Source organism: Rhinoderma darwinii, chromosome 3, assembly GCF_050947455.1.
Source record: "Rhinoderma darwinii isolate aRhiDar2 chromosome 3, aRhiDar2.hap1, whole genome shotgun sequence".
Lineage (NCBI taxonomy): Eukaryota > Metazoa > Chordata > Amphibia > Anura > Rhinodermatidae > Rhinoderma > Rhinoderma darwinii.
Genome location: NC_134689.1, coordinates 342,072,512 through 342,216,690, shown reverse-complemented (window position 1 = coordinate 342,216,690; position 144,179 = coordinate 342,072,512). Strand labels below are relative to the sequence as shown.

Sequence of the window (144,179 nt, the reverse complement as noted above, 5' to 3'; positions counted from 1 at the left end):
CCATTTTGTGCCCCTCAAGAAACTACCCAATGCCAAGAGGTTAGCTACCTTGTTTGTCAAACACATACTGCGTCTCCATGGGGTTCCTGTCAATATTGTTTCTGACAGAGGGGTACAATTTGTTTCATTGTTTTGGAGAGCCTTCTGTAAAAAGTTGAAGATTGATCTCTCCTTCTCCTCAGCCTTCCATTCTGAAACTAATGGCCAAACGGAGAGGACTAATCAGTCCCTAGAACAATATTTAAGGTGTTTTATCTCTGACTGTCAATATGATTGGGTCTCCTTTATTTCCCTTGCCAAATTTAGTAACTCGTCAGGTGTCTCCCCCTTTTTCTGTAATTTTGGGTTTAATCCACGGTTCTCCGTTTCACCTGGTGGTTCCAACAATCCTGAGGTAGATGTCGTTCATCGGGAACTGTGCACAGTCTGGGCCCAGGTTCAGAAGAACCTAGAGGCTTCCCAGAGCATACAAAAGACTCAGGCAGATAGAAGACGTTCTGCTAACCCCTTGTTTGTGGTCTGGTGTGGCTGTCTTCAAAAAATTTGCGCCTTAAAGTCCCGTCCAAAAAGTTTGCTCCCCGGTATATAAGGCCGTACAAGGTCATTGAAGTCCTTAACCCTGTCTCCTTCCGACTGGAGTTACCTCCGTCTTTTCGAATACAGGACGTTTCATGCCTTCCTCCTGAAACGCTGCTCCCCGTCCTTGGCTCCCTCGAGGAAACCTCCGGTCCCTGTTCTCACCCCTGAAGGGGTAGAATTCGAGGTGGCCAAGATTGTGGACAGCAGGATGGTCCAAGGCTCTCTCCAGTACCTGGTCCATTGGAGAGGATACGGGCCTGAGGAGAGGACTTGGGTACCCGCCCGGGATGTTCACGCTGCAGTATTGCTCAGGAGGTTCCATCTTCGGTTCCCCAATAAGCCAGGTCCACCTGGAAAGGGTCCAGTGGCCCCTCATAAAAGGGGGGGTACTGTAAAGGATCTGCCAGACGCAGCTTCTGTGTCGACGCCCGTGGTTAGTCAGTCTGCACCTGCTCCTAAGTCTGATCGAGTGACCCCCTCCTTCTACCAATCTGGCTGGGAGGCTGAGGAGTGGGAGAGCCTATCACAGCCTGGCCAGATGGAGCTAGCTCCCGCCATCTGTCTATTTATACCTTCTCTTCCTGCTCCTCCTTTGCCTTTGATTCTCCTGTTTCCTGGCTCTGCTGCTGCTTGAACTATTTGTCCCTGCTTCATATTGACCCTGGCTTACTGACTACTCTCCTGCTCTGCGTTTGGTACCTCGTACACTCCTGGTTTGACTCGGCTCGTTCACTACTCTCCTGCTCTGCGTTTGGTACCTCGTACACTCCTGGTTTGACTCGGCTCGTTCACTTCTCTTGTTGCTCACGGTGTTGCCATGGGCAACTGCCCCATTTCCCTTAGCTTCTGTGTACCCATGTCTGTTTGTCTGTCATGCACTTATTGAGCGTAGGGACCGTCGCCCAGCTGTACGCCGTCGCCTAGGACGGGCCGTTGCAAGTAGGCAGGGACTGAGTGGCGGGTAGATTAGGGCTCACCTTCCCCGGCATTACAACACCTTTGTATGATTGGAATTGCAAGCCATAGCTTTTCTCATCCAACATTAGAGCCTGACCTCACAAATGCTCTTCGCAGTAGAGTATAAGGCTGTTATAGCCGCAAAAGGGGGTCCAGCTCCATAATAACACCCATGGTTTTGAAACAGGATGACCAACAAGCTCATATAGTGTATTTGTTTGCTGTCAGTGAATGAGAAAACTCTTGTTTACATACCTGAAAACCTGTACATACCTAGTCCTGTTTTAAGCTGGGGTGTAACTAGAAAAGACATAGCAAACTTTTGACTGGGCCCCCCTCCCCTCGTTGCCACACACAGCCCCCCTTGTAGATAGTGCCCTCTATAGATTGTGCAATACAGCCCCCTTATAGACAGTGCTATACAGCCCCCCCAGTAGACACTGTCACACCCCGCTTGTAGATGGCACCCTCCATCTCCCCCTTGTAGTTAGTGCCATACATCCCCCCTGTAGATAGCGCCATACAGCTCCCCCTGTAGATAGCGCCATACAGCCCCCCCTGTAGATAGCGCAATACAGCCCCACCTGTAGATAGCACCATACAGCCCTCCTGTAGATAGCGCCATATAGCAACCCACCATCCTGTAGACAGTGCCATATAGCGATCACCAAACAAATAAAACCAAAATACCTCATACTCACCTAGGCACCGTTTCCACGACAAACGGAGCAAATCAACACGACAGGATCCTTGTGTAGGCTGGCGTGATCCAGTGACGTCATCATGCTGGCCTGCATTGGAATCCCATCCCTGCGCCTGATAGGCCACCGAACCACGACCGGTTTTAGACAAAGTGGGGCCCTGGGCAAAGTTAAAAGTGGGGCCCCAAATTCTGAATTACAGCCTGTTCACATCTGTGTTATGGTTCTGTTGATGGCTTCCGTCAGACCTTTCCGTCAGGGGAACCCATGAACGGAAACCATAGGTTTCTGGTGGCATTATCAATGATTTCAATAGTAATGTTTCCGTTGCAAATGGTTTCCGTTTGCCTCCGTTCCGTAAGGTTTCAGTTTTATTGGCGGAAACAATAGCGCAGTTGACGGGAACCAAAAGCTGATGTGAACACACCCCTACTGTATCAATAATATAGTCAATTCAAAAGGTGATGTGCAGAGAACTGCATCGCTGATTTCTAGCGCGTCCAGGAGTGTTGTAAGCCCCAAAGCATATGTCCCCGCTCTCACACAAAAAATTATCTGTATACATATAATAATACCACTATGCCAGATGAAATATTACCTGCATACTGTTACTGAACGCAACTCACTATTATAAGACCTTACAATAATCATACAATATAAGGTCCACATAATACCGCAACACCATAACCCCATAGTGACTGAATAATACCACCACACTGTTACTAAATAATACCCCCATACTGTTACTGAATAATACCCCCATACTGTTACTGAATAATACAACCACACCATAACCACATAGTGACTGAATACACCCATACTATTACTGAATAATACGTCCATACTATAAAATACCACTTTACAAAGACCAATATTACCAGCATATAGTGACCATATAGTGGTAGATGGCAGTTATACACAGGAGTTCTGCCGACTAAATAAGTGATTACAGCACCTTTATATGTAGTGACTCACAGGTGATGTTTTCTCTAATTAGAATCGTTCACTTTACATTTTTTCTCCATCCAGCCCAGACCACTGTGATGACTTATTCCAGCCACGACTTGTCTCTGCAAAATTTGACACACAGACGTGTTGGTTTTTTGCTTTTCCAGCACCCTTCCCACCTATACCTCATCCTCTAAACAAACTCGTAATCCACAGTGCCCCAGATTATAATAATGATCAATAAAATTGCCCCATCAGTAACTGTGCTCCCTTTGTGACCCCTGTAATAATGTCCCCTGTAGATAGTGCCACAAACAGCCCCACTGTAGATAGCGCCAACAACATAGCCCCCCTGTAGAGCTACACACAACCCCATTGTAGAGACACACTCAGCCCCCCTGTAAATAGTGCCACACACATCCCCCATGCAGATAGCGCCACAGTCCCCCCCCCTTTGTATATAGTGCCACACAGCCCCCTCTTGTATATAGTGCCACAGAGCCCCCCTTGTATATAGTGCCACACAGCCCCCCTAATATATAGTGCCACACAGCACCCTCTTAGTAGATAGTGCCACTCAGCCCCCATTTTGTATATAGTGCCACATAGCCCCCTTTGTATATAGTGCTATACAGCTCATCCTTTTATATAGTGCCACAGAGCCCCCCCCTTGTATATAGTGCCACACAACACCCCCTCCCTTATATATAGTGCCACACAGCCCCCTTTTATTTAGTGCTACACAGTAAACCCTCCTTGTATATTGTGCTACACAGCAATCCCCCCTGTATATAGTGATACACAGTAATCCCCCCTTGTATATAGTGCTGCACAGCCCCCCTTGTATATAGTGATACACAGCAACACAGCAATCCCCCGTGTATATTGGCACATAGCCACCCCCCCCCCCCCCCCGAAAAAACAAACAAATATTGTACTTACCTTGCCCCGTTCCCACGACGGACGGAGCGTTGCACAGCTTCCGGGAGGGACTCGGGACTCTTGCGCCCGATTTCGGTCATGTGAAAGAGGTGTAAGAGGATGGGGCCTCTGAGCAATTGCCCAGTTTGCCCCCCTAACGCCGGCCCCGCCTGTAGCCTAGTAAATGGCAGAGTAGGGCAATACCTCCCTGCTCTGCCATAGCGTTCAATAGTATCTACATCCTAAGGACGCCGATACTATTGAATTTGGCATCGGTACGCTTGTAGCAGCCATAGCGGCTGGGCTGCTAGCGTCGCCACCGGGCAAGGGGGCAGGCCATGACGGCAGGTGGCACGGGCCCCCTCATGTCGCAGGCCCCGTAGCAGCCACTATAGCTGCTACAACGTAGTTATACCACTGTTTGTGAGATAAATACATCAGCAGCAGGAGCACAAATGGACAGTTTGCAAAAGTGTATTAGTCTGGAGTTAAGACTGTTTAGCTCACAGAGGGTTGTCTAGACTGAATACAGTTGTATTCACGTCTTAGCTGAGAGCAAGACCAGATATGTAAGATTTTCTGCCTCTACATGTAAACTAAAAACTTTCATCCACTGACATCTAACAGCGATCTTGAAAATGGTGAAGAATTGATATACAAATTACAAAGTTGTATAGCATTTGTTATTATACAGAGATTAATCTTCATTTGCACACAAACGGAAACCTGTAGAGCGGCTCTTCTCACATTAACTGGGGACAACCAGTCATGGGCAGCATGTACTGTATATGTACTCACCATGCAGTAATTCCTGCTTTCCCTTTTCTTTCTCCATATAAGTGTATTTTACACGCTACTCCCATAGTCATACCCGGGGCTGGCTCCAGGTTTATGTGGGCCCTTGGGCAACACAGACTTAGTGAGCCCCTTTGGAGGGGAACTCATGGCGGCAGTAAAACGGCAGTTTATTCCCCCATATACAAGTTAGGCCCTGTTTATGCCCCCATATAGCAGTTAGGCCCCAAGTTGGTGCCCCCATATATACAGTGCCCTCTGTACATAATGCCACAGTGCCCTCTGTAGATAATGCCACAGTGCCCACTGTAGATAGTGCCACACAGCCCCCCGTAGATAGTGCCAAACAGCCCCTGTAGATAGTGCCACACACACACCCCTGTAGATAGTGCCACACACACACCCTTATAGAGAGTGCCCCACACAAACCCATGTAGAGAGTGCCACGCATACCCCCTGTAGATAGCCCTACACCCCCCTTCCCTGTAGACATTGTCATTGGGTTTCCCTCCAGGTGTTGAATCCCCAGCCAGAGCGTTGCCGATGCTCTGGCCGGGGATTCCTCTACTGGAGGAGCCCCTGACATCACTGTCCATATATGGATAGTGACGTCAGGGGCTTCTCCAGGAGCGGAATCCACGGCCAGAGCGTCAGCAATGCTCTTGCCGTGGATTCCTGTCCAGGAGGAGTCCTGACTTCACGGACCAGTGACGTCAAGGGCTCCGTCTAGATGCGGAATCGCCGTCCAAAGCGTCGGCAAGGCTACATAGTTATATGGTTAGTACGATTGAAAAAAGACATATATCCATCAAGTTCAACCAAGGGAATTGGAAAAGGGAAGGGATGAAACAAAAATTCCACACATTCACATAGGAGGTGATATTTTTTTGTTCTAGCAAATTATCTAAGCATTTTTCAAAGCCATCTACTGTCCCTGCTGTGACCAGCTCCTGCGGTAGGCTATTCCATAGATTTACAGTTCTCACAGTAAAGAAGGCTTGTCGCCTCTGCAGACTGAAAGTTTTTTCTCCACACGGAGGGAGCGCCCCCTTGTCTGATGAGGGGGTTTTAGATGGAACAGGTTTTCACTATATTTCTTTTATGGGCCATTCATATATTTATATAAGTTAATGATGTCCCCAATTAGTCGTCTCTTTTCAAGGCTAAATTGGTTTAATTCTTTTAATCTTTCTTCGTAACTTAGATTCTCCATGCCCCTTATTAGTTTAGTTGCTCTTCTTTGTATTTTTCCAACTCCAGGGCATCCTTTCTAAGAATTGGAGCCCAGAACGGAACGGCCACACTAATGCTTTGTAAAGTGATCATATTATATCCCTGTCTGACGAGTCCATGCCTCTTTTAATACACGACAATATCTTGCAGGCCTCAGAAGCAGCTGGTTGACATTGCATGTTGTTATTTATTTTATGACACCCAGATCCTTCTCAACAAGTGACTCTCCCAGTGTAGCTCCCTCCAAGGAATATGATGCATGCAGATTGCTGGTACCCAGATGCATAACTTTACATTTATCTACATTAAATCTCATTTGCCAAGTGGATGCCCAAACACTCAGTGTGTCTATATCAGCTTGCAATTTACGAACATCTTCCAGACTGAACAATACTACATAGCTTGGTTTCATCTTCAAAAATAGAAATAGCGCTCTATCCAGGGATTCTGCTCCAGGAGCTCCCTCTAGATACAGAATCGCCAGCCAAAAGCGTCGGCAAGGCTCTATCCGGGGATTCCGCTCCAGGAAGAGCCCCTGACATCACTGTCCATATATAGATAGTGATGTCAGGAGCTTCTCCAAGAATAGAATCCCTGGCCAGAGAATCGGTAAAGATCTGGCCGGGGATTCCGGTCCCAGAGGAGCCCCTGACATCCCTTTCCATATATGGACAGGGATCTCAGGGTCTCCCTCTAGGAGCGGAATCTCCGGCCAGAGCGTTGGCAACGCTTTGGTGGGGATTCCGCTCATAGACGAGAGCTAAAGCACCCGGCGGCTGGGTGGAGCCCCCAAGGGTAGTGGGCCACGGCACTTGCCCGGTTTCGCCAGGTGCCGACACCGGCCCTGGGACTCATACCTCTGTACCTTCTGCACCTATTTGACGTAAAAGAGGAAGGCACACGAAAGCCACGCATGTCGGGGAGCTTTTTATGCAAACTCTTTTTCTTATGGTTTTTATTCATTGCAATCATGGGCACAGCCTGGAAAAAAAAAGCTATACAAATATGGTTTGTATGGTTTTAAATTATGCCAGGGTACAATATTTTCCACTTTATGAACAATTTTTCACCAGGAAAATTGTTTGTATGGTGGTAAATATCTTTGTATATATGCCTTACAACTCCCAAAGAGCATCCTGCAAGGATAAATGATCAGAATGCTCATTGGATCGGGCAAAATCTCTGCCTAGCTTTAGAAATGACTTTCACTGACAACAGCCACTATAACTACTGGGATAAACAATTGTTTTCTGCAGAAATGTTTGACGGTCCAGTTGCGAAAGAATCATAACCTCCAGCCCGCTAGCTGCAGATGCTCTACATCCATTTATTTAATGGTTCATATATTGCTCTAGTGCTAACTCTATTACACTAATAGCAAATTCAGCTAAAACTCTTTAATTATTTAATCATCATGATAAAAAATAAAATACTGCAACATTGCAGAATGTAGAATAAATATTGGCATAAAAATAAACTGTAATTATTAAATACGGCTTTGCTATTTTCAAGAACACTTTACAAAGCGTCATGTGATAGTAAGTGAACATTAGGCAGCACAATATGTTACCTGTCTTTAAAGCTACTGCTCTGTTAAAAATGTATTTGGGTACTAAATCAATCATCTATTAATCACAAATCAGATCATTCTGATTAATATAAGATATTTTGTTCAATATGTCTTATTTCCAGGGCATTCTATCGTTAATTGATCTTTGAGTTCTATATGAGGTGTGTGTCTACAGACATTGATAGATGAATCGAGCATTAAATATGATTTTTTTGTTTCCCTCTCCACAATTATTCCATGATATTTGAGATAATTACCCACTTGCTTGTTTACTAACAGAATAACAACCAAATATGCAACTCAGCTCTCTACTCACTGAAATATCTCAACAGGACTTTACATCTACAACTGTCTGAGCGGTAAAAAAACTATAATTTTGTTACTAACAGGCCCCATGCACACGACCGTGCCCGTAATCATGGCCCATAATTACGTGACCTTCTCCCATTATAAAGTATGGAAGCATGGTCTGTAAAATAAAAAAATAGAACATGTCCTATTTTTTACGGAAGGTTTCTACGGCAAGGACACCTTCCCGTAAATATACGGGAAGGTGTCCGTCGGCTATAGAAATGAATGGGTCCGTAATTACGGACGATTTTACGGTCGTGTGCATGGGGCCTAACTCTGTAGCAGGGAGTCATGCAGGGAGTCCTGCACAGGTCCTCACTACACTGTAGCAAAGGGGATGGGACCAGACAAGACTGGGCACTATTGGCTATCGCATGGTTTGCCTCTATGGTACATATACCCCTGTTCAGCACCTAGCTATAGGTTACTAACCTGCAATTGAATACTAACACCAAATATCAACACATGCTTTGGCTACGTTAACACCTTTTGCGCATTACGTTAAGCGAGACTGTTTGAAACTTTCTGCTGAATGAATGCCCCAGTTGTATACAGATGTATGCCTATGCAGAACATACGTCTGTCATGGACACTTATTTATTTTAAAAAACAAACGCATACTACTATTATTTTTTTTGCATGCAGTTGTAAAGCATAGTCGATTATCATTTTCAATTCAGTTGAGGCAAAAGTTAACCAATATATACCTGCAAAGCATATGCCAAAAGGACACTCTTTTGGTATATGTTTGGATAATAATAGCTCATGGGGACTTGAGACACACACGCCAGAAGATTTTACTGGTGTATATGCCTAACCATGCATGGATCAATAGGTAATGCAGATCATTTAACAGTCTGGGGAAACTAAAAAAATTACAACCTAGATTTATATACACATATGGATCGATTATTGTTCAGATTGCTCATTACCCGTACAACTATGACAACCTAATCATGCATTTGAAAGTCTCAATGTCCTGTTTCACAGAAACCAATTTCATCAATGCCCCCAATGTTAGCATTGATGAATGAGAGCGGAGACCAGGAAATGTGTGGTCTGATAATGGTTGGAACCACAGGACCCTACATATTTATTAATGGCATTTTGGAATTTAAAAAGAAATCACAATCAGAGAAAGCAACAATGACTTTTATTGGGAGAAATAAAATATTAAAGGACTCACTTGTGTCCAGGGCCAGCCTTTGGGGTGTGCGAACTGTGCCATCGGACAGGGCGCATCACTCCACAGGTTGGAAGTGGGCGCTGCGCTGGCTCTCTTCCCCTGCTTGTGTTTCTGAAGCGCCCGGACCAGGCGATTCTGCAGCTGCTCCTTCTCTGCTCTCAGCGTAACTACCACTGTAGCAGCCATAGTGTTTGCTACGGGGCTTGTGACATGAGGGGTCCTGTGCCGCCCACCTGGAACGGGCCCCCCCATGTCCGGTGGCGCCGCAAGCAGCTCCTATGGCTGCTACAGCGGTCGCCGCGCTACATTCAATCGTATCTGCATCCTTAGGACGCAGATACTATTGAACACTATGGCAGACCAGGGAGGTATCTCCCTGCTCTGCCATTTACTAGACTACCAGCCGTTCAGCCTGCAGCCTTTTAGGCGCAGGGACAGGGTCCCTGCGCAGACCGGCATAATGACGTCACTGGATCACGCCGGCCTACGCAAGGATCCCGTCGGCGCTGTAAAGCAGCTCCGCTCGCCGTGAGAACGGGGATTAGGTGTGTATAAATGTTTTGTTTTATTTGCAAGGGGGCACTCTTTACAAGGGGGAGGTGGAGGGCACGGTCTACAAAAGGGTGGTGGGGGGCTGTATGGGACTGTCTACAAGTGGGAAGTGGGGGGCTGTATGGCACTGTCAACAAGGGGGCGGTGTGGGTGCTGTATTGCACTGTCTACAAGGGGGGGCACTATCTGCAAGAGGAGGTGGGGGCTGTATGACACTGTCTACAAGAAGGGGGTGGAGGGCACTGTCTACAAGGGGGATGTGGGGGACTGTATGGCACTTTCTACATGGGGAGGTGGGGGCTGTATGGCACTATCTACAGGGCTATTCAGGAAAACAGCAGCACAGCCACAAAAAAAATTTCAGTGTGAAAGGACAACTCCCCAAACATGGGTGGTGCACGCAGTAAAGAATCCCAGGTCCAAGGGAGACAATCAACACGCAATCGAAGAAAGGAACTGCAGCACTCAAGATAATCCAAAGAAGTGTATTTGATTTATTCACCAAGCATAAAAACACTTGCAACGTTTCAACCCATGAATACTTGATAAAGACCCATTCATGGGTTGAAACGTTGCAAGTGTTTTTATGCTTGGTGAATAAATCAAATACACTTCTTTGGATTATCTTGAGTGCTGCAGGGGGCTGTATGGCAGAATCTTCAGGGGGCTGTATGGCACAATTTAAAGGGAGGCACTATCTACAAGGGGGGCTGTGTGTGGCACCCAGGGGAGGGGGGACATTATACTGTGTGGGGGCCACTAAGAGGATATTATACTGTGTGTGGGGCACTAAAGGGGAATTATACTGTGTGTGGGGCAATATACTTTGTGGGGGTACTTAGGGGACATTATACTGTGTGGGGGCACTAAAGTGGGCATTATACTACGTGGGAGCACTATAAAGGGCATTATACTGTGTGGGGGCACTAAAAAGGGCATTATACCGTGGGGGGACATTCTACTTTTTTATGGGCCATTTTTGTATGATGGGGTGGGGCACCAAATTACAATTTTGCATGGGGCGCCATCTATCCTAAGGCCGGCCCTGCTTGTGTCTTGCTGTGAAGATCTGTAAGAGATATTGCAGAGAATATAATCTGACTTCTCAACCCTTATGTGCCACCTACCATATAAAAGATTGCAGTATGCAAAATATATCAGAAACTAATGAAATCCAATGTAAAACATCCCCTGCTTTCTTTTTCTGTTGCCAAGATAGTGTGATGTACAATATCCACTATAATTAGTTGAAATTGAGTCCGAAAATCCGTCACTTAAAACGCAATCAAGATCCTGAATTAAGGTCAATAAACCTGATAGAATATTACCAATTTAACAGAGGCGAAACAAATATGACAACTGAAATGGCTAATAATCCGCAGTAAAATGTAAACGATCTAATGAAAATTAATCAAGCATGAAAATCAATGGGGTACAGAAATGAGAAAGAGCAGTATTGATGTGTCAGGGTGTATAATGACAGGCTCGTGTCAAAGGATACAAGACAAGATTTACTGAAAGATAGGATTTAATTGATCGGTGAATTGTGGGAAAATAATTAAGGCATTTGCTGAGAGTAAATTGTCTTAAATGTCTTGTCCTGAGTAAAAATCCATTTGCACCTGATAAAATATTGGATGTATGAATGATGTGTTTATTCAAAAAGCGCCACATGGCACATGCCAGCTTCACCGAGCAGACAGGATAAACACACATTAGTTAAACAAATACAAAAAAGTTACCGTAAGTGCTGAGCAATCAAAAACTAACCAAAAGATCCTAAAGTAATAGTGGCTAATGGACCCTTTATTAGAATGCTCTTATGTCTGAACACATTATAGCATCACTAACAATAAAGGCTTACAATCTAATACATACACCAAAACATAAAGGGTTGCTTTTCACAATCCCTATTTGTTAGAGGATCCCTCGTTTATAAGCAAATCACCACAGGGTGTCCTTCTGTGGGAATCCCCAGCGATTAGCTGTAATTGGTGGGAGTACCTGGTAGCAAGGGTTCAATTCCCTTGCAGCACCACCACAGGGGAAATTAGGCATTACATGGAGCTCATTGACGGAGGCAGAGACGCTTTTTATTCCCTTCCCACATTGTCACGTAATATTATGTTGCGGTGAGCGGGTCAATCCTACGAACAACCAGAATAGTACGTCGCAGTGCTGGTACAGGCACAGAAGCTATGATTGTGCCATCTCTTGCGAGTGCCGACTGTATTATACAGCCTACACCCTGCTTCAACAACCAGGTTTGGAGATAACTCTAATCCCTGCCATTTAACCCCGTAGATGCAGCTGCCAATAGTGATCACGGCACCTAAGTGGTTTTACAGAAGGAAAGGCTTATTTTGTGAGGCCATCGGCAACCCACAATGGGATCACGGGTTGCCATGAAAGTCCTAACAATGGTCCGCATTTCTGCCATATACAAGAGCCTATTAGGCCCTGCTCCCTGAATCGCGAGATCATGTGAGTAAGGACTTAAACTGGTATTGGTACTTTTTTATATACATATTAGACCATTATATAGATATTAGACCATTGAGTGCCTAGCTAACAAAACAGTAAGACCATCAGTGTTGGACCAAGCTTTAGGTCACTGTGAGGGTGATCTGGTCAGGCACAACAAGCAGTAAGGCTCCATATCATGTAATTATTGTGCTTTATAAAAAATAATAGACAATTGGTATTCAAATTCCAGCAAAGCAACACCACAAGAGCAGAGCTATTATGGTGACCGGGTTGTTGGCTCTGTGCTTCTTTGGACAGTTTTCAGCCTCCAAAGCCACCTACTGTTGTAAAACCGAAGGATTTGTTTCAATCGAGCCAGCAAAAAGTGGCCAGAAGAGAAAAAGAAAACATATTTGCATGTCCAAAAGGAAATATTTATTTCTGCAAAAACACATTCAGTTTTAAAAAGCCTCAGTTGCGATGGGTCACCCCCCCATAACCTTATTTTGTTTGATTTCCTGCCCTTAGACTGTGCCTGACTGCGCCTCTGATATCCCAGCTCTCCTTTTTAAGAGTGCTGAGCAATGTAAATCATTACACACAGCTAAGCAAAACAGCTTGTGTTATTTAGTGCAGCCGTGATGTATAGAGCTACTGTATGAAAGGTCACTTCGGTATTAATTCTCCACCGCTTCTATACCCAGGTCTAATTTAGGATTCACAGCTAGTGCTGACAGCAGGACTTTTTGGTGCTGTTAAGGCTGTTAGGAAACACAGATCTGTCGGCTCTTTGTGATAGCCTAAGATTTAAAACTAGGCCCTTGCAGTTTCACTAAGAGCCGTTCTTTGCTAGGGATGTGGTTAAGTCGAAAAGAGACGCCGTCAAGCCATCGTCCTACTTGTTAATGTCTCGCCATTAGCCACAGTCAGTGTGACAACCGGTTGCCTTTCATTGTCTGCGCTGGTTGTTTCAAAAGCTATTATATTTTTCTGTCATCCATTTCCCACACACCGGGGTATTTCACTCAGTGGATGTGTTAAATGGAACTCAGTGGAAATGCTATTTTTCCAAATCAAGCCTTTCCACACAGGAAACAGCCATTGTTTCCCTACATGACAAAATAAATCAAGAAAGCAGATCTAGGACAGAATGTGAGGAGGAAATCATTCAGATTAACTTGATGAGATAATATGACACATTAGATACCCAAAAGTGGAATGTTGTAAAGTATCGTAAAGGGGGTGTGCATGGAACACTATTAATAAGATTAGAGGGAGGTTTGACTCCGAGCATTAATATATGGACATTGTTTTATGCATAAAAATTAATTTTCCATCAATCAAATTAACATAGAGTAAAGTCACCTCAACAGAATTCAGAAAGGTGATACCATTACATGTGATTTTTAATAGTATACATGAAGATCTGAAAGATATCTGCTACTGCAGAAAAAACAATAAATTGGAAACCATAAGAAATCTAAAAAAAGGTCTATTTTTTGCATCCTTTAGCTATAATTATTTGTTTCTTCAGCTTTTTTTTTTATAAATGTATTATACAGCATTTTGTTTAGAATAGATGAGTTTCTATCTTTAGAAAGCTTAAAGCATGTGGTCTGATATTTATTCAGAAGAGTGTATACATACGACCCTGTTTCCCACAATATACATTTACATAGACCCCTGTGTTCTGGGGGGGGTTAGGAAAGGAAGCAAAAAAGAAGGCCAGCCTATCATGGGCCGCTACAGGGATATATTCACCATAGTGCCATCACTTTAGTGGGCTGTGACTGGCCGGCCCTCTCACGTGAAGTGTCATTCCTATGGAAAACACATCATGATGTAGGAGTGTAAATAAAGACGCAGTGAGGGAACGGTGAACAGTTCTCAAGGTAATTTTGGCTGGTATAAATTAAGATATTTGAGAAAAGATTCGGTCCTATAGCCAAAATAGGCAGTGGCGTACATGGAGGATGAGGGAACCACCGCACTCTTATCTGCCTGCAACACTAGAGCCTGGTGCCTGCATCCCTTTTTCCTAACTTCAGTACGTTTTCCTCTTCCTTGCTTGCTAACATTGCTACATGTATGGAGACCACATCCCTGAGCAGGTTCTATCCATTAAAATGGAGACTAGACCAACCTGAGATGGGCTCCCTCTCTCCAGTTAAGGTACATTTACCCTTGAAAATAGGGTTTTAATATCCAACATATCCATTAAAGACTTGTGCACACTAGCACAGAGCCTGCATGAAGGTGCACGGAGCCTCTACAGATCCTTTAGTATGGAGCCATAGAGCCTCCGAGCACTGCCATACAGGCTCTGTCGGACTCCATGTTTATGAAGATATTCTCTCCTAGAAGCAATGATTCCTCCATAGATGCAGAATCCAATGGAGCTTGCCACATTTTTTCTGTAGATTCATACAGAATCAGAGGCATACGGAGGTACAGTATGCATACATGATACATGCACCTCTATGAAGCCCTATTATGGCTCTGTACATAGCGGAGCCATAATACAGCGGTGTACGTGAGCCCTACATGTACTCAGTGGGTCCCCATAATAGGTGAAATACCTTATAACATTACCCAGAGAGCGGTCCTCATCTGTAAGAAGAGTGGAGACAGAAACACCTTCATGTTCTACATTTTGTTCTTGAATGGATATTGAGACAGTGTTATGGATCTTCATAGAAACTACTAGCTATATGTACATGAAACAAAATATTGCATGGGCTTTAGGCTAAATTAAATATGTTTGATTGTCCACCTCTTCCTTATTAGAAGTCCTGGGAAGGTGCAAGAGCTGTTATAGCTAAATGAATAGAACAGCTGTCCTTCTGTTTTATCACCTTGTCTGGTAAGAACTGTAGTTCAAAGCCCCACTTGTCATGCAGTCATTTAGACTGAGGAGGTGAATATCTCAGGCGGACACTTCCCGAGCCAATTCCAGCCTGTCACAAGATGATTAATGAGTTGAGGGGACATTGAAAAGCTTTTACAACCAGGTGCGAGGGAGCCAAATTAATATTTAACCCATTGCGTGTATGCAAGGCCAAAAGTGTAGCGCAATAAGTAATTATGCTTCGAGAGCACATATCACATCTGTCAGTCATTGGTATTAAGTCCTGATTCACATTACACCAGGATGAGCCTAATAATTAATCATCCTAATCCAGCACAGTATAATGTGAAATTTGCTCATTGTAAGTTCAGTGGGGTAAATGGGAAGAGTATTTAAACAGCTTTCACACAGTACATCTATATAAAACTGTCTTATCAAATTGTTGAAAGCGTCCTTGTTACATGCACATATAAGGGGCAGCCATTCCGATACTGAACCGATGATCTTGGCAATGTGACTACTAAAGAGAATAGAAGAAGGAAAACAACCACCAAAATCATAATAAATGTTTTTCAGTTTATTCTTGGTCTAGGCCCCATGCACACGAACGTGCTTTTGCCCTTGAAACTCCATGGGAGAATTGCGGCCCCAATTCACTTCTATGGGGCCATGCACACGACCGTGGTTTCCACGTTCCGTGCATGGCCCAGGAGCCTGGATCGCAAAAAGAACGGACATGTCTTATTACGCCTGTGTTCTGCGGCCCAGGCTCATAGAAAATAATGGACGCGGCCATGTGCACGGCCCGCGATTTTCGGGCGACTCGCGGGTGACACTCCGCGGCTGGCCGACCCAAAAATCACAGCCGTGCACATGGCTACGGTCGTGTGCATGGAGCTTTACTTTTTTTTGCCCAAAAGGGTGAATATATATTTGCTATAGAAAGGACCATTCTAAAAAATATAGCACACATATATACATACAAACACTCTGCTTTCTAAAAGGCATCATGGTGGTGCATCCATCCTTAGTACAGGACCCGTTGTCACGGAAGCCATCAGTCCCGCTGACCAGAAGGATTCCGTTTTTAGCGCAAGATACGGCTTCTATGTATCCAGGATACATAGAAGCTGTATCTCAAAAAGTAAAAACATTTTTTTAATAGAAAACAATTACAAAGTTACAGTAAACACAATAATACATTGTTTTAGTGAAAAAAAAAGAAAAAAGTCAGCAAAGGTTTACATAGCCTTTAAAATATCTTGTGACGATGTTTTTGCATCAGATGGCCTGTATTGTATTTAAGAAATCATTTAAAGGGTTTCCAGGATTAAAAAAAACATAACTGCTATTTCCACAAACAGCACACCTGGTTGGATGTGGTATTGCAGCTAAGCCCCATACACTTCGATAGAGTTGAGCTGAAATACCAGAGACAAGCCATGGAGAGGTGTTAGCGCTGTTTTTGGAAGAAAGCATCCATGTTTTTCTGGACATCACTTTTATTAAAAATAGGATTTGAAACAATTTTTTTTGCGGCAACGTAGCATAAAGTAATAAGTTATGTTTCACGTAACTTGAGGCTTATGCTAATGAACAGGAGTGGATGGAACAACTCTATGAGGCTTGTAGTACAGTATCTCTCATGCAGTCTTTATATTTATGTGAAAGAGCAAACAAGAATCTTCTACTTATTCTCCAACAAAAGAACATAAAAAGCGAAATAATTTTTGGCTCCAGGTTCTCTCATTCCTTCAATTATTTTTTTCTCTGATGGGAATATGTGAAATGATCAAAGAAATAATAAAGGCCATGTGTTAGGAATCTCCGATGCTCTCTGTAACATCCCAAATTACAAGCATATCTGGAGCTCTTGCTATCATCTGATCACACTTATTAAATTTAGAATATTTGATAAAGAACATACTCAGAGCAAAAAAAATGACTACATGGCTTTCGGGCAGATCGTCTGTTGTAATCCCAATGTTAGAGACAGCTGCATCCCGCAAAAAGACGGAACTCCCTTTGGTACACTGCTGCAGCCTAAACAACCCTTCAAAGGAATCGCCAAACTAAACGTCTCTTTTTTGTTTCAAAACACGTTCTAATTTGCGTTCTATAAATGTTCCTGCGTCTAAACTAATTCTATAAATATAACATTTCTGGAAGTAATTGCTTCTCCACACTTGGCAAAAAAGCTTATACCAGCCATAATAGTAACTTCACAGGTCCCTGACATTACTTGATAAAAAGGAAAAAAAAGGGAAGTCACCATATACTCTATGTGCGGTAGCATTACTTAATATGAGACACTCAGCTGATTGGTTGAGTGGCCAAAAGTAATCCTTTCCACTGACAACTTGATGATAATCTGTTTTATGGTAAGCCACTGGCCCTCTGGAGATATCACAAATTTCCCCCAATGGGTTGGATTTTGTCCAGTACTTTGCATTGATTCCCTTGTATATTAGCGCCCCTGAAGTGTTTTGCCAGCTCATTTCACTCTTGAAAATGGGGGATGCTTTTCTGAGTGTATGGCCAGCTTAAGGGGGTAATGACTCAAATTGAACACAATCTATAGTTCTCGGTTTTATTCTGGAGAGAGGGTGACTGTTGTGTTCTTCCAAGGAATTACGGACAGGAAGACCAGAAATATTTCTTCTCCAATGATCATTTGTGGGACTGTTATGAACAGATCTGTTATAAATTGCTTTTTTTTTTCTAAGATATTTTGTAATTTAGGTTTAGTGGTTCCTATGATGTAACTTATCTACTGTTGGAATGGGATGAACTACTGTACTTTGAGTAAGACTACAAAAAAAAAAAAGAAACATTACACCCAAAAAACAAGTCAAAAGATAAAATCTAGCGTTTGCCGATAGTGAGGTTAATTCTTGTACAGGTTCCCAGGCGGGACATAACGACTGCTGCTCAGGAACAGCCTGCAATAAGTACCTCGTAGATCTCTGGATCGGCAGAAAACAGGTAATGTGTGGTGAGCATCTCTACTCTTGGCAAAGGCTGGATTTTCAGTTTTTTTCAGGAGTGTCTCTTTAATAAAATACATAATAATCAAACAATGAAAGCAAGTTAGGATATATATATTTTTTAAACAACGTTTTTGCATATCATGAAACAATTTTTGATGAAGAACAAATATGACATGCATTTCTAAGTTACTAAAACGCAACTTATCAAGATCCTACAGACATTGAACAAATCTCTTATGTCACAAATAGAAATAAATATACAGTAAATGAAATATATCACAGAGTGTAATCATTACATAAAATTATTGAGGTGCTTTTACTTATGCCTATAATGCCAACTTTCACCAGCCCACCAACTGGTTGACCTGCTATGAAACAGGAAGGAGGTTCTTTACTAACAAAATAAAAGCCTGATGACTACGGCCGCTATTAGAGCTACCATAGGGGTTGTCATCTAGTTTTTCCAGGATTTTGAAAGGGATATTTGCCTGGTTCTTGATATATAAACGGACAAAATTACCTTCAGGACTCCAGTGAAATCTCAAAATCCAGCTTTTACCTAAAGTAGAGAGTATTTAGTGTAGAGGTCTCCAGGTAGGTTATGACAACAAACCCCCCTGAGCACACTAGCTGACTGCAAGAATGACCTACAAAAAAAATCTCTTGTATCTCCACATCGGCAGAAATAAAGTAAGTGAAACCTTGTGGTCACCTTCACTCTTGTCAAAAACTTGGTGACTACTACTATAGTCACTTTAGAGCTACCATAGGGGTTGTCACCTAGTTTTCGAGGCTTCTGAAAAGGATATTTGCCTAGTTATTGCTATATAAATGGCAGAATTCCCGTTAGAACTTAAGCCAAGGTGACAAAGCTCATGGGAGCTGTGATTTTTAAGTTTCTGGAGGAATGCTTTTAAAGGTATTTATCTACCTATCGGCACAAACTGAACCATATATAAATGCAGTATGGATGAAAACTCTCTTTTTCTAAAACAGAACCCTTTAACACAGCAGCAATAAACAGTGATGCTATCTTTCCACAATGAACTATATCCAACCTCCAAGGTTCATATCTAAAAATTTCACTGCCGAGGTTTAGTATCCCTTTAAATACTATTGATTTGAAAAGGTTTAAATATAAAAGGGTGATTGTCTGAGCTGTAGGTTAATTTGATATTCAATTCTTGGCTGGTAGTCAGGTCCGAAATGCCTCTGTGTATACCCATTTTAGAATTATACATACTCAGGCCATAAACTCCAGTATATATCAGTCTTGACAAGCCAAGATATCCCCAGCATGTAATAAGAAATCTCAGCCGCAATGAAATTTATATTTCATTTTATATTTTGCCTTCTAGAAGAAACCATGTAAAGGATGATTGCTTTATAATACTAAGAAACATATGGCTGGAATCCGTATGGGACAGATCTACAAACGGTTCCTACGAAAAAGCAAAATGATCTTGATTAATTAGCTGCTCGAAAACACTGACCAGTTTTCATTCTTGGTTTCAGATGGAAATGCCGGTGGACAAGTAGATGGATTTCTATGGAGTGCAGGTTCAAAGCGTGCACCTAGAATCCCTTTTAAGAAAGAATCATTAAGTGGCAGAGTCAGGTGCAGTAATTGTATTGAACTTGGGTCAGAATTTATTTCCAGCCCCGAGGTCTCGGCTTTGTAAAGAATTCTCTCTTTTGGCTATTAGCATTTGTAACCACCATTCTTCTGGCTAAGTCCTTTTGTGTATCATGTGTCTAAAGGAATTAGTCACTCAGCTGGACCTTTACTTCATGCGGAAAAATAAAAGCAGAAATTGAAAACACTGGGACGTAGAAATAAAAGTTATCAATCCGCCACATCAGAACTAAAATTTCTTAAAGTTGCTCTAGAATTTGCGATACTCTAGGGGCAAAGGTCAAAACGACGTTAAAAAATGAAGGAAATGGTGTCGCCTTTATTATTTCTGTAACATTAAGATCCTATTTTTGAGGAGAACATAAGTGAGACGTTTAGGAGAGATATACATGTGGCCTAAGGTCATTCCTCTACAAGTCTAAGCACTTCAATCCAATTTCTCATTTTCCAGCCCATATCACCTGTCCATTGAGTGAAAACGTGATTTGTTTTTTTATGGAAGGGCCAAAGGTTCCAAGAATTAAACTCATCTATTAAATAAGTTTTTTAGGCTATAAGAAAGACGCATAAAAACAAATGCACGATAAAAGTGGAGCAACCAATAAGGTTGCTGCTTTTATTTTCCGGCGTACATTAGAAAAATAAAAGCTGGAATATGATTTTCAATTGCCCTATTAGGGAATTTTTAGTTAATAGAAGGAAGTGCCCTATTCAAGACTGTTATCTATTTGCCAGGGCAGAGAAGCTACAAAGAAAGTCTCTCGATCTGGAGGACTCGGAAAATCTGTTAATTACATGGACAGCCAATTGATTTCAATATGCACTGTGTAATGCATTATTTCACCTATGGTGGCACTGCAGTGCACACTTGCGGCTTGCTGCTCCCTTATATTATAGCTGATTGCTTGGGATCCCAGTCTGGGTTGCCAACGGTCTGTGAATTCTTGGACAGTCTGTAAAATAGAGGACTTTTCGCCATTGTCCATAAAAAATTTGATGTGTCCGTTTTTTGTTTTTAAGCTGGAGGAGTTTGTGTAGGTTACTGTGATTGTAATTATCATTGTTTTACAGTTCACAGTAAATGCTGCTAATGTGTTCATTTCACTAATCTGACCGATAGACAGATAATCTTTATAATGCTTTTTGATTTTCTAATTTGTGTAATTTTTGGATAAGTTGTCCAAAAGAAGAAAAAAATCAGATTGGCAATCCTGATCCCAAAAGCGGAACATCCTTTGATCAACATATGGTTAGGGGACCTTTCTCAAAAAAGGGATTTTCAAAGCAAGCAACCCCTTGAAAGTGCTCATGGAGAAGGCCTTCAATACCAGGCACAGCCCCAATACAGGATTGGCAATGTTTCTGGGGGTGGGGGGTTGCCAAGTTTTCTTATCTTGGACAACCCCTTTAACTTCCAGTTTTCCTTTACCTCTTTTCTAAATTTTCATTTCAGCTAACTCTACCCAAATATATATAAAAAGTTGTCCAATTTGGACAGTCTCTTTTTATTAGAAGGGTCCCCCAATAATAAGCTTCTAAGGTGTACCCAGGAAGAATCTGACAGGACTTCTGCCTTGTTGTTTACAAGTTGACATGATGTCTGTTAATATTGCACTGCGTATTATGTGCTTTTCTTTTTAAGAGCAGGAAGGACACATTGGGGATGTTGTGAATGTATATTTTATTGAGGTTGTTGGGAATTACTGTATTGTTACTTTGTATTTCATGCAGGCGGTTAGTAACATGCCAGCGGGAAAATATTTAATCCTCATCGACATCTTATTTTGGTAGACATAAAGGTGGGGGCTAGACTAGAAAACCCTGTGGACCACCAGTAGGTAGCGTCACATTAGGTGGAGGAGCTCCTGAGTTAATAAAACAGGTGGGTTTTTCCACCAAGTTGGTTGTTGAGCTGAGAGTGTGGCAGGGTCTCCTGAAAAACAGAGGTAGAGGCAAAAGCTGTACAGGTCAGGAGTTCAGCTGGGCTGTGATCGCAGGAAGGGCGCCACATGTTTTCCCGAAAGCCGAGACCAACGTAGGGGTCTGAGGCTACAGAGCGAGGCAGTGACCCAAGGCACAGAAAGAGGTAATCACCTAACAGCAGAAACAGTAAAGAGAGTGGGAAAGTCTAGCCAGGTAGGAGACATACCACAACTGCCAGGCCATATCAACCGTGTAACTAAGTACTGTGCTTGTTGGACTTTAATTACATTGAAACCAATAAGATTTGCCCCTATGAAGAAGTAAACGTGGAGTTTGGCAAAGAACACAGCGTCTGTCATTACTGCGCAGTTGCTCTTGTTCACCATCAGACCCCCTAGCCAGGCAAGGGTTTCTGTGCTCGGTCCACTGTTTACAAGTTGATCACAGAGTGTCCCTATGCTGGTACCCATGGCAATTAACTATTATCCATGGAGGAACCCAGAAGCAAGTATTCAATTTTCCTTCAGCACCACCAAAGGGGAAATGACGCATTACACAGTTCCTGTTAAAATCAATGGTCTGTTCATGTATTGCATATACGTGCTGGGTCCTCCAGACACACTTTCTAGTGTTAAAATGGGTTTCCTAAACCAGTCGATCCCTTTAAAATATATATTAATAAAAACTACAAAAAATTGCTGTCTGCAAAGAAAAGGTCTGAGTTTGAAGTAATCAAGAATGATTGCCAGAACGTGTTAAAAAATTCTTAAATTTGGCAATTTAAAGGAAATCCTGAACTTATAAAAAGGTAACTTTCAAAGGGAAAATCTTCAACGAGTCTCCTTTTGTTCCATTAAACAATAGAAATTAGACCGGAATTCACAGCACTTCCAATTATAAAATAGCCAGAGCTGTAAAGAACAAAACAAAGAGAAAAATTATTTATAATGTTTATGTGTGGTCAATACAAAGAACTAGCACATAATCTGTTCTTTCCAAGGACTTTACAAAGTACCAGGAGACATTCATTCCATGTGGAAGAAATATGTTTCAGACATCAATATAGGAAATGGTTCTTTACAGTTAAAGAAGTGAAACTATGCAATGCCCTACCCAAAGAGATAGTAATGGCAGATACTATGTCAGCATTTAAAAAAAAAGGGCTAGACGTTTATTTACTGACAAATAGCATTGAGGGTTATACCTAATCTAGCAATTAATTACGTAAATTGATTGAGAAGTTTTGAACTTGACGGACCTGTGTCTTTTTTCAACCTCTGTAACTATATAACTATGTAATTGTAGCTCTACATTTAGTGCCACTATAAACTATATATTTTGGAAATGCATAGATAGCAATTACCCAAATATTGAAATTACTGTGAAAGTTCCATCAAACACCAGGTAGTCTGATTACAGGGCCCAGGAGATAAAATCATAGAAGAAAAATAAAGGTGTAAATCCAAGGGCGAATCGAGGGTCAACAATCAGGTTCAAACTCAGAGCAAGTCAGACCAAAGAAAGGCAATCATCCAGAGCTGGAATCCTTCTTAAATTTGCCAGAGAACTGTAGATCGCTGCTGGACCGAGGAGAGGAACTCTTTTGATCTAAGTAAAAAAAACAGACAACAATGCTGCCATAGGTATATTAACGTTAAGAATTCCCCAAAAATGTAGCATTAAATGGGTATTACATTCTTGTATATTCAGAACAACTGTTAGTGTACCTGAAATGAAGACTAGAGGGGTCCGGCTACCGTACATTATGCCATCCCACACAACAATCCTGGGAGTAGGACAGGTGTGACGCTCTCTTGTGAGGGCCTCTTCATGGCGTTGCCCACGTGGTCTCCAACCAATCTCTGGCTATCATTGCATCCTCAACAAAAGCGGTACTTATCGCTGAAGAGGATAAACCTCCATTCCATCCTCCATTGGCATCTTGCTGTACATGATAGCTTTTGAGAGCGGTGGTGTGTGGTCAATGGAACACCTGTAGCTGGACATCTGGCTCGTAGCCCAATGTCGTGAAAATGCCTTCTGGTGATCTATGTCGACACTGGTTGCCACCTTTGGCTTGGGATGTGACGTCTAATTTCACTTGCAGTACAGAATGGATCACTACGCGCCATTCTTCCAATCAGACAATTTGTCCATGTCTGTCCTTTGAGCTAGGGTAAAGGGCATAACCAGGGCCAGCCTTAGGGGTGTGAAATCTGTGCACCACTGATGGCCTGGAACCTGATGCTCGTGTCTTACACAAATCTTAATATTTATTGTATAGCAGTATTATTTATACATTGTATAGCACAGTTATTATATTACTTTATGTATGGAGCTGTTACTTGTCACTGTATGCTGCTTTTATTTAAGACCTGTATGGTGATATTTTCTCAGGCAATGCTTGGCACTGCTACTTAGGCACTGTGCTGTATTTTTTTTAGTGGCCAATGTATAGCACTGTTATTTAGGCATCATCATATATAATTCTGATAATTTAGCACTGTATAGTAATTTGTTCCCTGTACGACAGTACAACATATGACGTGCCACGCCAATAGAAGGTACTGCACAGGGCACCATGCAACCTAAGGCCAGCCCTGGGCATAACTGCAATGACTAGGGCCGATAGCAAAGTTTAACTAAAAATCACTTTAACAAAAACCAAGGGATGGATAATATTGCCATATGGTAGATCTTACTCACAAAGTAGTACTTACATGATAGTGCCAAATGCCATCTCCAAGAACATTACAACCATATTATTGATGCTGTTACAGTAGTAGCTCTACCTGTTGGTTGCACAGTAGCATGTGTACTGCAACATGAAGGGACGCAGCTAGGGGGGGCTATTGGGGCATGTGCTCTGTGTGCTGGGTGTCAGAAAGGGTGCCAACAAGCTACGATGGTCAGGATATTTATATCAGGGTCGTAGCTAGGGGGGCAGGCGGGGGATGTTCCCCGGGCACAACTAGGTGGTAGGGAAGGGGGGTGCCGTGGCAGATCAGCGTTAGGAAGAGCCAGGAGTTCATGTGGCAGCATTCTGAATGGGGTCTGTGATGGCCCGGGAGTGGACCAGTCCAGTCACCTGACCTGTCATCTGACCTCACTGGTCCACTCCCGGGCTGTCACCGACCCTAGTCAGAAGGAACTTCGTCGCTGCCAGCGGCGCATGACCTCCTCGGCTCCTTAGGTAAGTCACGTCAGGGAGAGTGGAGAGTGGTAGGTAGACTACCGCTCTCCGCTCTGTTTAAAGTGTGCCACTATTTACAAGGGGGTGGCAGTCTGTGTGTGGCACTATCTACAAGGGGGGAGTGTGACGCTATTTACAAGGGGGTAAGTGTGCCGCTATCTACAAGGGGGGCAATGGTCTGTGTATCTACACTATCTACAAAGAGGGCTGTGTTGGTGCGGTTTACAAGGGGGACTTTGTATGGCGCTATCTACAAGTGGCTGTGTTTGGCACTATTTACAAGGGGGGCTGTGTAGCGCAGTTTACAAGGGGGGTCAGTGTGGCGCTATTTTACAAGGGGGTCAGTGTGGCGCTATTTACAAGGGGGTCAGTATGGCGCTATTTACAAGGAGGGGCTGTGTGGCGCTATATATAAGTGGGGCTGTGTGGAATTATTTACAAGGGGGGCTGTATGGCATTATCTACAAGCGGGGGGCTGTGTGTGGCACTATCTACAAGGGGGGGCTGTGTGGCGTTATCTACAACAGGGGGCTGTGTGGCACTATCTACAACAGGGGGGCTGTGTGGAACTATCTACCACTGGGGGGCTGTGTGGCACTATCTACAACTGGGGGGCTGTGTGGCACTATCTACAACTGGGGGGCTGTGTGGCACTATCTACAACTGGGGGGCTGTGTGGCACTATCTACAACAGGGGGGCTGTGTGGCACTATCTACAACTGGGGGGCTGTGTGGCACTATCTACAACAGGGGGCTGTGTGGCACTATCTACAACAGGGGGCTGTGTGGCACTATCTACAACAGGGGGGCTGTGTGGCACTATCTACAACAGGGGGGCTGTGTGGCTCTATCTACAACAGGGGGGCTGTGTGGAACTATCTACAACTGGGGGGCTGTGTGGAACTATCTACAACTGGGGGGCTGTGTGGAACTATCTACAACTGGGGGGGCTGTGTGGAACTATCTACAACTGGGGGGCTGTGTGGCACTATCTACAACGGGGGGGGGGCTGTGTGGCACTATCTACAACGGGGGGACTGTGTGGCACTATCTACAACAGGGGGCTGTGTGGCACTATCTACAACAGGGGGGCTGTGTGGCACTATCTACAACTGGGTGGCTGTGTGGCATTATATACAAGAGGGGGGCTGTGTGTGGCACTATCTACAGGAAGCTGTGCATGGCGCTATCTAGAGGGGGCTGTGTGGCATTATATACAAGAGGGGGCTGTGTGTGGCGCTATCTACCTGGGGCTGTGTGTGGCGCTATCTACAAGGGGTATGTGTATGGCACTATCTACAGGCATCTGTGTGTGGCATTATCTACAAGGGGCTGTGTGGCCTCTTTAATTTCTTTTCTTCCGATTTATTGTTATGGTACCTCCCTTATATAACTATATCGCTTGTAAATTGTACAAATATTGTTATGCTCAAGATACATTAAAAAAAATTGTAAAAAAAAAAATTACACCTCATTGATTGATAGAGCAAGCAAACACGGCGAGGGGGAAGGAAATGTCGGGAAAGAAGTTGGGGGGGGGCGCCAATCTGAATCTTTGCCCCGGGTGCAGGAGAACCTAGCTACGCCTCTGTTTATATACAGGGATGGGGTCAGCAAACTAAACCTTTGCCCGGGTAAAGAAAAGTCTAAGTATGGCTCGGGCAGCATGGTCCACATCTAGTCCAGCTGTAAAGGCCCAAAAACAATGGTTGGATTGTCTGACCACTGCATCATATGCCATCATAGGCTTAAGGGAAGTACACATTGAATTATATCATTTTAAAAGCACAAATAACTATTCTTTTATCAGATCAGCAGTTTCTCCCAGTACAGACAATCAACACTGAAGATAATCATTAACATTTTACGTTTTTGGAACTAAACGCACATAGATTTCTATCCGACAGAATCTACATGATCTGTTCCAAGGTTTATTGCTACATTGCCTGATTTAAGATATACTTGCTGAGACTGATAACCCGGTCAAAGGATGCTTGTATAGCAGGGTTCAGCATGCTTTAACTATCGGTTTGGAATCTGTATTAGGCTTTTGGTACACGCACACAAGACACAGGAAAAGGGCGAGAATGAATAGTTACGTATTGTAACTATACACATGGACCTAACTTTAGTACATCATGGAAACTAATCCTATTATAACCTTGGGTTAGTAATTAAGAAGTAGAAAAAGCAAATACAGTTTTGTTGAATTCAGCTATTTTTCATTTTCAAGATCTCTGTTCATTGCCAGTGAATGGGAACATTTTTGCTTACATACACAGGTTAAAAACCTGTCCTGATTATGTCCAACGAAGGCCCCATGCACAGGACCGTAAAAAACCTCAGTTTTTGCGGACCGCAATTTCGGTCCGCAAAAACAGACCCATTCCCTTCCATTGAACGCGGACACCTTTCCGTATCGCTACGGATGAGTGTCCGTTCCGCAGAACTGTGCCGGGAATTATGGAGCATGTTCGTTCTTGGTCCGCAACTGCGGCACGGACTCCTCCATAGAAGTCTATGGGGGAAGCCAAAATTGCGGATGGCTACGGAGGTACGTTCGCAAATACGGATAGCCAACTGAAAATACAGAAGTGTTGCTAAGCGACACAAAGGGGATTTCCCATCAACCAAGCCTCTTTATTTTGCAGATCCGCATAAATGGATGCAATACGGCTGCATTACGGACCGTATTTGCGGATACCATTCAGCATAAATGGGTACGTGTCTGATGATTTGCTGATGTTTATAAAGCAATATGGAACCGTATTTACGGTTAGTATTTGCGGGTACGGTCGTGTGCATGAGGCCTAATTCTTTCTTAACGCAAAGTTTTTGTGTTCCGTCAGAGAAATACTTTTGGGAGTTTTTTTATGTTTATGTCCTGTATAGACATACAGTGGCATACATCACTAATAGGGTCCAATTTTTTTTTTTTTTTAAAAAGCATACATATTTTAATTTTTTTATTGCATACCATCGTCTCTTGTTTATTGGAAAATTTAAAATAAAAGAATTTATACAAAAAAAAAAAAAAAAAAGAATACACACAGTCCTGTGTCGATACCTCACTGACCTACGTAACGCCACAGGGCTGTTCTTTACTAATTATTCCTCCCCTCCTGTGTCTATTGGCCACCCAGTAGTTCTCCCATCCCCTTTAGTTTATCCCGCCCACTTGCTATATCTGAGGTGCGGTCGCAGAATCCTGTGACCACACCTCAGATATCCAATGTGTTCCCCATCATAGTATATGTACCCTATATATATATATATATATATATATATATATATATATATATATATATATATATATACACAGTTCAAAAGCAAATGAACACAGCACTCCAACATACCTATATATTAGGCCATGTGCTCATTACTAGAGGATGAATCAGTTGATCATTGATTCATCCCCTGGTGACGAGCACATGGCCTGATTTTCCAGATTCGTGGAGTGCTGTGTTTTTTTGCACTTGTTGTGTGTATATATATCTGTATTAGGCTTTTGGTACACGCACACAAGACACAGGAAAAGGGCGAGAATGAATAGTTACGTATATATACACACACAACAAGAGCAAAAAAACACAGCACTCCACGATTCTGGAAAATCAGGCCATGTGCTCGTCACCAGGGGATGAATCAATTCCTCCTCTTTTCAGACAGAAACCAGCATAGAATATAGTAACGGCACCAGGACTTCAAGGCAGATGAAAAACAGGGTGGATTTATTCACCTCAAACACAGCAACGTTTCGGTTCAACAGGAACCTTTCTCAAGCCATCACAAACTAACAATGGTGTCAAGTATAAATAGAGGGAACATACATCAATTAACAATCAAATCATTAAATGTGTAATACCCATTAAAAAATGTGTACAGTACAAAAATATTATAAGTTTTGGTATAAAAGTGAATATCTTTGAATTTTAAAAAAAGGCAATGATACAGAGTGGTACATATATATATAAACAATCATGTGTAAATATCATAAACAGTGTTAATGAGAGTAATTAGGGTAATGTGGAAGGAGGCAGGGGCCAATTCAATCCAGGTGAAAGTTAAATAAACTTACAGTTTAACAATCTGTATGCAATGTCCACATAGCCGGCGTGTAGATTCCGCGTGCATCCAGTGCGCATGCTCCAAGATGGCGTCCAAACCGGATATAGAATCCGGTGGAACGCATCGGACAGAGCAGCTGCTACTGCGCGAACACGGAACTTGCGTTCCAGTGTCAATGCGCAGGCGTCAGTATCAGCCCTGGGGGTTGTTTTAAACGGTCAGCGTCCCTTCTGGTGTAGTTGGTGTTTTTTATATACACTATGGAAATTCCGCAAGTTCCGTGTTCGCGCATGCGCAGTAGCAGCTGCTCTGTCCGATGCGTTCCACCGGATTCTATATCCGGTTTGGACGCCATCTTGGAGCATGCGCACTGGATGCGCGCGGAATCTACACGCCGGCTATGTGGACATTGCATACAGATTGTTAAACTGTAAGTTTATTTAACTTTCACCTGGATTGAATTGGCCCCTGCCTCCTTCCACATTACCCTAATTACTCTCATTAACACTGTTTATGATATTTACACATGATTGTTTATATATATATGTACCACTCTGTATCATTGCCTTTTTTTAAAATTCAAAGATATTCACTTTTATACCAAAACTTATAATATTTTTGTACTGTACACATTTTTTAATGGGTATTACACATTTAATGATTTGATTGTTAATTGATGTATGTTCCCTCTATTTATACTTGACACCATTGTTAGTTTGTGATGGCTTGAGAAAGGCTCCTGTTGAACCGAAACGTTGCTGTGTTTGAGGTGAATAAATCCACCCTGTTTTTCATCTGCCTTGAAGCCCTGGTGCCGTTACTATATTCTATGCTGGTTTCTATATATATATATATATATATATATATATGTATATGTATATATATATATATATATATATGTAAAATCGTTCTGCTATTGAAGTACAAGCAAAGAATGAGTGGAGCAGACATTAAAGAGGCCGTGGACCAATAGGATGCCTCAAAGCTCGGTACTTCTGATGTACACCCGGGTTTCAGGCATCCTATTGGTCCACGGCCTCCTCAATCTCCGCTCCGTTCATTCTTTGCTTGTACTTCAATAGCAGCACCATTTTCTTTGCGTGCTTGCTATTCCCCAATTTTCACTGAGGAATAGCATGCATGCAAAGGAAATCGTGCTGCTATTCAAGTACAAGCAAAGAATGAACGGAGCGGAGATTGAGGAGGTCGTGGACCAATAGGATGCCTCATAACACGGGACTTCTGACATACAACTGGGTTTGAGGCATCCTATTGGTCCACAGTCTCCTCAATGCCCGTCTCTTTGATTACGCCTCAATGCCAGCTCCATCTGCCTCTTATTAGTAAAACTCCTCAGTGCTCGTGTGCTGCACGGCCTTAGAAAAAAAAAAAATTCCCTGGAAAACCCCTTTAAAGGGCCTTTTACACCTGCCAATATTCGGCCGGTGCAGCGAGCGCCGATCAACGAGACATCGTTGATTGGCGCTCGTTTGCTCCTGTCACACGGAGATATGTATGTGGACGAGCGGCCGTTACTCCGATTGCTCGTCCCCATACATTATCATCATGTCGGCAGTGCATCTTTGTTTACACAGCGAGATGTGCTGCCGACAACGATAATATTACACTTTTTTAAAACTCTATGATCAGCAGATGATCAAGCATTTGCATAGAATATTGTACTGATAAAGACCAATATAAACATAGCCTTATTTTTATAGTTTTTCTTTACTTGTTTAGGTAAAAATGCTGCATAAACTACAATATTCACATGGACAACCCTTCTGGTTGCATGTAAAGCCCTGGGTGAGCTTGTAAGTACACATATGCTAAACATTCTTTCCTCCCCTGCATTTTATTCCTGAACCTTTGTGATCTTGGTAGTACATCAATCTAAATAAACCCTTTTGTTGCTATATAATCCCGTGCCAATTCATATTATTCATATCTCATTATCAAAGCCAATAAGAGAACATAAATTCTTCTGTTTTAGACATCAAGCTAACCATTGTCAGGCCAAATGATCACCCTGGTATAATGACTGCCAGATGTAGGTCTGGCAATCTGCTTTCAAACTGTGGCAGTTCCTTGCGTTCATATCATGACTGTGCTGTGCGGGCGTTACACTGTGATGAGCTGCCTGCACACTCAATGGCACATAGATACACAATGATAAGAATAAACCTGACTTCCTTTCCCATGGTAGATAAGGCAGTTTCCATGGGGTCTCTTTCCCAACCACTTCCTCTGCCTGACAGAAGACAAGAATGATTGCCATCCATTAACTGAACAAATGGGATGTATGTACATACCCCAAATATAGCCCATTTGGTGGCTCATACACCTGGCACTTAAGTGTCTTCTTGTCCCTTTCACATATTTGATAGATGTTCCTTGCTATAAAATTAACTTGGAGAAAACAGTCACATAAAAGATTACAATAGATACCGACAAGGACTGTTGGGGTTGTCAGTTAACAATAGGGAATTCTCCATTGTATTAGACAAGCCTTTATCAAAGTTTCCTAAACAGTGTAAACAAACAGCCAAACTTATATAACAGATGAGCCTACTGCCACGGGGTCATTCCACCCCACTGTCATAATAAAGAAGATCTTTTATTAGTAGTTATACACTTCTCAACATTGAAATTGCAACACCAAGAAGGAAAAGTTTGCAATTGTGGAAATCACAAGATCGATAGAGATGTTAATGATATGCAAATTATAAAAAAAATGGAAAGAAAACATATAAACATCTTGATTTAGTCTGTATCGAGTATGAGCGCCACGCGCAGAAATACCCGCACTTACACGCCTTGGCATGCTATCAATGAGGTTATTAATGGTTGTCTGAGGAAGTTATGCCACACTGAATGCATTTATCATCAAGATTGGTTGCTGGCAACACCCTTTAAAATTGCTGACCAATGACGTCCTAGATGTGCTTGATGGGAGACAAGTCCGAAGATGCTGCAGGCCATGGTAGCACATTTAGGCCACGCAGGCTGCTCACAGTAGCACGAGTAACATGCAGACTGGTGTGGTCCTATTGAAAAACAGCTTCTAGGACACTTTGGAGAAATGGCCGCACCACTGGTTCCACGACCAAATCAATATAACTCCAAGCTGTTAGTGTACCTGAAATGAAGACTAGAGAGATCCGGCTACTGTACATTATGCCCCCAACATAATCCTGGGAGTAAGACGGTGTGACGTTCCCTTGTGATGGACTCTTCATGGCGTTACCCACGTGGTCTTCAACCAATCTCTGGATATCATTGCGTCTTAGACAAAAGCGGCACTCATCGCTGAAGAGGATAGACCTCCATTCCAGCCTCCATTAGCGTCTTGCTGTGCACCATGATAGCCTTTAAGAGCGGTGGCGTGTTGTCAATAGAACACCTGTAGCTGGATATTAGGCTTGTAGCCCAATGTCATGCAAATACCTTCTGAAGGTTTGTGTCGACACTGGTTGCCACCCTAGGCTTGGGATGTGACATCCAATTTCACTTGCAGTACAGAATGGATCACTACGCGCCATTTTTCCATTCAGACTATTTCTCCATGCAGAGGTTCGCCTCCATGCACCTCTTGCTGCTATTCCCGATGGTTGTTGTTCTCCCAACCTCCGGGAAAGGCAACGTTGAACAGTGCGGACATCTCGGCCTAGCAGCGTATCGATCTGCCGGAGTGATAAACCAAGGTCTCTCAGATTCAAAGATTGTGTCCCTCTCAGTTTGCGACAAGTGGCAATAACTGGCATGTGGACGAACAGGAGGCATCGCACAATCATCCCACACCACTTGATCCAATTTTTGAGGTTTCATGTGGCTAAAAAACTTTGCTTTCAATCTGGCTTTTATGCCCTTCCCACATACCACAGATTGGAGCTAGGTGCTTGAAAATGTGATCATGTGCAAATCTTAGCGACACCTACTACTTCCTCAATTTGCATAACTTTACGGCATGCCCTTCTTGGTGTTGCAATTTTAAATGTTGAGGAGCGTATAAAGGCCTTTTTACACGGGCCAATGATCGCGCAAACAAGCGTTCATATGGTAATTGTCCTGTGTAAACAGGGTAACGATCAGCCAATGAACGAGCACACGCTCGTTCAGCTGATTATATCGTTTTAAATGTCATCAATATTATCATTGTCGGCAGCACATCTCCCTGTCAAAATTGGCCAGTGTAAAAGGACCCTAACAGTTGTGTGAGAAACCAATATTTAAAAGGGAAATTCAATCAACATGATCTTTTAATACGTCATAGATATATGTGAGCAGATGATATTGGTGAAATACATGATCTTGCACCACTTGTCATGTCCAGAATGAAAGAGATCTAGAGAGGGCAAAAACTCCTTTAGCACTGCTATGAGATCTCGGTTACTGAAAATCTGTGTCAGATCTTCTCACATTTATCTATGACCTATCAGAACATTCATTTGGATTCCCCCTTTAATTTCTACCCTTGTAACCATTTTTTACATGTTTACAGCTACTATGCAGACCTATGAGTCTCCATAGTAACAGACTGTAAGGATAGATGTATATGGGCAGTTTTTCTACCCAGGAATAAGTGCTGATTTATATGAAGCAATGATCGTGAGTGTGGGATAAACAATCGTTAATATGATCGTTTGTCCTCATACATTTGCATCTGGTCAGCAGTACATAGCCTGTTTACACCGTGAAATGTGCTGCCGACAATCGACCATTTTTTAAGTCGTATAAATAATGCGACTAGCTGACAAACGAGCGTATAATTGGGAGCGAGTGCTCGTTCAGCAAATCATCTGCCCGTGTAAAAGAGTGTGGGAGAAAATTCCTAATATAGGGGACTTTGATGCACCTTTTGAATATTTGTATATATCCCAGAATATTGGAGTGGTCTGTCCAGCCAGTGTTATGTTGTGCTGCTGTTTATTGCACTGTAACGTTACTTTTGTTTATGGCAGGATGATGGTTGGTTCGCTAATTAACTAAATTTCTTAGGACTGGGCTAAACGGCCTGGACACCATCTTAGTGGTGTTTTGTTACACCATGTCAGTGCCAGGACGTCACAGCGTGGGTACGCTGCGCCTCTTGTATAAAACGGCTTCTCTTCCTGCCAAAAGTGTTCAGGGTGAGGGAGTGTCACGAAGCGGGTTAGTGGACCCACTAGGCCGTACCGCCGTAGCGGGGAGGCAGCTGGCCAAACAACAGGACACCCCAGAAATACAATGTCCCGCCCAAGAGTACCTGTATAGTCTAAACGGTGGCCGCAGCTCTGGCACTGATGTAGATGGTTGCAGCAGATAGCGCCAAACGTGGCGGATGACACAGGAGCCGCAAGTTGTGCCAGACGTGGCGGATTCCTCCGGACGTGGCAGATGACACAGGACGTGGTGGATTCCTCCGGATGTGGCAGATGACACGGGACATGGCGGATTCCTCAGGACGTGGCAGAAGACACCAGACGTGGCGGATTCCTCCGGACGTGGCAGATGACACAGGACGTGGCACGACTTGATACTAAGGCACAGCACGGGAAACAGGAACGGGGAACAAGGCACGGGTAACAACAGGAACGGGAAACACTAAGGGACCATTTGCAAGACAGACTGGGAAAACTAACAACGCTCAGGCAAGGATTAGAAGGCCAGGGGCCTTCTTATAGACCAGGAAATCGTGGCAGTTGATGATGATGACTTCCTCCTATTTGCGCGCGCTGGCCCTTTAAGGCCGGGCACCAGCGTGCGCGCGCACCGTACAGGGAAAACAGCCGAACGGAGCGGAAGTGAGCGCTGGCGTCTCCTAGGAAGGAGATGGGGACCAGCGCTCACAGATCCATGGCTGCGGTCGTCGGGAGGTGAGTAAACCCGACGGCCCGCGGCCATGGACGCTACAGGGAGGAGGAACTTGGCCTTCATTTCATCTCTTCCACGACAAACCTGCAAGGGCCATACACCACTCTAGGCTCCTAACTTACAAGACTACAAATAGATCATGTTTTGTCTGATTCTGCAATCACACTTCTTGCTAATATACATTCGGTAGGTTAGCAAGACGTAGGGGACAGATGAAAGAAAGTGTGACTGCAGAATTATACAGTTGGATAATATTGCTCGTCTCAATACATTTAGTATCCTCCATGCAGGAGCAATGGAGGAATGCTGTAAAATAGAAGACATAAATCACATGAACTGTCAAGACAGCGCTCCTAACCTGATGAAAGCCATTAACAGTCTATTAGATACAACTGTCAGTTAAACCAATGAGATGAATCTAGTAACACTCGTGTCTCTCCAGTTCTATATCTTATGATAACGGGAGTCAACCCAAAAGAAATAGACTCAAGTTAACATAAACTACAAGAGAACAGGAAGAAAAGAAACCGCATGACTAGATCAACATGGGTCTGGATGCCACCCTTCCATTGAACCGTCATGTCCTTGTGTAATGCTTCATTTCTCTTGAGGCGACGCTGCAGGGGAATTGACCACTTACTGCTGGTTCCCCCCACAGATTACAACTGATTGTTGGGGTCCCAACAGCAAGTCATCCTGTGATCATCTTATTCTCAGGCAAACAAAGCAGGCAACCCCTTTTGGGTTCCCTTTGTATAATACTGCATTATATTTAAAAATCAAAAACAAATCGTGCATGAAAAATGCAATAAAGAAAGACAATTTTTAAATATAACAGCCCTGTAGGTAACCGAACTGGGGATCCTTGATTTCTTCATTAATAAATGTATGTATTTTTTGTAAGCTTCATTTAATTTCAAGATTGTCACTCTATTTAAAAAGTGGGCACTTATCTTGGTAGATTGTGATCATAGTGTAACTCACCTCACCCAGCTTCAGCAATGGTATATTGACTCTGTACTATTCTCCAGATCTGGACCTTGTTTCTGGAATATTCTCCTCTATCGTCCCTTATAGGTAGGCTCCTTGATAAACAGTGGTCCATAGTTTGCCAATATGGTCCAGGAATAACCATGGGGAATTTACCTTCATCTGTAAATCTAAACTAATAGAGTATATTAGGTAACTGTAGATAGTACAATTCCCTAATATTAGCCCAGGTACCTCAAAACCGGATGTATTATTCAAGCTCCTTTCCGCTTCTGCATCTGTCCCAAAATCTACAATCGTGGTGGGCTGTGAAAGACATCTGATCTCCAGAGAGGGGGCATGAGGGCATGAACCAGCACCAGGAGACAATCACCATTTTGAATTAACTATACCGCCACCCTCATTTGTGTATATACCTATTCACTGTGCCAAATGAAGCCTATAAGTGGCTATATACTTACCATATAAAATGTAAATGTTTTAAAACACTTCCTTGACAATGATGCTGTAACAACATATGGCATGTACCCTCCAAGCAATGGGTACACCAAAGTGCCAATAAAGGGCATTTTTTTATGATATTAAATTGAGAAGGCGAGAGCTGTGACTTCTTGACTGCACGAGTTAAAGGTTGGAGAGGGAAATCACACGCTCTTTAAGTGCTGTGTGAGAAAGGAAGGGCTGTCGGAGCTCATTAGTTGTCAGAACTAACAATACAGAGCTGACAATGAAGGTAATTTGGAGCCTTTTGGCCATTAATCATTTTCATGACAGGCCTGACTGGAGCATGGAGCCTCTGCTCAGTTTAGGGTTACATGTGTGTCTGTTTATACATGTGCATGACTGATGCCGCTTCTCATGTCAGGGAGGAAAAAAACCCTCATTAGTCAGGAATTCTGCACTGTTAAGTGGAATCGGTGACAAGGTCCAACAGTTGCCAAGGATGTCACAGCCATATACAGACAGAAGGACCAACTTAAAAGGCGAACAATACATATGAAAACACCATTAAATAATAGGATGAGTGACACATTCTACCAGGCCAATCACTTATACGTTGCAGTCTTATACAAGCTGGAACGCAAAAGTCTGGCGGTGCTGTGTGTCAGTAAATAATGATAAATTGCTGAGTAATATGCTTATATTAAGGCCGTATTACTCTGCGCACCACATCGACATGTGTAGGATCTGTCCTGCAAACTGGTCTTGACACCGGCAATATATAACACCTGGCTTTAAATACAATGCGCTGCAAGGTTTATTAGCGCAGCTATTTGCCAAAAGCGGATTGTTTTCCTCACGGATTTAAACACAAACCTCAGCCTGTCAATGAATTTGCACATCATACGGTATGCAAAACAAACCAAAAATAGCCGCGTTTCTGCATGCAGATTAGCCACATTCAATGGGGATTATCTGCGTGTGGCTACCCAGTGCTGTTTTCCCACCGGAATACATAGCGGTTTGCAATTCTACCTGCTAAAAATTCTGCCCCGTCAAAAAAACGGGGCAGTATCCCGTTAAAATCAATGGGAGGCTTTTTACAAGAGGAAATCAAGTGGAAAAGACGTCGAAATCACTGACGGAACTAATGACTTCTAAGCTGTAAAGTGAAGTAAGTTACTAAAATTGGCAATACAAATTCAAGCATTGCCCTTGCTTAGACCTCATGGGTAATTTTTTCTTATCCTTATAAATATTAATAAACTAATTGTAGTGATCTAACTTCATAACTTTGTCTCTATTAAGATTCTGCCTACAAGGGCTAATCTGGAGAACCAAGGCTCTAGGGACACTTTTTTTTTGGTTTATACATGTCTCATCCCCATCAAAAATCAGGCCAACTGCAAAGGTTTGGCAGAAAAAGTGGCTGTCTTGGGTGACATTAAGGTATGGGACGCAATTTATAGATTTAAAAAAAAAGGTTAGAAAACGAAATGTAGAGGAACTGCATATACAGTATGTAGTAAGGTGGCCCTTCATTCACAATGGCACATGCATGGAAGGGATAGTAGGGTTACCACCAGGCCGGTGAATCACCGGCTGCATCATTGTTTAGGCCTCATGCACGCGGCCGTGCCCGTAATCCCGACCCGCGATTGCAGGCAAGGCCATAGAAAAAAACAAAAGCACTCTATAGATATTTGAAATATTAATTTTCAAATTTGCTTTATTTATATTTTCAAATGAAAATGATATTTTAGAAACAAGCGATTATTCTGTGGACGTTTCGGCCTATCCAAGGCCTTTATCACAATCGCTACAAGAAATAGAGAAATAAACACACATGATATATATGTTTTTCAGATACATTAGCATATATACATTTAAAGTTTAAACAGATATTGACAATGTCAAAAAAATCCACATTCAATACATGAATTGACAAGGCTTAGTATCAAACAAAGTACATTTTCAGTGTAATAAAAAGAGAATTTAAAATATAGGACAACATTTCCTTCATAATTTTTAACGCATATCATCACAATGTAGCATGTAGTATATTCTCTGGGACCATGGTAGGAATATTGCTCTGCGATAAGAAAAGTGAAATACTAGAAATAGGTACACATGCAGTCAATAGACCAATAGTTATGTAAATATATATATATATATATATATATATATATATATATATATATATATATATATATATATATATATATAAACATACAAAGAGCCATTTAGGGAAAAAAGAAGAAGGGGTATTGGTAAAATACCCCTCGAGACGATACCATAAGATACCGGTAATAAGGTGCACAGAACATGAGTAAACAAAGAGGAGCAGCGATGGTAAATGGAGTATGGAGTCAGGAGCGTAAGGGAGACATACCTTCCTATGATGTTAGAACTGGATCGATGTAATGGCATCTGCCAGACGCTCCACAAGCATTGGTGTAACTACTGCCTTGGGCACAAGCCCCAGATATAGGGCGCTAGTAATTTACACCAGATATCCGGTGTTGTGTGAAACGCAATCCGCGCATGCGCGCTGTTGCGAACAGTGTAATGAATGGCATCCCTGGAACGCAAGCTCTGATGTATCTCTAGGCTATGTATAATGTCAAGGATAACCTGATGTATATGGTTAAATCAAAGAATATGTGACCATATCAGGATATAGTGATGTACAAAAGATTAATGCATACTGGAAAAGATTAATAAACTGGAATGATAAAAAGATGAAAGAAAAAAGGAAATGTATAAAGAATAATAGATGCAAAGTTAAGAGGAAAGAAAGGAGGGGAAAAAAAGGAGGAAGAGGATTCAGTGAACCGGTTTTATGGTGCCTGTATCTGGTCACACAACGGATCTCATACTTTTTCTATCGTGCCTAAAAGAAACAGAACATAATATTATTAACAGTGATAGTAATATCAGTTTAGGATAATAGATCATACTCTCTATTTAGACCCTTAGGAGCTAAGGTTTCTAATGTATGTATCCAAAAGCATTCTCTCTTTTTCAATAAATTAACATGGTTGCCATCTCTCCTAGGTCTGGGTACCTGTTCGATTATTTGAAATCTCAGTTGGGAGAGATTGTGGTTAAGCTTAATAAAATGATCAGGTAGAGGTAACCATGTTTTCTTGCATCTTATGGTCGATTTATGACTAGATAAACGGTCCCTAATATGTTGAGTGGTCTCACCTACATAGGTGAGGCCGCATGGACATTTAATTAAGTAAATCCCGAAATTGGAATCACATGCAAAATAACCCCTGATGGGGAAAGTCCTATTGGTATGTGGATGCTGAATTGTATCACCCTTTATAATATTAGAACAACATGAACAGTGTAAACATGGATACGTGCCATTACGCCTTGTTTGCAGGAAACTTTGTATGGATACTTTAGTGAAACTGCCTACATCAGCTCTGACAAGGCGATCACGAATATTAGGGGATCTCTTTGAACACATCAACACAGGATGAGAAAACTCCTCAATTTGAGGGTAAGCGGTGTGTAATGTTGGCCAATGTTTCCGGACAATCTGTTGTAATTTAGGTACTATGGGATGGAAGTAAGAACTAATGGTAGTCTGACTTGCGTAGATTTTTTTGTTGTTGTTCTGTTTGTTTCGCGTAATTTTTCTAATTTTTGTGACAAAAGTGTTGGTGGATAGCCTCTCTGTGTAAATTTCTTAGACATTTCTTGTAACCTAGTTATTTTGGTATCGCTGTTCGATACAATCCTGGAAATTCTCGTAAACTGTGATTTTGGTAATGCATTTTTTGTATTTCTAGAGTGGCTACTCTTGTAGTGCAGCAGTCCATTCCTGTCTGTTGGTTTGGAGTAGAGATCAGAGGTAAGATAGCCCTCATGATCCTTAATTATAGTAGTATCAAGAAAACAAATACTGTCCCCATCTGAATTTAGAGTGAATTTAAGTTCTGCTCTAATTTGATTGATGTAGTCTAGGAAGTTCCCTAAAGACTCTTGGGGGCCATCCCATATACAGAAGATGTCATCAATGTATCTGTACCAGCATATAGCATGTTGTAAAAATAAAGGATTCTGGTATATGTGTTCTTCCTCAAAAATTGGCATATATGCATTAGCATATGGTGGTGCTACGTTTGAACCCATGGCCGTCCCGCAGATTTGTACATAGAAGTCGTCCCCAAATAGGAAAAAATTCTCATGTAGAATTAATTTTAATAATTCAAGACAAAAAGATATGGAATCTGCTGTCATGGATGTAGATCCTAGAAGATGTGTGGTGGCCTGTATACCCTTTTGATGCGTAATGGAAGTGTAAAGACTACTGACATCTAGCGTTACTAGGATACAAGATGGGTTAATCTTTGAAAGTTCCTTGATTTTTTGTAGAAAGTGGCCTGTATCCAAAATGAATGAGTGTGTTGTTTTGATGAGAGGCGTAAGTATTTTTTCTAAGAAGATGGAAAGTGGCGAGAGAATAGAGTCGGTCGAGGCTACTATGGGTCTACCAGGAGGATTCTGCAGGGATTTATGGATTTTAGGCAAGATATAGAAAACTGGAGTTATCGGATGGGGATTTTGAAGGAATTTGGATGTCTTATCATCTATTATATTTCGACTAGCGTAATCTTCCAGGATAGTGGAAATTTTCATACGGATTTTGGGTGTCGGGTCGTTAATGATTTTTTTGTATGTGCATGAATCAGATAATTGTCTCTCTATTTCTGATATATAATCCTTTTTGTCCCAAACCACTCTAGCACCCCCCTTATCAGCCGGTTTAATAATAATTTCCTTGTTGGCACTTAGGGATTTAAGGGCTTCAGACTCGATTCTAGATAAATTATTCTTATAAGGATATGACCCTAATTTGCACCTGCGTAAAAAGGATGGATATCCCTTTCAATCAATTCTATAACTGTCTCAGTATCATGGTATATTCTTGGGGGAGAGAAGTTACTATGGTTATGCAGGCCTAGTTGTTTAATTGACAATGGTGTTTGGACTGTGGTGGAAATAACTGGATTAACAATATTTCCAGAGAGCCCAAAATGAGTTTTCAATCTAAGGGATCTGTAGAATCTATTGAGTTCCTGTTTTAAGGTAAAAGTATTTCCGGTCGAAAGTGGGGCAGAAGAATAATCCTTTCTGTAGGACTAACAGTTCTCCAGAGTTCAAGGTATGAGAGTAGATGTTGACTACCAGGTTGTCCTTACCTGGGACCTCGTTTGTATCGCCGTCTCTCGAATTCTTCCTTCTCCTCCCCGCCCTTCGGGTGGGACGCCTCTGCCCCTCCGATTCCCTAAAAAAAAGTTGCTGCCGATATGGTTGTCTCTCCACCGATGTATCGCTCCCTGAAGTGGATCTGTTGCCGGGCACATACCATCTGCGTGAACGCCAGAAATTGGAGGATTCTTGCCATCTGTATACTAGGTTGTTATGGTAATCGTTAGCGTCCCTTTGGAACTTCTCCCTTTTCCTCAACCCGATTTCTTTCTTGTATTCATTAATGGTGTTATCCGTACGTGTCTTCAAGGTGTCCCAGTCGTTGCTGGATAGGGAGGAAGATAGTTGTTGCTCGAGGTTCTTAATTTTTTCTGCAGATTCCTTTATGGATTTCTGTAAGAATTCAACTGTTAGTACAATACATTAGACTGCATGTATACCATAACCCTTAGATAACATAGCTAGGGATAGCCTAATAGTAAATTGACACAGGACAACATGAACGTTCCTTTAACGTGGGTTGACTCGGGGTCGGCCACAGCTTTTATTATAAATATAACAAATATAATTTAACATTTTTTAAGGTAAACACCCGTAAGCCGGCCTACCGACATAGGTGGGCATGTAGGTTCACCTTACCAAACCGCCAGCTGTGACAAAACAACATTTCACCCATGAACAGAACATAAATGAATAAATACAAGAAAAGTGCAAAATACCACCCAATACAATTGTAGAAAAACCCCCGCTCTGAAGGCAGTGCCATCTGCCACTTTGAAGTATTGCTAACCGCAAGGCAAACCAGCTATCCTGCACCTACGAATGCCTGTGCTGGTACAAATATTATTATTATTTTTTTATTTATTTAATTTATTAATTTATTTATTATTATTTTCTTTATTTTCTATTTTTATTTTTTTTATATAACACCGAACATTCATTTTCAAAAGGGACGGGAGGGAGGGAGATTGCAATGTAAGGGCCAAAAGAGGCAGAGACCCGGAGGACAGCTCCTTAAATCCACTAGGAAAGAGGGAGAAAGGAGAAGGACCATAACCCCTCCCCCCGGATGGAGGGGGCAAAGAGCAGCAGCCAGAGGTAAGAAACTTATTAACCCCTACCCTTGCTGGGCATACAACAAATAGCTGAATCCCTAGCTGGGGCCCTATTAGTTTTTCACCCACATTACCTGCAGTCAAAGACCCAGCGGTTAGACACCTATGGGTCTACTAGTACATTAATCTGGTATTCCGGTAATAGTGAAATATTTTTAATCGGCAATAGTTTGTGCTGGTATTTTTTCATAATAAGACAATTAATTCCTATTTGGATTTGATATTCCTTCTTTGCCAGGCAGCTCCAGCCCTAGGAATGTCAGCAGCATCAGGACTAGGTCAAGTTTGAAACTGGCGCCGGCGTGAGATTGCAGCAAGCAAGGCAACATAGACCCAGAGACAATCACATTCAGCAGCCAGACATGCGCACACTTCCACTATCAGAAAATTCTAGAATGTTTCATTACACAATATTTAGGCTTTATTTACAATAATGTGGACAGCCTCTTTACATATGATTCTAAGTCCCTTTATGTATAAGAAACTGCACATACAGCATTAGACAAGGAACTTACATTACTATTAAAGTATTCCTTCCGCTTTTCCTTCCAACAGGTATAAATGCATGCAAAGTAGTCTGTGTCATGAAATCTGAGCCCAATATCATTAATATTTTATATGGTGGCATCCTGTAGAAATAGTTAGAATCTAAATTATAGAGGGTAATTACAACAATTACAAGCTGAGAATATGCATGAAACACAAGTAAATCCAGGAAGTAATATAACAATTAAAACTTTATCAAATATACAATATTATTCTTTTTATCTGACATTAAAGAGGTTTAGTTGAAGGGGTTTCCCAGAAATAATATCTATGTCATACCATTAGATTGATGAGCGTCCAACTGATGGGTCCACCACTGATTCCAATAACAAGGGTGCCTGGTCTCTCTTTTCCAGCAGATGAGTAGTCACACATTCTTTCAGAAAGTTTTGACATGTCATAGTGACATGTCAGAAGTTTTGATCAGTGGGAGTCCAAGAACTGAGACATTCACCGATCACTATAATGAAGCAGAAGCGCTCAGGTGAGCGTTGTGCTGCTTCGTTTCAGATCACCGGTTTGGCTTTCCCCGGATAGCCGAGCGAGCAGTGTACAAACTCATATGACTTTCAATTGAGCCCATACACCACTTACTCGGGTTTCTGAGGTTAGCTGAGCAGAGCCGATCAGAAACAAAGCGGCACAGCACTCACCTTCTGAGTCCTTGTGCTGCTTAGTTTTAGTGATCGGAGGGGGTCTTAGTGCTCGGACTCCCACCGATAAAACTTCTGTCATGTCACTATGACATATCAAAAGTTTTATGAATGTATGCATAATGTATGTGTATGGGAGTGCATTTCCCATAGACTATTAAAGAGACGGTCACCACATTATAAGTGCCCTGTCTCCTATATAAGGAGATCGGCGCTATAATGTAGGGGACAGTAATGCTTTTTATTTAGAAAAACTATCTATTTTAAACCACTTTGAGCGATTTTTAGCTTTATGCTAATGAGTTTCTTAATGCCCAAGTGGGCGTGTTTTTACGTTAGACCAAGTGGGCGTTGTACAGAGGAGTGTATGACGCTGACCAATCAGTGACCAATCAGCGTCATACACTTCTCTCCATTCATTTACACTGCACTAGCGATATAGTTATATCGCTATGTGCAGCTACATACACAAACACTAACATTACTGCAGTGTCCTGATAATGAATATACATCACTACCAGCCTGGACGTGATGTTTATTCAGAATCCTGAATATTTTCTGTGAGATTCCAGCAAGGCAAGCGTAATCTCGCGAAATTACGATGTAACCTGTCATTTCAAACGAGTGCCGATCTTCTTATAATGTGGTGACAGAGCCTCTTTAAACCCCTTCCCGCCGCAGCCCTTTTTCAGATTTTCATTTTCGTTTTTTCCTCCCCACCTTCCAAAAGCCATAACCTTTTCATTTTTCCATCTATATAGTCCTATGAGGGCTTGATTTTTGCGGGACGAGTTGTAGTTTTTAGTAGCACCATTTAATGCCATATAATGTACTAGGAAACGGGAAAAAAATTATTTGTGGTGTAGAAAATGAAAAAAACAGCGATTCCTCCATGGTTTTTTGCGCGCCGTTTTTACGGAAATCACTGTGCAATTAAAACAACATTTTAACTTTACTCTCTGGGTCAATATGATTATGGCAATACCAAATATATATAGTTTTTTCTATATTTTACTACTTTTACAAGTAAAAACCTAAGTGTAAAAAAGAAAATTTATTTTGTGTCGCCAAATTCCGAGAGCCACAACTTTTTTATTTTTCCGTCGACTAAGTGGTATGAGGGCTTCTTTTTTTGCGAGATAAGCTGTAGTTTTTAATAATACCAATTTGGTGTACATGTGACGGTTTGATCACTTTTTATTTGATTTTTTGTGGAAGATTAGGTGACCAAGAAAAAAAAAAAAATCGAGATTCTGGCATTTACAATTTATTTTTTTACGGCGTTCACCGTGCGGGTTAAATAATGATATATTGTAATAGTTCAGACTTTTACGGACGCGGCGATACCAATTATGTTTATTTATTAATTTTTTTACTTTGCTCTAGGGCGAAATGGGAAAAGGGGGGTATTTTGAACTTTTAATTTTTTATTTTTTTTACACAAAAAGAACAACTTTATTTAACTCATTTTTACTTTTTTTATTAGTCCCCCTAGGGGACTTCAACCAGCGATCGTTAGATCGCTTGCACGATATACTGCAATACTAATGTATTGCAGTATATCGTGATTCTGACAGGCAACTATTAAGCTATGGCACTCCGTGAGCCCGCTCCATACTTCCCCTACACGACTTTGGCATATGGATACGTCAAATGTCGGGAAGGGGTTTAATTAAGAGTGACCTTGCATGCATGGCTATATCTCTGCTGGGAATGGGAATCCTCACTCTTGGGATCTCTGAGATTAGTCATTGGACTTACATATATATGGCAATTAATATGTCATCAATATGTTTTGTGGGAAAACCTATTTAACTGGAACTGATACTTTCTGGATAAACAGATATTCAGAATTAGAACCGATAAAAACACAGGGACATATACAAAAACACCGACAAAGGCCATACTTGCAAATGGACACAGCCAGGCCAGAAATGCTGATGAAAGGGCGAGCAGGTGCTTTAAATAATAATAGCCACTCCCACTAGTCTTGAGGGGAGTGGTGTGTGGTGCATGGGATGTGTAGTAAGAAATAATAAATGAATAGTGTGTGTGCAAGTGTAATACTATAAGTGAAATATAGGGGGCAGTAATAAATGAAGTGCCTCAATAGAAATAAATGGATAATGGGGTGCAAGTGAGTGAAACATGGAGGGATAGTGTGTACGTCATGAGGCACAACGTGTATAGCCAGGTAGAAGCCTATTTGTGACGCCTTGATAATTCATAGAGCGGGCTACCCTGCTTGCTATGCCAAACAACAACACACCATGCTCTCCCAGCATCAAAGACCCGGCTGTGTCCAAGAGAAGCGAATATATATAATAATGAAAAATACCTGGGGTATTGGTAATCATTTTGGCCAAAAGGACGCAAGCTCGCAATCCACGACAAGGATCCCCAGACTTGCGAGTCCCTAACTCCTAAACTGGAACAGAACGTTCCTGATGCACAAACAGAACCGATAAAAACACAGGGACATATACAAAAACACCGACAAAGGCCATACTTGCAAATGGACACAGCCAGGCCAGAAATGCTGATGAAAGGGCGAGCAGGTGCTTTAAATAATAATAGCCACTCCCACTAGTCTTGAGGGGAGTGGTGTGTGGTGCATGGGATGTGTAGTAAGAAATAATAAATGAATAGTGTGTGTGCAAGTGTAATACTATAAGTGAAATATAGGGGGCAGTAATAAATGAAGTGCCTCAATAGAAATAAATGGATAATGGGGTGCAAGTGAGTGAAACATGGAGGGATAGTGTGTACGTCATGAGGCACAACGTGTATAGCCAGGTAGAAGCCTATTTGTGACGCCTTGATAATTCATAGAGCGGGCTACCCTGCTTGCTATGCCAAACAACAACACACCATGCTCTCCCAGCATCAAAGACCCGGCTGTGTCCAAGAGAAGCGAATATATATAATAATGAAAAATACCTGGGGTATTGGTAATCATTTTGGCCAAAAGGACGCAAGCTCGCAATCCACGACAAGGATCCCCAGACTTGCGAGTCCCTAACTCCTAAACTGGAACAGAACGTTCCTGATGCACAAACAGAACCGATAAAAACACAGGGACATATACAAAAACACCGACAAAGGCCATACTTGCAAATGGACACAGCCAGGCCAGAAATGCTGATGAAAGGGCGAGCAGGTGCTTTAAATAATAATAGCCACTCCCACTAGTCTTGAGGGGAGTGGTGTGTGGTGCATGGGATGTGTAGTAAGAAATAATAAATGAATAGTGTGTGTGCAAGTGTAATACTATAAGTGAAATATAGGGGGCAGTAATAAATGAAGTGCCTCAATAGAAATAAATGGATAATGGGGTGCAAGTGAGTGAAACATGGAGGGATAGTGTGTACGTCATGAGGCACAACGTGTATAGCCAGGTAGAAGCCTATTTGTGACGCCTTGATAATTCATAGAGCGGGCTACCCTGCTTGCTATGCCAAACAACAACACACCATGCTCTCCCAGCATCAAAGACCCGGCTGTGTCCAAGAGAAGCGAATATATATAATAATGAAAAATACCTGGGGTATTGGTAATCATTTTGGCCAAAAGGACGCAAGCTCGCAATCCACGACAAGGATCCCCAGACTTGCGAGTCCCTAACTCCTAAACTGGAACAGAACGTTCCTGATGCACAAACAGAACCGATAAAAACACAGGGACATATACAAAAACACCGACAAAGGCCATACTTGCAAATGGACACAGCCAGGCCAGAAATGCTGATGAAAGGGCGAGCAGGTGCTTTAAATAATAATAGCCACTCCCACTAGTCTTGAGGGGAGTGGTGTGTGGTGCATGGGATGTGTAGTAAGAAATAATAAATGAATAGTGTGTGTGCAAGTGTAATACTATAAGTGAAATATAGGGGGCAGTAATAAATGAAGTGCCTCAATAGAAATAAATGGATAATGGGGTGCAAGTGAGTGAAACATGGAGGGATAGTGTGTACGTCATGAGGCACAACGTGTATAGCCAGGTAGAAGCCTATTTGTGACGCCTTGATAATTCATAGAGCGGGCTACCCTGCTTGCTATGCCAAACAACAACACACCATGCTCTCCCAGCATCAAAGACCCGGCTGTGTCCAAGAGAAGCGAATATATATAATAATGAAAAATACCTGGGGTATTGGTAATCATTTTGGCCAAAAGGACGCAAGCTCGCAATCCACGACAAGGATCCCCAGACTTGCGAGTCCCTAACTCCTAAACTGGAACAGAACGTTCCTGATGCACAAACAGAACCGATAAAAACACAGGGACATATACAAAAACACCGACAAAGGCCATACTTGCAAATGGACACAGCCAGGCCAGAAATGCTGATGAAAGGGCGAGCAGGTGCTTTAAATAATAATAGCCACTCCCACTAGTCTTGAGGGGAGTGGTGTGTGGTGCATGGGATGTGTAGTAAGAAATAATAAATGAATAGTGTGTGTGCAAGTGTAATACTATAAGTGAAATATAGGGGGCAGTAATAAATGAAGTGCCTCAATAGAAATAAATGGATAATGGGGTGCAAGTGAGTGAAACATGGAGGGATAGTGTGTACGTCATGAGGCACAACGTGTATAGCCAGGTAGAAGCCTATTTGTGACGCCTTGATAATTCATAGAGCGGGCTACCCTGCTTGCTATGCCAAACAACAACACACCATGCTCTCCCAGCATCAAAGACCCGGCTGTGTCCAAGAGAAGCGAATATATATAATAATGAAAAATACCTGGGGTATTGGTAATCATTTTGGCCAAAAGGACGCAAGCTCGCAATCCACGACAAGGATCCCCAGACTTGCGAGTCCCTAACTCCTAAACTGGAACACAACGTTCCTGATGCACAAACAGAACCGATAAAAACACAGGGACATATACAAAAACACCGACAAAGGCCATACTTGCAAATGGACACAGCCAGGCCAGAAATGCTGATGAAAGGGCGAGCAGGTGCTTTAAATAATAATAGCCACTCCCACTAGTCTTGAGGGGAGTGGTGTGTGGTGCATGGGATGTGTAGTAAGAAATAATAAATGAATAGTGTGTGTGCAAGTGTAATACTATAAGTGAAATATAGGGGGCAGTAATAAATGAAGTGCCTCAATAGAAATAAATGGATAATGGGGTGCAAGTGAGTGAAACATGGAGGGATAGTGTGTACGTCATGAGGCACAACGTGTATAGCCAGGTAGAAGCCTATTTGTGACGCCTTGATAATTCATAGAGCGGGCTACCCTGCTTGCTATGCCAAACAACAACACACCATGCTCTCCCAGCATCAAAGACCCGGCTGTGTCCAAGAGAAGCGAATATATATAATAATGAAAAATACCTGGGGTATTGGTAATCATTTTGGCCAAAAGGACGCAAGCTCGCAATCCACGACAAGGATCCCCAGACTTGCGAGTCCCTAACTCCTAAACTGGAACAGAACGTTCCTGATGCACAAACAGAACCGATAAAAACACAGGGACATATACAAAAACACCGACAAAGGCCATACTTGCAAATGGACACAGCCAGGCCAGAAATGCTGATGAAAGGGCGAGCAGGTGCTTTAAATAATAATAGCCACTCCCACTAGTCTTGAGGGGAGTGGTGTGTGGTGCATGGGATGTGTAGTAAGAAATAATAAATGAATAGTGTGTGTGCAAGTGTAATACTATAAGTGAAATATAGGGGGCAGTAATAAATGAAGTGCCTCAATAGAAATAAATGGATAATGGGGTGCAAGTGAGTGAAACATGGAGGGATAGTGTGTACGTCATGAGGCACAACGTGTATAGCCAGGTAGAAGCCTATTTGTGACGCCTTGATAATTCATAGAGCGGGCTACCCTGCTTGCTATGCCAAACAACAACACACCATGCTCTCCCAGCATCAAAGACCCGGCTGTGTCCAAGAGAAGCGAATATATATAATAATGAAAAATACCTGGGGTATTGGTAATCATTTTGGCCAAAAGGACGCAAGCTCGCAATCCACGACAAGGATCCCCAGACTTGCGAGTCCCTAACTCCTAAACTGGAACAGAACGTTCCTGATGCACAAACAGAACCGATAAAAACACAGGGACATATACAAAAACACCGACAAAGGCCATACTTGCAAATGGACACAGCCAGGCCAGAAATGCTGATGAAAGGGCGAGCAGGTGCTTTAAATAATAATAGCCACTCCCACTAGTCTTGAGGGGAGTGGTGTGTGGTGCATGGGATGTGTAGTAAGAAATAATAAATGAATAGTGTGTGTGCAAGTGTAATACTATAAGTGAAATATAGGGGGCAGTAATAAATGAAGTGCCTCAATAGAAATAAATGGATAATGGGGTGCAAGTGAGTGAAACATGGAGGGATAGTGTGTACGTCATGAGGCACAACGTGTATAGCCAGGTAGAAGCCTATTTGTGACGCCTTGATAATTCATAGAGCGGGCTACCCTGCTTGCTATGCCAAACAACAACACACCATGCTCTCCCAGCATCAAAGACCCGGCTGTGTCCAAGAGAAGCGAATATATATAATAATGAAAAATACCTGGGGTATTGGTAATCATTTTGGCCAAAAGGACGCAAGCTCGCAATCCACGACAAGGATCCCCAGACTTGCGAGTCCCTAACTCCTAAACTGGAACAGAACGTTCCTGATGCACAAACAGAACCGATAAAAACACAGGGACATATACAAAAACACCGACAAAGGCCATACTTGCAAATGGACACAGCCAGGCCAGAAATGCTGATGAAAGGGCGAGCAGGTGCTTTAAATAATAATAGCCACTCCCACTAGTCTTGAGGGGAGTGGTGTGTGGTGCATGGGATGTGTAGTAAGAAATAATAAATGAATAGTGTGTGTGCAAGTGTAATACTATAAGTGAAATATAGGGGGCAGTAATAAATGAAGTGCCTCAATAGAAATAAATGGATAATGGGGTGCAAGTGAGTGAAACATGGAGGGATAGTGTGTACGTCATGAGGCACAACGTGTATAGCCAGGTAGAAGCCTATTTGTGACGCCTTGATAATTCATAGAGCGGGCTACCCTGCTTGCTATGCCAAACAACAACACACCATGCTCTCCCAGCATCAAAGACCCGGCTGTGTCCAAGAGAAGCGAATATATATAATAATGAAAAATACCTGGGGTATTGGTAATCATTTTGGCCAAAAGGACGCAAGCTCGCAATCCACGACAAGGATCCCCAGACTTGCGAGTCCCTAACTCCTAAACTGGAACAGAACGTTCCTGATGCACAAACAGAACCGATAAAAACACAGGGACATATACAAAAACACCGACAAAGGCCATACTTGCAAATGGACACAGCCAGGCCAGAAATGCTGATGAAAGGGCGAGCAGGTGCTTTAAATAATAATAGCCACTCCCACTAGTCTTGAGGGGAGTGGTGTGTGGTGCATGGGATGTGTAGTAAGAAATAATAAATGAATAGTGTGTGTGCAAGTGTAATACTATAAGTGAAATATAGGGGGCAGTAATAAATGAAGTGCCTCAATAGAAATAAATGGATAATGGGGTGCAAGTGAGTGAAACATGGAGGGATAGTGTGTACGTCATGAGGCACAACGTGTATAGCCAGGTAGAAGCCTATTTGTGACGCCTTGATAATTCATAGAGCGGGCTACCCTGCTTGCTATGCCAAACAACAACACACCATGCTCTCCCAGCATCAAAGACCCGGCTGTGTCCAAGAGAAGCGAATATATATAATAATGAAAAATACCTGGGGTATTGGTAATCATTTTGGCCAAAAGGACGCAAGCTCGCAATCCACGACAAGGATCCCCAGACTTGCGAGTCCCTAACTCCTAAACTGGAACAGAACGTTCCTGATGCACAAACAGAACCGATAAAAACACAGGGACATATACAAAAACACCGACAAAGGCCATACTTGCAAATGGACACAGCCAGGCCAGAAATGCTGATGAAAGGGCGAGCAGGTGTTGTCTATGTGTAAAAACACGCAGGTGAGTGGCTGAATTTGTTTACAACTGTAAGGGTATATGTCCCTGTGTTTTTATCGGTTCTGTTTGTGCATCAGGAACGTTCTGTTCCAGTTTAGGATTTAGGGACTCGCAAGTCTGGGGATCCTTGTCGTGGATTGCGAGCTTGCGTCCTTTTGGCCAAAATGATTACCAATACCCCAGGTATTTTTCATTATTATATATATTCGCTTCTCTTGGACACAGCCGGGTCTTTGATGCTGGGAGAGCATGGTGTGTTGTTGTTTGGCATAGCAAGCAGGGTAGCCCGCTCTATGAATTATCAAGGCGTCACAAATAGGCTTCTACCTGGCTATACACGTTGTGCCTCATGACGTACACACTATCCCTCCATGTTTCACTCACTTGCACCCCATTATCCATTTATTTCTATTGAGGCACTTCATTTATTACTGCCCCCTATATTTCACTTATAGTATTACACTTGCAGATATTCAGAATTGTTAAATGGTCATTAAACATTATATATACTTGCAAAAAGACAAAAAAGGAGAGAAAACTGCGCTCTTCTAAGGTGATAACGTACAGATGGCAAGATTCAGTTATAACAGATGGAATAGAGCTCACCTTTTTGAGGTGTGCAGTGTCGTTAGCACAACGTAACTTTGTAGCTTCTAAGGTACTTTTACCCCTTCGGACTTGATCACACTGTGCTGGCCTCTGGAGCTATAACCGCGTCGAGTGGATCCATCTTGGGAAACCTCTTCCTCGTGGTTTTCAATTAAACAAACTTTGGAAAAAAGATACTCCGTGGAATATTTCCAAGGAGCATCTTTTTTCCAAAGTTTGTTTCTTTAAACATTATATAGAAGTTACTTAGAGTAAGAAACCTCCAAGAGGACATCCCAAAATGAAATGTTAAGATAAAATTTGATACTACCCACTTTAGTGTGACCAGAGGAGTCTCATAATCGGCTATCTCGGCTCAGTCTTCTGATGTTCTGAAGTTCCAGGTTATTTTGCACTGTCTGGACTATCAGATGTCAGATTAAAGAAATCTGATACTTTTCCTTGTTCGAGTTCTTCATTATTTTAATACTATAGACAAATGATCCCAAAAGTTATCAGAGGAGACAACCCATGTCAGAGATAGTTCCACAGCAGAATTAATATGAACTTTGGTTGCAGACTAATTTTTTGCATTGATAACCTCTCAATGTCAAACATTATCGAATATTTATCATTTGACAGGTCTTTGCGTTGCAGACATCTCCTAATGAAAAGCACAGATGAAAATGCTGGAGATACAAGATGTTATGCAAAATGCTTTGTGTTCTTGATATGATTATTTGCCTTGATCTGTTTCTAGTGTGACTATTGGCAACCTTTTCTTTTTTGTACTGTTTATTATTCTTCATATACTTATTCTTGGAAAATGTAAAGACTTTAATAAAAAGTACAGTTAAAAAAAATATCCCGGAGATAGAGCAACATTTCTTGGTCTTCTACTTGGGCAGCAGATGCTGGGTGACAACCAGTAGAGACTGCCATAGGCACAGCCTAGATAAGGGAAATCTAAATTGTGGAACAGATGATGGAAATGTGGGAGAATCATTAAAAATGGTGAGAGAAAATGTTGTAAAGTGAAACATATGATTTTATGTTCATCTATGGTATCTGTCTATCGAGGCCTTCTGGAATATTTATTTAATATCATCTTAAAGGGGTTCTCCACTTTAATTTATTTTGACAAAAAACATGTTTTACAATACAGCTTAACCCCTTAATGACCGGGCATGTTTGTACCTTAATGACCAAGCCAGATTTGTCAAATCTGGTATGTCTGACTTTATCAGAGAATAACTCTGTGAAAGTTTTGAATATCCAAGTAATTCTGACATTGTTTTTTCGTCACATGTTGTACTTTATTTTAGTGGTAAAAGTAGACTGATACGATTTGCGGAAATTAATTAAAAAATAGAAAAATTTAAGAAATTTTGTAAAAATTACCATTTTCCCTATTTTTAACTGCAATATGTCACATATGTACACACATACTGTACAATTTTTTTAATTAAATATATATTTCTATCTCTTTACTCCATTTTGGCAGCACTTTTGAAAAAATAAAATAAATTTTCAGCAATTTAGAGGACTTACAAATTGAATAATTAATTTTATAAATTTTGAAGTACATTTTGTTTTCCGGCACCAAGCCAGGTTTTCAGAGGCTCATAGGTCTCAGAGTGATGGAAACCCCCACAAATGACCCCATTTAGAAAACTAGACCCCTTAAGGTATTTACCTAAGGGTATAGTAAGTATTTTGACCCCACAGTTTTTTGCTAAATTTAATACATAGCAGGTGAAAAAAAAAAAAAATCACTTTTTTCATAAAAGTATCAGTTTGAAGACCAATTTCTTTGTAAAGCGACCATGAGAATGAAGAAACACACCACAAAATCTATCACCCTGTTTCTCCTGTTTTCAAAAATACCAACATTGTGGCCCTAATGCGCTGCCTGGACACACGGCAGGACCCAAAATGAAGGGAGCACCCGGAGGCTTTCAGGACTCATATTTTGCTTGAAAATGTTTTAGGCCCCACTGTACATTTGGAGAGGCTTTGAGCTGCCAGAACGATAGAAACTCCCCATAAACGACCCCATTTAGAAAACTAGACCCCATAAGGTATTTATTTAGGGGTATAGTAATTATTTTGACCCCACAGTTCTTTGCTAAATTTAATGCATAGCAGGTGAAAAAAATAATAATTTCACTTTTTTCATAAAAGTATCAGTTTGAAGACCGATTTCTTTGTAAAGCGACCATGAAAATGAAGAAACACACCCCAAAATCTATCACCCTCTTTCTCCTGTTTTCAAAAATACCCACATTGTGGCCCTAATGCGTTGTTTGGACACACGGCAGGGCCCCAAAGGAAGGGAACACCCGGAGGCTTTCAGGACTCATATTTTGCTTGAAAATGTTTTAGGCCCCAATGTACATTTGGAGAGGCTTTGAGCTGCCAGAATGATAGAAACTCCCCATAAACGACCCCATTTCGAAAACTAGACCCCTTAAGGTATTTATCTAGGGGTATAGTTAGCATTTTGACCACACAGGTTTTTCGCTAAATATATTGAAATTAGTCTGTAAGAATTAAAATGTACTTTTTTTCTGAAACAACATAGAAATTTTTATTATTTACAAGGAATAACGAAGAAAATGCACCCCAACATTTGTAAAGCAATGTCTCCCGATTACGACAATACCCCATATGTGGTAATAAACTGCTGTTTGGACCCACAGCAGGGCTCAGAATGGAAGGAGCACTATTTGGATTTATGATTTTGCTGGAATGGTTTTCGGTGCCATGTCGCATTTGCAATGCACTGGAGGGACCAAAACAGTGGAAACCCACCAAAAGTGACCCCATTTTGGAAAAACCTTCAAGGAATTTTTCTAGGGGTAAAGTGAGCATTTAGACCCCACGGGTCTTTTGCAGAGTTTATTAGAATTAGGGCGCGAAAATTAATATCAAAATTTTTTCCACTAAAATGTTGCATTTTCTCATTTTCACAAGGGATAAAGGAGGAAAAAAACAACCATTTTTTTATAAAGCAATTTCTCCCAAGTACGGAAATACCCCACATGTGGTCATACGTTTTTTCATTAGAAATGAATTAACCCTTTCAGGACTGATCCATTTTTTGCTTTCATATTTTAGATTTTCACTCCCCGCTTTCCAAGAGCCATAACTTTTTTATTTTCCCATCAATAGAGCGGTGTGAGGGCTTATTTGTTGCGGGACAATCTGTAGTTTTCATTGGTACCATTTTGGGGTACATGTGATTTTTTTTGATCACTTTTTATTCAATTTTTTTGCAATCCTGAGCAAAAAACAGGAATTCTGACACCGTTTTTTTAGGTTTTTTTTTTGCGGCGCTCACCGTACGCAATAAATGACATTTTTAATTTATTCTGCGGGTTGGTACGATTACGGCGATACCATATGTATATAGGTTTGGTCCTTTTTTTTAGCGTTTGCGCAATAAAATGACTTATTTATAAAAAAATACATTTCTGTGTCACCATATTCTGAGAGCCATAATTTTTTAGTCAAAAAAGCTGTGTAAGGGCTTGTTTTTTGCGGGACGGATAGAAGTTTTTATTGGTACTATTTTCGGGTACATGCGACTTTTTGATCACTTTTTATTCTTTATTTAGGGAGCGGTGGTGACCCAAAAAATTGCGATTCTGTCGTAGTTTTTTATTGATTTTTTTTGGGGTGTTCATCGTGCGGGAAAAATAACATCATAGTTTTATAGTTGGGTTCGTTACGAACGCGGCGATACCAGATATGTGTACTTTTTTAACGTGTTCATTTTTTTTCTATAATAAAAGTCTTATTATAGGAAAAAAAGCATTTAGTGTTTATAGAACTTATAACTTTTATTTTTACACTTTTTTTAAAACATTTTTATTACTTTTTTTTACTTTTTTAACTTGTCCCACTAGGGGACACTTAGTCTTGCAGCTTTGATCGCTGCTAGAGTACATTACACTACACACGTAGTGTAATGTACTCTAACTGTCATTGTGACGTGACTGTCACACTGACAGGAAGCAGAGGAGGAACGGCCGGAGGCTGTTCCTCCGAGGCTTCCGTGCATGGCAACCCGGAGGTCATTATCTGACCTCCGATTGCCGTGACAAGCATCGGTAGCCCCCACGATCATTTCGTGGGGGCTGCTGATGTGCTTCAAACCACTTAAATGCGGCGACGGCAATCCGTCGCCGCACTTAAGGGGTTAAATGCCGAAATCAGCGGCGATGGTCCGCTGTCCGGCAAGACTGATGTCTCAGCTGTCGGGGACAGCTGTCAGCGCGGGTCTGTCACTCTGTGTTTACACAGAGTGACAGTTTGAAATGCGGACGAAAATGTACGTCATGGTGCGGGAACTAGCAGCGTACCATGACGTACATTTTCGTCCTTGGTCGTTAAGGGGTTAAAGAGGCTTTGTTACCAGTTTATAAATGCCCTATACCCTACCTAATCTGATAGACTCTGTAATATAGATAACAAGTGGTTTTTATTTTGAAAAACTATCATTTTTTTAGCAAGTTATGAACAATTTTAGATTTATGCTAATTAGTTTCTTAATGCGTTTTTTTACTTTTGACCAAGTGGGCGTTGTAAAGAAGAGTGTATGACGCTGACAATCGGCGTCATACACTTCTCTCCATTCATTTCCATTTGTACTCACATCACAGCGTGATCTCACGAGATCACGCTGTGCTGTCACATACACCCACATTAACTTTACTGAAGTGTCTTGAGTGTGAATAGACATTGCCTCTAGCCAGGATGCAATGTCTATTCACACTCCCGACACTTCGGTAAAGTTTCTGTGGGACTTACTCACAGCACAGCGTGATCTCGCGAGATCACGCTGTGCTGTGAGTACAAATGGACATGAATGGAGAGAAGAGAATGACGCTAATTGGTCAACACCATGCACTTCTCTTTACAACGCCCACTTGGTCAAAAGTTAAAAAAAACGCCCAGTTGGGCATGAAGAAACTAATTAGCATAAATCTAAAATTGTTCAGAACTTGCTCAAAAATGATCATTTAAAAAAAAATAAAGACCACTGTTGTTATCTACATTACAGCACTGATCAGATTATGTAGGAGATAGGACACTTATAATCTGCTGACAGAGCCTCTTTAATCCCCTTGTCACTTCTCTGCCTTGGGTACAATAGCAATTTATCCTTGAGCTGAAGACCTAAGTGATATGAAATAAACTGGTTACTATGGGCATGCTATCTAACAAGGCTGTTACGCTCCATAGCAACCAATCTAAGAACTCAGTGCTTCATTGTCCAGGATTAGAGAAAAGGGTCTGCTTTTTTCTTTTCCATGAAATGAACCACGTCTGTTAATGGGTGCTGTCTGGTACTGCAGTTTAGTCCCATTCACTTAAACGGAGTTGAGCTGCAATACCAGACACAGCCTATGGACAGATGTGCCGTTGTTTGTAGAAATAAAGCAGACCCTTTCTTTTAATCCTGAACAATCCCTTTAAACTGAATAGGCAAGGTGCTGAAAGCAGAGAGGGGTAAAGCTCCATTTACACAAGCACATTTTCTCAAGTATTTATATACAACCTTATTGTCTCAATAATCGTTGAAAACTCATAGTCTTGTCCCTATTTTAAAAAAATAGAAGGAACACCACTTTAAAGGGGCTGCCAGTCTTTAAAAATTGTGTGCATTTGGTTTAATTGCATTAAGATTAGTAATTTACTAATGTACTGTCTGTAGCTGAAATGCCTCTTTAAGACGATCTCACGTGCAGTTAAATGACTATGTTCATGGTGTTTATCTCCTGCTTGTGTGACATTCTGTGTACACTGAACATGTGGTTATCTCCACTCAACCCCCTCCCTGTAATACGGGACCTCACACATCACATTCTTTTCATTTCCACTGCACCTTGCTCTCTCTCCCCTCCCTCCCTGTCTCTGGAGGGATCGTGTTTCACATGCTGGGCAGCAGAATCTAGAAGCAGGACAGCAGAGCTGTGTCTCATTAGCAGACAGTGTTACAAGGTGTAGGGTAGTGCTGAAATTATTCAGAGGGGCATACAGGCAGCTGTAAATAGTGGCAATGTCTGTGGGGGGGGTGAGGAATAATGGGAACTGTAGTCCTTCCCATTGATAATCCCACCCACAGCAAGCCCTAGCAAAATGAAAACAACAGTGTTGCACAGTGCTGGGCAACATAATGAAAAGGAAAAATTACGTCTTCTGAGCTATGGTGGCATCATCTGGTGACCATTTAGAAACATTTGTATTTTTATAAGCTCAGAAAACCATTTTAAAGTCATACTTTATATGATTTTGTGACAAAGGATTGTTAGTTTGTTCTCCATAAAGAGTGTGAGTAACTATGGGTATCAAAATGGAAAGTTTATTTGTTTTGGTTTCCAAAGACGATATCTTCCATTCCATAAGAACATGTAGGAACAGACATACTTTCTGGATGTGTTATACTGCAGTAGTCGCTGGTACTTAATTGCTTTGCTTACACTATATTCCACAGGGGATGTAAGTGATAGCGGTTTGTCTATATTCATATACTCTTATCTATGCCGTATCCAACAACAGAGCAAACCCAACATGCCTTTGCCTGTGTTAATGATCTCTATCACTCCCAATGTGTCACATTAGTTCAGCGCCTTCAGTCACCTCACATTACTAATTGCTGCTGCTGGTTTGGGTGGCCGCGCTGAGAGACAGTTTGTGAGTGCAGAATGACATTTTTATTTTAAATTAGACCAGTCTTTCGACATGTCTTCTAATCTATTTTCTGAGAAGACTATTAGTCTCTGTCTGTAAGTTATGAATTCCCAACTACATTTAGGAATACAGCTATGATAAATGGACCAAACGTCAGAAACTAATACAAAGCTACAAAGTAACCCATGCATCTAATATATACTGTATGTACAGTCGCGGACAAAATTGTTGGAAAACCCACAATGGTCACTGAAACAACTTGAAACTGACAAAAGTAATGACATATTTTAATTTATTGAAAATCAACTAATGTAAATCAGACATTGCTTTTGAATTTTGGTTCAACAGAAAATTAAAAAAACAAAACAAAACAAAAAAATGAATGAAACTGGCCTGGACAAAAATGATTATACCCTTCACTTAATATTTTGTTGCGCAACCTTTTGAGGCAATCACTGCACACAAACGATTTGTGTAAGTGTATAACACGCAATGTTTTCAGTTGTATTTCCGGGCGTTTACGCCTCGAAAAACGCCTGAAAAAACAGAAGCTGAACACTAACAAACATCTGCCCATTGAAATCAATGGGAAAAACAGCATTTAGTTTATACTTGGCTTTTTATGCCGCTGTTTTAAAAAACGGAGCGTAAGGCCCTGTTCACGCAGAGTTTTTTGACACGTTGTTTGACGCGGAAACCGCGTCGGAAAATGCACCAAAAAACTGTAAAAAAACGCTTGCGGTAAAAATAAGCAACATGCCCTATCTTCGGGCGTTTACGCCTCTGACCTCCCATTGACATCAATGGGAGGCAGAGAAAGCGTATTTCGCTGCGTTTTTGCCCGTGGCACTCAATGGGCGTGAGCGAAAAACGCGGCAAACGGCATGCAGGCAGATGAAAATCTGCATCAAAATTCCATTGAACTCAGCCTCAAAAGACGCTCCGTAAAAAGAAGTAGCATGTTACTTCTTGAGGCGTTTTTTGGAGCGGATTTTCCATTGAACACTATCAAAAACGCCTCAAAAACAGCTCCAAATTTAAAGAAGCTTAATTTTCAGCTTCAAAAACGCCTGAAAATCAAATTTTCAGACGGTTTTTGTTAAGTGTGTGAACATACCCTAAGGGTATGTTCACATGATTAACAAAATACGTCTGAAAATACGGAGCTGTTTTCAAGGGAAAACAGCTCCTGATTTTCAGACGTTTTTTGAGCAACTCGCATTTTTCGCTGCGTTTTCTACGGCCGTTTTTGGAGCCGTTTTCTATGAGAAAACGGCTTCAAAAACGTCCCAAGAAGCGTCCTGCACTTCTTTTGACAAGCCGTCATTTTACGCGCCGTATTTTGACAGCGACGCGTAAAATGACAACTCGTCTGCACAGAACATCGTAAGACCCATTGCACGCAATGGGCAGATGTTTGCCGACGTATTGGAGCCGTCTTATCAGGCGTAATTCGAGGCGTAAAACGCCTCCATTATGTCTGAAAAGAGGTCTGTGAACATACCCTAACTCTCAATGAGATTCTGCACCTGTCCACAGGTATTTTGGCCACTTCTCGTGAGCCCCTGCTCCAGCGGTCTCAGGTTTGGAGGGTGCCTTCCCCAGACTGCAGGTTTCAGCTCCTTCCACAGATGTTCAATAGGATTTAGATGAGGGTTCATAGAAGGCCACTTCAGAATAGTCCAATGCTTTGCTCTTAGCAATTCTTGGATGTTTTTAGCGGTGTGTTTTGGGTCATTATCCTGTTGGAGGACCCATGACCTGCGGCTGAGTCCTTGATAGTCTTGGGATTTCATTTTACCCTGCACAGCTTCAAGACACCCTGTGCCAGAAGCAGCAAAGCAGCCCCAAAACATTACTGAGCCTCCTCCATGTTTCACAGTAGCTACAATGTTCTTTACAGTGACTTTACCCTACAAAATAAGACATAGATTGAAAAACCAAACTGATCCTAAAACATAACACTTTCTAAATACTATTAATATATTATTATTGTATTCCGTTTTTTTCGTTTTCTTTCATCTTCTTCATTTTCTTGTGACTTTTTCTCCAACTTTAGCAGGCATTTATTATACCACTAGGTGGCAGCGAACATGAGTTTGTGATGCCAGCCTTCTTCCAGCTAGAAAAGCATGGCGGTGCAGGTGTAGTACTTTATATATTTTTTTCTGTTTAACTTCTGTTACTGGTTTTAGCTAAAGAAAAACCAAAAAAACGCAAAGTCTGCATTAAATCTGCACTGTGTGAACAAGGCCTAAGAGGACCAGACGGTGTGGTCAAATTGCAGTAAAATACTACAATTACGGCAAAAGTGTTGCGTTTTCCACAGTTTTGCGGTTATTAACCGCACCGTCCTAATATACCTCAAAGCTGTTCCAAAAAATAATAATTTTTAACTGCTATAACAAACAGCAAATACAGTTCTGAGGCTACTCGGTGACAAAGTCTGAGGTGAGTGGCTTGAAAGTCGCAGTCTCAATGCTACTTCTAATATTCCTTATGGGGAAAAGTCCCATGCAAGATTGCGGACATTGCAAAGTTGCCAACCATGACAGAATTTTTGCAATAGCCTTAATATACAAGAAAAGAAAATATTATTATTCTTATTGTAATTGTTGTCACACCAGTGTAACCATTGATACATTCTAAGATTATTATAATCTTACATGAATGATGCCTCCCATGATATTCATCAGCCTGAGGTCACACATTCATATTTCAGACATTTTTAGTCACCTGTGACCTCGTTTTGCAGCGGCATACACATGACTATATCTCTCTGCAGCAGCTCACCGGCTGGAGCAGTTTTCAAACATGTACTACACTCTAATATTCAGCCTACAGCGCCACCTGCTGGAGACTGGCGGGTACTGCAGTCACCACCGTGAAGCGCACGCCCATAACAAAGATGGCGGCTCCCTCGTTGAGACGCTGGCTGATGACGTTTCGGCGAGCGACTCCAGGAAGAAGCTGAAGCAGGTGGAAGAGAAAGAAGCTTAGGATCACACTGATCACTAGTGACCTGGAGGTGCCGTAAGTAAGGTCAGGCCTGAGAGTGTGTGTGTGTGTGTGTGTGTGTGTGTGTGTGTGTGTGTGTGTGTGTGTGTGTGTGTGTGTGTGTGTGTGTGTGTGTGTGTGTGTGTGTGTGTGTGTGTGTGTGTGTGTGTGTGTGTGTGTGTGTGTGTGTGTGTGTGTGTGTGTGTGTGTGTGTGTGTGTGTGTGTGTCGTGATTCTATGCGTTATAGTGTTAGGGGGTTGGTTTCAGGGTTCCCCTCTGTTCCTTAGGACATTTATAAGGCCATATGGATGATCTATTGTGAAATATGGATTCAGGCTGTGTTCATGTGGCAGATGGACTGTACTGTGGGTTTCCATCCATGACTGGGGAGATACCGCTACTTGTATCCCAAAACTCCTGTAGCACAATGGGACATTCGTGTAATTTCACTTACATATCTGGCTTTATATTTTATCATCGAGATCTGTTAAGATGTCACATGACTGTTGTAGTTGCGCGCCGCAAGATGGTGACTGCCCACATGAAGATAAGCGATATCCAGAGTGGTGACAGGAATTTTGGGTCAATGTGGGCATGCCGGGGCAAACGCTATATTTGGCTGCAACTTATGCGCGACATTATAGCTATGAGTGGCCATGTGACCACTACGGCTGCGGTTTCCTTTACTTCGAAAAAAAAAAAAAGTTATCCTAATCTGTAAAAAGTTAGAATGTATGAATGAAATAACACCGCGTGTATCACATACCGCATGTGGAACGGTGTCACATGGTCTCAGACACTCTATAAGCCGCAATGTCACGCAAAGCTGCCGCCATGTCCTGCAGAAGTTGTCGTCTGGTTCACACCCGAGCATAGTGCTGTGTTCTAGTAGTTAGTAATACAGCACCCATGGACCTATAGTGCACCTCTGCGGGTCCCCAAAGTTACACACGTACAGAGTAATCACTTGTGGCGCGTTCCATTACACGCTCTTATTACGGACTCTTATTGCTGCTTCGGGAAACTACAGTGGCTCCATACGGTGGCACGCATAGTGATTACGGGATTGTAATTTAGTACCGTGGCTGTCATGGTTTTGTTCGCGTTGTTGTTGGTTTTTTTTTTGCTGGGAACGTAACCAAAGGCCCCCATTCCCCCGACCGAGGTGAAGGCCTCATGCACACGTCAGTATTCTGGTCAGTATTTCGCTTCAGTATTTGGAAGCCAAAACACGGAAGAGGAATCTTTCCATTATAGGTTTTCGCTTCTTTGTTCCATTACTGGGTTTGACTTCCAAATACTGAAGTAAAAGTAAAATACTGACCAGAATACGGACGTGTGCATGAGGCCTAAAACGTGTACTTTTGGCCTCTATTGGGTGATATACACTTTATTTTTTTATCTTTTTTTTTTATGTAGAAGCCTCATGTGATCAGTCTGTTTTGCAATGATAACCGGCGCCTATGTGAGCACATCATTTCCAGATTACAGGATTTTTATGATCGATAGATTTTTTTATAAACGCTACATGTGTGTTTTATCAGGTCGCTATTATTAAATGAACCTTTCTAATGCCAGGCGGATGGCTGCTGTGTGTGGACAAGTGGCGATGACGGCATCTGTCACCTTATTCATTGCCTACATAATCAATACGCACTGACGCCTCCGCTATTGATTTTTAGGATTTTCTCAGCATGTGGTTGCAATAAATAAAAGAATGAAATGTAACGTAAACCCGACTGAGCACATTCACGCACACTATGTGAACGCAGCTGCATCATCCTCAAATTAACCCTTTTCATTCATTCTCCTCCATGAACTACACTCGCCACGACACTTATTCATTGGGTGCCGCTGGTAATTCCATCATTCATTGACTTTTGACCTGAGATCTGAGCTTGGTACAGAACACCGAGTGAAAAGAAGAACTTTCCCTAAAATAAAAGCTGCTGACTGCTGTCATTTGATCCATTCTGGGAAAGCTGAGTGACTTCTACTATCACTGATGTAATGGCAGACATATTGGTGGTCACCCAGCTTTACCGGGTTCCTAAGTGACAAATCTGCTTAATTGTGTGCCCATATTGCTGCGTACTAAGGTAGATTTACTGTCCAGGACTGGGAAAGCTGGGTGATACGGAAAATGTTAAGGTGGCCATATTGGTTCTGATCTAGCATTCCCAGAATCGGGTACTAAAAATGGATCTCTGGTCACAAGCGATATTCCTAGTGTGGTGCATTAACTGCGCAGTGGGTATAAGACATGGCAGAGATAAGAGCACTGGCTAATATTTGATATAGACATATGGTAAATAATCATGGGGCGGGGGTTGGGCACTCAGTGTATGTGCGGGAATAATTTCATGGTAGTTATTTATATGTCTTTTACAGGACCCAGGAGGATGTCCCACATCGGAGCTCTAGCCGCCATTGCGGTGGCGTTTACTGCTGCTTCTCTGCTGTCATCCATACACAAGATAGAGGAAGGACACATTGGAGTCTATTATAGGTAAGAGCACGTCCGGATAGCTGATAGAGCCCATTTACATGTTCTTTATGCACGTGATTTCTAACTACTTTAACCCTTACATGACCAAGGGTCATTGATGCCCCTGTGTCCAGGTCAAGTTTTCCATATGCACTTATTTAAACGATAATATCTTTGGAACCGCTTTGAATATCACAACTATTTTTACTTTGTTTTTGTTTTTTACAAAACTTATGAGGCTTTCATTTTCTAGATTAGTTTAATTCAGTGTTTTAAATTTTTATCATGAGCAGACAAGTCACTAAAAATTAAAAGATAAAAAAACACTTATGTAAAAAAAAAAAAATATATATATATATACATGCTCTGTAACAATTAGTCTTCTCTCCGTCACCCTGGATCGCTGTGAGGGGAGAGTGAAGAGGGCTATGTACACACACACGACCATGAGAAGACTGGCAGTCAACAACTAATCGACTGTCAGTTTTCATGGCTGTTTTGCATCAATGAATCTCAAAATTTGAATCCATTTCCCGGCCGTCTGACCGTTTTTAACCACCGTTTACCATCCGTTTTTCATGGACGTTAAAAAAAATGGATGAATTTTATTTGTTAGGGTTTTTTGTCCCAACCCCCTGAAAACACCACAGTGCCCTTGTAGATAGTGACGCAATACCACTGTAGATGGTGCCACATTGCCCACATAGTGCCCACTGTAAATAGTGCCACTCCCTGTAGATAATGCCCACATAGTGCCACACACAGTACCCATGTAAATAGCGCCACAGTGTCCCCTATAGATAGTGCCAATATAATGCCGCACCCCCCCCCTGTAGATGGCAACATCCCCCCCTGTATTTAGCAATACCCCCCACTGTAGATAGCGCTACCCCCCCTTCCTGTAAATAGCACCACTGTAGCTCTCTGTAAGAGTGGAATCCCTCTAGCCGAAGATTCCGCTCCTACAGGAAGCCCCTGATGTCTCTGTCCATATATGGACAGTGACGTCAGGCGTTCACTCTAAAAGCGGAATCCCCTGCCGTCACTGTTCAATATATGGGTAGTGACACCAGGGGCTTCTCCAGTAGCGGAATCCCTGACACAGAGTGATCTGACACCGGGGATTCCGCTCCTAGAGAGAGCCGCTGACGTCATTGTCCATATATGGATAGTGACACCAGGGGCTTCTCCAGTGGCGGAATCCCAGGGGTGGCACTATCTACAGCGGGCATGGAGAGACGGCTGGGGCTCCCTCTAGGAGGGGAGTCCTCGGCCAGAGCGCTGGCCGGGGATTCCGATGCTTGAGGGAGCTTAGGTGGCGCTATCTACAGAGGGTTTTGTGTTGCCTACAGGGGGTTGTGGGTGGCACGATCTACAGTGGGGGGTGTATTCCGGTGCTCTCAAAGCCCCGGCCAACATGAGTGCAGCGCTGCTCACACTGAAGCAGCACTGCACTCCTTAACCCGTTACAGGCTGTCAACGTTTATACGTGCTAACTGCATGGGGTATCGGCAGTTAGAACGTATATAGCCGTATGGCAGTCGTGAAGGGGTTAATGTTCCCACGTGTGTGTGTGTGTGTGTGTGTACGAGTTGTACTTTTTAGTAGTGCCATTTATTGTGCCGTATAATGTACTAGGAAATAGGGGAAAAAATTATTTGTGGGGTAGAAAATGAAAAAAAACAGCGAATCCTCCATTGTTTTTTGCGCTTCCTTTTTACGGAATTCACTGTGAAATTAAAACATGTTAACTTTATTCTGCGGGTCAATATGATTTCGGCGATACCAAATATATATATATATATATATAGTTTTTTCTATGTTTTACTACTTTTACAAGGAAAAAACTAAATGTAATAAAATTTCATTTGTATCGCCAAATTCAGAGAGCCATAACTTTTTTTTTTTCCCGTCGATTAAACGCTATGAGGGCTTATTTTTGGCAGGATAAGCTGTAGTTTTTAATGCCACCATTTTGGGATACATGTGAAGTTTTGATCACTTTTTTTATTCCATTTTTTTGTGGGAGATGAGGTGACCAAAAAATAGCGACTCTGGCGTTTGCATTTTTATTTTTACGGCGTACACCGTGCAGGTTAAATAATGATATATTGTAATAGTTCAGACTTTTACGGATGCATCGATACCAATTATGTTTATTTATTTTTTTACAATGCTCCAGGGGGAAAATTGGGGTTTTGATCGTAACATTTTTTTACATAAAAAAAAAACTACCTTATTTTACAAATTTTTACATTAATTTTTATTAGCAATCGCTTGCACTACATACTGCAATACTACAAAGGAATTGCACTATATAGTCTTCTGACAGGCTTAATAGGAGCACAAAGGTGGTAGACCTGGGGGCCCTCTTTAGGCACCCAGGCTGCCATAGCAACCATCGCCATCCCACGATTTCATTGCGGGGGGGGGGCGCGATGAGCTGCTAGAGGGGGTCACCCCCTCTTTCTAACAATTTAAATGCTGCGGTTGCTATTGGCCGCGGCATTTAACGGGTTAAACAAGCAGGATCGAGCGCGATCCGGCTCGTTACTCTGAAGTGTCAGGTGTAACATACAGTGTATGTAACATGCCGACACCCGCATTGTATAGAGCGGGCTCACTCCATGAGCCCGTTCCACACACCCCCCCCCCCTATCCAGCTATGACGTAGCCATACGTCAAATGTCGGGAAGGGGTTAACATTAAAGTGTGATATTACCTTGTACACAATGGTTGATGGTGCCTGCAGGGTAATGGAAATAAATGTATCAGATCCTTAAGAAAGGAAACTCACCAAGTAATATCAGAATCTTAGGGAGTTGTTAGTTATGCCATTCCCTAGTTTTATCTTTAAAGGGCTGTACAGGATCAGAAAAACATGGCTGCTTTCTTCCTAAAACAGTGCCACACCTGTCCACAGGTTGTGTGTGGTATTGCAGTTCAGCCTCATTTACTTTCATGGAGCTGAGCTGCAATACCAGACGCAGCCCATGGACTGGTGTGGTGCTGTTTCTGTAAGAAATCAGATTTTTTTCCTTAATCCTGTACTACCCCTTTAAAGGGATTTTTCCGGCCACTAAAAAATTTGCAACGCCATACCTAGCTTTAAGGTAAGTAAGTAAAGCGTTGACTTCTATGTAAATACAGCGCTACTCCAAGATCCTGTGTCATTCACGATGGGCCCAGAAGTTGTGTAGCTCCTAGTGTTGCGTGTCGTCTCAGCCCCACTGCACACTAAGGCCTTATTCACATGGACGTGCCCATTTTGTGCGCGCAAAAAACGCTGCGTTTTGCGCGCGCAAAAGGTCCGTGTGGCATCAGCATATGGTGCGTGGCTGCGTGATTTTCACGCAGCCGGCATCATGATGACACTCTATTTTTATGTTGACAAACAGAAAAGCACGAGGTGCTTTTCTGTTTTCATTCATTTATTTTACTACTGTTGCGCGCATCACGTGCTGCACCTGGAATTGCTTCCGTGCGCGATTTGCACGCACCCATCGACTTCAATGGGTGCGTGCTGCGCAAAACACGGGCAAGTATAGGACATGTCGTGAGTTTCACGCAGCGCACATACGCTGCGTGAAAATCACTGACAGTCTGAATGGCCCCATTCATTAACATAGGTCCGTGCGACGCGCGTGAAAATCCCGCTCGTAGCACAGATGTATAACACGTTCGTCTGAATAAGGCCTAAGAACTACTCCGCCTCCCTTCTGAGACAACACGTCACTGTTCACATGGTAAACAGGGCTTGGCTTACCTTCTCCTCTGTATGCAAGCTATATGTATTCTGCAGTGGGGGGGTAAACAAAGCAGATGGTGGGAGGGAGGATTTGTGCGCCACAAAGCTCTTGTCCCACCACATACACATCGGTATTATACCTTCCAAGTGCAAACACTATACCTGACCTGACGAAGGGACCGCTACGGCCCTGAAACATGTAGTCTGCACGAATATAGAAAGACATTTTATACATATTGCAATTGTTACTAGCCTGGCGCCGTCGCCTAAAGACTGCATGACCTTTTTCTCCGTTTTCCCCAGCGTACAAAAACATGACACATCTCGCGTTATTTCGGGGGTTTTTTTTGCTTTGGAAATTCCATTTAAAGAGGCACCAAAGCAAAGAATGAAACCAAAATAATCTGATACCTTTTTAAACTGAATTTGTTAGTGTGGGATGGGTAAAGTATGTCCAGCTGGTATCGCTACAGAGAATTGTGGGCAGCCATATATTTGCCCTGCAGCCGCCTGAACAAATGGCTTTCCACTTTGACTCGTAATGAGCAGGTGATCCAATCGATGAGGATCATATACCCTAACGACACATGGACAGGGGTTGTCCTGATAGAAAAAACACCTTTAACCCTCCATGATCCTGAGCATGGTGATCGTGTCCACTCTGTTGTACTTGGTAAAGCCTGCATGTACACCGCTTTCAAGAGGTCTCCAGACAGAAGCCCCGGTTCAATTTGACATGTTTGATGATCCGTTCTTGGTTTCCCTCTTCACTGCTTTACTTGTACTGAAGCAGTTAACATTGTTCTTCTCTTACAGTCAGGTGTCATAAACAGTGAAGGGAATAGATTTACTGCTTAGATCCGGCAGGATATTGGCTTAAATCCTTGGCTTTCTGGCAAGACATGCAACACATCCAAGAAGATGCTGTCATTATTTGCCCTCATTTGCATGTCCTCAAACAAAGCTAAAATAACAGCAGTGTCGCCGACGGAGGAGTGAGGACTATACGTGAAAGCTGTAAATCATAGCCTACCCACATCCATCGAAGAAAGGACATCATTTACAGCTTCAGAAAGACTAGAGCCAAACGCAATGGAAAGATGTAGCAGCCGAGCTGCATAGAAGTCTCCATTATGTAAACGTGACAGTCGCCAATATGGACGTTTCTGGAAGTTTTGAGTTTGTTTTTCATTGAAGTGTAGGCTCCTGATACATTAGAAAACTGCATACATAGCAATTCCCTTGTATAGCCTTACTATCAAAATCGCACTCCCTTTTTAAAGGGGTATTCACATCCTGTAATGCTATTATATCACTAGGATATGCCATAACATCACAATCGCCTTCTTACATGCGCAGTGGCACTCGCGGAAACCCGCTGTTCAGGGACTGCATTTAAACATAGTGTGTGAGGCTGAAAAAAGACTTAAAGGGGTTATCCCATCGCAACAACATATCACCTATTCACATCATAGGTGATAAGTGCTTGATCGATAGGACCCCCACAGATCAAGAGATCGAGGATCCCGAGTTCCCCGAATGAACGGAGCGGCAGTCGCGCATACGCGCTGCTGCTACATTTATTATTTATGGGACTGCTGGAGATAGCCCAGCGCTTTACTCTACTCTCGCCAGCAGTTGTGGTGGGATTAACCCTCTAAGTCAATTCAATTTCAGCGTGTTTTCCTGCAATGTTGATCCAGAGGAAGGAAAAAATCCCCATGGGGCATAAGCCAATTTTCCTCCTCCAATAATTCCTTCCCGGCTCAGATCGGTTGTTGTCCAGCTTTCCTAGAAATAGATATTGTATAACGAAGACAAAGCGAAAAATATTTTTTACAACCTGATGGTGGAAGACAACTTCGGGAAATGCTTTTGAAATCACATATGCGGTTTATGTGCCGAAGTGGATCCAAAAAGAAGAAATTATAAAGGAAAACTGATGTCGTCTCTCTTTTGTTTCCACTTCTGTGTTTGTCTCCTAAAAACTGCATCACAAATTGTGTGCGATTCCAGCCTTAGGCCAGGATCACACACGGTTTTTGGCTCTTTTATCTAAACACAGAAGTGGACACAAAAGGAAGGAGATGCATCCGTCTTTTCCAGATCACTTTCCTGCCTTTTGGATCCACTTCTGACTTTGGCTAAAGAAAAGCTGCACCTAAAACTGCATCGGAACGGTGTGTATGATCCTGACCTAAGGCGTTTTCTGGGATTCGATAAAAGGTGCTGTTTTTATTCCAGGAACAGCACCACTCTTGTCCATGGGTTGTATTTGGTATGGTAATACCTGCGTCCCATTCATTTATACAGGGCTAAGCTACAATATCATAAATGGTCCATGGACAAGAGCGGTGCAGCTCCTCGGACAACCCCTTCAAATGTGTAACTCGTTTGGGCCGCATGTTATATAGAGTTCAGTAAAGTGGGTGCTCGCCCTACCAGGTTACTGCTTTTTTTAAAATAACAAATCTCTTTAGTGTGTGCACAAAAAAAAACCTGGGGTTGTTAAGCCGGATGATTGGCTATGAATAAACCGCAGAATTCCTCCCCCAGTGTTTAGACTGACTTCTTCCTCACTCATGTCTATGATTTGCATGTTTGTGAGGACAAATAAAGAACTGAACAATTCCCCTTTTCTCCTGCAGGGGTGGAGCGCTGCTCACTTCAACAAGTGGACCTGGCTTCCATTTAATGTTCCCATTCATAACCTCCTTTAAGTCTGTACAGGTACGTATAACCGCACAGTCTCTGCAGCATGGTCCACTAGTTGTGGCTTCCCTCCTATTGTGCCACTTCTACTCCCAGCAGTATAAGACTTCTAACAGCATGTCAAGGTTACAACAGTTGGCTCCAACCATTGTCTGGCCGCATTTAAAAATACAATTTCTCACCGCTACTATGGTTTTACAGATCTGTGTATGTATCACCCTATACCATCGTGCATCATAAAATAAATGCCTAGGCTATACCGTGACTTTCGGCATGCAACTTCTAGTTTGGTATTTCTTCACAGTTGTAAATGAAAGTGCAGCTGTTGGGTGAGAGCAGAATTCAGGGCATGAAGTCCCGCAAACTGCAGCTCAATGCATTTCACAGTCTTCTGAATATAGTTGCCATGTAGGGCGTGCAGATCTTGTCTCTTGCCAGCTGAAGAGGGGTATTCAGTGATGTCCCAAGCATGAGAACCCAGTGTTTATCTATAGTTAATGGTTTTATATGGAACATTTCCACTTTAAAGAAGGCCTCATGTGCCTACTACTTTTGACAAATACTTGCATTCCCCATGAAATAACAATTATGGAAACATATATTTTCTGTGTTCTTCCATTCCTCTGTCATTCCGCCTAGAAATGTATGAAAAAAATTGACAACTGGGTGTTACCAGTCCCCTTGTTAAAGGGGCGTGTTCATACATAATCTCACTCTGTCAGCACTGATTGGACAGTGTCAGTCTGTATAGGGACACGCCCCCACTAGTAACACCCAGTTGTCCATTTATTAGGAATATCAGGAACGGCACATCGTAGAGATCTAGGAAAGGAGGCTCCAGAATTTTAATTTTATGGGGAATACAAGTATTTACTAAAACAGACATGTCAAGAGAGGAGATATATATATTCACATATGTTCATTGTCCCTGTCAGTTTCCCTCCGGCGTGTTGCAGAAAAGCTGGGGGGGAAACTGATGCTAGAACGGATCCCATAGCTTTCTACGGGATCTGTTCTGGTACGTGGGACATACGTTGTGGTGTCGGACTTGTGCAGGAGCCGGATCCAAAAACGTTACCTGTAGCGTAAATCTATTGTACCCAAGTTCAAGCAGGAGTGGAATTTAGTGACACCCATGGCCCGCGTAGACAGCTTCAACTACGCCCGCCCATGTATATAGCGCCGCCACCCCGCCAACGTATATAGTGCTAACCCACCCCCCCCCCCTGTAGATGGCGCCAATGTAGCTCCCTCTAGGGGCGGCATCCCCGGCCATAGCGTTGCCGACTCTCTGGCCGGGGATTCCGCTTCTAGATGGAACCCCTGACGTCCCTGTCCATATATGGACTGTGACGTCAGGGGCTGCTCCTGGAGGGAATCCCCAGGCAGAGCGTTGCTGACGCTCTGTCCGGGGACTCAGTTTACTGACCATATAAGGGGGGCATGAGTGTTGCTATCTACAGGGGGGGCATGAGTGTTGCTATCTACAGGGGGGGCGTGAGTGTTGCTATCTACGGGGGGGGCGTGAGTGTCGCTATCTACGGGGGGGGCGTGAGTGTCGCTATCTACGGGGAGGGGCGTGAGTGTCGCTATCTACGGGGAGGGGCGTGAGTGTCGCTATCTACGGGGAGGGGCGTGAGTGTCGCTATCTACGGGGAGGGGCGTGGGTGTCGCTATCTACGGGGAGGGGCGTGAGTGTCGCTGTCTACGGGGAGTGGCGCTATCTACGTGGGGCAGGCGTGAGTGGCGCTATTCACGGGCTGGCATGAGGGGCGCGGTCTACGGGGGCGTTGTGGTATTATCTACACATGAAATGTATCAGTTTTTAAAACGTACAGTGAAATTTCCGAATGCAAAACGGATCACAATCGGTCGTCAAAATTAGAAGAAAGGATTCAAAACGGCAGTCAAACGGTCGTGTGAATAGAAGCAACAGCAATCCTAGTGCGGTGTGTGGTGGAGTGTTTAGGAGATTCGGGTGGGATTGGGTAGCTGTCCAGGCGCCAAAAACTAGCTACTCCCTGAAGTTAGGGCTGGTGTTTGGCATCTTTGCAGGTTCACAAGCTGCTTTGAAGAGGTGAGGTTAGTGGACAGCAGCTGCCTTCTGGGCTCTCCCTCTCTGCGCCGGCCCCGGCGCTGCATTGAATATGACACGCGTGACGCTACAATGTGTGTCAGACTTCAGTGTAGCGCCGGAGCAGAGAAGGAGATCTCTGATATGCCAAGATCACGTCAGAAGTTTTGTGAAATTACAAGTACATAACATGTATCCAATCTATCACAAGCTATGCAGCAAAATTGCCACATTTTCAGGCCCTAGACTACCTTTTTGGTGGATTAGCATCTTCCTCAGGCCTTTGTCTCTATTGTTTTGTAGTGAAAATGCCTGATGGCAACGGAAACATTTTTGCATCGGTTGTAATCACTTGCGAGGCCAAAAAACTGATGCTGATGCAACTGATATTTGTGAACTCACCCGAAGGCCGAATTCAGGCCAACGTGGCGAAAGTCTGATGTGAAAAATGGCAATTTTTCACGTCCGAGTTGCCCCTCTGCAGGTCCTGTTTTCACAGATCCCCATAGAGTCGATCCAGTGATCCTAGAAAATGGAACAAAATAGGACCTGTTCTATTTTTCAACTGACCCTTCACACGGTCCGTTGACACAACGGCAATGTGAACAGCCCCATTGAAATACATGCGTCCGTGTGACGGCCATTGCTTTAACGTCCGTCATATGCCCTTATACAGCCGTCATATGGACATCTGAATTTGGTCGTAGACTGAGCTTTGAAGGTATTTCCAAAAAGCGAGGAAATATCTCTGTAAGGGCCTGTTCACATCTGCATCGGGGTTCCGTTGATGGGTGCCGTCAGACCCAGGGCAAACTGAAACCATAGCTTTCCGTTACATTAGCATTGATTTCAATGGTAATGCTTCCGTTGCTAATGATTTCCGTTTTGTCTCTGTTCTGTAAGGTTTCCACTTTTTTGGCGGAAACAATAGCGCAGTCGACTGCGCTATTGATTCCGTCAAAATAAAATGATTGTTTCCGTTTGACTTTCAGTTGGTGGGTTCCTCCGACAGAAAGGTCTGACGGAACCCAGCAACGGAAACCGAAAGCCCTAACATTCTCAGACCCTGAAAGAATTGAAAAATAATGGGATTTGTACTCAAGGCAAAGGGTGGATACACCGAATACTGAAAACAGAAAAATGATATGTAGGGGGTTAACCCATGAGTGCAACCTCTGTCCATATGCCTTTTACTAGGGCATATCGACGTTATAAAGGAGGGTCCCCCCCCCCCCTCGGTGAGCCAAAGCAGAGAGCTGCTAACAAGTGGCGATTCTCGCCCTTGTGCAATCGAGCCGTCCGTGTATTACCTAGATAGCTGTTCATTTGTATAGCTAACTACTCCCCCCCCCCCCAAAAAAAAATCAACTGCTTGCTGGGGGTTTTGCAAACCGGACTCTTAGAATAAATGGGTGGTCTGTGGTGATACAATCTCTATGCTGACGCTTCTATGTAATTTAGTCTTCAAAACATGTTTGTTTTTTTTTCTGATGAGTGAAGAGCGAATAACTTAATGGGCTTTTTCACTGGAAATGACATAAAGGAAAGGATGATCTCTGACTTCTGCACTGACCGCCATCCTTTGGATAAAAGCATTATAATGTCATTTAGGTGACATTATTTCTACAGCTCATTTCTGATGATCGTGTTATCATAGATTAGTGGATGGTTACAGTTGCTGATATAAATATTGAATTACTGTAATGTCTTATCTGTCCCATCAGAGCACATTACAGACGGACGAGGTGAAGAACGTTCCATGCGGCACGAGGTGAGTGCAGTAGCTTAATCACATCATGACCTGATCCCTTTCATTCAGATCACTATGGGTGACGTTGCCATGTGTAGCTGCAGCACGCGGTATTGTCAGCTGGTGATAGGGAAGGAGTGGCAGCCGTTTCTTCCTAGATGTCATAATCTTTACTTACTTATGAAGACTTCTCTTAACCCCTAAAGGTTTTGTTTGCATTGCGCTTTTCTTAGAGAGACTGTCGCCACATTATAAGTGCCCTATCTCCTACATAAGGAGATGGGTGCTATAATGTAGGTGACAGTAGTGTTCTTTATTTAGAAAAACTATCTATTTTTACCACGTTAGGAGCGATTTTTAGCTTTATGCTAATTAGTTTCTTAATGCCCAAGTGGGCGTGTATTTACTTTAGACCAATCAGCGTCATGCACTCCTCTCCATTGGGAAAAAACAGCGTTCTGTTCTGACGGGGTGTTTTTTACAGGGCCGTTTTTCAAAACGGCCACGAATAAAAAGTGCATGTCACTTCTTCATCCGTTTTTGGAGCCATTTTTCAGACTCTATAGAAAAACGGTCGTTGAAAACGCCACGAAAAACGCGACTTTGATTAAAAAAAACGTCTGAAAATCAGGAGCTGCTTTCCCTTGAAAAGAGCTCCTTATTTTGAGCCATTTTTTTTATTTTGTGTGTGCACATACCCTAAGGGTATGTTCACACGGCAGCGTCCGTAACGGCTGAAATTACGGGGATGTTTTCAGGAGGAAACATCCCCGTAATTTCAGCCGTAACGGCATGTGCAGGCGCTTGAACGCCGCCTCCATTACGGACGTAATTGCCGCTGCTTTTCATTGGAGTCAATGAATAACGGCTCCAATTACGCCCAAAGAAGTGACAGGTCACTTCTTTGACGCGGGCGTCTATTTACGCGCCGTCATTTGACAGCGGCGCGTAAATATACGCCTCGTGTGAACAGACAAACGTCAGCCCATTGCTTTCAATGGGCAGATGTTTGTCAACGCTATCGAGGCGCATTTTTCGGACGTAATTTGGGGCAAAAACGCCCGAATTACGTCCGTAATTAGTGTGTGTGAACATACCCTAAGGCTTCAATAAGGCGGCAGTATTTTTGCATCAGTATTTGGAAGCAAAAAGCAGGAGTGGGTGCATAACACCGAAAAGGTCCAAATATTTCCATCATACTTTTTCTCTTTGATGGTTCCAACCCTGGTTTTTGCTTCCAAATACTGATACAAAATGCTGACACAAATACTGCCATGTGAATGAGTCCTTACATTTATGTTTTATAGGTTATAATTGATATAACATCATCACAATTCTACATTTCTACAATATTGCAATAATGTAGATCACTCATGGAGTCATAGAACCATTGGTCTTCAAGCACAAAGTTGTTGTTATCCAGGTAGATACTACCAGCAAGTGCTCTCAGAAGTGTCTACCCATCATCCGGAAATGATGAGTGCCTGGTGACGCCTGCAGCATGGATAAGGACAGGGGATCATTGTTTGATTGGTCACCTTTATGCCCTGTGTATGTCCTTAGTGCCAAGTAATGTCGGATATGCTGATACCTACACAGTGCACCAGTCACAAACCACAGCACAGCTGAAGCGCAAGGTTTACACTGGCCTCTAGGTTGTCTGGTTATTATATATTTTTTGCAATCCTGTCCTTACTGTTGCATAGTAGCTGAATGTTCCCTATGTTAATATCTTTCAGTGGTGGTGTCATGATATATTTTGATCGGATAGAAGTGGTCAATTTCCTCATAGCAAATGCAGGTGAGTAGCGTTCAGTTGAACTTGCCAGGTCTTTTCTATACCAACTCCTTTTGTAGATGATCACATGCTATAACATTACTGGTGGTTACATAGACTAGATCTGGATCGTCTTTAATAAAAAAGCACCTTAGCAGTCAACTTTGCATTTAAAAGAGTATGATATGAGTTCTTTGTCTTTCCGGACTGTACTTTGCTGTTTATAGACCATCCATTGCATTTCCCTTTCCTATAATATAATCATAGGAAGAGTTTTCAGCGTTTCAGAATGGCTTCCAGGGGGAAATTAGGTGAAATGCAAGTCATAATAAATATTGTTTGCAGGACACACCCTCAAATGCTGGCCACGCCCCCTGTAAAGCGTGCCGCGATGCCTCCTATGTACAGCCCCTACCGGAGAGTGTGCCCCACTATTCCTGTATATCTTACTAAAATGTTTACAACTGGATATGCCATAAATGTGGACATTCCCATTTAGGGTTAATTTACCCTCAAGTCTTAACGGTTTACAAATTAAAAAAAAAAAGTAAAAACCTGCTGCTAGGGGAGGGATCGGGATCTTTAACATATGACCTTGATGTCCTGTGTATATGGTAAAATGCAGTCCTCTCTACCCCCTACCCTAAAGCCATGTAGTTCCCTGTTGCTCTCACAAGTTGCTTATGAATCAATGGCCAACGTAAACAAAGACGTCAAGAGGGGACGCTACGGTCTCGTTAAAAGTACCCTAATCCAGCATGCTTGATATATCTTCACCACCCCCCAACCAGCATGTTAAGAATTTGTTTTACTGTGATAGGGTCTATCCCTACTTTAAAAAATAGAAAATTTAGAGCCCCCCTGCATGGATACCAGGTCCCATCCTTAAACTTGTCAGCGTAATTCACATCATTTTAGAGCTATTAGTTTTAGCTTGGTGACACTCAGTGAATGTTTTGTGCTGGGACACTTAAAGGGAATGTGTCGCAAATTAAACCTTTTTTTTTAAGTGTCGTTACTTATTTCTATTATATTTTTTAAGTTTTTTGCTGTATTTTTTATTTTTTTTCCGTATGGTGGAAAGTATTAAAAATTAAATAATAATTTGACATGTTTTCCAATGTTGGCCACCAGGGGGAGCACTTCCCAGAATTACAGCAAGGTGAATAAGGCAAAGCAACCTGACTCACAGCTGCTGTAAATGTGGGAGGGAATCTCACCCCCCCTCTCACAAGCCAGGTAAAGGTGTCTTCAAATTGCTAAGCAGTGTCTGGCAGCCATATTGGGTGTGATTCTGCAGCTGGAAGAAGTTCTAGGACACACCAAAAGGCTAAGTGTATGTTCACACGCTTACTAAACAAAGGGAAAACCAATCCTGATTTTCAGCCATTTTTTACTCAAACTCACGTTTTTTAACGGCCGTTTTTGGAGCTGTTTTTCTATAAAGTCAATGAAAAACGGCTCCAAAAACGTCCCAAGAAGTGATGTGCACTTCATTTTTGGTCGGGCGTCTTTTTACGTGCCGTTTTTGGAAAACGACCACGTAAAAAACGCCCTGTCGGAACAGAACGCCGTATTTCCCATTGAAACCAATGGGCAGATGCTTGTAGGCGTTCTGCTTCCTATTTTTCAGCTGAAAACATTGTGTGTGAACATACCCCTAGGGTATGTGCACACGCTAACTGCATTTATGTCTGAAATGACGGAGCTGTTTTCAGGAGATAACAGCTCCGTCATTTCAGACGTAATTGCTCGTACTCGTGTTTTGCGAGGCGTCAATTACGGCCGTAATTTGGAGGTGTTCTTCATTGAATTCAATGAAAAACGGCTCAAATTACATCCCAAGAAGTGTCCTGTATATAAGTGTCCTGCACTTCTTTGCCGAGGCTGTTATTTTACGTGCCGTCTTTTGACAGCGACGCGTAAAATTACAGGTCGTCGGCACAGTACGTCGGCAAACCCATTCAAATGAATGGGCAGATGTTTGCCGACGTATTGGAGCCGTCTTTTCAGGCGTAAATCGAGGCGTAAAGCACCTCGTTTACGCCTGAAAATAGGTCGTGTGAACCCAGCCTTAGAATGATGAAAGTGAAGTGAATGACTTTTCAGTTGACCGGTTCACACGGCGTGTATTTGACATGTTTTTTTTTTGTGCACATTTTACGTGCAAAAAAACCACATAAAAAACGCTTGATTACACTTGATTTTGCGTGTTTGGGGGATGTGTGTGTGTGTTCTCGCCGCTGATTCTTCAAAACAGCTGATAAGCGGCTATGAAGTATCAGCGGCGCCCGTGCACACTCCGCTCTGCCACACACACACACACACACACACACACACACACACACACACACACACACACACACACACACACACACACACACACACACACACACACACACACACACACACACACACACGGGAAAAGTCTTAAAGGGGTCGTCCAGGAAAACATGGCGCCGCACCTGTCCTCAGGTCGTGTGTGGTATTACAGCTCGGTCCTATTCACTTCAATGGAGGTGAACTGGAATACCAGACAAAACCTGAGGACAGGTGCGGCGCTGTGTCTCCAATCCGCACACCCCTTCTGTCCTGAGATGACCCGACGGGGGAGGCGGGTGTCAGAGCCACCCACCGCCATCACCGCAGACAGAACCACACAACTATGGCATGAGGGCAGGGCTTGTCCTGAGTGCACTGTCTCTTGTTATGGACCGAGTTATAGTCACATGAACCCCGTCTGATGAACCGGTAACCTAGGTCCGATCACATGACAGAGGGGGTCACCAAAAACCCTGTGCACCCGTCCATCCAGCCCTTTCCTGGTTATATCTGCGTCTGGGAAAGCTGGGTGACCACCATTACCCCTCCTACTGGAGTGTTTAGGGATGTGACTAATGAACCTCTTCACACTCCAGTAGGAGGGGTAATGGTGGTCACCCAGCTTTCCCGGACCCCTGAATGATAAATCTCTCTAGTTGTGCTGAGACTGAGAGGTTCATTAGTCACATCCCCAAACAGTCTCAGGACAACTAGAGAAATTTACCGTTCAGGGGTCTGGGAAAGCTGGGTGACCACCATTACCCCTCCTAGTGGAGTGTGTTTGGGGATGTGACTAATGAATCTAACACTCCAGTAGGAGGGGGTAATGGTGGTCACCCAGCTTTCCCAGACCCCTGAACGATAATCTCTCTAATTGTGCTGAGACTGAGAGGTTCATTAGTCACATCCCCAAACAGTCTCAGCACAACTAGAGAGATTTACCGTTCAGGGCTTTCCCAGTACAGTTTCATTGTGTGTCCTTCACACAAGGGAGGGGGTGAGGCCGTTTCGGGGGGGGGGGGCGTCGGGTGGGGGGGGCCCGTCGGGGGTCACGAGAGCGGGGGTCTGTGAGGTAGAGAGTGGGACATGCAGAGACACACATCTTACCTGCAGTGCAGCTGGTCTTCAAGATGGCGCCTGCTCTCTCCCTGCAAACAGCTGCTCTGCTCTGTGTGACTCTGACCTGCGTCTGCGCAGGACAGAGCCATAGTGCAAAGTCAATGGGACGGCTCAAGTTCATTGACTCCTATGCACTGTAGCTGCCGTATTCCATCTCTGTATGTGTCGTTAATCGACACATACAGAGATGAAAAACAAAATGGCAGCCCTCATAGTGAAGTAAAAGTTAGAAAAAAGTAAAAAACAAACACACATAAATAAAAGATTTTATAATAAAACACTAAATGCAAATTGATATCAATTTTTTTTTTCGTGACACCTTTCCTTTAAGGAAAGGCAGTCTGTACAAATTTGCTGTAGTTGTGTGCTGGTACACCGCCCCTCTCTAGAATACAATGATGCATTAGAGAAGACCTGTTACCTCTCTAGACATTTCTATTTTCAGTAAAAAAAAAAAAGCTTTTATTCCCCATCAAATAACCGTTCTGGAACATATTTTCTTATCTCTGTGTTGTGCTGTTCCTCTGTTATTCTACTAGAAATTTACGAATAAATTGACAACTGGGTTTTACCATTCCCCATGTCAAAGCGGCATGTCCATACACCGCCTCACTCTGTCAGCGCTGATTGGACGTTGCCAGGCTGTGTAGGGACACACCCCTAACTAATAACACCCAGTTCTAAATTGTAATATATTTCTAGGAGGAATAACAGAGGAACGGCACTACATAGAGGTCTCACAAAACATGTTCCAGAATTGTTATTTCGTGGGGTAGACAGTCATTTACTAAAACAGACATGTCCGGAGAGGTGACAGGTCCTCTAACCATTGAACAGAGCCCAAGTCACATGGTTTATACACAAGATGTCAGAGTTATTGGAATAAGACTAATATTTCTCGTGATATGAACACTGGACAGAATAGCTGCACCATCTTGAAGTGCGCACCTTGCATCTCATTGTATTTATTTTCTCTCCACCCTTCTCTAGTGTATGATATAGTGAAGAACTATACTGCAGATTATGATAAAGCACTAATCTTCAACAAGATCCACCATGAGCTCAACCAGTTCTGCAGTGTCCACACCTTGCAGGAGGTCTATATCGAGCTCTTTGGTAAGTAACTGATCTCAGACCTATCAAATACCTGGGCAATAACGGTTTCTGTGGGACAAATGTATTCTCAAGTATGGTATATGTTAAAGGGGCATTATATCATTTTACAAGTCTGCCCTGGTCATGTGATAGACATGCAGGTGCTTGTGTCTTGTAACGAGCCCTGCACCTGTGCGAGCATCACAAGACGGCAGATTTGTATCCACTGGAGGTAAACCATGAAGGTTCCCATAAATGACAGCAAGCAGAGATCTTGCAGACCTTGAGTGGTTGATACGGAAAGTATATGGAACAAAGAACAACTTTCATTTGCTGAAACTCTAATATCCCTTTAACTGAATCCCATTTACATTTGCAGACCCCAAACATCATATATGGCAAATATGTTTGGTAACGTGAATGTATTTACTGTGTTTATTGGTATTTATGGACAATGATGACAAAATTAATTGTAACATTAATGCGGCGTTGTCATGAAACTGATGCTCTTATAAAGTAGTGTGTAAGATGCCTGTCAAGTGCAAAGGGTTAAAAGTGCAGACCCAGATTGAACAGGGCTTTTCTCCTTAAAGAGGTTTTCCCACAATTTAACATCACCTTTCCACAGGACAACTGTGAATGGGGGTCCCAAGCCTCGTTCCTCCTCACTACATGATCCCTGTAAGGTGGATTTTGAATGGAGTGGTGGTCCCGCATGTGCACCCCTGCTCCATTCAATGTCTATGGGGCCGACGACATCCAATGGAGCGGCAACACATGCACGCTTCATTCCAAACTGCGATCGTGCAGTGAGGAGGAACGGTGAACGACACCCCTGTTCGGGAGGTCGGTGGTGAGGCCCTCAGTGATCATACATTTATCGCCTATCCTGTGGTTAGGTGGGAAGTGTTAATTGTTCGAAAACCCCTTTACTTCTAAAAACGCATATGTTTTTTTTGTTCTTGAGCCAAATCAATAAAGATTTGTAAAGTCACAATATGAAAGAAGTAGGGAGTTTTCTGGTGCCGGTTCTGAGGGGCTTAGCAGGAGGAGGCGCTGTTTTGTCTCATAATCTGGGTAATTTCCCATATATAGTGACAAAAACGTATACGTTTTACGTATGCAAACGTAGGGTTTAAGATTACATATGTTATCCATATGTTGCAGTTGACTTAAAGAAGCTCGGTCACCACATTATAAGTGCCCTATCTTCTACATGATGTGATCGGCGCTGTAATGTAGATTACAGCAGTGGTTTTTTTTATTTAGAAAAACGATAACTTTTGACGGAGTTATGACCTATTTTAGCTTTATGCTAATGACTTTCTTAATACCCAACTGGGCGTGTTTTTACTTTTTACCAAGTGGGCGTTGTGGAGAGAAGTGTATGACGCTGACCAATCAGCTTCATACACTTCTCTACATTAATTTACTCAGCACATAATGATCCTGCGTTGTTCACTATATATACACACACACACGTACACACACACGTACACGCACACGTACACGCACACGTACACACACACGTACACACACACACACGTTACTGAAGTGTCCTGAGAGTTAATAGACATCACCTCCAGCTAGGACGGGATGTCTATTCAAAATCCTGACACTTCTGTAACGTTTGTGTGGGATTACAGCACAGCAAGCGTAATCTCGCGAGATTACGCTGTAAATGACAGCCCAGCTTGATCTCGATGTGCTGTGCTGTAAGTCACACACAAACGTTACTGAAGTGTCGGGATTGTGAATAGACATCCCGTCCTGGCTGGATGTAATGTCTATTAACTCTCAGGACCCTTCAGTAACGTTAGTGTGTGTATGTGGCTGCACATAGTGATCTAGTAAGAACACTATGTGCTGACTAAATGACCAATCAGCGTCAAACACTTCTCTCCATTCAGTGTCATACACTTCTCTCCAACGCCCACTTGGTCAAAAAGTAAAACAAGCCCAGTTGTCCATTAAGAAACTCATTAGCATAAAGCTAAAATAGGTCATAAGTCCATCAAAAATGATCGTTTTTCTAAATAAAAACCACTGCTGTAATCTACATTGCAGTGCCGATCACATTATGTAGAAGATGGGGCACTTATAATGTGGTGACAGAGCCTCTTTAAATATATATATAAACTTATACGTGTGGTATATGCTTTGGAAAAGTAGTAGACTACGCTTTTCAGGACTTAAAAAAAAAACCAGGAAAGAACGTACGCACACAACATATGCACAAACTACACTATTAGGGCTTCCGTCATGACCATAGAAATCAATGTACACGCTGTGGTGATTTGTTTTGACACTGTTCATTCATGTCAAAATGTCAGACGTACAGTAAAAATGAGATGTCAACTTAGCCCTAGGTTAACTGAGTTTTTTGGCGCTGTTTTTGATGCAGAAACCGCACCAAAAAAGTACCGAAATCGCCTCCCATTAAAATAAATGGGAGGTGGTGCGTTTTTTTTTTTCCTCCGCGATTGGAAGAAAACTCTCGCCGGAAAAAGCAGCGACTTGCTTTCTTCGGCCGTTTCCGTCTCTAACCTCCCATTGACTTCCATAAGAGGCTGGGAAAGCTGTTTTCGCTGCGTTTTTATTCCCTGTGGCACTCAATGGCCACGGCCAAAAACGCTGCGAAACGAGAGAACTCTTCAAAGAGTGCAGGCAAGTCAAAATCTGCCTCAAAATTCCTGAAGGAATTTTGAGGCAGATGTTTCTGCCTGCAAAAAAACTCAGTGTGAACATACCCTTAGGAAGGATGTCCTCACTTCCAGTTGTCCAGAAAATGCATTCATAGACATTAGATTGTTTGGAGATCCTTCTACTTCCAGAGCGATCTCGAACTGTCTAATTTCTATGGAATGTGTTATACACCCCTAGGTCACCCAGTGACGGGAACATTTTGGCAGGCTGGGTTATTAGATTGCTTGAAATATTTGGGTTTTACTCATCTCTCCTGCCTTCATAGACATTAAAGAAGACCTCCAGTGGTAATAACTTTCCATGACTGCAATCCCCACCTGACTGTATACCACACTCTACACTTCTTTTATATACAGTGAAGGAAATAAGTATTTGATCCCTTGCTGATTTTGTAAGTTTGCCCACTATCAAAGACATGAACAGTCTAGAATTTTTAGGCTAGGTTAATTTTACCAGTGAGAGATAGATTATATAAAAAAAAACAGAAAATCACATTGTCAAAATTATATATATCTATTTGCATTGTGCACAGAGAAATAAGTATTTGATCCCTTTGGCAAACAACACTTAATACTTGGTGGCAAAACCCTTGTTGGCAAGCACAGCAGTCAGACATTTTTAGTAGTTGATGATGAGGTTTGCACACATGTTAGATGGAATTTTGGCCCACTCCTCTTTGCAGATCATCTGTAAATCATTAAGATTTCGAGGCTGTCGCTTGGCAACTCGGATCTTCAGCTCCCTCCATAAGTTTTCGATGGGATTAAGGTCTGGAGACTGGCTAGGCCACTCCATGACCTTAATGTGCTTCTTTTTGAGCCACTCCTTTGTTGCCTTGGCTGTATGTTTCGGGTCATTGTCGTGCTGGAAGACCCAGCCACGAGCCATTTTTAATGTCCTGGTGGAGGGAAGGAGGTTGTCACTCAGGATTTGACGGTACATGGCTCCATCCATTCTCCCATTGATGCGGTGAAGTAGTCCTGTGCCCTTAGCAGAGAAACACCCCCAAAACATAATGTTTCCATCTCCATGCTTGACAGTGGGGACGGTGTTCTTTGGGTCATAGGCAGCATTTCTCTTCCTCCAAAAATGGCGAGTTGAGTTAATGCCAAAGAGCTCAATTTTAGTCTCATCGGACCACAGCACCTTCTCCCAATCACTCTCAGAATCATCCAGATGTTCATTTGCTAACTTCAGATGGGCCTGTACATGTGCCTTCTTGAGCAGGGGGACCTTGCGGGCACTGCAGGATTTTAATCCATTACGGCGTAATGTGTTACCAATGGTTTTCTTGGTGACTGTGGTCCCAGCTGCCTTGAGATCATTAACAAGTTCCCCCGTGTAGTTTTCGGCTGAGCTCTCACCTTTCTCAGGATCAAGGATACCCCACGAGGTGAGATTTTGCATGGAGCCCCAGATCGATGTCGATTGACAGTCATTTTGTATGTCTTCCATTTTCTTACTATTGCACCAACAGTTGTCTCCTTCTCACCCAGCGTCTTACTTATGGTTTTGTAGCCCATTCCAGCCTTGTGCAGGTCTATGATCTTGTCCCTGACATCCTTAGAAAGCTCTTTGGTCTTGCCCATGTTGTAGAGGTTAGAGTCAGACTGATTCATTGAGTCTGTGGACAGGAGTCTTTTATACAGGTGACCATTTAAGACAGCCGTCCTTAATGCAGGCACCAAGTTGATTTGGAGCGTGTAACTGGTCTGGAGGAGGCTGAACTCTTAATGATTGTAGGGGATCAAATACTTATTTCTCTGTGCACAATGCAAATAAATATATATAATTTTGACAATGTGATTTTCTTTTTTTTTTTTTATATAATCTTTCTCTCACTGGTAAAATTAACCTAGCCTAAAAATTCTAGACTGTTCATGTCTTTGACAATGGGCAAACTTACAAAATCAGCAAGGGATCAAATACTTATTTCCTCCACTGTATACTGTACTTACTTAGCTGCTGCCTTGTCTGTGCTTATAAAAAGCCTCCATCTTGATTCTTAGATTTCCCCAGCTTTCTCTTCCTCTCTGCTTTGCTACCAAATCCCATGATTTTTACGCACCGCATCACATGACCAGCTAAAGACCATACCATTTCTGCATGCTGGGGAATACTGTGATTATCATTCTTTCTATATTCTCCTTAATAAGCTGAGAAACCATAAGTATACAGACAGGGAGGCTGCACTATATTCTTCTACATTCTACCTGTGTAAGTATCAGTGGTAGCTAATGATAGAAGCAAGAGAAATAACACGCAAGAGACTGACATATGGAATACCATAATGGTACACATGGGAAAGTTCTGTTTTGGCCGGAGTGTCTTTAATATGTAAATGGTGGAATCTAAGGATGCTATTCTACTAGTTATGTGAGGCTTCTGTGAAAAGTAGCAGCTTTTAGTTCCACAGTAAAGGATGTGTACTAATGGCACCTAAAACTGGTCCACAAACCATAAGCACTTTCTACAAATAGTCTCTATCCCATTGAGGTATATGTGATGACTTTCTGACCTGTTTTAATGTGTCCTCTCCGCAGATCAGATAGATGAGAACCTCAAGCTGGCGCTCCAGCAGGACCTCAATGAAATGGCTCCGGGATTGATTATCCAGGTATCGTCAGCCAATGACCATGGATGACTTTGTTTTAATATCTCAATTTCTTGATATGATGTCCAAGCTAAGAAGGGATATGTCATCAATGTAATGTTAATACAATGCGAAGGCCCATGTGTTATAGAAGCCAGCAAGGGAGTTAATAAAGGATCACCTTCAATATATATACTTTGTTCATCTAGAGACAGTATTATACAAAGCTTAAGTCGGGGAATACAAATATACATTAATAAGAGTTTATAAACATATGAATATTAGCATTCCTGTTAAATATTAGGCTTTATTCACTGGGCCATGTTTTGTGGCAATTCTGTTCTGTCGGGAATGCAGGGAAAGCTCGTCTGTTTTCACACAACCATAATATAGATGCCTTTTAGCTTCTGTATTACAGCCATAAAACCCCAGTAGTATCTCTATAGATCATCATTAGAGACAAGTGCAAGAAATGGCGAGTTGCACTGTTTAGAAAGTGAGGACTCTTCTGTGTTGTTGGCAGAATATTATATCCATAAAGGGGAAAACCTATATCTCCGTACCTAAAATATACAATACTTTACCTGGTAGCACAGACCATTCTTATTGCAAACTGCTTTAAAAAGAATCTGTCACTAGTTCAGTAATGCCCTATCTCCTAGCTAATCTAATAGGCGCTGCCACACTGATCATACTAGTGAAAATTGTGTCCCAAAACGTTTATTATTTTAAAAGTTATGAGCTTTTTTCGAGATCTCCAAGTGAGGCTATACTAGCCAAGTGGGTGTCAACACCAGCGATTCTCCTGAGGTGGAGCTATCTCACAGCCTCTGAAGCTGTCCTATCAGTATGAAGCGGCTTCATATACAGTGCTAGCTCAGCGTGAGGTTCACTATGAGAAACTGAGGAATAGGATTCAGCTACGGGATCTGTTCAACACCAGTGCAGCGCTTGCTCAGGAATGGCAGCAGGCAGGTGTCCGTGCATATGGACGCACAGTGAGGTGAAGGCTTTGGGATTCTGGCCTGGTGTCAAGAAGGGCAGCAAAGAAGCGACTTCTCTCCAAGGAAAACATCAAAGGCAGACTGATATTCTGCAGGAAGTACAGGGATTGGACTGCAGAGGACTGGGGTAAAGTTATTTTCTCTGATGAAGCCCCCTTCAGACTGTTCAGGACATCTGGAGGAATAATTGTCTGGAAATAAAAAGGTGAGCGCTACCATGAGTCCTGTGTCATGCCAACAGTAAAGCATCCTGAAGCCATTCATGTGCGGTGTTGCTTTTCATCCAAGGGAGGGGGCTCACTCACAATTTTGCCTTAGAACACTTCCATGAATAAAGAATTGTATCTAAAAATCCTCTAAGAGCAACTTCTCCCAACGATCCAGGAGCAATTTGGTGAGCAATGCTTTTTCCAGCATGATGGAGCAACATGTCACAAGGCAAAAGTGATAACTACGTGGCTCAGTGAACAAAACATTAACATTTTGAGTCCATGGCCAGGAAACTCCCCAGATCTCGATCCCATTGAGAACCTGTGGTCAATCCTCAAAAAGCGGATGGACAAACAAAAACACAGACGTTGTTCTAAACTCCAAGCACTGATTAGGCAAGAATGGGTTACCATCAGTCAGGATTTGGCCCAGAAGCTGATACCCAGCATGCCAGGGCGAATTTCAGAAGTCTTGAAAAAGAAGGGTCAACACTAAATATTAAGTCTTTGCATAAACTTGATGTATTTGTCAATAAAAGTTGAAATCTTCTGAAATGCTTATTAGGGCCTGTTCACATCACCGTTCATTTCCGTTCCGTCGGAGGGTTCCGTCGGGTGAACCCCGCAACGAAAAGTGAAACTGACAGCACAGCTTCCGTTTCAGTCACCATTGATCTCAATGGTGACGGAAACATCGCTAATGCTTTCCGTTCGTCACCATTCCGACTGGTTTCCGGTTTTCCGACGGAATCCATAACGCAGTCGACTACGCTATTTATTCCGTCGGAAAACCGGAAACCAGACGGAATGGTGACGAATGGAAAGCATTAGCGATGTTTCCGTAACCATTGAGATCAATGGTGACTGAAACGGAAGCTGTGCCGTCAGTTTCACTTTCCGTTGCGGGGTTCACCCGACGGAACCCTCCGACGGAACCCCGGAACGGAAATGAACGGTGATGTGAACAGGCCCTAATTGTACTTCAGTATACCATAGAAACATCCGACTAAAAGATCTAAAAACACAGAAGCAGCAAACTGTGAAAACCCAAATTTGTGTCCGTATCAAAACTTATGGCCAAGACTGTAGGTCTGTTAGAAGGCTATACTCCATGGTCACTGGGACTGGAAGTGATTTGGAGCAGAAGGGACCTTCAGGCATGAAAATGACTGCAGTCATTAGGCCCAGTTCACACAGTGTCTTTTGATGCGCAAACTGCGCCCAAAAACTTCTGAAATTGCCTTACTTTGACTTCAATGGGCGGTGTAGGCGTATTTTTCCCGCAAGTGGGAAGAAACTCTTGCGGGGGAAAAAAAGCGACACTCTTCAGGCGTTTCCATCTCTGACCTCACATTGACATCAATGGGAGGCAGAGTAAGCTGTTTTCGTGGCGCTTTTTGCCCGTGGCGCTCAATGGCAGAGGCCGAAAAACGCTGCAAAGAGTGCAGGCAGGTCAAAAGCTGCCTCAAAACTGTAAAAAACTGTGAGAGCATACCCTTACAGGGTATATTGCATCTCACATAATGCACGTTTTTTTTTCATTGAGCTTAGGCTTTGAGCGCTACCTCCCGCAGCCACATAGGAAGTGAATGGAGTGGTGGCTGAGCTTGCACAGTCCCGCTCCCTTCATAATAAACTTTATTTATATAGCGCCAGCATATTACACAGCACTTTACAATTTAGAGGGGACATGAAACAAACAATATCAGACATTACATAGTGACAAAGTTCATTTACAATTCAAACCTGGGGAGTGAGGACCCTGCTCGCAAGAGCTTACAATCTATGAGGACATAAGGGAGACGCAAAGTGTAACAGTGTTTGTTCTGTACAATGGTCCGGCCATTGCACAGTCCCGCTCCCCTCATATAAAGCACTCCGGAACCCCTGTTCTTGGGTTAGCGGTGGGTCCCACTGATCAGACATTTATGACCTGTCCTGTGGATAGGTGATCAATTATCATAATGAGAACTCCTTTAAACATACTGAGCTATTGCTAATTCTTAGTAAACTAAATAGCACAGGGAACACACATAGAAAATCCGTGTCACAAGGCCTCATTGTAGCTTTGTCCACGGGCAGCCTATCATGAATAAACATTGTAGTCATCATAAGATGGAGATCTTGTCTAATAACCGATGTCAGCGTAAAGACATTTGTGATCCATACAAAGCAGATCTTTCACAGGAGGTTCATCTAGTCTCGGAACACATTTGAATATTGATCTTCTGTGCTCTGCATTTTGTCTCCTGTATTTAGGCTGTCCGAGTCACGAAGCCAAATATCCCGGAAATGATCCGCAGAAACTATGAGCTCATGTAAGTTCTGCCTTCATGAATCACGTAGCAAGTTAATAATTCTGGACTGCACAAATACATTTGTCATGTGCAGTGTAAATGATGGCGATATAAAGGGCATCATAAATGGCAAAGTAGTTATTCCAACCAGTTCCCGTCATTGTGACCTGTAGTTTGTATGTTCTCCTTGTGTTTGTGGTTTCTGTAGGGCAGGACAGGGATATTGGGGGGAATTTCATTGTAATTTAGCTGTAAATTCTTGCCACCTCCTGCAGTTTTCCCAACTGAAGTCCTTGAATACCCGTGGCAAAACCGCCACTGATAGGGCATGTTGTATTTTAAAAAGAACAAAAAACACAGTACGCCGTATAAAAGTCCATGTAACCTCCAAATTTGAACCTAGAAAAGATTACAGTAAATGTCTTTTCATATCAGTGGGTTTTACTTTTCAGGGAAAGCGAGAAGACCAAGCTCCTTATTGCTGCACAGAAACAGAAGGTAGTGGAGAAGGAAGCGGAAACGGAGCGGAAAAAGGCTGTGATTGGTGGGTCGCCTAAATCCCTGCAGTAAAGTGCTCTCTGTTGAGCTGCAGGAAATGTCTACCTATCGTGTGCGCACCAGTGGCTGGTGTGAAACTGAAAATCTTCTTTTTTTTTTTTATTAAATATTTTTTATTATGAATAGTCACATAAAAAAGGAAGTCCCCGCCCCCAAAAAAATGCTGCCCATGGAGAGGTGTAACGGCGGCGGACTACACGTCTGTAGGACTTAAGATAGCAGTGGTCACGTGATTTAACCTACACGACAACTTCCCCTGGTTGCGGTCTCTTCTGCACGAGCGCTAAATAGTGGCTGATTTCGCGCAGATACACCCATCAGAATCTCCTGTATATGCACATGGTCGGAATACACTCAGCCACTATTCAGCACCTGCGCAAGGGGACACCGCCGGAACAGCAGTCATGTGGGTAAGGTAATTGATTGCCTCCATCTTGAGCACTATGGATGTGGAGGCTGCCATCATCCACGCATCTTATCCATGGGCAGGTGGCCAACCCCCTCATGTATTACCAACGTAGAGTAAAATTATATATGTAAATGAGTCCCAACGCATTTCGCTTCTTCCTAAGGGGTAAAAAGGCTACAGCAGACATACGATATATAGATACAAACACGTGTTTGCATTTAAATGGTTCCAATAATGATAATATGATTCAAATTACCTGCAGGAGGGGAAGAGAAACCACCACATGCAAGATTGTATTTAATTTACTTCCATAATTACCTCTACTGATGTAGTAATCTTCCGAGAAATGGTTGCAGTGTGTTCACACATCATTAATCTTTTCCTATTCTCGTTGACAAACAGAGGCAGAAAAAGTGGCCCAAGTTGCAGAGATTACATTTGAACAGAAGGTTATGGAGAAGGAAACGGAGAAAAAGATTTCGGAGATTGAAGGTAACTATTACTGTGCTGCAATGTACAAGGTATAGTAATATGGTGCATGTCTGGGGCCATGTTTATCTTTATCCATGACTCTCATTCTCTTATGGAATCCTCCTGTCACTAAACTGAAATCAGCTGCTTATTCTTTCCATCCATCCATCTGAATCTTTTCTGTGAGATTTCCAGCAAGGCAAGCGTAATCTCGCGAGATTACGCTGTAAACTCATTTAAAACGAGATTACGTTTGCCTTGCTGGAAATGTCACAGAAAAGATTCAGAAGTGGTCAGGATTCTGAATACACATGACGTCCTGGCTGGAGGTAATGTATATTCATTGTCAGGACACTACAGTAACGTTAGTGTGTTTATGTGGCTGCACATAGCGATATAGCTATATCACTAGTGCAGTGTAAATGAATGGAGAGAAGTGTATGACGCTGATTGGTCAGCGTCATGCACTCCTCTGTACAACGCCCACTTGGTCTAAAGTAAAAACACGCCCACTTGGGCATTAAGCACATCATTAGCATAAATCTCCTTATGTAGGAGATAGGGCACTTATAATGTGGTGACAGAGCCTCTTTAAATCTTCGTTCACAACAAAATGCTGTATTTGAACTCGTATGACTACTGAAACCAAGAAAGTAAAGTTTGAGTTTCTTGTAAATGAACCAGTCCCAATAAAACTTGTCAGCTAGTGTTGCAGTACATTAGTTTATAACATGTTCTTTTTCTGCAGATTTTGCTTTTCTAGCTAGGGAGAAGGCGAGGGCCGACGCTGAATATTACACATCACAGAAATTATCAGACGCCAATAAGGTAGAGTTGCAAATTTTATCTTTCTAGACTCTCATGCTTCACACTACATTAAAGTGCACTCCTTCATTTCTTCTCTCTACACCCTATGTATGAAGACATTCCTCCCAGTCCTCCCTACACTATCTGCTTGGATATCACTGCATAACTTAGGGGGGTTTTACACTGAGCGATTATCGGGCAAACAAGCGTTCATAGAACACTCGTTGCCAATAATTTACCTGTGTAAACAGGGAAACGATCAGCAGATGAGCGAGCAAATGATCATCTGCTGCTAGTATTGTTTTAAAAAAAAGTTAAATATTATCGTTGCCGGCAGAACATCTCCCTGTGTAAACCGGGAGACGCGCTGCCGACATGATGATGTATGGCTACGAGTGATCTGAGTATCGACCGCTCGTCCCCATCCACAGCTCCGTGTGACAGGAGCAAACTAGCACCGATCAACGATGGCTAGTTGATCGGCGCTCGCTGCACCGGCCAATTATCGGCTGGTGTAATGAGGCCTTTATATCTTCTGTAGTCTGTTTGCATCTTGGTCTGTTTTTGTTGGGTTTTTTTCATGTAGAGTTATTTCTTTAAGTACTGCCTGACTATAGACCTTCAATAGCTGTGTGCTGCACAAGGGTTTAGCATTCGGCCACAAATTCACCATAAACTTTCCTGTTGGGCTTAGCCACTGGTGTCTTGGGTACAACAATGGACGGGTTGAAATTCAGAATTTCCGATCTTTGCCTACCCTGACAGAAGCATAGCCAGTGATCTTTTATTGGGAGATATCTCAGAATCCACAAAGAAAAGTGATCTCTGCCAGTTTCCCTCCAATTCTTTCCTTTCCAGCTCCAGTGACAATACTGGTGAGAAGAGGAACCAATCGCATTTCAGCTATAATTTTTGAATACAACCCTTTTGCTGCCAGGGGTTTCAGTGCAATTTTCCCACTTTTTACCTATACAAATAAAACCTAAATTATGCAAAATAAAAAAAATTGTGCTATACCCCCCCATACCCACATATTTACCTGGCACATTGTGAAAATGGCAACCAGTACTTTATACGGTCCGTACATCAGCCGCATTTCCCAGACTGAACACACTGCAGGGAGCCGGGCTCCTAGCATCATAGTTATCTATGACGCTAGGTGTCACTGCCTCACTGCGGGACAACTGTCCCGTACTGAAAACATGATTACAGTGAGGGACACTTGTCCAGCAGCGAGACCGTGACACAGCGTCATAGATAACTATGATGCTAGGAGCCCGGCTCCCTGCAGTGTGTTCAGTCCGGGAAATGCGGCCAATGTACTGACCGGACACGCTCATGTGCGAGGCTTCTTAGACGCACACGTGCTAACAAGTTCAGGATGTGCAGAGTTCATACATGTCACTTCTGCCTTTGGCTACATGCACATATCTTTACATATTCACCAGAAATAAGGAGATCAAAAATCTCTGTGATCCGCGAGTCCGACAAGTGGCCGATTACAGGCAGGGGGTGATTTAATGTGCAACTGCTCATCTTTTCACCTCTTTAGTAGTTAAAACAAAAAAAACAAAAAAATTTGATAGAGAGCACGTATCTCCTACATATCCACTCTGATGGGTAAGGAGGGGAGATACCATGTACAAAAATTCATGTATCGAACCCCCTATGGGTCACTTTAATTTAATTATCTGCAGGATAGGTGATCATTTTCTGATCACTGGGGACCCCACAGCTGAGACCCCCACCTATCATGGGGGGGGGGGGGGTTGCAAACCCCCAGATCCTTCTCACTGCACCCCCAGCAGTGAGGAGGAGCTTGAATGGAGCGGCTGTTGAGTCTACGCCTGCCACGCCACTCACGGTCTATGAGAATGAGGGAAACAGTCGAGCACTGTACTCCTATTCATTTTGAATGGAGCGAAAGCACACATGCTCGACCGCCACTCCATTCTATGTCCTCCTCACTGCGATCAAGCAGTGAGGAGGAACGTGGTTTCGGGACCCCCGTTTTCAGGATCTGTTGTGATCCCAGTGACGGGGCACCCAGCTATCAGTAAATGATCACCTATCCTTTGGATAGAGGATAATTTATGATTCTGGAAAAACCCCTTTAAGGCCTCATGCACACGACCGTAGCCATGTGCACGGCCGTCATTTTCGGGTTGGCCGGCCGGCCACGGAGTGTCAGCCGCGAGCCGCCCGCAAATCGCGGGCCGTGCACATGTCCGCGGCCATTATTTTCAATAAGCCCGGACTTCAGAACACGGGCGTAATAAGGCTTGCCCGTTCTTTCTGCGGTCCGGGGCCATGCACGGACCGTGGAAACCACGGTCGTGTGCATGGCCCCATAGGAATGAATGGGGCTGCAATTCTCCCGTGGATTTTCGGGGGAATTGCGGGCAGCAAAATCACGTTTGTGTGCATGGGGCCTAAAGGCTGTACAGGTGGAGAGATGACCGTAACAGACTGATCCTTTTTTGTACTTCCCTCTCCTCTACTCGGATACAACCAGGAGATAAAACCTTGACTTCATCGATTGCTGCCCCCCGTATAGTGCAGTTAGAGCTGGGCTTTGAAATTATACCAACAGCAAAGCTCTAGCCCTTATATTCTAGTTGCGGGAATCCTTTAAAGTCATGACGTATTACATACCTTGGCAGTGAAAGTGTTATAATATTGACCTGATTGGTTTCTATGGGAAACACTTCAACTTTTCTATGTTTTTAGTTTTTTTTATATGTGCCCCATGACCAAACCCACGTTCTAGACATGCAGGTACCCATTTGGCAAAGCATGTAGTGCACTATGGGTCAGTATTCCAGACAAGAAAGCACTCTGTGTGCCACCATGTGGTGCCTCTGTATGGCACCTTCTCCTACCCTAGAAGCAGTGTTTCCAAGGAAGAAAACCTCTGTAACTTGGCATGTGATTGCGACATCAACAATTATTTTTTCTCACCGAATCCATAAGAAAAAAACCTCGATGCCTCGGAGTAAAAATCAGAGCCTCGTACAGATACAGTATAGATTTAATCTTTTAGTCTTTTCATGGGATAAATATACATAGAATATGTGACAAGTTAAACGTGCTATGTAATTTTGTTGCCTTTTGTGTTTGTGCTATTTAATGTGACTTCTCTTGGAGTCTCACCTGGTTATTTTTAATCTTCCTCTTGCAGATGAAATTAACCCCTGAATACTTACAACTTATGAAATACCAAGCCATCGCTGCCAACAGTAAGATCTATTTCGGGAATGACATCCCAAACATGTTTATGGACAGCACAACAAGCACCCAGGCCCATTTAAGTGACCTACCTCCGGAAGACCCCTTTCTCCTTAAAGACCCAAGTTTAGCAGATGAACCGACGTCTTGAGAACATGGAGGGGGGAAAAAAAATATTTGTTTTTAAAAAAGAAAAATGTAAAAAAAAAAATCCCCATTTTTCTATAGATCTGCAGCCTGTAAAATAAGCATTGACGTGCTCTAGATGAGGTTGTTTTTTTTTTTTGTTTGCAAAATGAATGTTTTGATTGTAACTAAGTATTTGGATGCTCAGGATGCTCAATGATTTTTCATCCACTGATGCTTTTAGTACAACACAATGTCACTGACTATGGATTGGGGCATCTCACAGCATGCCATGAAGTCTTTACAGCACATAGGCAGTTGTCCTTTTAATATCTGTGTACGAAATGCAGTATGTAACCAGGGACCAATATTTGTTGTTTTGTGTGACGTACACATGTGAAACAGAGAACATTCAATGAAAATTGAAGATATAAGTGCAATGTGTGGATCGATGTCTGTTGTGTTACTTACAAGGGCCAATATTCCTTGGCAAGACTGGCAAACAGCTGCAAAAGATCTACAAATTGTAGGATGATTGCCCCCCCCCCCCCCCCCCAACCACGTATGTACATGACCTGGACCTGTGTGTGTTCAGTCAGTATGACCTGAAGCCTAAGTAAGGGATGCTGTAGCATAGAATGTTTCGAATCTTTCTTTGGAGACTAAGTTGCCCGAGTAGCTCAAGATGAAGCCTAGCCTAAGTTGTGTAGACGTCCGTTTCCTGGTGGAAATAGACTGTACTGCCTCTCTTCCATAGGAGACTGCCATAAAACAGTTTGCTATATGTAGTGTAGTCCTTTAAACTCCCCAACGAAAATGTTTTTCAAGCTTATTGCTTCCCAAGCACAGTCTTGATGATTGAGATGTTGCTAGGCAACCGGTGCTGCTGATCGCAGGTGACAATCACAGATCTCCATGCTAATATGCAGAGTGCAGCCAACACTTCTACGTTTTCCTATATAACACTACAACTTTTCCTGTGATGTTTTGTCTAACTGAAAGGTAACACAAGGCCTCATGCACATGTCATTTGATGTGTTCAAATGCATGTACTTTTGCTCTAAAGAGGAGACCTATGGACCAGGGTGCCTCTGGGAATCCTAAAACATGTGCTGATCCCCCGAGGAGTATATGTATTTTTCTTTATATACAAATAAAGAATACTATAGAATCCGGAAACTGTGAAGGGAAGTTTTTTTTATGTGTAGCCGCAGTCTAGCGGCATTCTGCATGAGGGACTCCCGATATATTATAAATAATCCATGTATTAGCCACTACTCCATGCCAGCTCGCACTGGATATAATGCTGCTCCTAAACGCCAAGCTCCGTTCACATCTAGATGGTTTCTTTAATGTAGAGTATGGATGTGCCCATAGTGGGGCAATGTTGTAGGATTGGAAATCATATACACATTAGTTTTAGGTAATGCAAATAATGTATTTTCCACATGTGGAAATTGTTGTATTCAGCCAGAGGATTATATAAGAAAAGCTATAAAAAGATGATCATATTACTTTTACTATGTGTATGATATGTACCGCGGGATCTGAATTGTTTTAGACACCGACCAATAAACCTTTGCTTTTCTGCACCGCTTCAGACTGGGGACAGACCAGAACGTCAGGAACACTGCTGTGGATACACTTTGGGAGAGATTTATCAAAACTAGAGCAAAGGAAAACTGGAGCAGTTGCCCATGGCAACCTATCAGATTGCAGCTCACATTTATTGGAGACCCTCTGGAAAGATTTAATCCGGCTGCCATGAGCTACTCCTCCAATTCTCTTTTGCATTACATTTTAGAAATCGCACCAGGGTCTTGCGTTCTCTTTAAGGGAGTTTGATCTAGGTCCTGTCTTGCATTTATTGTGCTCATTGTCTCCCACCTTTTTAACCGTTGCATTGATCCTTCATTTTCAATGGTTTGCAACCTTTATATTACCAAAAAGAAACCAAAAGTATTCGCTGTAGTCTAGATAAGCTGAACCTGTCTGTGAATGGTAATGGACACTTAAAGAGTAACTCCAGCCACAATTGATTGATACCAGTAAATTCCGAAATGGAAAGTGCACCTAAAATCATTTTTGTTAAGGGCTCATTCATATGGCAAAATGGTGTACGCATCGTCTAGGGTTCCCACCTACTTTACCACAAGCCTGTATTAAGGACCTTGAGGCATCCAGTGTTACCAAATATGAGCAATGCCCCTAAGGTAGAATGCTGCATAACCCGACATGCCATGGAGCAGGCCCAATTTTTCTACCTTTGCTGGGTATTCTCGGTATAAAATTGGAGGCACAGCGTGGGCTCTTAGCCAGGTCCATCGACCGTGTCCATAATACAGCTGTGTGTATGAAAACCTCAATGAATTTTGGCTTTCTTATCCTTTTTCAGCTAGGGATTGCTTTTCCTTGTGCTCAATCTTGGTTTGAAGTTTAATCCAGGTGAATTTCCGGAATAAGCGGTCTTGTGTGCACTTGAGTAATATCATTATTTCTGACCACAGTATTTCCTGTATGATTTATATTTCCGCATCATTCTGCTCAAATTGACCGTTTCTCATGATCTTTTCTCCAGAAGGGGGGCATGAGTTGCGATGATCTCCTCCCATACTCTGGAGCACTGCACCCCCTTCACCCACAATTCTATGACTACTTCTAATGAACCAGTAGTAATCATCTGCTCCTCTGAGAACTTACAGCCTGTCTACAGACCCCCCAACTCCTGCTTCCCCCATTAAATCAACCATTGATTTAACAAACGCATCTCCTTATTATTAGTTCCCTCATTGGAAGGTACTGAATATTTCTGAGGTATTTTTTTTATGTCTGTCTTTCAAATATGAGCGTGTTCTATTGTCCGTATTGGTGCAGTCTTTCCCGAGAAGATGATGGAGCCTAAAAATACACGTCCTTTTATCTTCACCCATATACATACACCTGCATCTGATATGGGAAATGGGAGCCAATACACTGATCTAGATATGACTGGAGTCGCTCTTTAAGAGATGCCAACAAATGTAACCTAATGGACTGCTGAGACAATAAATCAATAAAATACAGATGTTACCGTGTTGTAATGTTGAATGATTTTATAATGTGTCACTGCTATTGGTTTTTATTATAGTGGTACATTGTGCCCATACAATAAGATCAATTCCAAGGTCGTTCTACTGAATGGATAAGAACCGCAGTCCTCCGCATACTTAGGAAACATTCAGGCGGCTGTAATGTGGCCACATATTATCATCTGTACTATCCCTGCAAATCCCGCATTAAACCCTTAAAAAAAAATAATAATTGATAACTTTTATTTACGCCAGAACGGTACTAAAAAAAACTGTCAAACCGCTACAGCAATAAAAAAATAAGATCATGCTGTCAGAATGGGGAAGGCAAAATAAAACAAAAAACCTGGTCATAAAGTTTTCTAATATACAGCAGCCTAGATCCCAGTGAGGAGGGGGATCAGGCCACTTTTCCCACTAGGATCTAGACACCAGAATAATATAAGAGCATGACCGATCCTAGCAGATCCCCCTATCTTCCCACTGCTGTATATAACTATGCCATGTACTAGTGGACCCTAAAGGACCCTGTCTTTTTATCAGCCACTGCAGTTTATAACAACCCCATATACTAGTGGGTAAAAGCCCCCTGTCTTCTCATCTGCCAATTGCTGTATATGTAATGCCATATACCTGTGGGTTACAGGACGCCTGGCTGCTGACCTGCTTATTGCTATAAATAACAATGTTGTATACCAGTGGGCTAAAGGACCCCCATCGTCCCACTGCTGTATATAATAAGAAATGCCGTATTCTAGTGGGCTAATGTTCCCTGTTTTCCCATCACCCCCTTGCTATATATAGGCTACAGAAGTGAGAACACACAGATGCTACATGGGTGGAGTGCATCAGGTTAAGGTTGGCTTTCTCTGTTGAACGTAATGAATGGAGACTCACCTTAAATGCTTGTGCATGAATCGGTATAACACTATTGCGGAGCGCGATGGTGAGAAAGGATGCTGCCGATGCCGTAATCCCTAGAGCGACTGGTGCCAACCTCGCCGGGGAGAAGATGCAGGTAGATAAAAACAATGGAAATCTGTAAAAAAAGAGACACCATCCAGGCGCAAAACCTCCACGAGAAAATCAGATATTTGGTAAAAGCGAATTTATTTTATATAAACAATAGAGTTTAATGAAAAATACATATTAAAAAAAACAAGTCTCTCTTAAAATATGAGTTTCGGGGAAACAGAACCCCTTTGTCAAGTCAGCATGAGACAATGCAGGGGTTGCTTGATGGACTCGTGGAGGTTTTGCGCCTGGATAATGTTGTTGTTTTTTTTATAGTGGATCCTGCCTGGTTTCCATTGTTTTTATCTACCTGCATTGCTATATATAACAATTCCATAAACTTGCAGAGGTATTCCGATTACAACAAGTTACCTCCTATCCGTAGGGTAAGTGGTAACTTGCTAATCGGTGGGTGTCCGACAGCTCGGTCCCCCACCGTTTACAAGAACAGGGAGCCCGAAGTTGCCTGAACCCCAAGTTTGAATAGAGCAGCAGGTCGCTCATGCACACTGCCGCTCCATTCATTCTCTATGGCAGTGCCGGAAAAAGCCGAACACTGCATTCATCTATCTCTGCCACTCCAATAGAGAATGAATGGAGCGGCAGTGCGCATGAGTGAACTGCTGCTCGGTTCAAACGAGGGGTTTGGGCAACTTCGGGGTCCCTGTTCTCGTAAATGGTGGGGGTCTGAGCTGTTGGACGCCCACCTATCAGCAAGTTACCCTATGGATAGGGGGTAACTTGTTGTAACCGGAGTACCCCTTTAAGGGCTAAAGGAACCCTATCTGCTCATCTGGCCAATGATATACGCTGCTTGAAAAAAATAAAGGGAACACTTAAATCACACATCGGATCTCAATGAACGAAAGATTCGAGTTGAAAATCTTTAATGATATAAACAACGAAAAATCACATTGTGGTTTGTTTTTTCGGCCAGATTTTCTGTTGCGGAAAGCAGCGGTAAAAAACTCTCATACTTACCTAGGCCGTTGTTATGCTACGTGTCCCTCCTATGCAGTCTGGTCCGGCCTCCCTGGATGACGCTGCAGCCAATCACAGGCTGTAGCGGTGGTCACATGGGATGAAACGTCCGGTCCGGGCCTCCCAGGATGACGTTCCATCCCATGTGACCGCCGCTGCAGTGGTCACATGGGCTGCAGCATCATCCAGGGTGTTGCGACTTTTGTGACGTAATCGCGGAGAATACGCCGCAAAAGTTGCAACACTTAGCTTTCTGTTGCGGGATTTGCATCCCCACCGCAGTTCAATTGATTAACATTTACGCTGCGTTTTCTTTCCACAGCGTAGGCATGAGATTTACTAAATCTTACCCACATTGCAGCTACTGTAAATGCTGCAAAATTTGCGTACAGAATTCAATTGCAGAAATTCCGCAGCGTTTATGCTACGTGGGAACCCGGCCTTAATGTTTCTAGTGAATAACAAGTAGAAATCTTGAAAACCGTGAGGAATTAATACAGAAAGTATAAAGGAAAATTGTCTAATTTTAATTGCACATAAAAATAACATTTTACCTGTTGAAGCCGGTCAAAAAAAATAAAAAAAAAAATATATATATATATATAACAATGCCATATTCTAGTGGGATGAAGGTCCCTGTCTGCTCATCAGCCCATTGCAATCACATTGCCAGATCCTATTGAGCTGGAATACGGGACACTCACACTTCACATACAGCCTGACTCCTCCCTTTCATGACGCTGATCACGTGGTCATGACATCATCACAGGTCCTTTAGCTCGCTAGTTCTGGGGTATGTGGAGGGCAGGCATGTCTCAGGAGATAGGGAAAGCTCTCATTTCCGTGCGGGAGAAGGTGCAGCATGCCGCAGCCAGGAGAGCTCAGGTGAGCGGCACGTGTGTAAGTCATGACAGCTGTAATACCCATTCCATGCTGCTGCATTCATTACAGTAACAACAGCGCTTTACATCTTCTGCTTCCTGTGGCATGCTGGGAGTTGTAGTTCCACAACATTCGTTGTATAACACTGCCAAACTGTTCACCCTTACAGACCTTCGCTAGTTCTGGGGTGCAGGGACCACACTGTTAGGTTGAGAGCGCAGCAATAACTTTGAGATAGTACTTGTATTCGAGGTAGTACTTGTACATGAGAACGATAAGCAGCCTATCTCAGGACATTAGGCTTTGTTCACATCTGCGTTGTTTACAATGCACGACTCCTAATGGGTTCCGCCGAGAAGTCCGTCGCTGCACACCTATTCTTCCCGTCAAATCTGACTCAATCTGCGACAGAGGCTCTGAATGCAGGTCTGAACCGAGACTTATCCACAGTTTGATCCTCCCTGTGACAGACGGGTGTATGTACATCACATATACGGCGCTGTTCACACCACACTTTTGTTATACAGGTGAAAAAACGTATTTGAAACAAATCCAGTGAGGTTGGCATCTGTGTCTATCCGATGAGCGTATGACAAAATTCTGCGTTCTTTATATCATGGATATGTATTTATAAGGCACTAGATAGCACTGCGTGTATTTCTGAAACATACAGTCAGAAATTGGTGTGAACAGAGCCTTCTCTATGCTGGCTGCAGGGACCGGCGTCACCGATGCCCCTTTCTCCCATAAACATTGTTTGCATGACAAGCACTTTAGGGGGGAATTCACACACGCAGATTCTGTGTCAGAATTTTCAGTGACTGAAAATCCGTTCCATTCATCTGTATAAGGCTACATTCACACGAGCGTGACAGATAAACGTGTGTAAATCTGTGCGTTGCGTTATGCATCGGTGTGCTTTGCGAGTGGCGTGTGTTTTTCGCGAAATACACCAATAAAGGACATGCAGTGAGTTTCATGTAACGGACTCTCGCTGTGTGAAACCTCCTGCATGTGTGAACAGCCTCATTGATACCAATGGGGCCGCGTGATATTTCAATGCACAGCGCGTGGACGAGAATCCCGTTGGTGTGAATGGGCCCTAAGGCTGTATTTACAGCCGGTGCATGGATTTCTGGACATTTCATTCAAGTGAATGGAACTGATTTTCAATCTCGGATATTTATGCAACAAAATCTGCTGCGTGTGACTGCGCCATAAAAGCAGCGACGCATGCCCAGGGTGGTGCAGTTTTTTCTTTTAAATAAATTTATTTTAACTTGAGGAAAGAAAAAAATCTAGGAACCAGTCCTGCTTCAATGAAAAACGGTGATCGCTGTTTTTACGTGAAATTTGAATTGCTGTAAGTGTTTACCAAGGAAGAACGATGACAAAATTGCGACAGGACGTGCTGTGATAAAAATATATATAGTGTGCCCTGACCATATGGTGTCCAGTCACTACAGCCGCATCTAAGTCATCAAAAATGTCTCATGGTGAAAATACACTGGAGCAGTTCTATCAAAACTGGTGCAAAAGAAAAGTGGAGAACTTCCAATCAGATTCCAGCCCTCGTTTTTCAGAGGCCTTTTGCAAAATAAAAGGCGCAACCTCATTGGTTTCCATGGGCAACGACTCCACTTTGCTTTGCATCAGTTTTGATAGATCTGCCGCATTGTCTGTTATGGGGAGCACGCTGTGATCTGGTGCAGGGTGGGAATTCAATCTCTCCAGAACCAGCCTTGTGATTATTTTGCATTTAGTGGGATTATCCAGAAATTCCTTTCATAATTGAGAAATGGGAACTTTTTTCTGCAGGGGTTAACCTTTTGCTTTCCATAACATCAGGTTTTATGCACATATCCCATCCGTGTGTGGATAAAAATATGTAGTTAAACACTGATCACCACCCTAAATCTGCAGCACCCCGGGGAAATTTTTTTTTCTCTGCAATTACATGGGAATAAAATCTCCCCCTTAGGGCCAGTTCACATGTTGCGTAAATACTGCAGGTTTTCCACAATGGAATTTGTTGCGGGAAATCCGCAGCAAATACGGTAGCGGCAAAGTGGATGATATTGAACAAATCTAATACATAATACTGAGCTGAAATACCGTTCAGAAATTGAGTGGTGCGGAAATTCATTTGTCAATTGTCTTTACGTAAACGCTGCTTATATGTTGCGGGATTTCCCAATTGAATTCAATGGCGATGTAAATCCCGCGTCAAATAGCAGTTGTTCCTGTTTTTTTGCGGTAGATTCACAGTGATCCCGCCGCAAAAAACGGAACTCAGAAAAAAAAACCGTAGGAGTCTGTGTTTCATCCTCCTGGGATGACGCTTCATCTCATGTGACCGCCGCTGCAGCCAATCACAGGCTGCAGCGGTCTCCTGGCATGAGACGTAATGCCAGGAGGCCGGCCGGCTTTAGTGCTGCATTTTTTTGCAGCGGACATTCCGGGCGGAAAACTGCACCACGGTTTTTTGCGCATTTTCGCTTGGCTTTCTCTGTGGCAGAGAGGGCGAATGCGCTGAGTGCTTTTACGCAGTATATCCGCCACGTGTAAACTCAGCCTTAGTGTTTTCCTCTATCAAATGCCGCAAAATATAATGTGTCCTTTTTGTAAGAAATGGTCAGTTCTTAAAATTTTTCTGGGGATATATAAGGGCGCAGATCTTTGTCGTCACACGGTACGGGTAACCTTGCCCTCCACATTATTGGGTGACCCTTGTGTTTTTTTTGCCAGTACATAATATCTGTAGAATTTTTTTTTTTATGTCTTTTTAGAATCTTCCTGCTGTCCAGCCCAGACTGGTGGCTGTCAGTAAGACCAAGCCGGCCGACATGGTGATTGAAGCTTACGGTCGCGGCCAGCGGTTTTTTGGGGAGAATTACGTAAGTCTGAGACGCGGATATTACTTTATAGCCAGGCTTAGGGATACGATGAGATTTCAGCGTTTGGCCACTTTCACACTGGAGTATTCTGGTCAGTATTTGTAAGCCAGAAGAGGATCCAAAACACAGTGCCAATGTTTCCATCTCCGTGTAGGTTCCAAAAACTGATCATAATACTGGAGTGTGAAAGCCGCCTTTGTGATGTTGACCCTCCTGCCTTTTACTCGGACGGTTTAAAGAGACTCCTCAAATATATTGACCATCCAAGCAAAAGCTAAAGATACAGTTTTTGCCCGGATTGGAGGCGCCTTTAGGGTACCCACACATGTTGCAGATTTTCGCAGTGTTTCCGTGTTACGCCTGGATTTTGCTGTGGATTTGACCCCTCTCACATATTTTCAACAAATCTGCTGTTTGCAGGGGGCCTTACAGTTAGGCTGGGTTCACACCACCTATTTTCAGACGTAAACGAGGCGTTTTACGCCTCGAATTACGTCTGAAAATACGGCTACAATACGTCGGCAAACATCTGCCCATTCATTTGGATGGGTTTGCCGACGTACTGTGCCGACGACCTGTCATTTACGTGTCGTCGTTTGACAGCTGTCAAACGACGACGCGTAAAAAAAGACGGCTCGTCAAAAGAAGTGCAAGACACTTCTTGAGACGTAATTTGAGCCGTTTTTCATTGATTCCAATGAAGAACATCTCCAAATTACGGCTGTAATTGACGCCTCGCAAAACGTGAGTACGAGCAATTACATCTGAAATTACGGAGCTGTTTTCTCCTGAAAACAGCTCCGTAATTTCAGACGTAAATGCAGTTAGCGTGTGCGCATACCCTTATAGTTACCTGGTCCTCGCTGATGTGGAGATTTCTAGAGGTCTACTGCACACTAATAGACCTGGGCAGCGATTGTCATGATTACCATGGAACCTGTACAGTGTAGAGAGTTATTTCCTGTACTGGGTCCTGGGTGAGTCTGGGACCTCCACACAATGGGCTGAATTCACACATGGTGCAGATTTTAAATGTGGATTTTGTACCTAAATACAGAAGTGTATCCGGGGGGAAGGAGAAGTATAAATTCCTCCTTTTATAATCCCCATTCCTTTTGAAACCCCTTCTGGCTTTAGCTTAAAAATCAAGGCCAAAATGAAGTGCAGTCATGTTTCTTTTGTCTTAACTTGTTTATTTATATTATAAGTATCAAATTGTGATGCTGCAAAATGTTTGTACATAATGTTTTGTTACAATAAAAACAGAAAAGAAGCAAAAAAAAAAAAAATAAATCTGCAAAAAATGCGCAATGTGTGAATCTAGCTTCAGCAGGAGCGATCTGCAAGATGGGACTCCGGATAGGTGGGCACCTGGTAGGTAGAACTTATGGGTCCCAATATATATGCTGTTCCTCTGCCAATAACAGCGGGTGGCTCCCAGCGGCAGGAGGCCTTATGATCAGTTTATTTATATCATTTATTCCGGTAAATTTTTGCTTTTAAAAGCAACAAAAGTGTCAGAAAATATATATATATTCCCCATTTAAATTTTATTATTTTTTTTAGGTTCAAGAACTGGTTGAAAAAGCCTCAGACGCGAATGTAAGATATTTCCATTTCGTTACATTTATTAAGGTTTTATATAAAGAAAAGCTTGTTTATTGTATAATATAAAGTTATAATTCTTTTTAATATATTTTGTGTTTTAATTCCTCACCGTTTTTAAGATCCTTGCTTTCTGTTATTGAATGGAGCAGTCGAGAAGAAAACTCTAATGCCACAATAGGTTCCTACCTTTTGTAAGTCAAAGTATGAACTTCTAAAGATTGAGACATTCGGGTACTTTTTGCTGAGAATCCATAGCAGGGGGAACTTGTTAAAACTGCGTGTTGCATAGCAAGGCAGAACCCGCCTCTGTACTGAGGTGCAGCAGCTGAACCGTGCGGTTTACAGAGGAGTGTGTGGTTTGGCTAGCACCATGTAACTGATGAGGTTTTCAGGTTCCTTATGGGATCATACAATGACTTACATAGTAGCCACCTATAGGTGGCACTACAGAGACCATTTCCTTTTTTCAGGAGAGCAATTTCACACATTCTATATATACAGTATTAATCATAAGGATGCAATATCGGGAGCCCAGACTGTGGGTTTTTACATTAATAGTTCATGTAGTTGTCATTATATTACTGATCTTTATTCTAGATTTTGTCCTCCTGTCCAGAGATCAAATGGCATTTCATTGGGCATCTGCAGAAACAGCACATCAACAAGTTAGTTGGTAAGTGGCGAGAAAGGCGATTGGATACTTTTTTTGCTTAATCCAGACTGTAGCATGACAAAGAGGTTGCCTGTATTTACTACGCCACAAAATAATAAAAAAGCAATGTGAAGACCTTTAGATTGGCACGTGGAGCCGCTAGGAGTTTGTATTCCTCTCTGACACATCTGACGAATTATGCCGCAACATTTTTTCTCTCTCAGGTACCGTAATCCGTACATAGCGGTCTATTTGCAGCAAATTTTACAGCTCTGTACAACAGTGATCCGTAATAATGCAGGGTGCATGAGCCCATAGATATTAATAAGAGGACATTATGAAACATTGGTTGCAAGAATTTATCATGCTTTATGTCCATGTAAGACTTGCTCTATTTATGTTAATGTCTGATGGGGTTCTATCATTTCCACCGCATGACACATGCATGCATTTAATTCTCCTTAGTAGGTAAGATGTATGGAACGGATTTGAATAGGGCTCTTACTGCAGCAGGTGTATGCAGAGGGGCTACTTGAAGTTCCTAGGCCTTGATGCAAAATCTGGAACAGGGCTCCCAACGTTACATGCAATTTATAGCACTGCTATCCGTTTATGTGGCAGAGGACACAGGTGCGAATACAGCCCTTACTGATCGTGTACAGGGATAAGATACACAGTGATGTCACAGAACAAGGATAATAATCACAGTGAAGTCCTAGTACAAGGGCAGTGACTAAAGTGAAGTAACACAGGAATAATAGTCAGTAATGTCACAGAGCAGAAATAACCAACATAGCGATGTCGCAGCTAATGGCCTAAGGACCACAGTGATGTTGCAGTGGAGGGATAATAAATACAGGAGTCATAATACAAGGATAATACACAGTGATGTCACAGCACATGGATAATAAATACAGGGGTCATAATACAAGGATAATACACAGTGATGTCACAGCACATGGATAATAACTACAGGGGTCATAATACAAGGATAATACACAGTGATGTCACAGCACATGGATAATAAATACCGGGGTCATAATACAAGGATAATACACAGTGATGTCACAGAACAAGGATAATAATCACAGTGAAGTCCTAGTACAAGGGCAGTGACTAAAGTGAAGTAACACAGGAATAATAGTCAGTAATGTCACAGAGCAGAAATAACCAACATAGCGATGTCGCAGCTAATGGCCTAAGGACCACAGTGATGTTGCAGTGGAGGGATAATAAATACAGGAGTCATAATACAAGGATAATACACAGTGATGTCACAGCACATGGATAATAAATACAGGGGTCATAATACAAGGATAATACACAGTGATGTCACAGCACATGGATAATAACTACAGGGGTCATAATACAAGGATAATACACAGTGATGTCACAGCACATGGATAATAAATACCGGGGTCATAATACAAGGATAATACACAGTGATGTCACAGCACATGGATAATAAATACAGGAGTCATAATACAAGGATAATACACAGTGATGTCACAGCACATGGATAATAAATACAGGGGTCATAATACAAGGATAATACACAGTGATGTCACAGCACATGGATAATAAATACCGGAGTCATAATACAAGGATAATACACAGTGATGTCACAGCACATGGATAATAAATACAGGGGTCATAATACAAGGATAATACACAGTGATGTCACAGCACATGGATAATAACTACAGGGGTCATAATACAAGGATAATACACAGTGATTCACTGTATATAAGATAGCAAATGTCGTTCAAAAATGTAAATATATTCACCGCCTGATAGAACGATTAAAAATTGATTTAATTGTTAAATTGATAAAAGATATGGCTCAACCAGCCATTATTTCCAGAAACAGGCAAAAGCAAGTGATTGGCGACAGTAGAGGTGTATCAGAGTGAACGAAGTTTCTCAAACACTCCAGGACCACCCTCCCTGTTTATTGTATAATATTTCGCTACACCCTTGCCAATAGATAACAATCTATCCAGATCCAACGCGTTTCAGCAACACATCAAGAGTGATGCCTCATCAGGGATTACTAGATAGCAATTTCAGTTAGAATTGTTAGGTTACAAAAGCTGGATAGCACTGTATATGTGCAGATTTTAGCCTCCAGACGCGTGAACGGCTCTGATACAATGACCGCACACGCGCCCGGGAAGCTGCAGGCTTATACGATTGAGAGCCCGCCCTCATTCCAATCGTCACCGGAGCAGCCGCCAATCCGCATACAACACGCACATTGTGACGTGCCGGAGGCGGCGCCTCACGACACAGACGACCAATGAAGGTATCTGGACGACAAGCGTCCATAGTTACTAGGGGACGCTAGACGCGGCTCCTAAACTGCTGTCAAAATCAAACAGCAAGGAATGGAAAAGGAACGAATGTCCCTCCTATCACACATAACACCGTCCCCAAACAAACGGGGCAGTGTGAGGTGGAGGAGATAAGTATCACGGGAGTCGTCAAGAGAAGACTGACCCCCAGTGATTCCATAGTTGCCTAGCAACTTATCGTTACCCTACTAGCCAGGGATCAGACTCAGATAGAAGATGGATATAGCCCAATATCCCACAAGGACTATGCATAGAAGTCCTATACGAGCCTCCTCCCAAACAGAAACGGAGGGTGCCCGGCGGAGGAAAAACCCCCATCCATAGTCGCTCCCTAAATCTCAAAATGCGATAGGTAGACATAAAAAGTAAATAGAAAGGAAAAAAGTCAACAAGTGGAGAATAATGCACCCACAAATCGCAATAGAAAACGCATAGTGTGAACAGGGACTGAAATACCATTTATCAGTCAAAATATTGATATATTCACAGGGACATCCCCAATTCTCAGAGATGCCCCTGTCAGTCAAAATACTATATATTGGTATATTCACAGAGATAGCTGGGAGTAACCAAAATAACAACTAATCGCAGTAGACACAAACGACTCGACAAAGAAGCATGAGAAATAAGAGGCGCAATGTATCTAGAGAAAACAAGAATAGGAGATTTGTTCATTCAATCCATGAGGATTTATGGTCTGCATCCTAAAAATCCATTCAGCCTCCTTTTGTAAAATTTTCTTGTCCAGATCCCCCCCTCTCGCGAGCGGTCTGACATATTCAATTCCCTGAAAGCCAAGAGCAGTAACATCCCCATCGTGACAGGACCATACGTGTCTTGATACCGGGGTGTCCACCTTCCTTCTGACATCCCCAATGTGGTCACGGATCCTTCTCCTAAACTCCCTTTTTGTTTTACCCACGTACTGTAGACCACATCTACAGGTAATCATGTATACAATGCCTTTCGTTTTACAGTTGATATATGATCTATTGTCAAATGTTTTACCAGTTTTCGTGCTACTGAAATTCCTGCTACATATAATGGACACACATGCTTTGCATGTTCCACATCTAAAGGTACCTTTTAGACTGTTCTCCAACCAAGTACTGCACTGTGCCTGTGGTAGTAGATGACTATGAACCAAACGGTCCCTAAGGTTCCGCCCCCTCCTGTATGTAATAAGCGGGGAGTCTCCTACCAGGTCCCCCACATCGGGGTCTGCCTTTACTTTTTATGTCTACCTATCGCATTTTGAGATTTAGGGAGCGACTATGGATGGGGGTTTTTCCTCCGCCGGGCACCCTCCGTTTCTGTTTGGGAGGAGGCTCGTATAGGACTTCTATGCATAGTCCTTGTGGGATATTGGGCTATATCCATCTTCTATCTGAGTCTGATCCCTGGCTAGTAGGGTAACGATAAGTTGCTAGGCAACTATGGAATCACTGGGGGTCAGTCTTCTCTTGACGACTCCCGTGATACTTATCTCCTCCACCTCACACTGCCCCGTTTGTTTGGGGACGGTGTTATGTGTGATAGGAGGGACATTCGTTCCTTTTCCATTCCTTGCTGTTTGATTTTGACAGCAGTTTAGGAGCCGCGTCTAGCGTCCCCTAGTAACTATGGACGCTTGTCGTCCAGATACCTTCATTGGTCGTCTGTGTCGTGAGGCGCCGCCTCCGGCACGTCACAATGTGCGTGTTGTATGCGGATTGGCGGCTGCTCCGGTGACGATTGGAATGAGGGCGGGCTCTCAATCGTATAAGCCTGCAGCTTCCCGGGCGCGTGTGCGGTCATTGTATCAGAGCCGTTCACGCGTCTGGAGGCTAAAATCTGCACATATACAGTGCTATCCAGCTTTTGTAACCTAACAATTCTAACTGAAATTGCTATCTAGTAATCCCTGATGAGGCATCACTCTTGATGTGTTGCTGAAACGCGTTGGATCTGGATAGATTGTTATCTATTGGCAAGGGTGTAGCGAAATATTATACAATAAACAGGGAGGGTGGTCCTGGAGTGTTTGAGAAACTTCGTTCACTCTGATACACCTCTACTGTCGCCAATCACTTGCTTTTGCCTGTTTCTGGAAATAATGGCTGGTTGAGCCATATCTTTTATCAATTTAACAAGATAATACACAGTGATGTCACAGCACATGGATAATAAATACCGGGGTCATAATACAAGGAAAATACACAGTGATGTCACAGCACATGGATAATAAATACAGGGGTCATAATACAAGGATAATACACAGTGATGTCACAGCACATGGATAATAAATACCGGGGTCATAATACAAGGATAATACACAGTGATGTCACAGATGTAATGAACACAGTTATGTCAGGATACAAGGATAATACACACAGTGGCTTCACGGTATAGGGATAAAAAAACGCTGGTATTTCCTTGAGTGGTCTCTGTACCCCCCTCCGGCCTGCACCCACTATAGTTAAGCTTCTGGGTGTAGGGGATTTTTACAAACCCTATTGAAACCCTGCTGCATCCATTTTCTACTTAAAGAGGCTCTGTCACCAGATTTTGCAACCCCTATCTGCTATTGCATGTGATCGGCGCTGCAATGTAGATTACAGTAACGTTTTTATTTTTAAAAAACGAGCATTTTTGGCCAAGTTATGACCATTTTCGTATTTATGCAAATGAGGCCTGCTAAAGTCCAACTGGGCGTGTTGAAAAGTAAAAGTCCAAGTGGGCGTGTATTATGTGCGTACATCGGGGCGTTTTTACTACTTTTACTAGCTGGGCGTTCTGATGAGAAGTATCATCCACTTCTCTTCAGAACGCCCAGCTTCTGGCAGTGCAGACACAGCCGTGTTCTCAAGAGATCACGCTGTGTCGTCACTCACAGGTCCTGCATCGTGTCAGACGAGCGAGGACACATCGGCACCAGAGGCTACAGATGATTCTGCAGCAGCATCGGCGTTTGCAGGTAAATCGATGTAGCTACTTACCTACAAATGCTGATGCTGCTGCAGAATCAACTGTAGCCTCTGGTGCCGACACGATGCAGGACCTGTGAGTGACGTCACAGCGTGATCTCTGGAGAACACGCTGTGTGTCTGCACTGCCAGAAGCTGGGCGTTGTGAAGAGAAGTGGATGATACTTCTCATCAGAACGCCCAGCTAGTAAAAGTAGTAAAAACGCCCCGATGTACGCACATAATACACGCCCAGTTGTACTTTTACTTTTCAACACGCCCACTTGGACTTTTGCAAGCCTCATTTGCAGATCTACAAAAATGGTCATAACTTGGCCAAAAATGCTCGTTTTTTAAAAATAAAAACGTTACTGTAATCTACATTGCAGCGCCGATCTGCTGCAATAGTAGATAGGGGTTGCAAAATCTGGTGACAGAGCCTCTTTAACCCCTTAAGGACGCAGCCTAGTTTGGGCCTTAAGGCTCAGAGCCCATTTTTCAAATCTGACATATTTCACTTTATGTGGTAATAACGTCGGAATGCTTAAACCTATCCAAGCGATTCTGAGATTGTTTTCTCGTGACACTTTGGGCTTCATGTTCGTGGTAAAATTTGGTCGATATATTCAGTCTTTATTTGTGAAAAATTGCAAAATTTAGAGAAAATTTACAAAAAATAGCATTTTTCAGAATTTAAATGCATCTGCTTGAAAAACAGACGGTTATACCACCCAAAATAGTTACTAGTTCACATTTCCCATATGTCTACTTTTGATTGGCATCGTTTTTTGAACATTCTTTTATTTTTCTTGGACGTTACAAGGCTTAGAACATAAACAGCAATTTCTCATATTCTTAAGAAAATTTCAAAAGCCTTTTTTTGAAGGTGCCAGTTCAGTTCTGAAGTGGATTTGAGGGGACTATGTGTTAGAAACCCCCATAAAACACCCCATTTTAAAAACTAGACCCCTCAAAGTATTCAAAACAGCATATAGAAAGTTTTTTAACCCTTCAGGCATTTCACAGGAATTAAAGCAAAGTGGAAATTAAATTTGCAAATTTCATTTTTTCTGCTGAATTTCAATTTTATTCAATTTTTTTTTAGTAACAGAGAAGGTTTTACCAGAGAAACACTACTAAATATGTATTGTCCAGATTCTGCAGTTTTTAGAAATGTCCCACATGTGGCCCTACTGCGCTCGTGGACTAAAACACAAGCCCTAGAAGCAAAGAAGCACCTAGTGCATTTTGAGGCCTCTTTTTTATTAGAATATATTTTAGGCAGCATGCCAGGTTTGAAGAGGTGTTGAGGTATCAAAACAATGGAAACCCACCAGAAGTGACCCCATTTTGGAAATTACACCCCTCAAGGAATTCATTTATGGTTTTTGTTATCATTTTGACCGCACAGTTTTTTCACAGCACCTATTTGAATTGGGCTGTGAAATGAAAAAAATGATATTTTTTCCAATAAAATGTCATTTTTGATCAAATTTTCTTATTTTCACAGGGAACAACATACCCCATTTTGTTGCCCAATTTGTCCTTAGTGCGGCAATACCCCATTTGTGGTGATAAACTGCCGTTTGGGCCCATGGGAGGGCTCAGAAGGAAAGGAGCGCTATGTGTTTGTTGGAGTCCAGATTTTGCTGGATTGGTTTTCGGGTGCCATGTCGCATTTGCAGAGCCCCAGAGGTATCAAAGCAATGGAAACCCACCAGAAGTGACCCCATTTTGGAAACTACACCCCTCAAGGAATTCATTTATGGTTTTTGTTATCATTTTGACCGCACAGGTTTTTCACAGCACCTATTTGAATTGGGCTGTGAAATGAAATAAATTATATTTTTTCCAATAAGATGTCATTTTTGATCAAAATTTCTTATTTTCACAGGGAACAACATACCCCATTTTGTTGCCCAATTTGTCCTTAGTGCGGCAATACCCCATTTGTGGTGATAAACTGCCGTTTGGGCCCATGGGAGGGCTCAGACGGAAAGGAGCGCTATGTGTTTGTTGGAGTCCAGATTTTGCTGGATTGGTTTTCGGGTGCCATGTTGCATTTGCAGAGCCCCAGAGGTATCAAAGCAATGGAAACCCACCAGAAGTGACCCCATTTTGGAAACTACACCCCTCAAGGAATTCATTTATGGTTTTTGTTATCATTTTGACCGCACAGTTTTTTCACAGCACCTATTTGAATTGGGCTGTGAAATGAAAAAAATGATATTTTTTCCAATAAGATGTCATTTTTGATCAAAATTTCTTATTTTCACAAGGAACAACATACCCCATTTTGTTGCCCAATTTGTCCTTAGTGCGGCAATACCCCATTTGTGGTGATAAACTGCCCTTTGGGCCCATGGGAGGGCTCAGAAGGAAAGGACCACCATTTGGCCTACTGGAGCTTTTCTGGTGCTAAGTCATGTGTGCAGAAGCCCCTGAGGTACCAGTACAGTTGAAACCCCCGAGAAGTGACCCCATTTTAAAAACTACACCCCTTAAGACATTCATCTAGAGGTGTAGTGAGCATTTTGACCCCACAGGTACTGTGTAAAAGATAATGCGCAGCAGATGGTGCAGTGTGAGATTTGCAATTTTATATATGTATATGCCATTTCAGTGTCCAATATAGTGTGCCCAGCATGCGCCACCGGACATATACACCCCTTAAATTGTAATGTGGGTTCTCCTGGGTACGACAATACCCTACATGTGGCTGTTATCAGCTGCCTGGGCATACGGCAGGGCTCAGAAGGGAAAGATGAGGGGGGTAAGCTGTGCGGAGTGCATCAGGGTAAATTGAAAATCAAGGGATGTATGATACATTTTAAAACAATCTTTTATACAGAGCCCTGGTTTTTCGGGACACGTGTCACATTGGTATATTGTGTTCTTCCTTATCCCCCTCTTATAGCAGACTCTGCACCTCTTTTGACTCTTTCCCTTTCCACCGGTTTGGGGACCTTCTCCTGGAAAGTGTTGCCCTGGTACGATGCGCCCCCCCTTCCTGGTCCCTAAAGATTAGATCTTGAAATTCCAGGAAAGTTCCCCTCTGGCCTGCACATCGACGTAGCACATACGCATTGTACAAAGCCATCTGTATGATGTGCCCGGCCAGCTTCTTATACCTCACCGCATGGCGCTGTAGGGCTTCAGGACTTGATTTGACAAGTCCATCCCTCCCATGTACCTATTGTAGTCCAGGATGCAGTCTGGTTTGGGGGTGGCCTTTCCTTCATATATCCTAAACCTGTAGGTATACCCTGATGCACTCTCGCAGCTTATACATCTTCACGCCATACCTTGCCCTCTTACCTGGCAGGTACTGGCGGAATTGAACCCTCCCTTTAAAATGTACCAGGGACTCATCAATAGAAAAACACTTCTCGGGGGTGTATGCTTTGGAAAACCGGGCACTGGAACGGTCTAATAGGGGTCTCCGTTTATACAAACGGTCAAAACTGGGGTCATCTCGGAGTGGGCACGGCTCATTATCAGTATAATGTAAGAAGCGAAGTATTGCCTCATTTATTTATTTTTTTAGGTTCCAGTTCATTTCTGAAGTTGCTTTGAGGGGCCCATATATTAGAAACCCCTATCAAACACCCCATTTTAGAAACTAGACCCCTCAAAGTATTCACAACAGCATTTAGAAAGTTTATGAACCCTTTAGGTGTTTCACAGAAATTTAGAGCAAAGTAGAGGTGAAATTTACTCTTTTTATACCATTTTTTTTATAACACAAAAGGATTTATCAGAGAAACGCAACTCAATACTTATTGCCCAGATTCTGCAGTTTAGAGAAATATCCCACATGTGGCCCTCGGGCGGTAATGGACTGAAGCACCGGCCTCCGAAGCAAAGGAGCACCTAGCGGATTTTGAGCCCTCTTTTTTATTAGGCACCATGTCCGGTTTGAAGAGGTCTTGTGGTGCCAAAACATTGGAAACCCCCCAAAAGTGACCCCAATTTGGAAACTAGACCCCTTGAGGAATCCATTGTAGTTTTCTTGGGGTGCATGCGGCTTTTTGATCAGTTTTTATTCCATTTTTAGGTGGCGTGGTGACTAATAAACAGCAATTCTACTATTGTTTTTGTATACTTTTTTTTTTACAGCGTTCACCGTGCGCTATAAATGATATATTAACTTTATTCTGCGGGGCGATACGATCACGGCGATACCAGATGTTTATAGTTTTTTTTTATGTCTTATGGCGTTTGCACAATAAAATACGTTTTGTAAACAATCACTCACTTTTTGTGTTACCTTATTCTAAGAGCCATAACGTTTTTATTTTTCAATCAATAAAGCCGTGCGAGGACTTATTTTTTGCGTAACGAACTGTATTTTCCATCAGTACCATTTTTAGGTACATGCGACTTTTTGATCTCTTTTTATTCCATTTTTTGGGAGGTGAAGTGACCAAACAATTGTGATTGTGGTACGGTTTATTAATATTTTTTTTTACGGCGTTCACCGTGCGGGATAAATAACAAAATAATTTTGTAGTTCAGGCCGTTACGGACGCGGCGATACCAATTATGTATAGTTTATTTGTTTGTTTATATATTTTTATTAATAATAAAGGCCTGATAAGGGAAAAAGTGGGACTTTTACTTTTATTACTTTTAAAACTTTTATTTTCTTATTTTTACACATCTTTTTTTAACTTTTTTTTTACTTTATTACTTTGTCCCACTAGGGGACTTGAGGGCAGGAGGCCCTGATCGCTATTCTAATACACTGCACTACATGCGTAGTGCAGTGTATTAGAACTGTCAGCTACTCACTGACAGCAAGCATAGTGGGTCCTGACGTTGTCAGGACCCACTAGGCTTCCGTCTATGGCATAGCCGGACGCCATTGTTTGGTGTCCGGTTGCCATAGTCACCATCGCCGGCCGCTATCGCGTAGCAGGCCGGCGATGGCAGCTTAACCCCTAAAAAGCCGCGATCTCTATAGAACGCGGCTTTTAAGGGGTTAATCAGCGGGGACACAGCGATCGGTCCCCGCTGTAGGAGCTGTGACAGCTGCTGAACAAGACAGCAGCGTCACAGCTCCTGTATGTGTCGGGAGGACGGCCGAAACGGCCGTTACTCCCGAGACGTACTATTACGGCATGGAGCGCGAACGATACAGCTGCCATGACGTAATAGTACGTCAAGGAGCGGGAAGGGGTTAAGGAAATGCCACGTGAACTAGAAAGCCGTGCCTCATAAATGCTTATTTAGATCATGATTATGCATAGCGGGTGCTATAGCAATGTGCCTGTATTTCATTAAAGGGACATTATAACTTCAAGCCGCTTTAAATAGTGGGCACACCTGTAGCGCTCACACTCCTTTCGACATTTGTGGACACATCTCTTGGTGATTGGTGGCTGAGGAGAACAGCATATTAAATCCCCTAAAAACTGTGACCTCAGTCTTTGAAAATTAATATTGTTCATCTTTCTTTTCGCTCAGCTGTTCCAAACCTTTACATTGTGGAGACCATAGATTCTGTAAAGCTTGCGGACAAGGTCAATGCCTCCTGGCAGAGAAAGGGATCATCTGAGAAGTTGAAGGTCATGGTTCAAGTCAACACCAGCAGTGAAGAAAGTAACTGTTCTCTAGGCTTACTTCTTGATGAACCCTTTTACTTTATGGTGTTGGCCAGTTTGCTGCCCGTCCCGTCCACAGGCCTGATACATTTTTTCTTTCAGGCAAACATGGCCTTCCTCCAGCAGACACAGTTGAGTTGGTAAAACATATCCAGGAGAAGTGCCCAGGCTTGGAGTTTGTGGGTCTGATGACCATTGGGAGCTTTGGCCATGATCTTGCTGAAGGCCCCAACCCTGACTTTCAGGTAAGCAGGCTGCGAAACTAGATGCGAGTTGATGTTTAAAGGTAAATTTCATCCAAAATCCATAATTCCTCAATTACTTTGACTCATTCCTCTTTTACTAAAGCAGCAATTTGTTTTTGGTGCTTCACAAGAGTTCTATAAAGATAAGATTTTTTTTTCCTTTTTGCAAAGTATATATTTTTTTGTAATTCAGTGTCAAAAAATGAGCACATACAAAGCATGGATATAAATACCACCCAGTGTGCCAGAGTCCATAAACCTATCCAGATGGTTTCTTCCCAGTGTCTTTATGGACTGTTTTTTTGCAGAGACTTCACATGGAGGGTAGATTGGCGTCTTACTGCGCCTGGTGCGACGGTTTGGGGGTCCGCCTCTTTCTGAGGCATTCTTTCTTAATTGTGCTCTTACAATTGGGGTCTAAATCTATATTGCTTCACAGGACTTACCATGATTCCCAAGCCAGTTTTACACAACTAAATGAGAACTTTCCTCTTGCTGAGGTTTGCCACATGATGTTTACAATTCTGTCAGATGTTTCTTAGCAACAGACTACAAACTGGCTCTTTGTCACCCAGCAATCAGCTCATTGCCGCAGATCTGGCTCCAAAAGCCCCCTGTTATTAGCTTTTCTCACTGGAGTGAGCCGCTATTGGCCAACTATTTGCAGCTGCTGCAAGGGAAATATAGTACTACAAGACGGACATTTTAAATGGATGGCTGACCGTGTCTGTGAAAATTGCTCGTTGTTAGGGGCTCTCCACTCTGGCTAATAGTCCTGAGCAGGGCTCCCCATCTTTGATGTCCATATTGCTCTGGAGGATCTGTCCTGTTCTGCATTATAGGGACAGCCCATTGATCTGAATGGGCTCTGTGTAATGCTAAATTTCCCCTGTGGTGGCGCTGCAGGGAAATTGATCACTTATTGCTAGGCTTCCATCTAGAGAACCGCTGATTGCTGGAGGTCCCAGCAGATGGACACTTTTTGATCTCCTTATTGTCAAGGGACTTTTCTAACAAGGAGTTGTCCAAAGCGGAGAATCCCCTTTAAGTTATCTGGCATGGTCATTCATTGTAACATTTATGTTCTCTATAAGGCCAATCTATCAATGCCAAGTACATAGTATTTATAAATCTCAATGACTGGGTTTGTTGGACAAAAATAGGCATATGGTGTAGGTGCAGAATAATGGATTCTGGGGCAATTTGTTTTCCTTTTTTGAGTTGTTTTTCTCCCCCCCCCCCCCCCCCATATACAGTTGCTGCTGAAACAGCGTGAAGAGGTATGTGATAAACTGGGGCTTCCATTGGATACTGTGGAGCTGAGCATGGGAATGTCCTCTGACTTTGAGCATGCAGTGAGTATATATAATGCATAGGATCATTCGTACTGTATACCTTGTATAGGTAACATTAGATCAACTACCATTAGTTATTCAAACTCGGAATTACTCCGTGTGGATACTACTCCTTCAGAATCCGGCTAACAGCGAGGAAGAGAGATTATGCTTACCATGCAGAATAATATTGAGTGTCAAATAATATGATAAAAAGTTGCGGTGGTTTTACTCTTTGGCCAGTTTTACCCGTGTGGCTGTAGTAAGCTACCTGGTCTTTAGATCTGTTCTGCGCAAGTACCTGGGCAGTGCATATAATGATGATGCAGAAGGAACACTCCAGGTAAGACTGGTACTGCGTTAGGCTTAGTGCAGGGCCTGAGGGGGAGAACACTGGAAATAGTAGTCACGCACTGCCCCCTCAAGGCCTGCACCATGTAAAACAAAGTGTGTTTCTATAAATATACTTCCTATAAAGATATGGAGGTACCAGTGCAGAACTTATATTAAAAAAAATCTGGTAGTTTACATCATCGTCAAGCTTAGAAGCATCTGATAGCGTACAACCCTACTGACCTTTGGCTTGCCCTGTTATTTTGTTCAGGAAACTGCATTGGTACGAATGCCCAGCCAATAGAATGTCGGGACATGTTTCAGGGTCACACTCAATCTTTATGGTATTGTGAAAAACTACAGCAAAAACGGTTTTGCTGCATTTTGTTTTCTGAAAGGGTTGTCCAGGATTAGAAAAAGAAGGCTCTTTTGTTCCAGAAATCACTTAAATTGGACAGAGCTATAATACCGGATAGCGCATGGACAAGGTTAGTGCTATTTCTGGGGGGGGCAGACCATTTTTTTTTCTTCTGAACCTGACCTGGACAACCCCTTTAATGGAACAGTAAAACTAGAAATTAGTAATAGAGGTAAACAGAAAAAAGACGAGCCCACAGTGTTTGTCAGTCTGCAGGATTTTCTGCGGTTTCTCAAACCGAGAGAGTAGAATAAATATCTAAATGATCTAAATCTTGCATCGAGCACAGATCCATTTTTAACTGGCAGATGGTTCAGGGGTGGGGCTTTGGTAAGGGGGCACGGCTTATTGTGCCTCCTTCTATTGCAGACAGAGCAGCGGGAGAGCTAAACAGGCAGGTCTAAACTGAGGGTTGAGAGGAGAATGTGAATTAGTGCAGAGTCATAACTTGCAGTTCTTGGTCTCTGATGCAAAATCTCGAACACTTCTCCAACCATCACGTGCCACTTGTAGTCCTACTTTCCCCTTACGTGGCATCTTTAACCATACATCTTTATATTCTTCTGCTCAGATTGAAGTAGGCTCCACCAATGTCCGTGTTGGCAGCACAATTTTTGGTGAGCGGGTCTACTCCAAACCAGTAAAAGGAGATACGAGTGTGACGAACACAGAAGAGAAAATGGGAAGCCTTTCTGTAAAGGAGCAGTGAGATGCAGATGGGATCTACTCGTCACGAGACATCTAATGTATTGTTTACTAATGTGATCATGCACAGAGGCAGATCTATAATGATCAGTGAACATGTCGATTGTGTAGCAGTAATGTGCTTTGTGAATGTCATCAAACCTGCGATACAAAAGAAAATATCAATACCTGGATATAGATTATCGTGGACTAATCTCACCATGGACGAGTGACTTAATTATTCTGGAACAGTTCACATACCGGTAGTCTTGTGTCTCATGGGAGGATAGACATTTATAGAAAGTCATATGTGAGAGATTCCAGTTACCCTCATATACAGGGTCAGTACAATGGTGAGTTATGTCAGACATGAGCAGCGCTAGTAGGCCTCACAGGTCACACCTCTCCTTATATCTCCTATCTCTTCACAGTTTAGGAGACACTAAGGAGGGGAAACTTTAACATCCGCAGAACCAGAGTGAAGCAGGACGATTGACCCTGCATTAAGGATTCTTGCTGATCTTAAAAGAGCAATCCTCCTGAATAAGTCCCCTTCCTGATTTGTCCTCTTGTGTGAAGTCTTTTAATATTCTATTAAGCTATCTCTTCGTAATATCCGTTTCTGTGAATGCTGGCTTGTACTGAGCGTTTTCCATCCAGTTTTTCCTAACTCCTGAATGTTCGTTCTGCCTAGTTTTTAAATTACATGAGGAGATGGATGATGACTAGGTATAGTTGCCATTCAGGAATCTTGGAAAGCTAAGCATCAACCAATGTAAGGGCCTGTTCACATCAGTGTTGCCCTTCCGTTGAGGGGTTTCGTCGGAGGTTTCCGTCTGGTTAACCCCTCAGCGGAAAGGCAAACGGAAAACTCCGTTTCCCTCACCATTGAACTCAATGGTGACGGAAACCTAGCTAGTGATTTCCGTCTGTCACCGTTGTGACAGGGCTCTGTCGTTTTGACGGAATCAATAGTGCAGTCGACTGCGCTATCGGCTCCATCAAGAACGACGGAACCCTGTCACAACGGTGACAGACGGAAATCACTAGCTAGGTTTCCGTCACCATTGAGTTCAATGGTGAGGGAAACTGAGTTTTCCGTTTGCCTTTCCGCTGAGGGGTTAACCAGACGGAACCCCTCAGCGGAAAACAGACAGTGATGTTGAACGCAGCCTAAAAGCTGTAGTGGTGGTCATACTTATTGTTGCTAGTAAACCGATACAACGAAGTGATGAATAGAGTAGGATATTAGTACTTCGAAAATAATTTAAATGCCATTTCCACCTTCACAACCAATATTTTTATTATTCCAGTGTACCTAAAATGAAAAATGAAGCTACTTTTCAAATTGCCTTAATTACATCTGTTATGCATCTCCATAGTAACAGACTAAAAACAAACTGTGTACTTTGATCCTGCAGTTATACTGCCTGCCATCTGACTTCTTGCTAATATACATTTGGTGGGTTAGCAAACCGAGTACAGATGGAAGAGAGTACGACTGTAGGATCAGACTACACAGTTTGTAGTCTGTTACCATGGGGACGCATTGGTCTCTCTAGGAACGGTAGACACGAAAGGAAGTTTTATAATCAAAACTATTTGCAAAGTAGATTGATTTCTCACTTTATATGCATCTCAACAATAAAAAAAAATTGGGTACGAAGGTGGATAGCGCCTTTTTAAGGTGTTTATACTTATAAAAAAAGCAAAACGTTTTACAGGACCAGTATCCCTGCACAGAGTCCCAGTGATGTGGCGCTGGTTTTATAGGCATGTCAGACCTCCAGGACTGTTAAAAGGTTGTTGCTCTGTTCTCATGAAAGTAAAAGGAATCACTTTGTTTTAATTTTTTGGTTTGTAATAATCTCCTCCACTGCCTTATCACAACATATCTGGGCCATACCATGAATGATAGATTGTATGGTATTGATTTCTATTTGCAATTCTCAGAAACAAATGTACCAGAAATTTAGACCAATTGTATGTAAAAATTCAGGCATTGTAATGCAGGCAGAAACGTTGTCTACTGAATTTGGGCAAATAATGTCTCGCACAAAAGTCTCTATTTTTGTTTATTAAATAAAGTGACTATTCATTATGGAGCTGCTGTTTTATTTTTAACTTTTTTTTTTTTTTTTCATCTTATGTTAATAATAAATTGCTTCTTTCATTTTCAAAAGGGTCCATGAAAAAAAGCTGAAGTCCAATTGGTTGCTATGAGCAACTGCTCCACTTTTCTGTGCACAAATTTTAATACATCTCTCTGTAGTGTTGACGCTATAGTGATAATTTAATCCATTGGCACCACAGCCATTTTTCGTTTTTATTTTCACTCCCCAGTTTCCAAGAGCCATAACTTTTTTTTTTTTTTTCTGTCAATGGAGTGGTTTGAAGGCCTATTTTTTCCGTGAGGAGTTGTGGTTTCAATTGACACTATTTATTAAAGTACTAGGAAACGGAAAAATAAATATTTGTGTGGTGGAATTGGAGAAAGCTGCGATTCCTCCATTATCTTTTGGGTTTCGTTTTTGATGGCTTTCACCGTGCAGTAAAACCGTCAAATGAACGTTATTCTGCTTGTCAATATGATTACGGTGATACCCAATTTATATAGTTTAGGCACAATGTGTGAGGTAATCTACAGGGGTGCACAATGTGTGAGGTAATGTACAGGGGTGCACAGTGTTGGGGTACTCTACAGGGGTGCACAGTGTGTGGGGTACTCTACAGGGGTGCACAATGTGTGAGGTAATCTACAGGGGTGCACAATGTGTGAGGTAATCTACAGGGGTGCACAATGTGTGAGGTAATCTACAGGGGTGCACAATGTGTGAGGTAATGTACAGGGGTGCACAGTGTTGGGGTACTCTACAGGGGTGCACAGTGTGTGGGGTACTCTACAGGGGTGCACAATGTGTGAGGTAATCTACAGGGGTGCACAATGTGTGAAGTAATCTACAAGGGTGCACAGTGTTGGGGTACTCTACAGGGGTGCACAATGTGTGAGGTAATCTACAAGGGTGCACAGTGTGTGGGGTACTCTACAGGGGTGCACAATGTGTGAGGTAATCTACAAGGGTGCACAGTGTGTGGGGCACTTTCTAAACATGGGATATGATAAATGCTAAAAACAAACAGCAGATCAAAAGTAGATGAACGGAGTAGGTGCCCGTTAAAGTCCTCACAACTTTAAGAAATGAGTCCATATACTTCACCGCTCAGACGCTCCCTGGACGTGACTCCGCTGGGTCAGTGTGCGCACGGGGAAACTGGACAACGGTTGCCTCGATCGAGTAGATGCAGCAGATGGAAAACAGCTCTGTGTGTACAGTCTTCTTCAGAAGGTATCTGAGCCCAGTGGTTCTACCTCCAACCACAAGTGCGGAGTGAAAAAAAGGCACGATTTCATTAATCGGTATGATAAAATATGAGGCGGCCTGGTCCTGGGTTTTGCCCTATTTCTGCTTCTGGGAGCCCCAGGAGAAGCCAAAATAAAGAAGAAAAAAACACCCAGGGTCGGGCTGCTGTTTGGTGTGCCGCTTGATATTTTATCATATTTATTCCTGAAATAGGACCTTTTTTCCCCACTCTGCCCATGTGGTTTGAGGCAGAACCACTGGGGTCAGAATACTTTCGGAGCATGCTCAGACAGACCATGGATGCTCCAGTCATGTGATTGTCACGCGGATGTGAGGGGCATTTTACAAAGACAAGCATTAGCCGTGGCCATATTGTTCAGTAACAACCACTGGTTTTGTATATATCTGGGCCCAGTAAAGATGCTTAATATATTATTTATTCTTTGCCTAAGTCACTTTAAAAAATAAATAAATAGGTCCCACAAAACCCATTTAACAAATTTCCTTTCTATTTTAACTTTTTATTTAAATAAAAAAAAGAATACATTTTTATTTTATCTCCTTGTCACAAAAGCCAATATCCGGCGTGTGCTGAACTGTGAAAATAAATGTAGTGTCGTCGTATTTTCAATGCGTTTTATATAAAATGCCCTTTTTCCTGTAATGTAGGATCAGCATGCTGTGTCATTTGTCTGGGACTCTCCGCATCTGTCTGACCCCTCTTATTAGTAATGAATGAAGCCTGGTTTTACAGTAGAAGAACAGAATGTTTATTGTCCATAGATTACATCCTTTCTTTTCTGGGCTTTTCTCCCAAAGAGGTCATAACTCTCAATTAGTCGCACACCCACTGACTGAGACTTTTATTACAGAGAGTAGGTGTATTCTCTAAGACTGCCGTTAGATGGCGCTGCTCATCTTATCAACGCCTTTGTTACATTTGCCACCTACTGATTAAACCCAAGTATTTCGATAAACTGTATTTAATGAATAAAAGGTGGACCTGTAAATGGCAACAGACTCAAAGTCTCATATTAAAGCTCCATTAAAATGAGTTAGCATTTTGTAATCCTGTTTTCAATAAGTGAATTCTTGCGTATAATATTAATTATTTTTGGTTACAAGTCTTTACCACTACAGTCATTGCGTTTAATGGAATTGACAGTGAACTTCCAATATTGGTCAGTGCAACAATGCAGTCATGGCAGCAGATTTTTCTAATTCTATCCAAGTTTTAGACAGTGCAAACAGACCAGACAGTTAGAAGTTGCGCCAAATTTGTCACCGTGGTGATCAATGATCAATTTGGTGCATCTATCTAGATAGGTCAGACAATGTTCTCTTCATTATACCACCTCTTCATTCAGTGAAAGGTAAAAAGCAGGAATACAATGGGCGCTTCCACCGTCCTATAGAAATGTATAAAATGGACATTTATTGGTCGTACAACACGTTTTGAGACCATTCTGGTATAAGATATACTTTATGAAGGGATGTTGTATGTTGAAAGTGTCAATGTTGATACATGATGGTGGTAGCGCCTCTTGTATTCCTGCTTTTTACCTTTCACTGAATGATTCGTTTGTGACCCTGAGTCCAGAAGTCCGCAGGCTGGAGCAGCTATCCACCGCTCAGGCCTCTGTCCCACTTCATGCTTCATAGTCTTGTACCTGCTCACTGCATAGGCATTTCTGGTGAGCATAACCGGTTTGGTTTTAAACTTGTCACACTCCTGGATTTATTGCACCATGGAGAGCATTTTTGTTTTTATTGTTCTGTTATACCAACTCTTGGTTGACGCCAGCATTTTGTGCCAAAACGTCCCAATTTAGGACGTCTTCCTGAGGAAGACGCTTGTACAGTGTCGAAACGCGTAGCCTGAATGTTCTAATAAATATCCACTTAAATATTTTCGTATCTATCATCATTGACCATCTTTAAACAACCACGCAGCAGCGCCCTATAGGATCCTCCCTTTTGCTCTTTTTTTGTTCATACGTTTTGACTAGCGGTAACCGTTCTGGTTTACCGGCTTTGGATCCTGGCAGCAGCACGAAGTGGACCGATTATTCTTTGCCTTTATCACTTACTAAGGAGGTGAGCAGAACCGATCATGTTTATGGCTCTCCCGTTATCCCATTGACCTGCTCTATGTGGCGCCGTGCCTTTTGCTTCTTTATTCATATATAGAGTCTGGCCCCCTTTTGTGGCTATAACAGCCTTCATTCTTCTGGGAAGGCTTTCCATAATATTTTGGAGTGTGTGTGGGAAATTTTGCTTATTCGGCTAAAAGAGCATTTGTGAGGTCAGACACTGATGTTGGATAAGGTCTGGCATTAATTTAGAGTTCCAATCGTCCCAAAGGTGTTTGGTAAGGTTGAGGTCAGGGCTCTGTCCACCTTGCTTTGTGCACTGGGGCACAGTACTGCTTGAACAGGAAACCTTCCCAAACCAATCCCACAAAGTTGGAAGCATACAATTGTCCAAAATGTCTTTGTATGCTAAACCATTAACATTACCCTACACTGGAAATAAGGGGCCTAGGCCAACCCCTGCAAAAACAACCCCATGCCATTATACCTCCTCCAACAAATTTTGCACTATGCATTCTGGTAGGTAGCATTCTCCTGGCATCCGCCAAACCCAGATTTGTCCATCAGACTACCAGATAGTGAAACATCATTCATTACCCCAGAGCAATGGCGGATCATCATTGAGCATTTTGGGTGGCCGCCCCAAATACAATGCGAATCGCGGCGAAAACTGCGACAAAACTGCATTGTGTATGTCTTGTAAAGGACCTGCAGACATAAAGGTCACATGATGTTTTGTCTTCAGTTCTTGTTACTGATTAGAGACCTGCTGGTCACATGACCTCAGGTCCTACAACAGCAGCAAGAGAGAAGACCGTGAGGTGAGCTGCTAGGTAAGTATAAGGGGATCATGGATTTGTTTAGGGGGTCTGTATTTAGGTGGTCAGGTCTGTATTTAGGGGCTCTGGTCTGGGGTCTTTATAAGTTTAAGGGTTCTGTATTTAGGGGTCTGGTCTATGGTCAGTATTTAGTGGGTCTGCAGTAGCTTATTGGGTCTGGCCTGGGGTCTGTATTGAAGGGGTCATCTGAGGTCTGTATTTAGGAGGTCTGTATTAGTTTAAGGTGTTTGGGGTCTGTTAGTTTAAGGGGTCTGTATTTAGGGGGTCTGGAGTTCTGTATTAGTTTAAGGGGGTCGGGTCTATTTTTAGGGGGGTCTGTATTTAGGGGTGTGGTCTGGGGTCCATAGGGGGTGTCTGTATTTAGGGGTCTGGTCTGGGGTCTGTATATTTAGGGGGTTTGGTCTGGGCTCTGCATTAGTTTATGGGGGTCTGGGTTTCTGTATTCGTTTAGAGAGTCAGGTATGGGGTCTGTATTTAGGAGGCCTGGTCTGGGGTCTGTATTAGTTTAAGGGGTCTGCTCTGCGGTCTGTATTAGTTTAGGAAGTCAGGTCTGCGGTCTATTAGTTTATGGGGTCAGGTCTGGGGTCTGTATTAGTTTAGGGGGTCAGGTCTGGTCTGGGGTCTGTATTTAGGGGTCTGGTCCGTGGTCTGTATTTAGGGTACTTGTTCTCGGGTCTATATTTGTTTAGGGTGCTTGTTCTGGGGGCTGTATTTGCTTATGGGGGAGTCTGGCAATAGTTTAGAAGGTCTGGGTCCGTATGCATTCTAATTTATTAGTCTGAGTAAAAGGGGTTGTCCACATCGATAGGTCATCAGTATGAAAAACCGGTCCATGCCCGGACAACCCCTTTAATGTATGGGCCTGGGCTTTGGTGTCTGAATTTTTGTGTTTCTATAGAGGCTGGAAATGGCTGCAGAAGCGAAGAAGCAAAGAAGTCTCATCACGAGAAGTTGCCATACCATTCGCGGTCAGATGGAGAAGAAAAGAGAACGACTCCCATCAGAGAAGACATCACTTGTGAGTCACTGGATCTATAGAGGATCTGTCCTTCTCCTGACATGGAAATCCTTGTATTCCACATAAAGTCTTTGTGTACCCAGGACAAATAGACAAATGCGTGTTACCTTTCCCATTGTCAAGAAGATCTGTCCCTACACAGTATTCTACTGTCAGCAATGGTTGGAGACTGTCAGTATGTGGGGACACAGACCTCTGACAAGAGGAATCGTTACACCCATTTGTCAATGCTTGAACAAAAAGGTGGTGTTCACTATAGACACGGCAGGGCGTGATAATAATTTGGAGGAGCATCCACATATCTTTGGCCATATATACTGTATGTTGGAGTCACTATTTACAGAAAGCAACTACCAAGTAAACATTATCCAAAGGTACTGACTTGCACAAAATTCTGAAGACCACAATTGAAGTACAATATATTGTTTTGATGGACATGTGTCTTTTTTCAACCGTACTAACTATGTAACTTCCGCTGTAACATATAAAATCATTAATCGATCAAATGACACGATAAGTTTTAATTTTGTGGTTAGATGGAGGGCATGTAGATATAAAAATATGGCACTGGGCAGCTGGTGATTACTGAAGTGGAATAAAGCATTGTGCACCATGCCACCTAGGAGGGGCAATAAAAATGCCGCCATTATTCTGTGATATGTAGACCTGGGCTGGCACAATGATTCTGTCTGTTCTTCCACCATTGCTTCATCTTGTATAGAGGGTCTATTCTGAATCGTCCAACTATATAAATACATGGAGGGGAATGAAAGGCATCACTTCTTACCCGTCACTGTTCATAGAGCAATTACATACAGACACGCTTGACCTTCAAGCATAAAATTACAGATTCGTTACTTTGTGTTTCCACCTGAATGTCCTCAGGGAGCCTCCGTTTTTTTTAAGTGTTTTATAAAAATGAATGCAAAGATCAGATTTACTGTGGTTTGTTTGTGAACTCTATGTTCGTTAGTAAATTGCTCAGGATTAACACATAAGCTGCATTGTTTTAACTATCATATAACAAATGTCATATATAAGGCCCTGTTTACACTAGCGTCAGAGCTTCTGCTTATAACGGAGGGAATGACTGTGTTCACGGTTCCGTTTTTGAATGCCCTCTCCATTGAAGTCTATGGGAGTCACAGAAAGCCAAGCAAACAGCGTTCAGCTCTAGCCGTATCTCCCATATATGCTATATGGACAAAAATACTGGGACACCTACACATTGCACCTACAGGAGCTTTTATGACATCCCTTTCTAAATCCATAGGCATTACTATGGAGTTGATCTTCCCTTTTTAGCTAAAACAGCTCCCACTCATGTGGAAAGGCTTTTTAACAAGAATTTGGATTGTGTCTGGGAATTTTTGCATATAATGTATTTGAAAGTAGAGGACTGATTAAAAGTTTTTAATATACACATTTAGGGAAATAAAAGTGGAGTTTATACTTATGCAGTTAGGGTAAAAACATGGGATGTAAAAATCGCCATTGCAATGGGAGGCATCAGATCTTATAATTGAAACGGGAGTAACTCAAAGCTCCTGGGCCCCAATGCAAAATCTTACCAGGGCCCCCACCTACCACGTGGCATTTCTAATACTGGCGACTTGGGTCCCTTCAGTCACCAGGACCCAGCTTCAAATGCTTCCTTTGCACCACCTAAAGCTACGCCACTGTATTGAATGTTGGTCTAAGGTAGGGCTTACATGCAGTGGCGGGTCATCATTAAGGCGGTTCGGGCGGCCCAAGGTTCCCAGGGTGCCCATGGTCGCACAGGCCCCCTCATGCCCAGTGAAGTCGCTAGCACCGGAGGGGGCCCCGGTGCAAGTGACAGCCACATTCACTTGTATCTGAGTCCTCAGGACTCAGATACAAATGAATACTATAGGCTGCAGGCCACGATAGGCCTGCAGCCTATAAGGTGCTAGGAAGACTCCCTGCGCAGGCCAGCGTGATGACGTACTGCATCACGCCGGTCTACATATGCGTCCGTCCCAGAGGATGCGCATGCGAGTGACCGGAGCGTCGCTGGAACGGGGCAAAGTAAGTACAATATATTTTTATTTTTTTAGGGGGGGAGCGCTGTGTGGCAACATACAGCGGGAGAGCGCTGTGTGGCAACATACAGGGGGGAGCGCTGTGTGGCAACATACAGGGGGGAGCGCTATGTGGCAACATACAGGGGGAGGGCTGTGTGGCCCTATATACAAGTGGGGGAGTGCTGTGTGGTACTATTTACAAGAGGGGGAAGGCTATGTGGGATTATTTACAAGAGGGGGAAGGCTGTGTGGCGCTATCTACAGGGGCACAGCCCATGTGTGGTGCTATCCTCAGGGGTATGTGTGTCGTGCTCTCTACAAGGGGGGCTGTGTCGTGCTATCTATAGGGGGCTCTGTGCGACTCAATGGGGGATGTGTGTGGTACTAGCTATAGGGGGGATGTTTGATATCTACAGGGGCTGTTTGTTGCCAAATCTACAGGGGGCACTGTGTCTGTGGTGCTTTCCTTTACAGTGTTTGACACAATTATATTTAGGGTCACAGTGTATGATGCTATAATATTTAGGGACACAGTGTGTGGCACCATGATAATTTTATCTTCGTTTATAGGTGTAGAAATGTTGGAAAAGTGAGGAGCCATAGACATCCGAGTGGAAAATTCAGCAGAAATGGGTCATGGCCGGGAGAAGTCGTCATGAAGTCTGGACCGGATGGAGAAGAGGCCAAAAAACTACTAGAATCTGAGAAGTTGTCACATGTGAGTCACTAGATTTATAGAGAATCTGTCACCTCTCCTGACATGTTTATTATAGGAAATCCTTGTATTTCACAAAAAGTCTTTGTGCAATCCAGGACTGATAGACAATTCCCCTTGTTAGGAAGATGTGTCCCTTCACAGTGTGATACTGTCAGCGATGGTTAGAGACTGTGATTATGTAGGGACACTGCCCTGTGACAAGGTGAATCGTAACACCCATTTGTTAATGCTTGCACAAAAAGGTAGTGTTAACAGTAGTTACAGTTGCAGGGCGGTGGTGGAGAAGGAGGGCCCAAGTTTGGGTAACAGCCCATGGCCTATGGTCTACCTAATCCGCCACTGCTTACATGCAATCCTGAGGCCTCAGATCTTTTAAGATTCTGCCAATTCCCCAGAGTACAAATATATACCGCCACGCTTTATAGACATTGTCACTATTCACGTCAGTCCCTGTGGCTCGCAATCTAATTTCCCCATCTCAGCCACATAGACACACACATTAGGGACAATTTTGTAGGAAGCCAAGTAACCTACTAGTATATTTTTTTTATTGTGTGGGAGCAAACTGGTGTACTTTACCTAGAGGAAATTTTCCATAGAACTGCTGGTAAACCTAGAGAGCACTCACAATTCAGAAATGAAGCAGTTAATTGACAAATTGAGCTCTGCTACATCGGTATGTTACAGTAAGGGACGCATCAGCACTTCATGCCATGAAGCAGTTATGTTAACATATGTTAATGTTTACCACTTATAATAGCCTGCCGTTTATGGGCTCAGATTACCAATACCATAAGAGTTTGTGACTATCAGCAAAATGGCGGACTAGTGACATTTTTATTCTGAAGTGTCATGAATACAACAGTATTATATTAAAACTTATTTTGTTACAGTTACATTTTGATAACCCTATGATATGTGCAGCTTGTATTTCCTCCTCCACCACTAGGGGGATGAAGGGAAATAGGGAAAATCACTTTAGAGCAAATGGAAGGAGAGAATTGTTGGAATAGCATGAAAAGATGCCTGGGAACAATTAGGTGTAATTTTCAGCCATAAGCTGCTTTGGACATGACTGGAAAATAGCAGACAAGGCAACATAAGCCATGAAGGGGGGATGGGGGTCTTACCTTCCTCTTACACAGGCAAGAGTCAGAACATTTTTATGATCAAGGCTGCTGTATTTTGCCAAATGAAACCCCCTACATGTGACAGACCTTTATGTGTGAATATTTCTAATTCAGAATCAGTAGTTTATAGAAAAACATTTGGAAATCATAATTCTATTCGGGACTCTTAGGAATTAACTTGGCCTCTGTTCCTCAAGGTTTGAATGTAGATATAATCTGAGTCTTTATATGATAACATTGTTCATAAAGGGGTTTATATGCCGACTTTATAGTAACATTAACTTAAAGGGCATAAAATAGACCAATATTTTACTTACTAAAGACAGCTTATCTTCAGATACCAAGCACTCCTTCTTCTCGTATTAAAGAGTAAATGTACATTTCAAAAACTATTGATATGTCACAGAGACATATAAGAAGTTTTTATTGGTGGGGGTCCGGGTGCTGAGACCTCCACAGTCTCTGAAACAGAAGCGCTCAGCTAGGCGACCTGCATTTTTGGCTGCGTCGGTGCTCTTTGCTAGGCTGATAACGGACTCATAGACGTTCTTTGTGAGCCGCCTTCAGCCTAACAAGGAGCGCCGATTACAGCCGAAGATGCAGGTCGCGCAGCTGAGCGCTTCTGAACCTTTGTTTTAGCGACGATGGGTGTCTCAGCACCTGGACCTCCACCGATCAAAACTTATGTCCCTATGATATATTAAAAGTTTTTTTGAAAGTGTAGAAGTGTAGTTACTCTTTAACAATTGAGATTCACAGTGTTCTCGTACATCTGGCATCACAGACATATACATGATCTATGCATACATCTGTGCCATCCTCAGTCTGTGTAAGGCCTGGGGATGGCACACGGAGTGCCTATATGTAAGAGCAATGAGAAAATGCCTCTGTAATGCAGGTGAGACAGACAAATCTCATTACGCATTGGGAACCCGGAGTTGGTCAACCATGAGCAGGGGACTCTTTCATGGGCCCTATAGCATCGACATGGTCTGTCTATGGTATGTGAACCCTTGCTCGCAGCCCATAGACAAAGCATTGCAACACTCAACTGAATGTATGCCAAGCAATGCAATCCCTGCACTACTGTCCACTATATCGTAGTGGCATGCCATCCTGCAGCATCGAAAGCTGCCCGTGTTGAAGAAGCGGGAAATCACTATGTGGTTAAAAGTGATTGCAATAAACATGACTTTTATAAATGTCGTGAACCAGTGACTACTAGTTGGCAGAATCTGGATCTGTGCCCTATGTACCATTGTGTGTTTCTAGCAGTGGTTTAACATTGACGGTCTTGTAGATAATCCGTGACACAGAATGCCCTGACACGCGTGTCCTGCTGGATGTATGTTTGTGTTGTAGTGTTTTTCTAGCAGACCTCCAGTTTACACAAGTTTTATTTTGACCCACCAGTCAATTTCACAGAGCCCTGGGTGTGTTATTGTAGCATGTGAGTCTGCTCAGCTTCTCCCCTCCTGGGTCAGTGTTTGCCTCTCCATCCATGTGTGGTCTTTTCCCCATGTGCTGTTTGTTATAATAACCTTTAAATAACAAAGGGGACGTTTCATTGCCTGAATGGCATGTCCTGCCTGTACACAAACACACACTGGTCCTCTCATAATCATTATCAAACCACAATTAATTGGGTTGCCCCCAGAGCAGAAGGGCCCTGGGTATGGAAAAAAAAAAAAGTGCAGCCCATCCTGCATGACCAGAGACATTCCTTGTCAGCAGGGTACGCTGGCTTAAATACTGCTTATTACACAACGTCGTTCCAGCGAAACACCACCAAGAGAGTGATCCATGCACAGTCCTGCCTGCCGGCACTGCTCCAAACTGAAGAGTGAGTGAGTGAATAATTTTTATGGCGGAGTTCCTATTAAAAGTACACATACTTTTTTATGCACCCCCCCCCCCCCCCCATAGGCATCAATAAGGCCTTTCTCACGCATACACAAAGTGAGATAATTGAGTTACGTAAAACAGGACGAGCGGCCCGGGCTTTAAAGACTATAAAAACTTTATATAGGCAATTTTTTATTAAATCTATGTTTTAGGCTATTAGAAACGTTTTTTGAATCGACTTTTATAAAATAAAAATAAAGTTTTTACGATGCAGCTTTTATGTATTCTCTACATAGAGACTGTATTGTTTGCTATTAGCTAAATCCGTCAATGAAGTAAACTGACGGCTCAGCTTTGCGCGGGTCCTGTTTCTCTAACACACAGGATCGCAATAATGATGATCTAACGCACAAGCGCAATGCCCACATGAAGCAGAGGACAGTAAACCGTGCATGTGCAGTGAAGCTTGGTGTACTGTCCTCAGATTCATGTATGCAATGCGTATGCGTCCGATTCTGCCCGACGCCTATCGGTAAATTGTAGGTTACCTTATTAACTATTCCCCAAATGGCCATTTTTGGAGTGGGTATGTTTGGAACACTGAACCCTAGCTGCATAACTATATGCTGGTTTTGTGTCTCCAAACCACCTAGTGACAGGTTCACTTTAAATAAACTGCTTGATGAACATTTTCTAGAACAATTTCTCGAAGAAGAAAATCCCATGCGCAGTACCGCATGCAAAAATGTTTAATATTTTGTATGTTTTCTTTACATTGTGTTTTTCACAATGATGTCAAAAAATTATCACAAAAACACGAGACGCTGGGACAGTTGCAAATAAGGGTTTACACTCTCACCTGGTTTGAGGGGGCAAACATTAATTATGATATAGCTTTGACATCTTGTGGAAGAGTATTATAAATGCTTGCTAATCTTAGTAGCCACTCTTTACTATGTGAATAATCCCCTCTTACATACATGATTGAAATGCCATTCCTTCATGTTCAAAGTATGCCCTCTTGTAAATGGTCTTACAAGTGAGACCTCCTATAGGCCCTTCAAAAACTTGTATTCAATATCTGTATAACCGGCTTTTATCTCTCCTTTAATTTTCCATAAGTGTTTAATTTGCTTTTGGAGCTGTTGACTGAGTGCTAATTTGCACCTTGTTGGTAACCAGTATACCCAAATCCTTCTCTTCTCCGCTCTTTTAGGGCACGGCCAGACGTTGCGAAATTGCTGTGGAATTCCGCTGTGGACAGTCCGCAGTGGAATTCTCCAGCGGCCGTTTTTTACAGTTGTTTCAATACATTTTTAGGCAAGTTAGTTCAGTTGTTGGGGAAAACTCCGCTGCGGACCATAGGCTGTGGTGCAGAATTTTCCCTCCGCAGCATGCACTGTCTGTTGCGGAGAAGAAGCGGAATTTCACTGCGGATTTCAGCCTTTGCAATGCAAAAACTGAAATCTGTGGCAAGTCCGCTGTGATATCTGCAACGTCTGAATTACCTATCAAATATGCAAATGTTGGTGCAGATTCGTTGCGTAATTGCCCCAAATCTGCACCAACATTTGCAGCGGAAAAACTCTGCCACGTCTGGACGTGCCCTTATACCCAGTTGTATAAAGAAAGCACATGCTCTCCTCCACCAAATGCTTAATACACAATGCCCTCCTAAAAACAAATGCCTCTGCAAAAGGTTTGCCAGAAACAGTATAGCAACAGCCATTCATTTTATTACACTACACACAATAGATCTTATAGAACCTATCCATAGGGTATATACATGCATCATTTTACATCATCATTTCCCCACGTAACACGACTGTGCTCCTTATAAATATTATACCAAAAAAGAGTACATGGAGTCTTTAAGTCAAGAGATAAAACATATACTTTATTTAGCAAGATCTAAAAAGTTAATACATAAACGCCCAGACGAAGGCGGAAGCCGAAACGCGCGTCAGGCCAGGTCGCCATTCCTTGAGACACAGCATCATGGGTCAGTAGTCCACATTTTTCCAGGTCGTTCATTGTTTGCACTTAGCACTTTACTAAATGGAATAGTGGTAGGAGGGTCCCTATTGGCCCTTTTATTGAGGCTGGTAACAGTATATTTCCCATACCCTTAGAAATAGATATACAAATGGTCAAAGTAATCATGTCGCACTATGCACTTTCTTTATGATACTGTATACCAATGTATATGTGGATATATAATGGTTATGTGAACTCTTATGATAATTGCCTCATTTTTTGGCGGTCTTTTTGTCTGTCATCTGTGGTGTTTCATTTTTAAACAGTTTATGTATTAACTTTTTAGATCTTGCTAAAAAAAAGTATATGTTTTATCTCTTGACTTAAAGACTCCATGTACTCTTTTTTGGTATAACACAATAGATCTTATTGGTACCTGGCCCAATTCACCACACTTCAGCCTACTACCTTACCAGCCGGGCCTAGCCTGCACACGGCTGGGTGTTAAACGGGTATTCCCATCTCTGACATTTATGGATTTTCCAAAGGATAAGCCATAAATGTTCACTAGATGCACCTATCTGAATCAAGACCCGCTGACCCATATCCTGCCTTCTGCCACTGTTGCTGGACTTTGGCCACTGAGTAATGAGGTGTCCGAGTTATCCGAAACAGCCAAGTGCCATGCAGCAGCAGTAAATATGAGTATGCGTTCTGCCCAGCCTATTTGAGTGTTGCACTTTCAACACCAGCCTGTCAGTGGTATAGACTAAGTAATTATATCTGAAGACAACAGACAGTATAAGACCTTGGGTGCTTCTGTAGACACTTTAAATATGTGCTTTCAAAACATAAAATTGTGGAAAAATGTTAAATGTCTAACGTGCTGACAATCCCCTGTAATTAAATCTGTGCATTTCTCCATGTGCTGAATTTAGATGTGGAGTAAACCAGACCATATATTCTGGTTAAGAAAACTAAAATTAGATGAGGATTCTGTGGGAATAGGTCACTCTGCTTGCTCCATTCCAGAGAAAGAAAGGCAGGGCATACTGTAATTGGCATGTATAATGTGATCAATCCATTAGTACTATGGAGTTAAGCAGGGCCAGCCTTAGGATAGATGGCGCCCTGTGTGAAATTTTGTTTCAGCGCCCCACACCATCATAAAAAAAAGCCCCATAAAAGAGTATAATTTCCCACAAAGTATAATTCCCTTTTTAGTGCCCCCACACAGTATAAGGCACCTTTAATGCCCCCCACACAGTATAATGCTGCGTTAGTGCCCCCATACAGTATAATGCCCCCATATCTGCTCCATACATTATAATGCCCCATAGCTGCCTCCCACAATATAATGCCCCTTTAGTGTCTAGCGCGTCCAGGAGTGTTGCAAGCCCCAGAGCCTATGTCCTCCCTCTCTTACAAAATAATTATATAGATAAATATATATATATATATATATATATATATATATATATATATATATATACACACAGTTATTAAATCATATCCCTATACCAGATTAAATATTACCTGCACACTGTTACTGAACACAACTCACTCTTATTATAATACCACCACACCATAACCACATAGTAACTAACTAATACCCCCATTCTGTTACTAAATAATACCTCCACACCATAACCACAGTGACTGAATAATACCCCCATACTATTACCGAATAATACTGCCACACAATAACCCCTAACCATAATTGTGCCATGAATGCGTATATTCCTTAAAAGAACTTAACACTGAACACCATAGGAAAAAACAAAGAGATGGATCCGGCGCTGTGTCCTTGAGGTTTGTTAAAATCGGAAACTATTTCCAAGTTTTAATGAAAAAATAAATATAAAAACAGGTAGCATTACAAATAGATATTCTCAATTAGATCGTAGGGTTTATGGCAGTGTGAGCGGTGCCTACGCGTTTCTGACGCATGCAGCGTCCTTAGTCATGGCTTCTGAGCAGAAGCCATGACTAAGGACGCTGCATGCGTCAGAAACGCGTAGGCACCGCTCACACTGCCATAAACCCTACGATCTAATTGAGAATATCTATTTGTAATGCTACCTGTTTTTATATTTATTTTTTCATTAAAACTTGGAAATAGTTTCCGATTTTAACAAACCTCAAGGACACAGCGCTGGATCCATCTCTTTGTTTTTTCCTGAATTTCATGCGTGTGCCGACACGAGGATCCGTGTGCAAGTCTACACATGCGATAAGGTGAGCTGGAGGATTCCTCCCAAACTTTTTTACTGAACACCATAGCTTAGTTATTCAAACGTGGCTTGACTCGGGGTCGGCCCCAGATTTTATTATTATTATTATTTAAATATGAACTTATAAACATGACAATAACATAAACCATTGATTAGGTAAACCCGTATGCCAGCCTACTAAATAAGTGGGCATTATAATTGTATAAACTCTTAATACATTATGGTGACGGGCTAGGCTTTCTTTTTTTTTTTTATATAAAAAAATAAAGAATTTTATTAATCACAGAAATAAGACAAACATTTAAAAAAGGTACATAATGGATAAGAATACTATAATGTTACAAAATATAGCATGAAAGCAGACTTTCCATATATTTACAAAAATACAATGTATGTTATAGTCCTTATAGTAAGGATATATGGAATGGGTGGCATGTTACTCAACAGATGGCTAACCCCACATGTAAAAACACATCAAGTTGTGGACACAATGGTCCTGGAAAGAATTCAGGGGAAACCAAACTATCAAAAAATCTGAAAACCTTACCAATATCAACAATCATGGAAGCATGGATACCATGTATAAGACCCCAACGCGCGTTTTGCGGTGTGTGCTTCCTCAGGGGGTGCATAGTGTCTTGTTGCAGTCTTGGCCTTAAATAGAGCCAGACCCAGGTGTGTTCTGCTGTTTGTTCTGCCCCCATGAGATTCCAGGGCATGTCAGTCGACGTGACCGGAAGTGAGGCATGCCCAACGTCGAGCCTTCAGCGCCATAGCGCACATCCGGGTTCCTGACGCGTACAGGAATACCGGACGTGCACAGTGCGCTAAGGGAGGTGGGAACGGGGCAGACGACACCCCCGGCTACGTACAAGCGGAGTGCGCTCCTCATTGGACAGCTGGGACAGAGAATAAAAAAAGGTAACATTTAACTAGTCCTCTGCTAGAGTGGTTAATCCCACCCATTCCAGATGTACACAGAGAATCAACAAAGAAATGACAGAAACTCTGCATTATATATGTGAGAAGAAATTGTAGATAATACATACATTTATGTGAACTATAACATTCAGGAAAAGGGGAAGAATAAATAACCCCCAATTTATCACAGTGTATATAAGTGGTTAAAAAATGTGTGCCAGATTATATGTGTAAGAATCACAATTCTGTGCAAGATCATGATAAGCCTCATAGGATGAATATTGTTATTGTGATGAATGAGGTCGTTTCATATTAATGAAAATATAATAAATAAAATATATAAAGTTATAGGAATATGGATATAGACAATACATATCAACTCATATCCCATAACATGATAGTGTGTATAAGAAATCATATGAATGTCAATTTTGAAAAATATATATTTTTATTTATTTTAAAACTAAACCACGTCACAGTGAGAAAAAGAAAAAGGGAAGGAAACAAGAATATCAATATTAACTCCACGTCAGAGGACAATTAAATTACTGAAGTCTTCTCAATCAATGTTATGGAGGTCATCTGGATCTAAGGCTTAAAGGGAATGTGTCACTAGAATGATTTTTTTTTTTTTTTTTTCAGTTAAACAATTATTATTTAAGTGATTACACATTGTTTTAATTTTTTTAATTTTTTCACAAGTCAGGAAATATTATAAATTAGATTCTAATTTATACAATTTCCATGTGTTGGCCACTAGAGGAAGAAGTTCCCAAAATTGCAGCATGGTCAATGTGGTAAAGCAACCTCATTGATTTATGCTGCAAATTTGGGGTGGACACACTCTCTCTAGTGTCCTCACACAATCCCCCCTCCCTTCTTCTGGCTAGTGCCAGGAGAACGAGGGGTTTGAATCTTCAAACCTTCTACACTGTGTGCATTCATTTTCTGAGCAACTGCACAGTGTAGGAGGATTAGATACAAGGCTCAGCAGACAGTATCACACGAACATAATACACACATCACATACATGAACATAAATTACCTGCTGCCTCTGCTGGTCTACGCTCCTATTCCTTGCGCCTGAACATATGTCCGGAAGCCGCGGCCGGAAGTCGTCATCTGACTGTCCGGCAGCTGCTTCCGGTCCACATGAAAATGGCGCCGGATTTCGCTCTGCAAACGAACTTCGTTTTGGTCTGTGTGGGAGCGGTGCATGCGCCGTTCCCACACAGACGGCGTACGCTTCAGAGAATGGAACGGCTCCCGTTCGTATTCTCTATGGGGTTGTATGTGCCGTAGTCCATCTCTGTATGTGTCGTTAATCGACACCTACAGAGATGAAAAAAATGGCAGCCCCCATAGAGAAGTAAAAGTAAGAACACAGTAAAAAGTAGAACATGAGAACACAAATAAATAAAATTTATGTTAATATCATATTAAAAGCAATATGATAAAAAAACAAAAAAAATTCATCACACCTTCCCTTTAAACTTCCTATAAAGAGGCAATCAGACTGAAGATGGTGCATCAGATACCTAATAAAATATAGTGCAAGACCCAAAATTAAAAACATGCTGATGGTAGAGTTGCATTTGTTTAGAGAAATGGGGCCCAATTTGACAATCCACTTGCACACTCTTTGTGCCAGAACCTTCTTCAAATTACCCCCCGTGATGCCACAATGTATACGGTCAATTCCAAGGACCTTTATGGATTTAGGATTACAGCCATGATATAGTTTAAAGTGCCTTGGCAGGGCACTTAATTGCCTTAAGTGTGTAAGATTGACTATAACACTAGCTCCAGCAATGTCAGGCACATGTTGTCTAGTGCGTAACCTCAACTCTCTGGATGTCAGGCCTATATAGACCTTCGGACACCCACATAACGCATAGTAGACTACATGTGTGGTACTGCAGGAGATATAATCTCTGATTTCAAAGGATCTTTTCCCGTCCACTGACATAAAATCTGTCACTCTGCTAATGTTAGGGCATGCAATACAGTCACCACAAGGGTAACATCCCACTCTCTGTCCACGTGATCCAAAGGTGTTCATGTTTTTCGGTACATAATGGCTTTTAATCAGGATCCGTAAGGATCCCTAAGATTTCTGCTTCTCTTGGCCGTCATCATGGGCCTTTCGGCCAAACAGAGAGCCATGGCTGGTTCAGATCTTACTACAGACCAATGTCGCCCTAAAATTGTCCTCATTCTCTCCCATTGGTTTTTGTACGTTGTTATAAACCGTACACCAGTTTCTCCAGTTCGATGGGTTTTATTCCTCAATAGGTCACTACGTGATGTTCTGTTATCCCTATTGTACCCTGACTTAATTATCCATCTGCTATACCCTCTATCCTCAAACCTAGATCGAATCTCCTCAGATTGCTGTTCAAACAGGCTATCAGTGGAGCAAATCCGCCTCATCCTGAGAAACTGGCCAACCGGGATGGCTTTAACTGTTGAACGTGTATGAGAGGATGAGGCATGAAGCAGTGAGTTAACAGATGTTGATTTGCTGAAAACATCCGTTTGGAGAAATCCACACTGATCAGTGAAAATTTGTATATACAAAAATTCAATTTTGTGTCTGTGAAAAGTGTGTGTCAGTCTGACATTAAACTGATTCAAATTTAATTGCTGCATGAAACTCGTCAGCTCAGACTCGGATCCTTGCCATATAAAGAGAACATCATCTATATAGCGTAACCAGCACTGCACATGGTCTGCGGTGCGGGCGCCATCCCCATGGAAAACCTGTCTCTCCCAAAATACGAGAAAAAGGTTCGCACAGGATGGCGCGCATGCCGCCCCCATGGCAGTTCCCTGTGTTTGTAAATAGAAGTTGTCCTTGAACACAAAAAAATGGTGGTTCAAGATGTACTGGAACTCCAAAATTAATTCACACATTTCACCATCCCGGTTGCTGGTCCCCAGGAAGAACGTGACCGCCTCCACACTGTCATGATGTCATATACAAGTGTACAGTGACTCAACGTCTGCGGTTACAAGGTACATTTCTGGCTCTATTTTGATCCCATCAATCCTTCCTAGAATGTCCGTCGTGTCTTTTACATATGATGGTAACTCGATGACCAATGGTTTCAAATAATGATCAATAAACTTACATATAGGGTCACATTGACCACCCATAACTGATACGATCGGGCGTCCCGGGGGGGTCCGTTGGATTCTTATGAACTTTTGGCAGAAAGTACAATGTGGGACTCTTAGGATCATTGGTCATAAGTCCTTCGTAGATATTTTTTAGGTATAATCCCTTTATCCAAGGCTCTATTTAAAATCTTGGCTAGTTCTGAGGAAAATTAGGACAATGGGTTATATGTTAGTTTGGCATACGTCTGTTTGTCCCGCTGTTGTCTGAACGCTTCTGTCTCATATTTATTTGTCGGCCAGACCACAATGTTGCCCCCCTTATCTGCAGCCTTAATAACAACATCATCAAGGGATTGAAGCTCTCTCTCTGAGGAGCTGTTAAATTGTCATTGCCCCTAGAGGTGGACAGTTGTTTAAACTCGTCCACAACTAATTTTGTAAAAATTTCCACTTGGGGGTACAGAGACAAGGGGGGGACCTTGTGGATGTGCATAGTGCAGACGTTGTAAACATACCTGTTGCCACAGCAGAATGTTCTCGTAACAGTTCCTCTAGGGCCTGTAAGGCCTCTCTTTCCATTTCACTAGTGATCTCCAAAGATCCAGAGCCCCTACTATGTAACTTTTTTGGCACCAATTTTCGAGAAAATAAATGTAGATCCTTTAAAGCTGTAGAAAAAAATCAAAAGAATTAGTGGGTGAAAATGTCAACCCTTTGCTAAGGACCTCACATTGGGCATCAGAGAGGGCATGAGAAGACAGGTTTATTACCTTCAGATTGTTTCCAGACCTCTTGTCCTGTTGATGGTTCAGCAGATTTTTATGTTTTGCGTGTCTGTCATAGTGCCTCCGTGGACCTTGAGATCCCTGGTTAGTTCCGATATTGGTGTTGGCTTTTATATCTATTTTTCTACCTAATTCATCACCAGAGGTTCAAGATAATATAGAAGAGGATCTGGAGCGGGATATGGATCTAGTTCGATCTCATTTCATACGCCACATATATACCCTGTTAGATTGGTAGTCTTGTACATCTCGTTGAAATTTACCTGATTTTACATTTGGGAAATCTTTTTCCAAGATGGTTTGAATCTCATCTATATCTTTTTCTATTTCCACTAATGTGGTTAGATTAGATTGGATCAAAAGGTTCATGAACCCTTTAGACCACGTATCCGCCAGATCCTCCCACTTCTTTTTTTTTTTTTTTAAAGCATCACTTTCTATCTCAAAAGAGGGAAACACCTGGACCCTAAGACCCCTGGGTATGAGACCCCTAGAAATATATTTCTCCAAAAAGGCTTTGTTCCACCAAATTTTGGTTCTTTTATTTAAAAGTAGTTTCAGTATATTACTGAATTCCCTAGCATCCCTACCACCAGCATCTAAAAACGATATAGAGTCCTCCTTAAATATCTCGTCCAATTGCAAGAGCCATGATTGGACATGTGCCCTAAAATCAATATTTTGCTGGGAGCCAGTAGCTGTGAAAAACACAGAATATAATATTATAATTGTATAAACTCCTAATGCATTATGGTGACGGGCTAGGCACCCCCTGAGGAAGCACACACACACCGCGAAACGCGCGTTGGGGGTCTTATACATGATATCCAGGCTTCCATGATTGTTGATATGGGTAAGGTTTTCAGATTTTTTGATAGTTTGATTTCCCCTGAATTCTTTCCAGGACCATTGTGTCCACAACTTGATGGGTTTTTACATGTGGGGTTAGCCATCTGTTGAGTAACATGCCACCCATTCCATATATCCTTACTATAAGGACTATAACATACATTGTATTTTTGTAAATATATGGAAAATCTGCTTTCATGTTATATTTTGCAACATTACAGAGTCTTCTTATCCATTATGTACCTTTTTTTAAATGTTTGTCTTATTTCTGTGATTAATAAAATTTGTTATTTATATACATGGCTTCATACTCCGCTTTTTCTCTGCATAAATAAATAAGTGGGCATGTAGGTAAGACCACCTTATGAAAAATGCCATCAGGAGGGCGTGTACTCACACTACGCGATCCTCCGTCCCACCACGACCCCCAGCGAACAGGAAAAGGGCCCGCTCAATCCCGTCTTGAAGGCCTAAAATAAATATATCTAGGCCGATGTCTGTTAAATGAACGCCATCTGGGAGCAAAAGGCATCTATTATCCCCTTCAAGCTGCCTGTGGCTAACCACTACCCCGCCTCTTTCTCTCACGAAGCGGGATACCTGTATATTCAAAAGCCTCCTACCTCGCTCAATAGCGTTCCCATCTCGAGCACCATGCCAAACAATCCTAGGAATTATCTCCGACCACACAATCACT

The 144,179-nt window shown here is 42.5% G+C and overlaps 2 protein-coding genes across 6 annotated transcripts; both read left to right on the top strand.

The window, feature by feature from the left end:
• The first annotated feature begins 61,945 nt into the window (after window positions 1–61,945).
• On the top strand, window positions 61,946–98,591 carry ERLIN2 (ER lipid raft associated 2). Of its 4 annotated transcripts, none has more exons than XM_075858458.1 (12): window positions 61,946–62,059; window positions 64,421–64,538; window positions 70,914–70,995; window positions 74,776–74,822; window positions 76,541–76,602; window positions 81,010–81,135; window positions 86,364–86,437; window positions 89,886–89,944; window positions 90,376–90,467; window positions 91,293–91,382; window positions 92,110–92,189; window positions 95,350–98,591. In XM_075858458.1, exons 2-12 carry the CDS (start codon window positions 64,432–64,434, stop codon window positions 95,545–95,547), a joined length of 1,017 nt encoding a protein of 338 aa, XP_075714573.1. In that variant the 5' UTR covers window positions 61,946–62,059; window positions 64,421–64,431; the 3' UTR covers window positions 95,548–98,591. The 4 variants fall into 4 exon arrangements, with proteins under 4 accessions (XP_075714573.1, XP_075714572.1, XP_075714571.1 ...); XM_075858457.1 differs by having other exon boundaries at window positions 61,946–62,068; XM_075858456.1 differs by having other exon boundaries at window positions 61,947–62,064.
• Window positions 98,592–101,349: 2,758 nt separating this feature from the next.
• PLPBP (pyridoxal phosphate binding protein) lies at window positions 101,350–121,417 on the top strand. Of its 2 annotated transcripts, none has more exons than XM_075858452.1 (8): window positions 101,350–101,485; window positions 104,257–104,364; window positions 105,931–105,966; window positions 106,570–106,645; window positions 117,393–117,527; window positions 117,632–117,774; window positions 119,031–119,129; window positions 120,431–121,417. In XM_075858452.1, the coding sequence occupies exons 1-8, from the start codon at window positions 101,381–101,383 to the stop codon at window positions 120,566–120,568; spliced, it is 840 nt and encodes a 279-aa protein (XP_075714567.1). In that variant the 5' UTR covers window positions 101,350–101,380; the 3' UTR covers window positions 120,569–121,417. The 2 variants fall into 2 exon arrangements, with proteins under 2 accessions (XP_075714567.1, XP_075714568.1); XM_075858453.1 differs by having other exon boundaries at window positions 101,350–101,470; window positions 120,431–121,416.
• Window positions 121,418–144,179: the final 22,762 nt, after the last annotated feature.

Excerpts from the sequence above, each read along its gene's own strand:
- ERLIN2 (XM_075858458.1), top strand. The coding sequence starts at position 64,432 with ATGTCCCACATCGGAGCTCTAGCCGCCATTGCGGTGGCGTTTACTGCT. Across the intron at positions 89,945-90,375 it reads CGCAGAAACTATGAGCTCAT|GGAAAGCGAGAAGACCAAGC; the intron begins GTAAGTTCTGCC and ends TTTACTTTTCAG. Across the intron at positions 91,383-92,109 it reads AAAGATTTCGGAGATTGAAG|ATTTTGCTTTTCTAGCTAGG; the intron begins GTAACTATTACT and ends CTTTTTCTGCAG.
- PLPBP (XM_075858452.1), top strand. The coding sequence starts at position 101,381 with ATGTGGAGGGCAGGCATGTCTCAGGAGATAGGGAAAGCTCTCATTTCC. Across the intron at positions 104,365-105,930 it reads GGTTTTTTGGGGAGAATTAC|GTTCAAGAACTGGTTGAAAA; the intron begins GTAAGTCTGAGA and ends TATTTTTTTTAG. Across the intron at positions 117,775-119,030 it reads GCCCCAACCCTGACTTTCAG|TTGCTGCTGAAACAGCGTGA; the intron begins GTAAGCAGGCTG and ends CCCCATATACAG.